General features: G+C 38.7%; 2 protein-coding genes and 1 long non-coding RNA gene across 9 annotated transcripts; 2 read left to right on the plus strand and 1 right to left on the minus strand.

The window, feature by feature from the left end:
- The first annotated feature begins 42,602 nt into the window (after positions 1-42,602).
- Positions 42,603-69,652, plus strand: CCNH (cyclin H). Of its 6 annotated transcripts, XR_005255188.1 has the most exons (11): positions 42,607-42,779; positions 42,863-42,985; positions 44,155-44,228; positions 44,500-44,710; positions 45,016-45,179; positions 46,867-46,937; positions 49,376-49,487; positions 50,006-50,066; positions 51,780-51,870; positions 67,533-67,711; positions 69,173-69,652. XR_005255188.1 is itself a non-coding variant. In XM_038123668.1 (10 exons), exons 1-9 carry the CDS (start codon positions 42,663-42,665, stop codon positions 51,822-51,824), a joined length of 978 nt encoding a protein of 325 aa, XP_037979596.1. In that variant the 5' UTR covers positions 42,606-42,662; the 3' UTR covers positions 51,825-51,870; positions 53,958-54,029. The 6 variants fall into 6 exon arrangements, 5 of the variants coding, with proteins under 5 accessions (XP_037979598.1, XP_037979596.1, XP_037979597.1 ...); XM_038123668.1 differs by lacking the exons at positions 67,533-67,711; positions 69,173-69,652 and adding an exon at positions 53,958-54,029 and having other exon boundaries at positions 42,606-42,779; XM_038123669.1 differs by lacking the exons at positions 67,533-67,711; positions 69,173-69,652 and adding an exon at positions 51,584-51,635 and having other exon boundaries at positions 42,606-42,779; positions 51,780-53,472.
- On the minus strand, positions 53,173-100,744 carry RASA1 (RAS p21 protein activator 1). 2 transcript variants are annotated; one of them, XM_038123663.1, is made up of 25 exons: positions 100,087-100,744; positions 91,219-91,368; positions 89,802-89,937; positions 88,975-89,045; positions 86,167-86,284; positions 85,262-85,293; positions 82,895-82,947; positions 82,123-82,273; positions 79,074-79,152; positions 76,034-76,154; positions 73,767-73,923; positions 72,075-72,162; positions 69,879-69,956; positions 68,564-68,721; positions 68,200-68,276; positions 63,950-64,122; positions 63,581-63,740; positions 63,256-63,398; positions 62,379-62,494; positions 61,144-61,230; positions 58,743-58,810; positions 57,002-57,090; positions 56,125-56,202; positions 54,817-54,951; positions 53,173-54,164 (listed from the first exon to the last, which is right to left on the minus strand). In XM_038123663.1, the coding sequence occupies exons 1-25, from the start codon at positions 100,464-100,466 to the stop codon at positions 54,081-54,083; spliced, it is 2,982 nt and encodes a 993-aa protein (XP_037979591.1). In that variant the 5' UTR covers positions 100,467-100,744; the 3' UTR covers positions 53,173-54,080. The 2 variants fall into 2 exon arrangements, with proteins under 2 accessions (XP_037979591.1, XP_037979592.1); XM_038123664.1 differs by having other exon boundaries at positions 91,268-91,368; positions 100,087-100,118.
- On the plus strand, positions 91,377-121,350 carry LOC119695357. Its single transcript, XR_005255189.1, has 3 exons — positions 91,377-99,940; positions 114,702-114,840; positions 120,776-121,350. It is a non-coding gene; the product is annotated as an uncharacterized LOC119695357 (long non-coding RNA).
- The last annotated feature ends 20,131 nt before the right edge of the window (positions 121,351-141,481 follow it).

A 141,481-nucleotide genomic window follows, 5' to 3' on the forward strand; every position in this document is an offset into this window, starting at 1 on the left:
CTCTGGGTGTCAGGGGTACAAACCAAATCTGACCCTGACATGGGTTTGGGATAAACATGTTTTTATATTCTATCGTAATATAACTTTCATATTCATTATTAAACTTACATTGTTCTATTGCATACATTGATTTCATTCAAGCATGGGCTTCTCATGGCCCCCTCAAACTTCTAACATAGTTTTCTCATGATTCTTCTTACAATTAAACAATAATTATATTTAATTACTAAACAATCATCACATCTAACAATTATATCATTTATCATATACTGGTTACTCAGGTGAAATTTCACATGATCTGGCAAGCACAAGGCCTAACATTTCTCAGGGTCAACTTTTAACATTTTCCCAGAGCCCACTAAGCCTAGCTTTCTTTCTAACTCTCTGAATTTTCTATGATTTTGAAACCTTTTACTATCATTCTCCCCCCTTTGAAAGCATTTTCACTTCACTATAAGTGCAAATGTTTTCACTTGATACAGTCCTTTCTTTCTGAGTTTATACTTGTTGTTCTTCAAATCCATGGTTGATGTAAACATTGTTGTGGATGCTGTCACGAACTGGAGAACCAGAAGATGGTGGGTGTGGATCTCGTGTCAGTGTCTTTATTATTTTCTGGTTCCACGATGTTTTCTTCGGTATCTCTCCCTTTAAGATGCTGTAAACTAACCAAATTGCTAATACAATTAGTAAGATTATCACACTCTCAATGATAGATTTAATCCATGAAGTCACATTCCACCCGAACCCTTTGAAGATTTTGCCTAGCCAGCTCGTGGTCAAATCCTTTTGCTCTTCTTGTGCTTCATGCTCTATTTGTTTCAACTGATTGATGTCATATTCTACATCTACAGTTACATTTGAGATGTGGACGCAGCAATGATCAAGCCATCCCTTTAGAAATCCACATACTCCATGTTCTTTCAGGAGTAACAAATCTAAGGCAAATCGATTTAGTAAAGTCATTTTTGTGGTGGCTTGTAACTGTATGTTTAGTTCTTTAAATCCTTCCCGGGTGACTCTTGCCAGTCTATCTACCTGACCTGTAAGTTTGTACAGCATCTCTCTACTCTGATAGTTTGCTATAGGACCAAGCAAAGACTCTAGGGCCCACCCAAATGTCACTCCACTAGAGGGTTCTTGCCAAGTGTCATCTTGATTTTCATTGTCTAGAACTTCTCGTCTTGTTCTTATCTGCAGAAGTTCATGTTCTCCATTAAATGGGGACTTTTTCCAAATTGGACATAAGGTAGGGAGACCCAAAGTAATTTCTTCTACTTTCCCATCTACAGGCAGATGTGTTGTCCAGGTACCATCGCTTGTTGCTCATACAAATTGTCCTGGACTTTGGATTGTACTCTTGGTACATCCCATGACTATTTTGTAATTCTCTTTACCTTGTTTATGTTTGATCCCTCTGCAAGCACAACCAATTTTTAGGGCTATTACCAGGGGTGGCATCTGTTTTATCCCTGTATCATCAGAAATGCAGTCATAAGTTTTATTACATGCCCACCAACTTACTTTGTCTGCCCTCATTCTGCTGCTAGTGGCAGTGTTCGTTACTGCTAGATCTGTTTCTAGATTCATTCTAGCTGACCTCCGAGATCTCTTCCGGTGTCTCCTTACCCCCTCCAAGTTCAATCTGTGGGAAAGCACCTGGAAGAGATCCCTGAAGGGACTCCTGGAGGAGCTTAAGCAAAGCGCCCAGGGCACAAAAGATTTAGAAGGAAATGATATCACCCATGAACATCTATGCAGCAAGGGGCAATGGGCTAAGCCCAAGGACCAAGCTCGGGTGTTATCCAAATTAATTCTAGATTAAATCTGGGGAGTTGCAGCAAAAGTTTTTAACCAGTTACCAACAGTTGCAGTTAGGGGTAGTTACCTTAATATTAAACAGTATGCTTCAGAAAATTTCTTGCAGTTTGTTGACTGTCTTCATGCACAAATAGAAAGACAAGTAGAAGACCCAGTAGCACAGGCAGAATTAACTAAGGAGATGGCTCAGAGAAGTGCCAATGAAGTTTGCCACAGGGTGATGCTAGGACTGCCTATCGATCCCCCACCTGCGCTAGCACAGATAATAGAAGCGTGTGCCAAGAAGGCAGAACTGTTCAGTGCACAAGAGACAAGGCCAAGATCAACAACCACAAAGACTGTAGCAGCTGTATCACCAGGAGTGAGGAGGCAACAGATGTCACCAGAAAAACTTCAAAATATCATCTGCTTCCAAGTGCAAAAGCCAGAACACTTTGCCAGAGACTGCCCTCAAAGCAAGCAGCAGAAGAAAACCAACAAACAAAAAAACTAGGACTGGAATGCGAGTCCGCCCCATGCCACGACATAAATGTAGCGGCCTCCTTAGTGGGGAAAACCTCTTTCAAAACAGAAAAGGGGGAAGAAGGGAGGCGGGGTATGGGATAGTAAAAGAAATGTTTGCATGACAAAATCTGGCAGCCTCACAAGCGTTTCAAGCTTGTGACCACCAAAACCTTTCTTTTCAGGTCTACAGAGTGGACAGGCATTGGAGTGGACCTGCTGGAGGACTGATCAGACTTGATGATAGATCACACAGGACTGGACAGTGAGTACTTTGTTACTGGGGACACCGCACACATACCCTGGTGATTGAGGTGACTCCCATGACCATCGGCAGAGACATACCTAACTTCATTCTCCTGGTGCGCTGCCCTCAGGCACTTTTCTATCTGGCCAAGGGGCAAATCATCGCCCTGGCTATTCCCATTCCAGCGGAAATCCCAGTAGATGACAAAGCACCTGGTGTCTACTCGGCAGAAATGGTTGGCCAGGACAAACCCATTATGGGATGCAACCTAACCCCTGGAGCAGACCATCTCCACTTGAAAGGGTTGCTTGACATGGGGGCAGACAAGACAAATATACCCAAAAGGTTGTGGCTGTCACACTGGGATTTGCAGCCCGTGGCTGGTAAAATCCAAGGTGTAGGAGAAGTCACATTGGCAAAGATATCAAAAAGTGTTGTACAAATTGAGGGCCAGGACAGAAAATTAGCCAGTGTCCATCCCTTTGTCACCAACTACAAAGCTCCTCTGTGGGGGTGAGACAACATGTCCCAGTAGGGGGTCAAATTAATTATCCCTAAGACACCCCAGGATTTTTAGAGGTGGCCACTGTGGAGTGCCCTACCCACAACTTAACATGGCTGGATGATAACCCAGTCTGGGTAAGTCAGTGGTCACTCAGCAAAGAAAAGCTTAAGGCACTTGAGGAGCTCATAGAAGAGCAATTTGCCAAAGGCCACATAGAAGAGACAATCAGCCCTTGGAATTCCTTGGTCTTTGTAATAAAAAAGCTGGGAAGGATAAGTGGTGGCTTCTCCATGATCTCCGGGAAATAAAGTAATTGAGGACAAAGGGTCACTCCAACCTGGAATGCCCTCCCCTGTGATGCTTCTCCAAAATTGGCAATTGGCTGTCCTGGACATCAAGGACAAATTCCCCAATGAATTCCCCTACACCCAGAAGATACACCACAGTTTGCCTTCTCGGTTCCTACCATCGATCAAGAAGCCCCATTGAAGCACTACTACTGGAGAGTATTGCCTCAAGGCATGAAATGTTGTCCTTTCATCTGCCAGTGGTATGTGGCTTCATTACTGTCCCCGGAGCGCACCCAAAAAAGGGAAGCTGTCATCCTCTACTACATGGATGACATGCTTGTGTGAGTCCCTGATGACCCTATACTCCAACATACACTTGACCTAGTGGTTAAAGTTTTAACCTCTGCTGAATTCCAACTGCAGGAAGACAAGATTCAAAGGATGCCACCTTGAAAGTACCTGGGCTTGCAGATCACTGCACAGACCGTTGTTCCACAGAAACTGGAAATCAAGAGTGATCCCAAAACCCTAGTGAATCTCCATTCCCTGTGTGGGTCTTTGAACTGGGTCAGGCCTTGGCTAGGCCTCACCAACGAGGACCTAAATCCCCTCCTCAATTTATTGAAAGGGGAGAGAGAGAGCTAGCTTCTCCCAGGGAACTGACCCCAGAGGCAAAAACCACAATCCAAAAATCACAGAAGGCTTTGGCTGAGAGGCAGGCTCATCATTATCAGCCCTAGCTACCTTTCAAATTCATTGAACTGGGAAAGCTACCACACTTACATGGCTTGATATTCTGATGGATTGAAGGGCAGGAGAATTCACTCTTAATCATAGAGTGGGTTTTCCTCTCCCACTAGTGATCCAAAACCATCACACAGCCACGAGAGCTAATAGCTCAGCTGATCCGGAAGGCCAGGGTAAGATTGCGTGAGCTGGCTGGTTTTAAGTGTATTCAACTGCCAGTCAAACTTTCTAAGGAGGGAAAGAACTCTCCAAGAGATTGAACAAAGAGATGTTCAAGCACCTGCTCCAGAGCAATGCCAGTCTCCAACTATCTCTGGACAGCTACAGTGGACAGGTAGCATTCCACATCCTATCACACAAATTGTTTAATGAGGAATTGCACCTCATTCTTCCTCAGAAAAGGAGTCGTAGGCCGCTTACAGCTTTCACAGTGTTCACTGATGTGTCTGGGGCATCCCACAAGTTGGTGATGACTTGGAGAAATCCACAGACTCAGCCTTGGGAAGCTGATATGGAATATCTGGAGGGTCACCCCAGGTCGCCAAACTGGCCACAATTGTAAGAGCCATTGAGAAGTTCTTGGAGCCAATTAATTTGGTCACCAATGCAGCCTACGTGGTAGGAATAGTGTCCAGGGCAGAGCAGCCAGTTCTCAAAGACATCAAGAACAAGCATCTCTTCAGGTTGCTCTCAAAACTAATTTATTTAGTTTCACAACAAAAGCATCCATTCTATGTAATGCCTGTGAGGTCACATACTGATTTGCCAGGTGAAATCGCAGACAGTAATTGCAAAGCAGATTCCCTTGCCACCCAAGCAGAAATGGCATGCCTTCCGGACATCTTACGGAAGCAAAGCTAAGTCACCAGCAATACCATCAGAATGTGCTGGGTCTAATCATCAGCTCCAACTAACACGGAGTCAGGCTTGAGCCATTGAGGCTACCTGTCCCATTTGCCAGCTCCAGGCCTGCCATTGCTGGGTATTAGGGTTAACCCCTGAGGCCTTGGAAGCTGCAGTGTGGTAAATAGACATTACACACATTCCCAGACTTCTGTAATTAAGACAATTCTGTTGGGTTTTGTTGTTCTTTTTCTAATTATGTTAGCATTCAGAATTCTACATCGCATAATTTTAAAAGCTATCAACAGTTTAATCCCCACTACCTCAGAAGTCAACCGCACAGAGTTTGTGAACCAAAGGCAACCTAACAGGCCTGCCAGTCATAAGTGGTGGACCAATTCATATTCTGGATCAGAATAGGCCAGATGCTTCTCTTTTAACTTTAACAGAAAAGGGGGAGGTGTTGTATTGCACTAAGTAGTTTCTTTATTATTTTGCACTGGGTGATTGGAATTTTGCATTGAGTAGTTACTATTTTGCACTGAAGTGGTTTATGTTGTATCACATGGTCTGTTCTGCATTTGCCCCCGAAGTCCTGTGGTGGTGGTCTTGCCCCAGGTTCGCCCCTCCCATCAATTGTATCCCATTGGCAGTGGTCCCCCTCCTCTGCCCTCCTTCCCCTGGGTTTAAAATCTCCCGCCATTAGCCATTCTTTCTCTTTCTTTTCCTGGACAACTCCTTCCCAGATTTCCCTGGAGTGGTTCCACAATAAACTGTGGGACTTTTAGTCCCGAGTAGAAAAAGCGCCTCTAGTCTTTTGCTTTTGTCCTTGTCGGTGAAGCTGCGGTCCAGAGCTAGCCAAACTGGACCCCTACAAGGCTTTCAACCTGACAAGATTGCACTAAATAAACTTATTTAGTTGTTGTTTTGCACTGGGTGATTAGAGTTTTTGCACTGAGTGGTCCTTACATTGCACTGAATAATTGGTGTTATATTGCATGGTTTGTTCTTCCCCCCATCACATGGTCTTTCCCTCACCCACCCCAGTACCCCCCAGTGGTTGCTTCCTGGGTTACCCCTCCCCTTACCACTCCTCACTGGCATCCCATTGGCTGTGGACATCTTCCTCCACCTCCCACTCCCCTGGGTATAAAAGTCCCCTGCCACCCGGTGAACGTCCTCTTTTCCCGCGTGTTTGTCCATTTTATATGTCTCCTGGAATAAAGAGAGAACATTACCATGTGGAGAAGAGTGCTTCTCATCTTTTGCTTTTATCCATGTAAGACCATGCGGACTAGGGTCCTTGGCTAGCTGGAGTGGACCCAAACAGCCCATCTGAGACATGGTTTTACAAATGCATATTCTGAAAATTTGATAACATCCTTTGCATCACTTCACAAATAATCTGAAGCCAAAGTCCTTTTCATTATTAAAAAATTAGGTCAGTTTAGGCATGAACTCTAGGAATTATGTTTACCAAGAAGATTTTTGTCATTCACATGGGCATAGACTATTAGTTAATATTGTAGCAGGTCTTGGGTAAACCCTGCAGGGAGAACCATACTAAATTCAGTTCAAATGAGAAAACCGCAGCTTTACTGCCTGTGAAGCACTTGGAGCTATGTGGAAAATTCGTGACTGAACAGACACACAGATAGGACTTAAAATGAATTGTGGGAGCGTAATGAGGTACCAAGTCCTGGTTGACCAATCCTCACTTATCAGATGTATCCTCTTTGCCCATTCCAATTATGAGGTAATTAACCCACAGTGCAAGAGATTCAGCTGTATTCAATGTGCATTTTAACATTCCTCTTAATAAACAAATTTCTTCCTCAGAAAGCAGCACAAAGAGATTTTTATACAATGGTGAGCAAGTTACATTTTTTCCACCTTGCACTTTATCAATTTTACTGTGAAATTCTTTCCATCTTACAGCCATAAATGGCACATAAACTGTCTCTGTAAGTATATAGGAATGGTCAGTATGCTTAGGAGGATAAAGTTGGCTGAAGAATGGTACTCAGAAAACAGCTATCAATGTACTCCTGTCAAACCAGGAAAATAAAATCAGTGAGACCTTGGAAATTGCTGCCTGGTGTCTGATAGCATGGGGGTTTTAATTTTCATTATGGACTTGGTTGACAGAATATAAGGTATGTCTAAAGCATCTTCAGGCAATTTCTGCCTGAGAGGTACTGCCAGTTGATTGGAGACAGGTCTAGATTTCAAAATTACCTTAACAAGTAGGAAATATGACTAGAAAGAATAAAATTAATTTCAATATAGGCAAATGCCAGGTGTTATACTCAGGAGGGAATAATCAGACTCATGATGGACTGAGGGAAAGAACTGACCAGTTGAAGGAGTCAGTAATGTATAGGCATAAAGTTTGGTTTCCTATGTCTTAAAAATTCCTCTCCAGGTAAATTGTAAGGTGTTAAAAAGGCAGCCCCTGTAGTCAAATTCTAATTACCCTAAGTACATCTGGATGAGAACTACCTCTACATCCTCCATCTGAACCATCTCTACAGTTAGAATATACAGCCGTTAGCTACTCCGATAAAAAAATATTTTAAAGGATAGTTGCTTGGCTTTATCCTAATGATACATCTACTCTGTACAGAGGAAGTAGGACTGCTTTTAAATGCTTTTTTTTTTTGAGGGTAAGAAAAAATTCAGGTGAAGTAGGAAGTGGAGCACCTCTTTCCTTATTTTCTTTTCAAAGAAAATATTAGTAGTATCAGATCCTTTTTTTGCTTGTTTGTTTCTGTTCAAAGCAACTCTTGGAATATCAATAAAGCATCAGTCTTAAGTACCTTAATGAAATATGAATGCAGATGGATTAGAGGTCTAACTTCAGATTCATGTTCTTGCTGAAAGGAAACATGACATCCAAAGATATTGGCTAATCATTTCACAGAAATAATAATTCTAAAAATATTACTTTATTGCAAAAGATACCTCCCAAACCAAAGCTTATTAATAAAACTACAGAATTACTGACCTCTGCTGTTACTGCTGAAGATGTAGAGGAACAATCTCTCAATTAATTTGACAAAAATCTATGGTCTTTATAATTTCTATGATAATTACACATTTTAAATGCAGAAAAATACCTGGCAAACAAGCCTGACCTTTTTTTTTAAATGTCACCAAAGTAATCAGGCTTATAAGCCTGAATATGTCAAACTAAAGCTGTTAATTAATTTTAAAGTGGAGGTCTAGCCATATTCTAAACAACTCAGGGGGTTTTCCAAAGTGATATTGGCTTTTTTTACACTTCTTTCAGTATGACAACCCCAAACCCTAGCAAACTCATCCTTTATGTTAATAGTTTTTGCCTGTTTAATAAATGGCTGATCATTTTATAAATAAGCAGTTGTTGACAGAGAAGCAGTGACAAGCACAAAAGGGCTGTGTGCTGAAGAGCATCTCTTCCTTCAAATATTCCTTCTCATGCTGCTAAGAAGGAGTCCAGTCCAATCACTCCAGGCTAAACGTGTGGTTACAGTGGAGGAAAAAAGGTGCTAGGTGCTCACTGATTCACAGTAAATGCATTAAGGAGGACTGATTTCCAAAGGATTTGTTTTCTGTAGCCCCTAAATTTTTCGCTGTTGTTTATCCCATCTCCCTTTCCTTCCCTCTATTTACACTTGACAATGTATGACATTATTGCATGTGTGCTGATGATCAGCCAACATGTGCATGCTGTTTGATTAGCTGGCTGTTGGCTCACAGAAAGGACAAGGATCTGAATTACAACTGCCTTTGCCTCACAGAGGAGCACTAATTTGGGCTTGCATTTTCCATGCTGCCCCTCCTTGGCTGGCTGCTGACAGCAAAAAGAGGATGGCCAAGTCCTTCACATTTCCCACTTCAGTTTTGTCATTGATGAATCCAGCTTGCTTTCTGTGACTAGCTGTTAATTCTTTACAGCATTCACAATACATTAGCATCTCTGCACAGTCTGGCTAGCTGTCAAAACTTGATGTGGTTCATTTGAGAGGGCCTCCGGGGAGCTCCCGGGGGCCCCCTAAGCTGTATATTTGCTGGTAGCAGCAGGCAGGCAAGGAGACTCCACACGGCTTCTGAGAGTGCTAATTAGATGAGGGTTTATTGGGGGTCCCACCCCTGGGAGCAGCATGGTTTCTGAGGGAGAAGGGGGAGGAAGGAGGATGGGGGAGGGGGAGAGAGGGAGAGCCTAGAGAGAAAAGGAGCCAAGAGAGAGTCTGATCCCCTCCACACAGCTTAAGAGAGAGATTCAAAGAGGGCACGGAATAAGACTTGGGCCAATGGGATTACAAATACATGATACTGCAGGGGAGGATCACAGCTTGGAATAAACCGTACATTTTCGAGGGGTGAGACAGAGCATACCATTTAACTAAAATGCAACACCACAAAAACTGACCAAAAATGTAAGAATTATGCAGTGAAAACTAACAGACTGTTAATATAACCACATATGTATTATTTTCCTAAGAGTCAGCATAAGTACAACTGCACTTATATGTACAAAATCAATGCCCAAAATACAGATAAGATATGAGTTTTGGTAACTTCATACATTACCATCTGTCAAACAAGCCAAGAAATCAGCTAGGAGCACACAGTCACCCTGTCCCTACTGTGAAAATAAAGCTTATCAGCTAAAACTTCAACATGATTCTACAAACGTTTACCTTTGCAGATTTGCATCTGAGTTCTCCATCATCCTCATTCAAGCATTTACAATTCCGTTCTGTTTTGACATGAAGAGATTTTTTTCAACCTGGAGCAATTTATGGAGGGAAAAATAGCTTTTGTAGACCTGCTATATGATTTTACACTGTTGAATTGATGTTTGCTACGTGGCAAGGTGATCCTAGCCCATCTTTAAGAGACAATGTTCCTTAGCTAAAGGAAAGGGAAAATTCCAAAGATGATCTTGATATACAAACAAAGCCCAGTACGCATTTAAATTTTTTTAAAGGACTGCTTTGAAAGGCTTATCCTTTTCTCCATTTCATCAGGTAATTTATTTAACTACAAGTCTTCTAGTAAAGTGTTGCATTTTTTGGAACATTTACCAGCATTAACTCTTCTGTACTGTTAACTGTACATTAACTCTTCTAGCATGGGAGCACACAAGGAGAGGATCTGAAACAGATAAATACCCGAAGCTAACAAAAGTACAGTTATGAGCACTGAAATACAATTTTAATACATACAGTGAAATGTAGCCTAGCTCTTGGCTGATGGTTTTATTTCCATAATGTTAATCGGAAACTCTGAAGCCTAGAAAACATCCAATAGTCCTTTAATGCCTATTATGCAAAGTTTGAGATGGAATATGTTTGTGCTTATTACAATTAAACAATTCCTCACTACTTTATACCTTGCCAAATCACTTCCATTGCAGTATAAAATAGTGACAGAGTTTTCCTTCACTGTGTACATAATGACTACATGAGGTGCTCAGAAGAAACAGCAAACAAATGACTCAGTGAGTCATTAAGCAAATGATCCTAGAGTTTTTCCAAGTTGTATTACCCATCTTCTTGAGAAGGCAGGATCACAGCAATGCTCATTATGACAGCTTTCTGCATTGCATTTTTTTAACAGAATTTGACTCAGATTGTTTATAATTCTAAGTTCTGGCACTAGACTAGACATGACTTGCAGGAACACAGCAAATGACAAACCTCCTTGTCTTAATACCACTTCAGACCCTCTGCTAATCTCTGGCTGGAGACTCTGAACAATCACATTTATCTGCTGATAGTTCCAATGGCCCAAAGCAACTGTAAAATTTCATTTCAGACTCTTTATTTCTTATGTACTCTAGCTGTATTATTTTTTAAATTGAAAATCTGCAATTGCTTCTGTGTAATGAGTCTCTTTTTCCCCACATCAGACCCAGCCAACAAGGGCACTACACAAAAGCCAAAAATAATAATGTGAAGTGAATAAAAATAATAATGTGAAGTGGCTGCAATTTTCTGTTGCACCCCTGGTCACAGTAAGTATGGCCTTCACAGGAGGGCATAAAGACCACACATTCACACACACCTCTGTGTCAGTGTGCTATGAGCTGTGCAGAAACTGAATGCAAATATAGCATCACATGGGTCAAAAAACCAGCAAGCCTGAGAATTCTGCAGATTACTTGAAGTTTCTCAGCTTCAGGAGAAATAGGGAAAATATGCAAGTTTATGAGGAAATTATCTTCTGTAGATTAAGAAATTTTAATATCAAAAGGAATTCTTTCATCATCATCCCTTTATGGGAAATCATATTCAGATCAAGAAAATGTTTATGCAGCGAACACAGCCAGCAGACAGGGAGCGGACTTTGGCTCAGACTACAGCAGTCATAAAAATGGGTCAAGGTGGGCTGCAACTGATGTAGCTGAAACTTAAGATCTTGAGAACTGTGGATCAATATTCTCCTGGATATCACCATGGCCCAAGCCATTTTATGATTCTATTATCATGTTTGAATCCATAGTTAAACTTAAATCAACATACCTGAAGCAGAAGGTTCAGGTGATGTTTTCAGATTTGTTTTGCTGCATCGCAAAATTCTCAAATTAATACCAATAAAGTCAGGTTCCACCAAGGAAAGTGATTCTCACCTCTTTGCTTTAGCACAATGACAGATAAATACATGGAGGTGGCAGGGGCAAACCCCTCCTCTCCACTGCAAGAGGAGATGAACTTTCTACTGTGATGTAGTTCCAAGCTCAATACTGCAGTGAAGAAAAAACAGACCTAAAAAACCCAATTCAAAGGGTGTAGTAGAGCATAAGCAGTCTTCATGCACAGTCATCCCTCTGAATACAAGGACAATGAAAACCTTACATTTATTTTCCCACATAGTTATTGACATGATAGATGGAAATCTGATGCAGAGGTGTCACTGGACAGAATCCAGTCTTCTATTGGATCTCTATTTCTTGAATGACAAATGGATTTCTGTTTCAGATTCAAACGCTGACCTTAAAATATTAGTTGAAAGAGAGAAATATTGCAAGTCTATATTACTGTTAACAAATCTATATTATTATTAACAGTTCCGGGGATTTGAGAATCCATCCACAATTACTTCCTAAAGCAGCAGAAGAAAGTGTCAGGAAATAACTCATATTTCAATATATATCATCTTCACTAGGCATACACATGCCAATGATGAACCAACCAACCAAGAAATCCTGGCTCTTACTCTAAGGTTCTGAAAGGATTTACAAAGTATAGTTTATTCACAGGGACACATGAAAGGAAATTCCAACTCTTTCACTAAAGTCTCTTTGATGACTAACCAAAGTGTTATAAAATGAAAATCTTCTTGGAAAGAAGAGGAAGATAAAAAGGCGAAAGCTAAGAAATCTGAGATAACTGCAAGTTAATTGAACTAATTTGGAAATTTTAACTGAATGATGGATGGATAAATCTGTAAGGATAGCTTCTCTTGGATGCAAACATAACTCTTCACCCACTTAGGTTTTGGTTAGCAAGACAATGGGGAAAATCTAGGATGCCACATATTTCCTGATTAATGTAAGCATCAGTCAGCAGAAAATGTTTGTACCTCTTCAATAAAGGGTACTAAAACTAAGGGCAGATAATTAACAACAATAAAAAACATACAATTCCATTAAAGTCAGGTTTACCACGTGAATTCACAGCAGATAAATATGTCTACCAGCATTCTGAAAAACTGCTAGAAAAGTTTGTCATACCACAATATATAAAGGTGGGTGACTCCCCAATAGGAAAGAAAATAATCTTTTCTTCTAAGCACAGGAGAACAGAGAGCAGGGTCTGTTAGAGGATCTTTCCTCTCTGCCCATCCAGGAGCTACTCTGTACTTCTCATTTGTGCCACCAAAGACTGTCACTGCTGCAACCCAGAGTGGCTCCAGTGACCTGATGGGTCCCCTCTTGACTCCCCACACATCCCATTCATATAGTCGGACAAAGTTCCCTCAGTGGTTCAGCCTCAGGTTTCCCACAGCAGAGTCTCAGATGTCTACATACTTAAAGCAATTTATTCACAGCACAGTAACAAGGAAACAGCTGGAGTGGGTGTCTCAAAGGAGGGTCCCCCAACCAAGAAATCTCTGGGCTTTTATACCCTCACAGTCCATAATGGACTGCTTGTGGTAGTCTGTAGTCTTTCTGATGAGTCACTATCACCGGCCGGGAGCTATGTACAAATCACGAACAGGACAGGACTCCTAGGAACACATCTTGAGCTGTTTTATTTTCCAGCATCAGTCTCATTACATGGTTATGACAATGGGAACATGCCAGCAGCTCTCATCCCAGGCAGCAGACAAGAACTTAATGTTACAACTTACTTTAAAAGATTTTTGACCAATCACACAAAGCAAAAGCATATTGACAGTAGTTCTATCCAACCACTATAAGCACATGTACCTTCGGTTAAAACAATGCTTGCATATTTCAAATACAATGCCTGCTTGTAAGCCTTAAAACACAATGCACAGAGCTCCATTATTAAGCTTAGAACTTCCTAATATCTTGCTAGATATACTTTTCTACAACCTAGGGAGTTATTCTAGACAAGTGTTAATACACAGACCACTGTTCCATTTGTCCTTACTTTTCTACTTCTTACATAATTTTTCTGCTGACAGATTGTATGGCTACTGCTTAGCTCTAATTGCAGTTCTGCTGTGTCTGAGGCCTGCCTTTTGCAGTTTTCCCAAAACCCTCTGATTTTATGGATTCTCATGATTCCCCCTCTCCTGTTCCCATGGTTCACATCACAAGTCCCATCCCTTTGCTGTGCAAATGTGCAGTGCCAGGTCGGAGCCTCTTGCCTCAGGTTTCCGACATTTCCCCCACCCAGAGTTCAACTTGTAGTTGCACACTCAGCTATCTGCACTCTATTTAATCTAAATCTATTCTTCAACAAGTCAGTGTTGGAAATTATTGCCATGCTATCCCTGCATGGTATCCATGCAGATCAAGAAAATCTCTTTCATCAGGCAAATGCCTACAGTGAGAGTTTTGACTGCCTAAGGATTTCATCAGGGCTTCAGAGTTGTCTTGGACTGGTTTTCTATTCCCATGATTGTCTGCTCTATGCCCAGAAATGATTGCTGTCACTTTAAAGCGGGATAGGGGAGAGCCTTTGGGGCTCTTTTGTGGGCTTTTTCAAAGCCTCACTCCTCAGCCATCCCTCATGCCATGTGAACTGGGCAGACTGCAGCAGCAATCCATCAGCGGCCTTCTTTTTCTCTTGAACTACTTGGTTTGGTTTTGGTCCAAGATTAGAAAGGACAATCAACAGGGAAAGAATTTATTGGGGACTGGCAGAGAGCTGAGGGACCACTCTGTCCCAGCCCCAGAACTCAGGAAAGCCAAACCAACAAGAAAAAGGATACCGTATCCACCAGCTTCATCTGCTGTGAGGAAGAGACCAACCCCAGAGATTCAACAGGTTCCCATCTGTTTTTCCTGGGCTGCTGCATGAACCCTTTGTTTTTTTCCTTCCTGGAGACAAAAGTCAGGGCCTTTTTTTCCCCTCCCCCACTACATTGCAGCTGTCATGGTTTTTTGTTTGTTTGTTTGTTTTGTTTTGTTTCTCTTTGCCTGGCATTTTGGGTTTTTTTTGTTTCAGTGAGGACTGTGGGGGTGTTGGTCAGACAATTCAGTATCTAGCACTTAATAGTTTTTCTTCTTTGTGCCATGTGTGCACTCTGTTTGTCAATAAATGGTTGAGGTTTTTTCACTTACATCCACTAATAATCTTTTTTTTTTTATTATTGGCAAAAAGAGATTGTTGAAACCTTTTCTTTAGAGGAAAAAGTAATTTCCAGAGTGTTTTTCTCCTAAACTTGTCTCTAAACCAAGACAAGAACTCAAATGACTAAAATTAGAATTCATAGTAGTAATTTTCAAAATATTAATGTTTTTCTCCACTTCCAGTACAGACAAGAATCTGATGAACATCATCATCTTTATCATCATCATCATCAAAAAATAGTCAGTATGAAGATGATAATAATAAGTTCTTCCCAAGTTGAAGGACAGGAAAATATTAAGTTGGTTGTAGTAGCTACTTCTCTATAACTAAATTGTGTTTTACCCTCCTAGTACTTACATCAAAAATTAAAAGTACAAGAAAAAAAGAAGTCAGGGAGATAGATTAAAAAACATCAGAGTGTGCAAATGCCTTGATTTGCTCAGACATCTCAGAATCTTACAATTTGCATAATGATGCTGACCCAAGCGGCAAAGCAATTTTTCCATACTAGAAGAAGGAAGCTAGTGCTTTCTGGATGGGTCATGTCTTTTTCTTGCTCACAGCAAGTAATGTAGGTCTCCTCATGGGAACAGGATGACCAATGGTTGAGTCTTCTTCAACTGATTTTAAGCTGAGTATCTTTCATCTAATCACTGTGCCACTGCTAGTAGTTGAACAAGTTCTACCTTGTTAATCCATTTTCCTTTGTGAAACAGGCTAGGCATAAAACAACAACTCTGTTTAAAAACCCTACTTATACTGACATCAATTCAGTTTCAACTTTGGAAGGCATTTCACACACTGTAATGTAGTACTGGAGCAGCTGAACTCCCAGTTCAAAATGATAATTGCATTGCTTTGGCAAGGCCTGGTTTTTGGCAACAGGGGGGCCACAAAGATGGCTTCTGTAAGAAGCTGCTCATAGCTTCCCACTGTGTCCAGCAGAGCCAATGGCTAATGGCTCTGAAGATGGACATGCTGCTGGCCAAAACTGGGCCAATGAGAGAGGTTCGTAATGTCTCTGTGATGACATATTTAAGAAGAAAATGAAAACAAAGTCAGGGGGGTTTTGCTTCTAGTCAGAAAAGAGGAGGAGGTGAGAATGTGAGAGAAAACAACATGGAGGCACCAAGGTCAGTGGAGGAGGGGGGAAGAGGTGCTGCAGGCATCATAGCTGAAATTCCTCTGCAGGTTGTAGTGATGACCATGGTGAAGCAGCTGTGCCCCTGCAGCCCATGGGTCCACAGGGAATGCAGAGATCCACCTGCAGCCTATGGGGGAGGTGCCCATGCCAGAGCAGGTGGATACCAGGAGGAGGCTGTGATCCAGTGGAAGACCTGGAGGACAGAAGGGCCCGCTGCCTCCAGGCTGAAGCAGCATGTCCTTGGAGGAATGCATCCCAACGAAAGAGAGAGACCCATGTCACAGCAGTTTTGGGAGGCCTATCTGCTTGTGGGGGGAGTTCATGCTGCAGCAGGCACAGTATGGCTGCTACTCACGAGAGTGGACCCACACTGGAGAAGTTCATAGAGAGCCATCTTCCATGGGAGGAACCCCACAGCCTCACAGGGGAAGTATTCCTCTCCCAAAGCAGCAGAAGAAAATCTTGGTGGTGAACTGACCAAAACACCCACACCCTGTCTCCCTGCACTGTGTGTGCGAAGAGGGGAGGGGCTGGGGAGAAATGGTGTTTTAAGGGCTGATTTTACTTCTCATTATCCTCCTCTCATTCTATTAGTAATAAATTCACTTTGCAACTTAAGTTGAGCCTGCTTTGCCCTTGAAATACTTCTCCCAGTCCTTATCTCACTCAAGAAGCCTTTATTAATTTTTTTCCCTTTTTTCCTCCTCTGCCCAGCTGTAGCAGGGGAGGGTAAGCGAGCAATTCTTGTGGGTGCCTGGCATTGGACCAGTGCCAAACCATGACAATACTGTAGAACTGTGCCAAAAACATAATATCAGATCAGAATTGATGGGGTATAGGCTTTCTTGAATCTTATTCAGACAACAATTTAGCTTGATTTAAGATGCAGGAAAGGCATGCATGTGTGTATGCACTATAAAACAGTTACCATCACTTCTACTGATACTAAAATTTTAGTAATTACAGGAAGTCAACCTACAAGTAAACGAGGAGAAAAACTCAGAATCTAAGAACAATACGTCAGTCATGGGGAATTGCCATGAAGGAAATTGTTGTATGGCAGCAATGAACCATTGGCAGAATTAACCAAGGACTTCACAAACCACATCTCTGATACATTCTGGATTACCATTTCACTCTTCTCATTTAAATTTCCTTTCATGCTAGTAATGTTTTTATTAAATTGTACTAAGTGGGATTGAGAACAGCATCATCCTGAAAGACATTTCTGAGTGTGAGGTTTTAGAACAGCAAGAGTTTCCCCAACTCTGGAAGCTTCGATGCATCTTGTTCTTCTACAAGGAAAATGTTTCTGCTCTGTTCCACTGTCCTGCACCCCAATACAGGACATCACAGCTTTTCAGCATTCAGGTCTGCTCAAGATCCAACATCCTTCTGCCCTTGCATTTAAGTTAATGGTGAGCAAGCACACCACCACCAGCACAATATGCCAACAACAGAAATAACTGTAAAGATACTGAAATGCCACCCACTGAACAGTCTTCTCAGAAAGAAGAGGACCACAAGAATCAAAATCCTAGCAATTACAGAAAAAGTTTCAACAATTCAGTTTTTAGTTTCATTATTGATTGTATCTTGGCAGGATGGACATGCAAAAGGTAGATGTGATGAGAATAATTTTATGACCCGCTTCTGATGAGATGGCGCTCCTTTGTAAGATGCTAAGTACTTAAACTATGTTTTGCACACAAGTTGCTGCATACTAGCAAAAAAAAGAGTGGTTTTAAAGGAAAGTGTCTTACTAAGGTTGTTTATCTCTACTATATCACATATATATTTTAGGACAAAATAATGTCTAAATTATTTTTTTTTTCTCAGCAATCACTGTGAAATTATATGCTCTCCACATCAGCAGCATGACCTAATGACACAGTGGTATGTGTGAGTTTTTTGCCCCAGTGTTCATAAATTCCTAATTATAATTTCTTGATGAGCATTTTCATTCACTGACTAATCTTTGGTGTACAAGCAGTTTAACATTTATCCCTGCCTCTCAGTAGTTTGTTTCAGCTTAGTTTACCGTCATGAATTACTATGATGGGTATCTCACAACCATTCTGGATTAGCTGATTTGATCACCCTTAGAACCTCAATTTGTTAAGTGATTTGGCCAACCACTTGCAGTTCATTGCGTCAACAGGATCCGGTTGGACCCATAATCCTGCACATCCAAAATGCCTTTGGGGACTGGAGTTGTGTTTGTGTGCAGATATGCTGGTTTCCAACTGTGGAAAGCACAGCCACAGCCTCAGCTATTTCTGCTGGCTCCAGCAGAGCCCTTCTGGCTTGCACCCATTGAGGAACCAGCTTGAGAACCTTTCAGTGGTTTGATGGGCACTGAGAAATTGTTATTTAAGCAGTGTCTTTCAAGAATTCTTCTTAATCAAAACAAAGGGTCATCTCCCAGAAGATCTTCATTAGAATTCCACTATATTAAATGTACAATATTTGTGGGAAGATCGGAGCCAAATAAACCAAAACAAGTTTTCGCCTCTTTTCTTTTTTTATTTTTTTTTAAGGTTTAGAATTATTCAATGCATAGGAACTTTCTCCCCTTGCTCCTCAGGTGGGAAAAAAATTTAAAAGACCACCACCACCAAAAAGAACCCCAAACCAAAAAATGAACAACACCCACAATGAAAAAAAAACCCACCCAAACCAAAACCAGCAACAACAGAAAAACACCCCAAACCAAAACAAACCTCAAAACCTACATTCCCCCCACAAATACCACAAGCTAACTTAATTTTCTGTCTTTTCAACAAGTTCAATCACCAAAAAAAAAAAATCTCATCGAAATCTGATGTAGTGCAAGATTTACTAAAAAGAGAGTCTGAGTTTGTGAATAGAAAATTATCTGGATATTTGGTTAGTAACAAACCATGCAACCTGGCAGTTTCATTGACTTGGGATTTGCATGTCTCTGGAAGAAAAGCTTCTCTTCTGCAGTGATTAGACGTATGAAAGGTGCTTAGTGCTTTAGTAGCTGGTTAAATGGTTTTTATGGACATTTGTGTCTTTTTATGAAAGAACTGATGGTTATCACAGAATCAAACCAAAACCCTGCACTAGAATTTTGCAGAGGAATATAAAGGAGTGCTTCCTTTTGTCTTGGTTCAGGGCAAATTTGGGAGAGAACCCCTCTAAAGAGGCTCCTCTAGGAAAGCAGATTCAGTTGGCCCCTCCCCCCCCAACTGGTTCAGGAGAAAATACCTCCTTAGAGAAAACTGGAAAAAACTGTTTATTAAACAATAAAACCTAAACAATATTAAACAATAAAACCTCTTGCTGCTCCAAAAGAGATGACAAACTCAGAAAAAGTCCCCTCCCCAGGTTGCAGCTCAGCTCAATCAGTCTCTTATCAGTCTCTCTGGTGCTGGAAATGCCGTGGCCCAGGCCCGGCCCGGTGGCCACAGGTGCGAGCCGCCGGTGCTCTTCCGGTCTTCAATACAGAGCAGGTTTAAGCAGGTCCAAAGAAAAGGGAAAAAACCACAGTCCAGGGAACTTCTTTGCCTCAGCTAGCTAAAACGAACTAAAACAAAGGAGAGCTCTGTCTCACTGTCTGTCCATCCGCAGACAACACAGTCCAGGAGCAGGAATGTGGAGGAGTGAGAGCAGTGTCTGAAAACAAACTGCGCGCTTCTTCTCTCCCCCCTTCACTCTCTGGAGCATGTCTTAAAGGTGCAAAACTTATTATTCACCATAAACAGAACAGGACGATTTGGGATAAAAGCATCATATAGTCAACCCAGGACACCTTTTAAGTATATCTAAGTGTTTATTAGCAATATTTTGGAATCAGTTTTCAAAACAGTAAATAAATAGTAAAGTGCAGGAGTATATACAGAAAACATAGTTGTTTAAGTCATCACTTCTCTTGCACTCTGGAGACCTCAGAAGTTGTGTTTATTTATTCATTTAATCCCTTGTTTGTCTTTGTCAGGACAGGAGTAAGAAAAATAAAGTCTTGCACAAGCAACCTATCAGAAATGAGCTGTCAAGGACTTGAAATACTAAATGCTTGACATCTTCTGTAGATGTTTAAAAAAAAGACATTTCAGCATTGTGTTTTGGTTGCTTAGATGTAATGTGCAATCAGCAGATAAAACTAAAAATTTACAGAATTACTTATATAAGTAGCAGATGGGTATATGACAGTATCCTCAGATATTAATCAAGCCCAACTGAGAGAGCTTGTACATGACTGTGAGATACAAAGCTGTGTTTCGTGTCAGGTACATACAGGCAGCGTGTGTGCTTGTGATTGTGATATGTATGGAAACTGATCATGGGACAATTAAAGGATGAATTCCAAAAAAATAACTGAGGGAGTAAAGCATGAAAGAAGGCCTTTGAACTTATCCTTTGTTTGCAATTAACTTTTATAGCATCTGAATTAAAGCTTTAAGGATGTTGCTGCTGGACAGGAACTTTTTGCACATAGCTAAGCATTAAACAGCTTTGCAATAATAACCTTTTGAAGTATAATTTTAGAATATTGCTTGTAGTAAGGAGCTTTGAAAATATAAGTTTAGAATCTACGTAAAGGAAATATGCTTATCTCAACACCTTAGCAAAACAGTAAAAAGCAGCTTGAGAAAGGAAGATGAACATCAACCCAAGGATTGATAGCTTCGACCAAGGGAAGCTGGACATCACTGTTATGAGATTTATAGTCCTTGCAATTAAAAGGTGGGCCCACATCTGGAGTCTGGACCGCACCAGCTGGAAGACCTCTTTCTTCTTTCGGAAGTCGGACCCCACCATCTGGGAATACTCCTTTCTGGGGTACATCCTGAGAAAAACTAACTCACAATAGTGTATAAAATTTGGAATAGAAAAATTTGGAACGTAAAAATTTGGAATAGAAACTGCTGAAAAAAGCTTATGTGCACCCCTATAAATATCTGTACGCCCCAACCATCGGTGTGCAGTTGGAGGGAAAACTTCCCCCACTGTACCCAGCACTGTTTTGCTCATACTTTACCACATTAATTAATAAATTGATTGCTGCTTGAATATTGACCTAGTCAAGCTTCTTATTTATAACAATGACCTAATCATCTACAGCTACAATCAAGCATGTTGTGAAACTATTTGCTATTGCAGCCTTAGACACTCTCCTATAATACCAAAAAAAAAGCAGTAAAAAATTTTTCAAGTAATTTACAGATACAAAAATTCCTAAAACAAACCTTTCTTGTGCATCTGACTAAAAAATAATGATGTTTATGGGTGAATAGTCAGGCTGGCACACCAACCTTCATTTTATTTCAGGAAAAATATTACTTTCATCAACATGCCTGAAAAGCTTGGAAAATTATTGCTCATAACTTTCCCCAGTCTTGTTAACAAATGACAGTTGTTTGAGATGAGAAGAAGAATAGGAAAAAAACCCTATTTTCTTTCTGCATAAGCATATAGACTAATATATTGCTAAAATAAAAGTAAAACCTTTGTGCATCTTGATTAATTAACACTGTCCTTGTTCTCTGTTAAAAATACAGGCTTAATATAAGGATAATCTATATGCTATAACAGCATCAACTTGAATGAAAATGGTGAATGTGCATTTCAAAAGCCATTTCATTCTCCTGAGGAAAAAACCAAAACAATCTAAAATCTCTAAACTAAACTAAAATCAAAACTAAAATCTCTATATTTTAACTTTTTTAAGTCAATATATTTAAACTTCTTCAAGTGTTTGTTAGCATTGTTTTATTACATTCACTGAGAAACCCTGAGAATCTCATGGTTCTTTACTTACTATTGCTCATGCTTATGTTTATGCAAATAGGGAAAAAATACAGTAGTATCCTCAAAAAAGCTCCCCAAAAAAACAAACCCAAGATCTGACTTAATCCACAAAGCAACAGCACAGATCTTTTAATGCATTCTTCCCAGGGAAACAAAATCAAGGAGTAATAATTTCACACAAAACTTGGCAACACAATTGCCTTGAAAAGACTACAAATATTTCCCACAAAATGAGTACTGTCCATTCCTGTCAGCCTTTTCAACCTCTGTTGTGTTCCCAGAAATTACCCGTAATGAAAACAGAGCAGAGCCAATCATATTGTTGTATAAACAACTGCACTGTAGAAGCTAGAAGCCTTGCCTTTAAAATAAGTCTTAGACATTTTTCATATAATATGTAATTTTATGTAAATTATCAAAAGCAGAAACTTTATTGTTGAGCTTGTTATAGCATGTAGCGAATACTGCAAGAGGCACTTGGACCCATAATCCTGCAGGACTAAAAAACACTCAGACAATAACTGCCTCCTAATGCCAGACATCTCCCTCCAAAACACTGGTCCATACACTTTTTTTCCTACATGTACTTATAGATTAAGAACCTCTCCATCACCATTTTCCTAGAAGTGTATTAAAGAGATAATTTGAGAATGCTCATACATAAGTAAAGTTTTGAGTTGTTACCTGTGTGTTAGCATAAAAAAATCCCTGAGGGAAGGAAGAACTGTACCACTGTATCAATTTTAATGTCTCAGGGCTGTAGTCAGAAATGCTCAATGGCATTGAGTCTGAGAATAGAGCACTGTAATTAATTTTTGCTGTTAACCCAGTGATAAGCAGGATCCAGTCAAAAGACTCTTCCAGAACAACCTTCTGTCTTCAGACCTCTCTGGAAAGACTTTGTGTCTCTGAGGAAGATGTTCCACAACAAGTCTCAAAATCTCATTGAGCAATTTTTTGATACAAGCATCTTACAATATTTCAGTGTCACAGTACTCCACATCTCTGATACTAGAGTACAAAATGGGTGGCTACAGACTTTACCTGGTATTTTCTGCACATTATACATAGAAACATCAAATCTATCTACATCAGATGTGTGATATTTTGTAATACACTGTGTAATATAACATAGGAGATTAACATATACACCTGTCTGATAATATTGTGACTATGAAAGGATCTATTAAGTATGGAGATCAAACTATATTATGCATTTTTAGAAAGAAACATGGATATTTACTCCCCTGTGGGTAAGAAAAATAAACACAATAAAAGTTTTGTTTTGACTAGAGAGTGCAATGTTTCTTTGATAAAAATTATCAGTGTAATCCTTGAGAGGTATAAAATCCATACAGATGTCCTAAAATTTTTCAGCCTTTGTTCTTCTTACTTGTTGCAGTACAAGCTGACATGTACTGAACATCAATCCAGCCCAGTTCCATAAACCAGCCTCTGGGCTGGCTGACAGAGGTTTCAACTAATAACAGCTCTCCTAAAATACAAGAATTTGAATGATACACAGTCTGGAAGGTGTGGGGATTAGACCAATGATTGTTTAGAGCCGAGAGCTTTGAATTGCCTATAAAAGTGTTATGTTTTCCCAATTATCCAATCACAAATAAAAAACCAAACAAAATTAAATGTAGCAGTAATTTTAAAAAAGTAGTTTAAAATATATACAATTGAATACACTCAAAATATTGTCAGTATAATTTGGTTAAAATGAGGTATAATCTGGTTCTGATAATAATGCATAAGCAAAAGTAACCGCAGGGTTACTTTTCTACTGCAGGGTTACTTTCACAAGGGCCTTGGGACCCCTGCCACCTCATGTACAAGCTTGCCAAGTCCAAAATTCCCCTTTTTATACTGTATATTATCAGCATCTCCTTCTATTTTCGATTCATCACACTTGTATCTCCACCCTCATCATCATCTTCACCATGCATGCGCCATCATGTTTTTTAGGTGGTCGCACCACTCTTTTGGGGTCATCTGAGGAAGGCTTCTCCTCTTCCTCAGGTGTTCTTTATTTCACCTTTGGATTACACATGCGCACCAAGCCAGTATAATATGAGCCAAAACTAACGTTATATAAGCCAATACCATTAAAGCAATAAATCCCATAAAATTAGCATGTTCCTGATTTCCACTCCAGTTTTCCCTCTCTTTCAGATAATTTTAGTAAGCTTTATCTTACTCCTTTTCCTGCCCTGAACATCTTCAGGAGAAAAGGGGGGGAGTGGACCCCTCCCCTCCGTTTTCCTGGCATTTTACTTTTTAACCATTTTGTTATCACCAAATATTGATTACCGTATCAATATTGATTACTGTTTCAATTTTATCAGCACGAATCACACCTCAAGCAAAAAGCAAACCCCGAACAATAAAACAGGCTGTTTGGCTGATGAAACAATGGAGATCAGTCGTGTGTTCCGTCTCAGACACTGGGACATCATGTGTCACATGGTGGCCCCGGTGTGAGGATGAACAGTCCAAGGTAGCCCACGGGTAGAGCAGAGAGACACAGGGCAGAGCTTCCAAAGCCTGTCCCTACAGCAAAAAGCTGAAAGAAAGAGGCAGGGAAAGCCCAAATTTGCAGCAAAGGCTGCAAGAATCAAAGCTGCAGCAATGGCTGCAAGAGTCACAGCCAAAGGGCTTTGTGAAAGAAGAAACCAGAGAAGCTGAAAAAAGAAGAAAAATGCCACCAAAGATATGGGAAACTTTATAAAGCCATGAAGACTTGCATTTAATAAGATTGTTAAATACTGAAGCATATGGCAAGGAATGGACAGCAGACGAGTTATTGGGAGGTTGGATGCCTTTTCAAACCCACAGAACACGTGGATGGACTAAATGGCTGCCATGGGTAGCCATGCTGTTCCACATGGCCGTACTGCCTTAAATTCCTCCCCCCCATGCCGGCACTGCTCCCGAGAGAGTTGTCCGCCGCAGCCCCACCACACCGGGGGGCACCACCACACAGCGAGACGGGGGGCTAGCGACACCAGAGTGTCCGGTGCCAGCACCGCGCAAATGCTACTCCATGCTTGCCCTGCGGGACTCCTGCAATGACTCGAGCCACCGCCACATTCCGCAGCAGCCTGTGATCATAACTCAGCACCATGTTGTTTACGCAAGGGTTACAAATTTGCACAAAAGTTTATGATGTCCTAGAAATCATAGTACAGTATTTATTATTGTTAGTTGTATTTGCTAAACAAAAATTGATGACCCTCTGATAACTAATGTTATCACAGTTACTAAGAAAACATTATGTTTCTGTTTCAAATTATGAGTTACTGTGTATTAAACATATCCTAGAATGTATGTTACTAAGTTTTCTCTTAGTACTCCTAGTATTTCTGTTTGCATTGTTTCTAGATCGATCTGGAAGATTCAAAGAATGTACTTGTCCTAACATTCTAGATCCACTAAAGCATACATAAAACATTAATTTACTAATATCATAAGCAAATTTCAGCTGCAATGTCTTTTAACTGAGAATTTACCACCTGTCATCATTTTAAAAACCTAAAAGTCACCTGGTAAAGTCAATAACAAATTTCTAACTTCTAACAAGAAAAGAAAGTATATTACTTGCACTATTACCATAGTAACTAGAATATTTAAATACCTATATTTCTTTAATTATTCATAAGTTGTTTTTGTTAAAAAAGTATTTCTAAAGACTAAGACAAAAATTTAAAAATCACGAGGGATTTTTCAGAGATGATTTCTTTATGAAAATCCCCCGCTCAAATGCATGCTAAGCAGTAATGTGAAAATGGAATTATTGCAAAATGCCACCGATTACTATGCAAATTGTGCTTCCATTGGCATGAAGGTGCAGCTGATTTACATATAATATAGTTGGAAATGAAGCAGTGTAACATACAAGACTTCAGAAACATCAGACAATCCTGCTATAAATTCTACTGGCACCAACAAATAAATACTGCCACTATAGATCAAAGGCAGCACTGCAACCGTTATGTGTTCACTCTAAAACTCTAAAAATACTTGGCTTTCTTTTCAATGGGATTAGAACTGGGAACTCCAAGGTAGCTAGGCAATAATGTCTCAAATAAGCTAAAGAAACATGTTTTTCAATTTATCATGGGAAGATGGAGATATTTTCAATTAGACTGACAGGATTGTTTGGAAAATGAAATTGTGCAGTGAAAGGATAAAAGTCTTCAGGAACTGGATACTCTGAGCAAACAATACATACATCATCTCATACTGTTATGTAAACAGCATTGCCGTAATACCGGCTTCATCTTGCACTGAAACACTGTGCACTGTGATGAATCACAAGGTTTTATACAGAAATGTCCTGTTTGAAATACAAAGCACTGGCTATTCCAAATCATGCTTTAGGAAAGTATCCATGAATGCTGTAACATTGATGCCCTGTCAGGAAGAAAAACACATTAAATTTACCTCTTAAATTAAAAGAATAAATCCATGGTAGATGCATAAGTTACTCTATGATTCCCAAGCTAATTTCAGAAATTCATAAATGGCTTGGGTTGGAAGCAACCTTAACAATCATCTGTTTCCAAAACCCATTCCGCTAGACCAAGCTGCTGAGAGCAACAAAGTGTCCCCAGGGACATAAACAAAATAGATTAAATAGGAGTGTGGTCCTGGATTCCATGGACACCGAAATTTGAGATGCAATGTGTTATTTTGGCACTGGATACTAGATGGTATTTGTTGGTTTATAATTGATAGCAAAGAAGTGTTAGTATTGGCCTGTAGAAGTGAGACTACAGAGATCATAAATGCTGCTTCTAGCAGTAGTCAAGAAGGATTGAGAACTGTGAATACAAAATAAATTTTAAAGGTACTTTTAGATATTGTGAAGCCTTGTGGTCTCAGCCTGGACAGTTGACCAATGGCTTCTCCAAGAACTGGCCCTGGCGACTTTGACGAGAGAGAGTCTGCTTGATCCAGTTGTTCAGAAACACAACTTTAATAAAACAGCAAAACAACAAACTAAACAGCGTGCACAATATAAGGAACAAAATGGAAAAAGCCGAGGTCCAGGATCTGCAGGGATACTTACACATTTCTAAAAGGGGAGGGGGTTAGGGCAGGGTCTAACCAGGGTCCAACTGGAAGGGGTGATTTAGAATATTACAATCAATGCAGCAAAAATCAGCCAATAACAACACAGAGAACTTAGAGCTTTCCAGCAATGATTTGAATAACAGAACTTGAGGGTTTTCCCATGGCCTCAGATTGAAGTTTTCTTCATTACCCAAACCGATCCCAACAATATTGCCCATGTTTAATCTTTCTATATTTCCAAAGTAAATTACCCAGGTACCTCAGCTGCTTAATATTCACAGTCTCATGATATATCAACAGGGACAAAAGCACCAAGGATGGAGCAAGAAGAGTGCTTGTGGTCCTTTGAGAAGGTAGGACAAACCACACCCATCTGACTGCCACTACTATTGCTACTGATGGTGAAAGAGCTAGTGTTTAGGTGATGGTGCACTGTCCAGGGGTGACTTTTGCTGAATTGTATACCCATTTGTCTGTTTAGGCCAGAAATAAGTTTTTGCACTTTTAAGACTTGTTCTGACAGTGAAGGCGGGGGAGAGAAGAAGTGTGCAGTTTGTTTTCAGACACTGCACTCATTCCTCCACATTCCTGCTCCTGGACTGTGTTGTCTGTGGACAGACAGACAGAGAGACAGAACTGTCCTTTGCTTTTAGTTAGTTTTAGCTAGCTGAGGCAGAGAAGTTCCTTGGACTGTGGTTTTTCTTTTTCTTGGAACTGTTTTAACCTGCTCTGGACTGAACACCCAGAAGAGCACCAATGTCAGCGACAGAGAGAGACAGGGAAGACAGATTCAGTGATCAGAATCTGATTTTATTGTGGGATACAAAAGCTTATATACTATTTCAGGGAGACTAGTAATGTGTACTACAATGATTAGATTAAAATCATCTACACAAACTTATGCATATAACAACATCTCTTGCTTGCAGAGTTTAGTGGGATTTTATTTTTCCAGTAAATCCATTTGATTTAATCTTCTTGCAATCTAGGTCTAATTTTCAAAGTTCCGTTTCCTTTTGCCAAGACATCCTGTTATCAAATCTCTTATGTTAACCAGGTCCAAAGTCCATCATCTGTCTTGTGTCCCCCAACATTCCAATACACCGGGAACTCCGACTGGGAGTTCCTACTCCAGGCCAGGCCTGGGCCACGGCATTTCCAGCACAAGAGGAACTGATAAGAGACTGAGTGAGCTGAGCTACAGCCCATGAAGGGGACTTTCTGAGTTTGTCATCTCTTCAAAGCAGCCAGAGGTTTTATTGTTTAATATTGTTCATTTTTAGGCTGGTTAACGCTTTGCCGGCTAAATAAACAAGTTTTTTTCCACTTTTCTCCATGGAAATCTTTTCCCAAACCAGTTGGGGGAGGGGCCGCTTGACTTTGCTTTCTAGAGGAAACTGCTTTGGAGAGTTTTTTCCAAATATGCCCTAAACCAGGACAGCTAGGAGTCAATCAGAAAATTAGAGAACACAATCATTTTCAGCTGGAGGATCCTAACAGCACTTTAGGGACATGTGCTTTTTCCTCAAGAATAAATTGAAAAGAATTTTGAAGACTGAAATTTATTCCTCCTGGATTATCTGGAATACCACCTGCTTTGACAATGAGTCTCCATGGTTCCATGTTTTGGGGATAAATTTGAATACAAAAATGGCATGTACCATGGTTCTGTATTAAAGAATATTATTCCCTACAGTATCTCCTGAATTTTGCTCATTTTTCATAATGCACATAACTGTGCATGGAGGAAGGATGACCAGTAACACTTCTGTCCTGTCTTCCAACACACAGGGAGTAACCCTATGTTTTCATTTAATATAAACCCATTTTAATTTGGGTATAAAGATCAGTAGCTTCAATAAAAGCAGCCTCTAACACCATAAACACAATTTAGACAGTGTTATCATTGAAGAGGAAAATAATTTTTCCCTTTTATTGTTTTACAGATTTTGAAGGGTGTTTTGTTAATTTTTTTGCATTCAAGCAGCACCATAATAGAGATGTGACTCTATTTAACAGTATCAATACTCTGGACTCCAGCCATTCCAAATGACAGCATCAGCATGGACTAGTGGGGTGAAAGGAAAGTGCAAGTTCAATTTTGAAACAAAAACAAGAAAACCAAAATCAAGCCCCCAAACAAACAAACAGAAATTTATATGAAAGGGGAGTTGGTTGAAATCTGCTATGCTTTGGTGTCCAATGCATTTCAGATGCTGCAGGCTATCCTGACCCACCAGGTGGAAATTGGTGGTAGGTGCTAGGGAAGCCTGTTTCATTCTTCATGTCTCTGGATATGACAGACAGTTTTCTGAGATCTCTTCAAGAGGGGGCAGAGATAAAATCTGATCATGGAGAGCAAATCTGCAAGGAAATCTGTGTCATTGGGGAAGTCTGGGAATAATTACTGTAGTTCACGGTGTCATAGAAATGCTTCTGGAAAAAGGTTCAGGCACAGCTAAACTGAGCTCATTGCATCTAAAAAATGTTTTTAGCATACTTAGTTACCAGCACATTTATATCAGCAATTATAAAAAACCACAGAATAATCATTTGACAGCATAAATTACACCTTTTTTGATTTGAATTAGGTTTGTATCAGGCTTATAGTTTTGTTATACAGAACTTAGATTCCACTAAATTGTGCTTTATTCACAGTATCAGTAAAACAAATTCTATAATAATAACACTGCAAAACATAGTTTTTAAAAATCCTTCATGTGATAGAGTGATAGATGCCTACATGCAAGAGACTGACTAGATTTTTCACTTTTTTTCTTTTGAAAATAGAATTAAAAGTGTGGAAAATGTTAGAATTTTAATACAATGAGAAAACATGTAGAGAAATGTTTTGAATATGTGTGAATAGGCTGCAACACATTTGTTAATATAACTGTCATATAATCTGTTTCTACAGATTTTCAATAACACACAACAGCTGATATCTCCTCAGTTCTATAACAGTTGAAATTTCTGCAGCAAAACTATTTTGGAAAGTCAATTCCCTCTTTGAAAAAATCTTATTTCACTGTTCTGTGAACTCACTAAACGCTTGGCAGCAAGGGCAGAAGATAAAATACTTCAAAGGCTACAGATTCATCCAACCATGGAGTCACATTTAGGGTGCAAAATCCAGATTTTCCAAAACAATAGAAGGACTGCAAAATACATGAAATTCCAGTGAAGGTCAAACCCACTTGTATCCCAATAACCTGTACCCTGCGTCACAGATACCTTTCCACAGGAAAAAAAAATCACTAAGTTTTGCTACATGATATAACTTCTTAGGTTTCAAATGCAAGATGTGGTTGGGGTGTATATTCTATTGCCATCTGTTAAAGGTGGGGCAGTTAGTTGGGCTACCTGTTGAAACCAGATGGGGCAGTTTTCTTTATCTCTTCCATGACCCATCCTCCCTCTGGGGAGATATCTTCTGTTAGTGGGCCATTAAGTCTCACTGCATGACTGATAAAATTACATCATACCATTGTGAGATGCTCCACCGAGGGGGAGGAGCCAAGAATTCCTACCTGGATATAACTTAAAATGTAGTCACAGTCAGCCTTTTCTGCCTGCATTCCCAGAGGAGTAGCTTTCTTTTCCATTGGATTCCCAGAGGAAGACCAGGCCCATCTACACCAGCACTGAACCTTCAGAGGAAAACGATACCCTTCTACAGGATCACTGCATCAACGGAACCACATTTGTCATTCCAGGAGGACTGCAGCTAACATTTAATCAGACTGCTACCAAAACCCTGACCAATAGAGTGTCAGGTTGTATCCTGACTCTGTCAATGTTTTTTGGGGTCTTTTTGTACTATTGCATTTGTATTTTAATTTTCCTAGTAAAGAACTGTTATTCCTATTCCCATAGCTTTACCTGAAAGCCACTTAATTTCAAATTTATAATAATTCAGAGGGAAGGGGTTTACATTTTCCATTTCAAGGGAGGCTCCTACCTTCCTCAGCAGACAGGTCTTTTCAAACCAAGACACTTGTGCATCACTGAATAGCGGAGGGTGATGTCACAGACGGACAGATTGTGACACTCCGAAGTCTGGCTCTTCAACAATACTGACCTTCCTGGTGTTCTCTTCTTCTGGCTCACCTCAGAAATTATGCCTGTGAGGGCAAAGCCTCTTGTGCTTTGCCCAGCTTCCAGCACAGATAGGAATTCTATCAACTTCTCATTCCTCAGCTTCTTGAGTTCAAAAGAATAAGAGCTTCTCTAAAGGACCAGACCAAATAACACATAAAGGGTTACTCCTATTACAGTTTTGAAAATATGGTCAATGAGTTTTTATAATCCTTACTCATTTTTTGGATACAAAAGCACCACACATTATCTTATGTATTGGATAGTATTATCTCTCTTAGTCTGAGACTAAGAGAGATAATCAGCAAACACACACAAAAGAACTCTCATTCATCAGCAAACAAGACACATAGCTGCAAAAATGAGGATGCAAATTATTTTCATACATGAGTCTCATACAGCCATCGTGTACCCTGGTCTGTATAAAACAAAGGATGCTCAGCAAGACAAGCAATGTGATTCTCCCCAGCTACCTCAGCAAACTGTACATTTCTCCCAAAGGCATTAAGCAGAAATGGTGCATTTCCATGGCTTTCCATTGCTTGCTTGAGGAATGCTTGATCAGTCTTTCCCTTCTGACTCCTGTCTAAGCATGCACGCCAATGTTTTCTCATGATCTCTTCCATCATTGTGGCTGCAGTAGCATTTCCTGGGGGAGGCAGCTTTGCCAACATGGCCCTAGGGCTCCAGAAGCCTTTGGCTCACACTTGGGTGTAAGGGTAAAGGAAAACTGCTTCAGGAAAAGAGGAAGGAAAAAGCAACCTGAGACGGCATTAAGGAAATAGCCATTTATTTTTCTCTTGGGTAAAGGCTTGCTGTGGCCTTTCTAGAGCTGATCATGGCGCTGCCTCTTGCTGGAATGGGAGGCATCTAGGGACCGAGGGGTCCTCCTCTTTCGGCGGCGCTGGGATGTCACAGGTGAGGGGTTATTGCCCTGGCTAGGAGTAGAGGAACATGCAGCCACTCTTGTCTCCCCCAGCTCTTCCTGGGGCTGCTCCTGCTCTGCAGGGATGGACATAGATGGGGAGTGGCTGGGATGTCTGTGAAGGGCAGTCTCCAATGTGCTGCCTTCCTCCTCTGTGTTGAAATTTGAGATGCCACTGGATGGGGCCTGGCTGAGGGTGGGAGCCCCCTCCTGGGAGGCAGGGGGATCAGAGCTGGCAGCAGGGATCTCATCCTCCTCCCTGGCAGTGTGACAGTACCGCAGCCTCCGAACCTCCTCACTGCACTGGGTCTCAATGATATTGAGGATGCCATGGACCAGTGACGCAGTGTATTGCTGGAGACGGGGCTGCAATCTCTGGACCAAGACTTCTCTGTCTGGACCATAGACACAGAGTGCGAGCACGATGCCGCTCTCTGCACTCTTCACCTGATACCACTCGCCCTTATATATCATCTCCAGCCCCTGGCGCAGCCATGGCCTCACAGGATCCAGGAGGTTCCGTCGTCTTCGGAAAAGTTCTGCCCAAAGCTCAGGCAGGATGCCACCCACAGCCTCTGCTCCTGCAGCCTGCTGATGAGCAGGGGCTGTTATTCCTTGTGGAGAAGAAGCAAGGGAATCTGCAGCGCCAGGGGATCTGTTTTCTGCCAGGCCTCTAGGAGCTTCTGCTGCCTGGCTGCTTGTCTCTGGCAACTCTCTGGGAGGTGTGATAACACAGTGTAGGTAGTCATCTCCACCATGGTCAGAAAACTTCACTGTCAGGATGGATCTTCTGCAGAGTGGGCAGGCAGGATTTCTTTCTGCCCAACGCAGGATGCAGCCAAGGCAGAATCGGTGGCCGCAGGGCATTGCGTAAGCGATGTCATCTGGTGCATCGCAGCAGATGGGGCAGCTCCACTCCTTCCCTGCGGCCATGTGTGCTTGTTCCCATAGGCTGGCCCAGGCTCTGACAGTACCTGAATTTACAGAGCAATGGCTGTGAGGTCACAGTCATAATCTACCACCAGGATTATGATTATTCCTAGGATTATTGTTAGGATTACAATCACATCTACCACCCAATAATGTTACAATGTAATATCTGCCCCTGTGGGTCTTGGAAATACACTGCTAGTTGGAGGCTGCCCTCTGCAGGAGTCTCTGCTGCACCCCAGAAAGGAGGGCATCACCAAACAATGAGATCTGAGTTAATGGATCCATGGCTGTGGAAAAACAGCAAGGCTAAATCTGGTCTACCACAGTACATGAGAAATTCAGCACAAGGGGTTCAGAAAACCAGGAAAAGTTTCAGATGGCACTAAGAGCAGTGGCTGAATTTCACAATTCACGAAGGAGTGTTTCCCGAGAAATAGCCAAAATGCACAGATAACGTGGACAGGAGAACTAGAGACATGTTGGGAAGGGGAGCCTTGCAAGAGAAAAGCATCAGTACAGCTGTATCTGCAACATCATGTAAGCTTGACATTGCCTAAATAGTGCTGTCCCAAATCCCCAAGTATGGGACCAGATCAATCCATGTTGGAAACAATGGGGAACAGGGTCATTGGGGTGGACTTGTTTATGTCAGTAGAGGCAGGACTGGAGAAAGCGAAGTGCAAGAGCATCTGAGGAGGGAAAGAAAAGACAGAGCCTTTGGTGACTGGCATGAAATACCTATGGTGTGCGGAAGACATGGGTGAGAAGAAGAGAAGTAGAAAGTGGAGCTGCAGTAGCCGCAGACATGTGCAGAAGTGCAATGGAATATTGGGACAGACATCCCTTGTGCATCCCTGAACTGTGGAGGCTGGCATCACAGAGTGGCAGACTGTGACCCTCCAAAGCCTGGCTCTCCAACAAAAAAAACCAAAAAAACTGCCTGGTTTTCTCTGCTGCTCATGGCTCCTCTCCAAGTATCACCCCTGTGTTCTCTCATAAGTGCTTCATGATCTGGAGCACTATGGCACTCCTTCCTTACCTTGTTTGTTGTGACAGATTGGAGAGAACAGAGAATGAAGAGCTGCTACACCTCACTGGTGTCACACATTGCTGAAGGGTCATGGTCACCAGCTGTCCTGAGAATGGAAAAAAATCAAGAAATGTCCAGACCCTCAGTAATGACATCCTCCTGGTTCTCCAAGCCTCAAACTTACCCCAAGGCCAGCCCCAGGGAAGCATTTCCTTGCACAGCACACCTGCACTGTTATAAGCATTCTGTGGTACCTGTCTACCTGAACTAGGGGAAAACGTTGATGGGGAAACAGAGACAATGGCTCCTGGATGGGCACTGGTAGCTGATGGTAACCTCCAATGCACCATCCAGCACCAGGAATATCACGTCAGTCATCCAGACCCTACGTGCACACTTGGCAGGAGTCCACAAGGCCTCTTGCAAGGCTGGGAACACTCACCTTCATTGTTGTTGGAGACTGCAAATTAAGGTTCTCCTTAATACACTTCTGATTTGACAGAAGACAGTTTCAAACTTCACTGAAATTAAAGGAAACTTGTTCTCTTATCTGAAGTATTTGATGTTTAGGTTGTTCAGAGATCTTGTTTCAGAAGCAAGGGTTTGGTGGCTTTTCCCTCATCATGTGTGAATTCAGTGCCAAAAAGACTTTTTTTTTTTTTTTTCATTATGAAATAAAAAATATTTGTACTAGTGATCTATATATATATATCCAGACTTTTTTGTATAAAATATTAAAAGGACTGCAGCTCTCCAAATGCTAAACATAGATCTAACCCCAGAGAAGTTGTAGATGCATTTTAAATTATTCCTTCAAATTTTTACCAGTTCTGGACATGATGGGGAAATGTCCAGCAATATTTTTTTTTTAACATTTATTAAGACTACAGGACTGCAGGACCTAGAGGGAAATTGAAGTATTCTTAGCTTTTTTTCTGTAATGAAACCAGCCTCTGTTATTACTCAAGTATATAAAGCTTTTGGTAAACATTGCACTTTAGAGTACTCGTAACCCTTCTCCAAGTTTTTGTTGATTGATTAGTCTCCTACCTTATGGTTATATAAATGTATATTTAGTTATATATCACTGGAAACACAGAAAGATCCTTAAATAATTATGGTATTCAACTAGATCAAATTAATATTGCTCTGACATTAGGATATACCTTTAACACTTGAGATCAACTGAATGTTTTGTGTTGTTTAAAAAGCTGAGCTGCTGTGCTGTGACTACCTACTGTGTCTTTTGCCATGTTACCTGACATTGCTGTAGCTTAATTCATTCTGATTACTTAAGCAGATATATATATATATAGATATATATATATATATATATATATATATATACACACCAATAGCAACTGATGGAATTTAGCCACTGTCTTCATTTAAACATGCAGTAGTATTCACTTTGTATTAATTTCTAAAGCACAGGTCTAATTGAAAACCCCATATATGTTAGTACACGTGGCAGGAAGCCTGTGAATTTATTGAAGAAGGTTAGGAGGAGGAATAGCTGCTTGCTAATACCATGTCCAGGCCTTGACTTCAGACATGTTTTACTACAACCATTGGCCACTGTTTTCATATGGAAACTGAAAATCACACATGGATATTACCTCACTGAAATGAACCTCAGTGCACAGAGCCATGTGAGATAATCTAAGAAAAAAGGGAAATTATTTAGCTTAAACAATCTGTTTGAATGCACAGGAATTAGCAAAACTTGAGGTAGATTTTGAAAATAAGAAAAAAAAAAAGCCTGTATATGGATAATTAGTATGCTTACATATTCCTGTGTTTGTATCAGAGTAAGGCATATTGACAATATTCTATAGAATGTACAAATTATTTATGTTCTTATTAGTTTCTGTTTATGTATTATGGGATTGCCTCATATAAGGCTCAACATTTGAAGTGTGTGCATCTTTCCCTACCATACTAATGCCAAATTGTATGGGGTGGGAGAGGTAGGATTTATTGAGGAGATGATAAGGTAATGCTGCATATTTTTCCAATATTTATTCCAGGGTCTTTTAAGGTACTCATTTCCATAGTAACATAATAGTTCATGCCCTCAGTCTTCATTTTTCTGAAGGTAAACAAGTAGGAATTGAGATTCATAGTTGAAAAAAATAAAATATGTCAGAACAGGATTTCTGCATCAAAGATAGCACTGAAATTTACATCTCTGTAGTCCTAAACCATTGTTTTAATCCAAATTCATCTAGACCTTTACTGGAGGTGAAAGTAATTAATTAATTATTCACCAAATAAAATAATAATAATGTTTTTAATTTTTTAGTGTTTCACAAATCATCTCCACTTGACTGATGTACCTACACCAGGGAAAAAGAAATCATCAGTCATTTGAAATACTTAGAGAGAATTTTTCATAAAAGTTTTCTCAGTCTGAGATCAGGAACTCTGCCTCAGTATGAGGATGTAGAACATGAACTGGATAAACCTGGAAAATAAGTGTCTATCTCTGGATTACACAGAATGTCCTTTTCTAGAATACCTTATTTAGAGGGAATCTGAGTGTTATAAGACAATGCCCTGAAGTCATGGAAGAATATGTGCAGTGTCAATAAGTTCAGACCACATATCTTTTCTCACTATTACATCTTTCTTTAAATTAATCCCTATGGGGAACACTCAGTGTCATGTTGCGCCAGTAAGTGTGAGAGGTTTTAGCATCCTCTACCATTTCTTACAGATGACACCTATTTCTGAGGAAACTGCGTTCTAGAACAAAGCACACAAGTGTAAAACATTCAGGGCGTTGCAGCATGACTTGAGTTCCTGTAGCATGGACGCTCTTTTAGTAGAGAAGCCAACACAGAGTCACTGCCAGGAGCAGGCAGCTGGACGGCGACTTCAGCCACTGCACTTGCTGTCCGCAGGCGCCGCAAGCTCCTCCTCTCCTGGCCGGGCAGGGACCGCTCCTTGCGGTTCGAGAGGCTCCGGAGACGGTCCTCTCTGCCTCTGCTGTCACCAACATTTTTGTAGCAGACCTGATTCTTCCTCAGGGGCTCCCCTAGAGCTGACGGATCCCCGTGGGCTCCCCTGCCCTAGAGCTGCCCTGCTGCTAGAGAAGCCCCCGAGACTCGAGATCTGCCCCTCCGCTGCGGGTCGGGCCGGTCCCGAGCCTCTCCGCTCAACGAACCAGGAGGAACGTCTGACTTAATTAAAAAACTTTTTTTTCTTTTTTTTTTTTTTCCGGCATCGAATTTCTGCCAGGTGACGGTTGTCCGGGCTGCCCATATCCCTCAGAGAGCTGCTCTTATCGTGTCCTTAAGCTGAGAAACCCTGCATCCAGATGCTCAAGAGGGAGATAATTCTAATTAATTTACTCACTTTAAATTGGAAGTATGCTTATGTATAGGCTTCCTGTGGCCAGGTTTGAATAGAGGCAATGGGGAAGGGAGGGAAAGTGTGCGGGGTGCTGCTAAAGGGACGGCTCTCACTTATAAAGTACATTTTAGGTACACTTGGTTCCAAAGAAATCTTTGCAAACATACCACAACTGCACTTTGTGAATATGAATACAGTTGCATGAGTGACTCAGAAGTCCATGTTCTCAGTTTCTTAACTCCGGGGAGTTCTCAGTTTCTTAACCCATCCAGAAATCCAGTGATGACTTTAGCATCGGTATCAATAATTACATTATTTTGTTACGAGATGACATATTGAAGTGTGTGGGAAGAATGAAGTTGTGAAGAAATTAAAAACAAAGGTCAAGAACACCAAGGTAAATTCAGTGAGGGAGAAACAGAGAAAGAAAAATAAGAAACAAGGGACAGAAGCAACAGAAGTTTCTCTATGGATCACTGAACACACATCAGTGAAGAATGGCAAAAATAACCACTCTTCTCTGAAGAGGGTCGCACGGAGAGTCGGCCAAGTAACAACAATCACAACCAATGTGGCTACATGTCATTCCACTTTATTCCACAACTTTGGCATATTTATCATTTTCTATACACTGTCTCAAGCCACTAATGCTTAATGCTCATGTTTAAGTAGCTATATTCACACATACATGTTAATTACTGATTGGTTATCATGCTATAAGCATTTTTAGCTAAGGTGTGCCAAATTAGCAGTTCCCACAACGTGCTTGGCATCTGGTTTCATCTTGACACAATGCTCATTCTTCCTTGTTATCTATTTGAGTATGGTACATGGTCTATCTTGTTCCAAGGACAGTACATGGTCTTCAAAGAAGCTCTGTAATCTGCAGGCCAGGATTGTCCAATTCCCATAGGAGAATATCATGGCCTTGTTCTGCCACGAACCCTCCTACATTTCTCCACAAAAGCCAGCTTTGGCTCTTAGGCTTTAGGCAAACCTTGTGCTGACTACAACAGATGTCTTGCATAGTCTCAAAAGGAATATTCTATTCTGATTACCCTGTAGGAATTCAGCCCTCTCTGCGGAATGAATGGAATGCTCCAAATTTAAGAACAAACAAACATCTCTACTTCATCATATTTCAGTTTTGCTAGTATGATTTGTGATTTCTTTGAGACTGTACACTTAAAGTATTTCTGAAGTTGTACATTATTAAATGCAAAAAATTTTAGTATTTAAAAATCCAAAGGTCACGAATTCCAAACTGTTGTTTCTCGTCCTTTTTACTTATTTAAAGTCTGTGTTTCTGCTGAGGATTCTAAACTTTATGTCCCTGAACTGCATATTCAATATAAGGAGTTATAGCTATAGATGCACATTATGTAATGCTTTGAATGGCAAGGACACTTTAAGAATATAGAATAAAGCTCCTTCAATGAAATAATCTCACTGATATCAGTGAGATCAAATAAAAGTAAAATACTACTTAGCAAAAGCAAGCAAGGTAGTCTGATTTTAACAAGCTCCTGTGTTAGGACATTTGATAGCCAAACACTGCAAAATCAAGAAGTCCCTGTGATTTAAGTATATTCAAAAAGTAAGAACTAAAACATAGTATTTAAAACATTTAGTTCTACTGATAATTTTTCAGCAGCATAAAATACAGCAAATATTAACATCTTATGAGAATAAATCAATGTGTTTTCACCCCTTAAGGTTTTAATCCTCTCCAGCAGCATTAGCAAGGTTAACCCTTTCTTTGAAGGTTTTAGGCTACTGAACATCTGCAGTTAGGCTTAATAATAATGATAATAAAAGGCAATAAAAATCAGGAAATTGATTATGTTAATTTAATTGTATTAGTTATAACTCAGCTAAAGGGCTGTACTCTTGTGTTCACAATCCCCCTTCTCACATATTATTCTAAGAAGACACTACCAACATCAAAGTTGAATGGTTTTATGAATGTTTATTTTCAACAGTAAACTCTACAGATGGATACCTTCAGGTATCTTTCCCTCCTTAGATGATGTGCATTCTGCCTCTTGGTTCTTTTTGGTCCTCTCTAGAGCCTCCGAGAGATTCTGATTTGCTATATCCCCCAAACAAAAAAATAAAGAACATTTACAGCAGCCATGGCTGTCATAAAAACATTAGGAGGAATACCTCTGTGTTGTTTGTTGATACAAGCAGGAAGATTATGCTATGTTCTGTATTTAGGTGGTAGATATTTATCTACACCTTCAGGCATTTTTTCTGAGAAATTGCTGAACACACTAAAATGCCTAGGCTGCTGGAGAGCTTTTATTAGATCGTAAGTTTTGCTTGGTTACTTTGCTACTTGCATAATTCTGAACAAATATCCCTGCATGTAACATGTTTAAAACCAGCATAAAAGACAGACCTCAAACATTTTCATTTGACTGAGTTGAGCAACTCATTAATAACTCATACAGCTTCACTTTCCAAAAAAACCTTTCAGTTCTTGTAATTATCTTTCTGAATGTAGTAAAAAATTTTATACTCACTCTGCACTTTATTAGTGCATTCTATACCATTCTTTGTAGACCTTATTACTTGCACAAAAATCACATTGCAGTATTTCTTCTTTTTATTAACCTCTTTGGCTACAAGGTAATATATCAAAATTGTGCTGTGGGTAAAGAGGTTGTGAAAAGCACTATTGTGAAAAAAAAACCAACAGAGAACTAGAAACAGTAAATTCTTGGTTCTATTCATAGGTTGGTCACAGACCAAGCACACGAAGGTTTTTCTAAGTATTCTATGATTACGTTTCCAGATATTTTATCTAAGACTATTTTACCTTTGTCCACTTTCAGGCTGAATTTTACAATCACTAATAATTCAACATACCATTTAAAGTTAAGGAAGGACTACAATCAGTGAAGTCCATAGTTGTTTGGTATCATTAAACCCACACACCTTTGAAGTACAGATTCTGCAAAGTGAAAGGTATAAAAGAAATGGAGTCTTAAAAATTTTTTAAAAATCCACTTTATCCTCTGTATTGCTCTTTTTCGAAATTTTCGTTCCTATTCTTACATTTTACTCTTACAGTGATGATGCGAAATAACATATTTACAATAATACTCAGTAAACTGATTTAGAATAATGTGCACTATTTATGAGTATCTAATTTGGGATGGAACTGTCACACTCAGATGCACAACAACATGCTTTTGGTATTTTCTGTACACATGGCTCTTGGAACTCAGATTTGGTCAGATTTCAAACTGTATATATGTTGGATGTGCTGATTACTGTAATTTAAAGCAAAGTATTGATGGATTCAGACTGTAGAGATAACACAATTATTTCTTGTGTAGTTTAGAGAAAGGACCTTTGTCATGTCTGCTCGCAAGGAATCACTTTGTCACTAAAAACCAGGAAAGAAACTCTCTAACCAGTTTGTTATGTTAGAAAGATGATATTTTTTTCAATATGTTGGGTGCATGGTGATGGCTTCACCTAATATGCACATCCACTTTTTAAAACTTTTCACTATTTATACACTGTAGCAAATAAAGAAATTAATGTTCATTGGCTATAAGTTTCATAATTCTCTTCATTAATTACTATTCTATCTCCTACTTGTTTTCTCACTTCTCATGCTAATCAGCCCAGTTCTTCAGGCCTTTTTATTATCTTTTTCCCAAACAGCACATCCAGTACAATTGCTGAACTGACATGGTTATTTTCTTCCTTATTTTGAGTTTCTGTAAAATGTCCTTGTGGTTCATGAATTTTGCATTACCTGTGTCCAGTTTCAACAATAGATGTCTCTGCAAGGCTTTGTTAATGTCCTTCTAGGTCTGAGATCATTGAAACATATCAAAGTGTTGATTACACTTGTTTCAGAAAAATTTAAAGTTTCAGTAATTTTCCCAAACCATCTTCCCACAATAGTGGCTTACTACAACCTTGCTCTAGTGGCATATGACAGACTGTAAAATTACATTGCTTCAAAATAATTAAAACAATTAATTTGAAGAGATAATTAAAATAATTAATTAGAGAAATTATTAGTAAATTTATGTAATTTCCCACACTAATTGGCACAAGGCTTATTAGTCACAGATGTAGAGAGTTAAAACAAAGTCACATTTATCCCTAGTGTTTGTAGTAAACACTGTGTGATATAAAACAAAGCATTAATCCTAGAGAGAGATTAAACACTATTGTGCTAAGGTTAAAAGAATTTTCCCCCACTGCTGCATAAAGTCCTTTTGAAAGAACATAACTTGTTGGGTAACACTTTTAACTACAAGGCCTGTGACTGTCACAAAAGTATGTTTTACATACTTTCCTCATGTTGGCGATGGAGAGAGAGACAGTGACTCAGTGATCAGAATCTGATCTTACTGTGGGATACAAGCGCTTATATAGTATTTTAGGGAGACTAGTAATGTGTACTACAATGCTAAGGTTAAAATCACATACAAAAATGTATACATATATCAACATCTCTGGCTTGCAGAGTTTAATGGGATTTTCTTTTTCCGGTAAATCCATTTGATTTAATCTTCTTGCAATCTAGGTTTAATTTTCAAAGTTCCGTTTCCTTTTGCCAAGGCATCCTGCTAACAAATCTCTTATGTTAAACAGGTCCAAAGTCCATCATTTGTCTTGTGTCCCCCAACATTCCAACATCCTCACATACTTCAAATATTAGATACTACACAGTAATATCTCAAATTTCTGGCTGAAGCATGGAGGCTATGAAATGCTGCATCCTTAAAAGCTTAATTGGATTTTATATCCAGTGGTTATCTGGGGAAAGCAGGAGACTACTGAAGGAACTTAAGGGAGCAGAATCACAGAATATTCTGACTTGGCAGAGACCCACCACAATAACAAACTCCAGTTCCTGGGCCTGCACAGGACCTCCCAAGAATCACAACCATGCACCTGAAAGTATTGTTCAAACACTTCTAGAATCCATCAGACTTGGTGATATGACCACTTCCTTGGGGAATCTGTTCCAGTGCTCAATTACCCCGTGGGTCAAAAACTTTTTGCTGATATCCAACCTAAACCTCCACTGACTTAACTTCATGCTATTTACTCAAGTCTTGTCACTGGTCACCACAGAGAAGAGATCAGTGTCTGCCCTTCCTCTTCTCTCACAAGGAAGTTGTAGGCTGCAATGATGAGGTCTCCCCTCAGTCTCTTCTCCAGGCTGAACACTCCAAGTGACCTCAGTTACTCCTCATATGGCTTCTGCTCCAGATCCTCATCATCCTCATGGCCCTCCTTTGAATGCTCTACAGTAGCTTTATGTCTCTCTTACATTGCGGTGCCAAAACTGTCGCCAGCACTCGACGCGAGGCTGCACAAGTGCAATGTAAATTTGCAAGTATACATTAATAAAACCGAAAGAGAAACACAAGAGTGCTGCTATTCTGCAGAAGTTTACAACACGCTTTTTTGCCACAGCTCCTCCTTAAAAATAGAAAAGTTTGGAAAAGGAAACGGAAACATCCGTCTCCCAGGAGGGAATGTCCTGGGCCCGCCCCGCCGCGCCCCACGCGCTAAGACAGCTCCCGGCGTGCCGCGCGCGGGTGGAGCCATGTTGAGGAGCAATGTTCCACAGCAGCACGCAGCGCCGGCACTGGACCTTCCATGGCGAGGAGGAACTGGCGCGGCGCCGCGCTGAGGGGAACCGCCGGGCCCGGGCCAGGGCGGTGGCCAGCGGGAAGGTGCGCGGGGACGCAGGAGTTGCGGGCGCGGGGCGGCAGGGTGAGACTGCGGCGGACTGAGGCGCGGCTTTGCTTCTCCCAAGGTGCTGCAGGGCGACCTGGTGCTGCTGGAGCCGCACGAGGAGCTGGCGCTATGCAAGTACTACGAGAAGAGGCTGCTGGACTTCTGCGCCGCATTCAAGCCCGTGATGCCGCGGTCCGTTGTGGTAAGCGAGGCGAGGAGGAGTCGCCGCCTCGGCCCTGCTTATTCCTTCGCTTGCTGCCGGTTTGGCTTGTTCTTGAGTGCGCGGATGTCTTTAAATCTCTTTATCACTTTTCTTTCTTCTAGCACTACAGTCTGTGGCCGTTTTTTGTCTTTTTTGTTTCGCTTTCTGACACATGCAGTCATTTCAAAACCTGATGTTTTTCAACGTGATCTTTTGCTTCTGGCTCTTGAACTTGCTTGGGTGACTGAATTGTTTTGTTTCTCTTTAGCAAAGAGTAGAAACAAAATAGTCGTAGATGGTTGATGGTAATGTTTGATGATAGAATGAAACAGTCTCTCAGTCGCTAAAGGAGATGGTCCCAAATTTGGGTTGTCACTCAGATGCTTCCATCATTTTTGCTTCTCTGACCACAAAATAAGCTGGATTGTGTACTGGCAAAATACTATCCTAGAAAGGAAAAGTAAAATTACCTTGAATTTATGTGTTTTCCAGAAGAGTGTATTTCAGAAGGGAGAAGTGGGGATGTAGAGCTGAAGAACGGGGTGAAATTGTGCCTCTCTCTCACTAAGACAAGAAGATGTATGATTTACATTGTCCTCTGTTAGTCCTTCCTTTTCCACGCAGGTGTGGTGTAGAGTACCATGCTTGAGGTTGCCTTTGAAAGATGGCAGTCACTGCCATGGCATGTTCTGTGAAGCCAGACTGATGTTTGAGAAGTCACTCCTGCAGAGTCTCATTTTGGAAAGCATCAGCGTTCATGCTGATAAACATGCTGCAAAATTTACTGATGTAAAAAATCAAATGGTTTGAATTGCTTGCAACTTTCAGGATGATTTTTTTCAGCCTTTGATTTTTAAATTTCATTTTAATACCAAATTCTTTTCATAAAGATACTGTTGGCTTTTTAAGCATTGTCTCCTAAAACATATCTAAAAATAAAGAACATTATTTTGTATTGCAGTTGTAGGGTAAGGGTCTTGCAGGCAAAAATAAAGACTTTGAAATACTTAATGACATTTAATGGCTGTATGTGTCTTAGTACCTCGGTGTGTCCTGTGTGTCTGTAGTATATATCCAAACTTTCCTGGTTTGTGGGGTTTTTTTTCTTTTTATATTTATTTTTTCTTATTCTATTTTTATTTTCCCCCTCCCCATTTTTTTCAATTTAGGGAACAGCTTGCATGTATTTCAAACGTTTTTACCTCAATAACTCAGTGATGGAGCATCATCCTCGGATAATAATGTGAGTTATCAACACTTCTTGAGTTACTCTATCAAATGGAATATTAGAGGTATGATCTTTATATTTGCCAAGACCTGAAAAAAAAAAACAAACCAAGAAGAAAATCTGTGAGCTTAAGTAGGAGTAAAGAGAAAATTTGGTCAGCTTTACTATCTTTTTGCTGTATTCAGAACATATTTTAAAATACACATTTTCTGAGCAGAACTTTCAGTAGGAGAGTGTATGCTGCATATGTAAATTGTTTGCTTTTTTTGTTTTTTCCCTCCTCAAGGCTAACATGCACATTTTTGGCCTGTAAAGTAGATGAATTTAATGTATCCAGTGCACAGTTTGTCGGTAACCTTCGAGAAAGTCCTCTTGGACGGGAAAAAGCTCTTGAACAAATATTGGAATATGAACTGCTACTTATTCAGCAACTGAACTTCCATCTCATCATCCACAATCCATACAGGCCATTTGAGGGCTTTCTAATTGATATTAAGGTAATACTCTCTGATATGATATATATTCTGTGTAGTAAAGTAATACAAGTCTGTCATGCATTGTCTTAAAAAACTTTATTTCCTTTTGTGCCTGTGATTTAAAAGATCTAATTTCTGTAGTGATAGACAGATACCTGAAATATAGTTGTTTCACTTGTGGTCTTTAAGTTATTTAGGATATTTTTGGAATAAAAATATGGTCTGCTACTTTTTAGCTTTATAAAATACTGTTGAATCATGTGTTCTGAGCTCATGAACAGGAATGACAAACAGCTGCCCTTTTTTTCTAAATCATTAATTTTTAGACTCGCTATCCAGTGCTGGAAAATCCTGAAGTTTTGAGGAAAACAGCTGATGACTTCCTTAACCGAGTGGCTCTGACCGATGCATATCTGCTCTTTACCCCCTCACAGATCGCTCTCACTGCCATATTATCTAGTGGCTCAAGAGCAGGAATTAATATGGAAAGGTAGTATTTTCTTTCTTATATGTGTGATTTAAACCATCAGTTTGCTTCTTGTATAAAATTGTTTTGCTCTAGACATTCTTAACTACTAGAATTATGTATTTACTGATTGCTAGCACTTGTCTGTTCTTAATGTTTTAGAATGGTAGTGGTACTGTTCATTTTCACAAATAGGTGATGAAAGCAGGTAGTTGCTGTCTGGAACTTTGGAAGAAGTTAAAAAAAAACACTGATGACTTTGCCTTAATTAGAACAGCATAGGATTTTCAGACTCAGTTTGAGGGTTACACAGGGAAGAAAGTGGAAATGTGGTAGGAACTGAGAATCAACTGAAATTACACTGAACTGACAACTAATGGGCATGCTGTAACATGCTGTGTTTGGCTGCTGCAACTGTTCAGTTTCCATGGATATGCACCAGGGCTAAGGTGTTGCTTTAAATCAATCTTTTGTATCCCTTCTATGTCCTTGCCACTGCTGTTTGCAGAGGTACTATCAAACACTTTGATACCTTTGCTGAAACGTGCAGTTTGTTTGGTTTATGGACAAAACATATGCTTTTCTTCAGATGAACAGCTGAAGTGGTTGCTGTAAGGAGTTGTACCTGGCATTTTTTAATATCATGCAACTACCTGTGAGCATTTTGCATCTGCAGTGTAAGACCTGTTCTAAATCCAAAAAGTTCTTTTAAAAAAAGTCTTCTATCTGTTCTAAATGTATCTCAAATCTCTCTAGTTCTAAAATAAGGATTGTTGGGAGTATTCTTTACAGGATTCACAATTGTGTAAAAACATTCAGGTGCTTACTTTAACCTGAAACTTGATCTCATTCTTGGATCTATGTTCTGTACTGCTCATGCCAAAATTCAGAAAATCATGCTTGCAAAAAGAACAAAAATCATTTGTAGATAATGAGTGATTCAAGCTGTCTGAACTTCGTTGGCACGTTCAGGAAGAATTCAAGTCTTTGTTACCTGTCTGCACCGTACAGTTGTTATAACCTTGTCATTTACTGTTTGATGTGAGTTTTTGCTGCCGGACATGAGAGAAGCAGATGATCTGTGGACCTGTGATCAGGTGCAGCTGCAGAGATGGTAGCGAGCACGTGGGAATTGGAAAACCTGTTGCTCTCATGGGGGAAGGGATAGAACTCCTTGTTTTTTGTGGGTGTTGGTGAGGAGGATTGCTCAAGTCTGTTTTATCCAGGCAGTGTGTATTAGTGCTCTTACTAAAGAGAAGTTTGATCTCATTGGAAAGAGGAAGGGACCCATAGGCTCATGCAAGACAGCGTTTAGTAATAGCTTTCAGTTGCCAAAAGAAGCAGGCCTGTCTTGCATGCTCTGCTATTGGTCAGTTTGAAAACCATTGTAGTGGTTGCTTCTTCTGTGGGTGTATTGTACAATAGCATGATATCATAAACTTAATTTGACTTAGCTCTCTGAGGCTGAGAAATACTTAATTTGGCTGTGTTATTTCTACATGACTGGTGGAATATTTTTGTCACCTTCTTAGTGACAGATTGTCTTTTTTATCACTTTATAGCACTTAAGTAAACAAAGTGTTCTTACCTACCTAATTATAAAGCTCTGGGAGATGTTAATTATAAATAATACACTTTTTATTAACTCACAAATGATTGCAATAAATTCTTATGACACTTAAAAAATTTATTCTTCAATGTATTTTTGCAGCTATTTATCAGAAAGTCTTAAGCTGAAAGAGGACAGATCAACCTTTTCCAGATTACTAGATGAAATGAAATGTAAGTAAACATTGGAAAAGTATATTAAAGAATATCTCAAAACGACAAAGAACCATCTTTTTCCAAATTACAAAAGCTTTAGATAGATAGGTCTGTTTCAAATGGTTCTCTTCACCTTAATGCATGCATAAGTAAACTGCAGACAGTAGAATGAACTACCCAGTGTGTGGATGGAAGAGGAAAAAAGACTGAGACAAAATGAACAAATAAAATCATTAATTAATGAAAATTAATATGAACAAATTAAATAAATTAACAGGCAGAGGACCTGCCTGATGCTTTCAGAACATAAGCACTGGAGTCACTTAATTGCTAGCAGCTGATTCAAAAGTGAGAAATCTATTTTGGGAACTAGATAATGGTATCTAGGACAGAACTAAATTGTTTTTTAAGTTACCGTATCTTAAACATTACGGCTTCAGGCAAAGCCTGCATGTAATAATTACTACCACCAGCTAAATGACTAATATGATATGCCAGCATTTATACTGCACATCTGTTTTGCAGCTATAAGGTGTTTCAGAAGATGCTTAGTTTCACTACTGTAAGAAATATCTCTCTGTGTGTATTTTACAAATATTAAGAATACTACCATGGTTTAGCTAAGCTAAAAGGGAGTGTAGTACACTGATTATTACCTTTTTGTATTTAAATGGAAAGGCTGTGGTATGAAATTCCCAGTAAGTAATCAGATACTAAATGAATTAAGGTAATGCGTGCACTTCAGATGGGAGTGGTGGCAGTGAAACTAGGCTGGCTGACATGAGCAGCACCATACAAGTAACCAGTGTCTACAAATTCAATTTACCTTTAATTTATAAAATTTAAGATGTCCTTTACTTCTGGTCTTCTAACAAATTGGGTCTTCAGACTTCCATTGCTGAGATGGAAGGGAATGCTGGGATCACTTACTCTTCAGTTATTGTGGATGGTAGGCAGCTCTTTGTAAACATAAAGATGGTTGGAAGGAAATTTTTCAAACATTTGTAAATTACTTCTACAGAACACTGGTGGTAGAACTTGTAAATTTATTTTGCATTATTAGAAAGACTGGAACTGGTATTTTTTTAGGACAGCAGGTACAATGTTGATTGCAAAAAATACCTGTGTATTTTGAAGCTTGTTAGCAGAGTGATGTGAACTCTGCCTTAAAGAAATCCGGAGTCATTGATGCTGGAAACTTGTTTCAGTGTAGTTACAATGAGGAAAGGAAGCATGAACTGTTGGCTCAAGCCTGACTATGACATAAGCAATACTCAGCCACACTGGAGACTGGATAGGGTTGTGTGATTCACAAGTGTGCTGGGTTGACCCCAGCTTGATGCCAGGTGACCACCAAAGACCCTATCACTGACCTCCCTATCTGGGCAGGGGAGAGAAATGAAAATAGCAAGTTCATGGGCTAAGATAAGAGCAGGGGGAGGTGATTTTCCAATTACTGTCATGGGCAAAACAGACACAGCTGGGGGAAAATGATTAATCACCAGTCAAATCAGAGTAGGGTAATGAGATGTGAAAACCGAATCTTTAAAAGAGCTTTCCCCCACCCCTCCCTTCTTCCTGGATTCAATTTCACTCCTGAATTCTCTCCTTCCAGTGCAGGGCGGATTGTAGTGAGCTTACCGTATGTTTCTGTTGCTCTTTCCTCCTCACATTCTTCCCCCGCTGCAGTGTGGAGTCCCTCCCACACAGTCAGTCTTCTATAAATTTTTACAACATGAGTCCTTCCCACATGCTACAGTTCTTCATTTACTTCTCTAATGTGGGTCCATTACACGGGATGCAGCCCTTCAGGAATAGGCTGCTTCAGTGCCTGTCTCCCATGGGGTCAAAAGTCTTGCCAGCAAACATTCTGTAGTGTAGGTTTCTCTTCTCTACCTGGTAAGGTACATAGCATGGTATTCCCAAGGGGTCACAGCCTCCTTTGGGCACATCTACCTGCTCCAAAGTCGCCTCCTCTACAGGCTGCAGGTGCAGCTGCATACTCCACACTCCTGTTGACCTCCATGCAGGGGCACAGCTGCTTCACCATGGTCTGCACCAGGAGCTGAAGGGGGATCTGTTTCTATGCCTGGAATACTTCCTTCCTTACGTTTCTCCCTCACCCTGGTAGAAGTAGGGTGTAGATGTTCTCGTACATCTCATTCCTCTTTCCAGCAGCCATTAGTGTTGCACCAGCATTTGGATTTTGCCCTTTAAATCTGTTATCACAGATGTATATCCACTGTCACTTAATAAGCTTGGCCTTGGCCAGTGGTGGATACATCTTGGAGCCATCTGGCATTGCCTCTGTTGTGCATGAGGGAAGCCTCTAGCAGTGTCTCACAGAAGCCACCCCTATAGGCCCCCCACTACCAACATCTTGCCATGCAGACCCAACACAACAAGGCAGAGCAGAAATGATGTTTGTGCTTACAGCTGTGTTGTTGCCATTTTAGGCATGAAAAATCTCATAAAAAAATATGAACTACCAAAGCCTGAAGAGGTTGCTGCTCTAAAACAGAAGTTAGAGAAGTGTCACAGCTTGGACCTGTCATTTAATACAAACCCGTAAGTATATCTTGGATATGTTAAACTTTGGCCTTTTTTATTGGCATGGGAACATATTTTCTTACCTGTGTGAGTGATGGAAAATGAAAACCATTAAATGTGTACACAGTGTTTGCCTGTGCTTGCTATATCTGCTGGAAGTTGAGATCAAAGACTCAAAGTAATACTTTTAGTAATACATAAACAGGTTCTTTCGTGCTGATCTGCATGGCAAGCTGATTATTTTGTAACATAAAACTGGAATACTGGGTGGCTTCTAAAGTGTGACCACTTGATGTTGTATGTGATGAGAACTAGGGCTTTAAAATCAGGCGATTAAAACAAGAATGTTGTAAAGGCTTAATGCTTTCTTAAGAATTATGTGGATGGCAAAGGACTGACCCTGAACCTCCAACAAGCTGCATGCTGAGGCTTTGGTAGTTTTGTTATGAAACAGGTATGTCCATATTGTAATCCTGGGATCAAATAATGAGAGTCTTATAAAAATACCTAAGCATTTCACTTTTCTTCTGGGTTAGGAAGAAGAGGAAAGGTTATGAAGATGATGAATATGTCACAAAGAAATGTAAGATGGATGAGGTTAGTAAACCTATTGTACAAGTTTTTCCTGGTTTTTTTTCACTCTTAATGCCAAGACAAAAGTGACACAGCTACTGAGATAAATTTATGCATCTGTAATATAATTGGTTTTTTATTTGTATTTATTTAATTTTTTATTTGTAAAAGACTAAACCTTTTTCAACTTTATTTTTTCACTTTAAATGAGCCAGATTTCATACCTGACTGTGCTTGAAAGTGTTCTTGAACCCCTGTCTTTTGTGGAAAGGGGATTGAGCATGCAGACCATGCTTCCTGCTGTTTATTGTGCTTTGAAAGTTTTTATTTACTTTATTTGGTTTCTTGCTCAAAGCAGTGTAGAGTGTTGGACTAAATTTATATCAGACAATTTGTTAACAAGACTGCGTGAATTACAGATGCGTTGTTAGTACTTTGCGTTATAAGACCAGGTATAAATAAGGTGGAGATAACTAAGAAGAGTGATTCAACAAATACAAACAGTATGAAGGTTGTCCTTTGCATCTGAGATGAACACCTTCCAGAGATTTTGTTTGGACAATGGACAGGAAATTGGAGAGAGTCCATGCTGGCAGACATGTAGAACCCTTTTTAACTGGACTAATTTTGATTCTAAAGATGCTGGATACTGATAGTCTAAGACACACGAAGTATGGCATTTAGGAAAACATGCTAACATCTAAAGAGGGTCACTTATCAAAATCTGAAGATAAAAGACAAGATCTGTCTCTTGCTATTAGATATTATCATAGTAGGTTGATGCTATAGTGTCAAATTAGACTCTAAAGCATTATTAAAACAAGATTATAATAAAATTGGCATTGAAGGTATAGTCTAATAAAATGTGGGACCTTGAACTTATTTTATAATTTTATTGCTGCAAAAACTTTTAATAAGTTTTCATTCCAAATGCCAGTCTTTAACAGTATACTAAAACTGGCAACTCCATAACACAAGCACTTGGAAAATTTTTCACTTTATGACAGAACAACTTAAGAACCAACTGCTCTGCATGAGCTTTCGAGGTTTCACTTGTTCCCTGCCCTAGTTTAACTTGTATTAGTTACTCTGCTATGGTCTGAGGCAGTTCTGATTTTGGAGCTTCTTTATAATTCACATCTGTAATTATTTTCCAAAGGAGTAACCTGATAGAATATTCACATAGCCTACAGCACTTAATGATCGACTTTTTTACAGTTCCAAAGGTCACAATTTTTCATTACTGATCTGAACTGGGTTTCTACTTGTGTAATTTTTTCTGAGTAATAACCACATGAAAGAGCAGATCTCAGCTGGCCATGACATTAAGAAGAAAGTGTGCTAAACTTTTTGAAAGTTTACAGAGTGTGCAAACTGCTCATATCTTATTAATAGCTTCATTAATCCTGTAGTTAGCTGATATTAAACTGTAATCTACAGAGCCATGAAAAGCACAGGGCATTAGTAGAAGGTGCAGTATGACCTGTTTTGGAAATCTCTACATAGTTATCTAACATAAAGCTCATGCTTCTTTATCTCAGGTGCTGAAAAGGGGCTGCTAACATGACTCTGTGTCCATGACTGTAAGCATAGGTATGGATAACCTGCCCCAAGTTAAAATATTTTTTTAGTCTTCTGTTCATGGAGTTTCTCTGTAAGTTCTTAAATCCAGACCATAAGGAGCATACCACCACCCACAAATGTCGCTCAAGGTGCTGTGTTTTTTCCTTCTGTTAGGAAGAGTGGACTGATGATGATCTTGTGGATTCAGCATTACTTTGAAGGAAGATGGACTCCTACCACTGCAGGAACTACCCTCTGGTGTCAGGTGTGACTGCCTGCCACAGGTTCCTTATTATGTGTTATAATGTCTTTGTGCTGTTAGTTTAGGCAGTAAAGCCTTTTACTTTCCTAAAAGAAAAAGTTGTGGTTCCGTTGAACCTTCATCCATTACAGGTCCAACACTAGCAAGATTTGCTTCAAGAAATCTGGCACTTGTTTATGGTTCAGAAAGAGTTTGATGTGGCTGCAGTGTAGAGTTATGAGCACCAGATGATTTATTTCCTTTTCATATACTCAGTTGGAGTTCTACAATACACACACCTACATGCAGCTTTGGGTTTTCCCCAGTTTCATTCTCTTTGCTGCATTTTGTGTGTTACAGGTAAATTAGGTAGGCAGCTCTGTCTTCCAGTTTGTATTTTTACCATGTTATATTGCCTATACCAAAACAACCAAATCCACAAAATAATCCCTTTTACATACTCTGTTATAAGTAGGACGCAGTGAAAGGTAAATTACTTAGTTGTCTGAGATGCAGTTTAACATAGACTTGACATGGTTATGGGACAATCTAAGAAAAGACTTCTCTAGTAACAAGGTGTTCCAAACACATGTATTGTCACTATGGAAGAGCATCACATGTGTCTGCCCAGTGCCATACATATGATATTAGGGAGCTTTCACCTTCAAAAAGCTGTTCCATCTGGAGACCAGGGCAACACAGCAAAAGCTACTTTAATATTACAGCAAAGATGCAAAAGCAAGTCTCTGATTTTATGTGACAGTGATTTGGCAGTTCTGATAGACAGGAAAAAACTCTAGGTGTTTTAAAGGTTTAGAACAGTGTTTTGTATGATAAAATTATATAAGTGGTTATCTCATTAGTCTTGTCAGTGAATCCTTTTATTCCCTATTATTAAATTACTGCCTAGAACATAACACACAGTGATGATGAAACACCCTTTAAATCAACAGCACATTTTACTTCTCAGTTTTTTTAACAGTTTACAGCAGTGCAATGGGCAGGAACACCTTCCACTAGACAAGGTTGCTCCCAGCCTCATCCAATGTCACCTTCAACACTTCTTGGGACTGGGGCATCCCTGGCTTCTCTGGCACTCTGCCAGTACCTCACCCCACTCACAGGGAAGAATTTCTTTTTATTAAATCTCAACCTACTCAAGGAGTTTTAACATCTACTTTCTCACCCAAAGATGTACAAATTAAGGCATTAGGACAAAGTAATGCTGTCTGAGGATTCATCCTCAAAAAGTGACACATTGTAAACACTGCAAAGTATGCCACCAGTGCAGACACTAAAAAATTTCCACAGCAGCCATGCAGCCAGTTTCCATAGAGTTAGAAATATGCAGCTTGATTTATTTAAAAAACTTACTTTTCACTTACAAAAATATTTATGCTAGACTTGCAGTACAATAACGACCAAACAAGACCTATTTTATAAAATGGTTTAATGAATGCATGCATGTCTGATATAATGATCAATAAATTTATTGAATTCAAATTATTTACTGCTGTAAACATTTTACAAAAGCATTGTGATTTACCTGGATATACAGTTCTTGATGGAAGAACTATTCAGACTGTATCAGTGGCACATCAAAAAAATAAAGCTGACAAGACCCATTCTGCATATTCTCTTTCAACATCATTCCAGCAAGAGAAATAGCATGGTATAAAATGTGTACAGTAAAGGTTGTTCCTACCATAACATCAAATTCTGGAAACTGTAAATACAAGTTAAAAGTGGTTGAAACAGTCAAAAGTCATAATTCTTGTAATGAGTCAGAAATTACAGTAAGAAATGTTATCCAGTTAGTTAGAGGTGGTTGTCAGACCAACGTCTCTCTTCTCATGTCAGTTGATAATTCTTTTCCAATCAGACAGCAAAAACTTTGGCAGTCAGAGGTGCTGAAAACTGCAAAGTCCTAGACACAGTCACAGCATTTTCTCTGTGGAAGGTGAACTGTTCACCAAGGCTCAGAGGTTGTGAAATTTCATTGTTTCCAAGTGGAAAAAAGAAAAAAAGTGCAAATGTCCTGCACAGATAGCTTAAAAAAAGCTGCTGGTACAATCATTCACCAACAGGATCTTTGTTTTCTTTTTGCATAGTTCACACATCACTTGGAATGTGACAGGGTGTGCTATTTTTGGCAAGAGCAAGAAGGAAGTGATACTGGTGAGAGTTGCCATGTTGGGTGTGCTGGATCCATGCGGAATTCAGGTAGAGAGCTGCTACCTGATGTTGTTAGACACCGAATACTGATTTTGTTTTTGTTGTAGCAGTTCCGTAATGGCCAAAAGCTTCTTAAGAACGTGCTGTAAAAGAGAGTGAGTCAGTAAAACTACATGTTAGCTACGGAAGAAAAAAAAGGCCTCCCTGAGCAGCATTTTCAGCATCAGCCTATCAGACCTGAGACTTGAAGTTTAAATATGTTACTAAAAAGAGAAAATATCTGATTCCCTAGACAATAAGGGTAGTCTTAAAATGGTGTTACAGACTTTGCCTGTCCTCCCATGGATCTTCTTGCTTCTTTGTGGTTAACAGGAAGGCAGAGGAAGTATACAGCTAACACGCTGTTAAAATTTGCTGGCAGAATTTTCCAAGCATACAAGTGTACTGACAAACTAGTAAGCAGAAATGAGGTATTAATAAAAAGCTAAAGAAAGTGAATTGGGTTCTCAACTGAAAAAAAATCCAGATCTGAAAACTAAGACCCGGAGAGTCTGTCAGGAGACACTAATTTTGTGGGCTTAATGCTTCCTCTAGAAACCTAAAACACCCCAACCTAGTTGGTTTTGTTACATGGGGGAACAAAACTATGGATTAAGTATTTCCTTCACAGCTAACAACCCCCTGGTTAAAAACAAGATCAGGCATACTGCTACAGAAATACCATAAAAGCATCTCTCAGTATTGAGGAGTAATTCAGCATACAGCCCCCCGTACCTGTGATTTGTGTTGACTCACCTGCATCACCCCTCGCTCGTTGCTGAGCGTCCGGAGCTCATCCGAGTGTGCCACACATATCTCATGCAAAGCTGCCAGGTCACGGGAGAGGTCAGTTCGTGAGTGCTCTGCAGTGTCTGGAAGCTCAGGAACATTCTTCAACAAAGTAGAACACAGCAGATTTAGGGTGCCAAGACCAACTTTGGTCTTTCCAGCTAAACCTCCAGTCTACCTTTCTATTATTAATTATCTATTTATTTCCTCCTCTTCACAGTCATGTGTTTTGTGAGGATACTGCAATTTGTAGTGCTAGGAGGACAAGATCTGGTATTGCTCTACCTTTGAGCTGAGCAGAAACCTACAACGTTTTGAGACTCAAACCCTCTAAATGAAGGGAAAATCCATCCATTAGGAGCTTTTTTTAATCTAAATGAGAGAAAAGCAACAAAATTCAGCAAAATCTGCTGTTACCTATCAAGTAACTCATTAAACTGATGATAAGCCAATAATGCTGCAATTAAAACAGCAGAATAATCCAACAGGTATTTTGAAACCAACAGTTACCAGAGACCTTATGTAAAATCTGTCATTTAAAGAAAACTGATGTATCATAATATGCTGAAGTTGCGATTTAATCAGAAAAGGATGACATCTGGAACCTACCCAAATGCCACACTTTTTAAGTATTCTGAGATGTCTTCTAGGACACTTCTAAAGGATTAATTCAGGGTGCTTAGCATATTTTTTTCACCTCACTTTTTAAAATGAATTATTGCATTTAAAATACATACATATAAAACATGATGACCTAACTCCTGTTACAGCAAGCACACCCATAAAATAGTCACATTTTATAAGGACAGAGTGACAGCATATCACTTTCAAATTACAATATGTAGAATGCACACAATGAAGCTTTTGCCAATGCCAACGAAACTCAACCTAATATTTTTAAAAGAAAAATTACTTTCAGTCTCTGGTCAAAACCATGTGACAAGTTATATATAAAAATTTCTGGTTTAAAAACATTTTGTGAAAGGTTTGTATTCTTGCCCAATATTTCTAATCTTGTGGCTATAGAATCTATTTCAGCTTCTCACATTTACAGAGGCACTAAATTAAGTCTTAAGAAGATAATTAATTCATGGTTTTAATTCCATATGACAGACCAGCAATTTTTAAATAAGTATTAAAAAACATACTCAGATAAAAGTATTCAAAATTATGTGGCAACTGATGCATTGCTGAGCTAGTTAATAAAAGGTCTAAAAAATTTTAAGTTACAATTCTGCTACGTAACTTCAGCAAATATTTTTTTTTACCACTTACCCCAAGCTCATCCAAGAACATGATCATGCGATGTTTGTTGCTCTTGATGAATGGATTTACCCCTTCCATATATGGCTCCTAATAATTTTAAAAAATATTTATTAACAAATCATTGCCAAGATAATTGTCACATTTGAGGTGAACACAGCGCAGTCAGGTAAATGACACTGCAAAACAAGTATGTAAATGAAAATAATATCTTTTTTTCAAGTGTATTTCTAATGTCTGGTGTGCAGGCAGTCAAAAGACTACAGAATTTGGTTTTCTTATATACAAAAGATAAATAACCAGTGATTCAGAAGTTTTCTTACACATGCATACAGACAGAAATCTGCATCAAGGTGAGTGTCTCTAAATACCTGCTTGCAGCTCCGTGTTCAGAGGTATCATCAGGATCAAGTGCTTTCTTTCCTGTTTTGTAATTAACTCTTACATTCCAAGTTCTGTGTGTCAGAGAAACAGCCTTCTCACACCAGCCTGAAGTCATGTTAATTATGCTTAAGTCAACAGATGTATTTTTAGCAATGTTTCAGCCTGGAAATTGAGATCAGTCACTACTGGCATTCTTTAAGTGTTTTAATAGAAACTTTATTGAAAGCTTGGGCTTATTAGTGCAATAAATACACTTAACTTAAAGCTTTCGTTATGTCTAGCAGTATGATAGTATAAACAGGAGAGCTTTGAAGTGGTCTACCACAGAACACACCAATCTAACGAGTGATGAATGCAGGGTCAAAGTGGAGGAAGAGAAAGTCATAGGTTCTGCATGAGAAAAAAAGCAACAAATTTTTTGCATGCATTGAACAGGAACATAGGAAAGGTGTACTGGAAGCACAGTTCTCTGTAGGTTGTTCTCTGTATGTAAAATTATATTCACCTTAGCTCCAAATTCAACCAAATTTGCTAAATTCTGCACAGACTTGGCGACTAGCGTCAGTGTTCTTGCAGCAGTGGGGGAAGGAGAATCTGGCAGGAATGAAAAGTAGAGAGTCAGTGGCCATTACATTTAAAACTGACAGCAGTCACATGAAAATAAATTCCCATTCATATTTTTATTGATTTTTTTAAATATAAAACAATTGCATGTGAAAGATGTCACTTGGTAAAGTAAATGATACAGCTTTTGTAATGTCCAAAAGCCATGTTAATCTGATCATTTTATTTTCTGTAATAGTAGCACACAGACCAAGAAGGCAAAATAAATAAGTAAATGTTACTAAGAGTTAGGTGAAAAGATAACCATTTGCTCAAAACTTGAGTTTTGTTGAAACGAAGATTACTTGTTAAAACTTGTTAAAACATTTACCTTTGAAATTTAGGAAAAAAAATAAAAGGAGAAAGTTTACATTTTTCTTATCTGCTTAAATCCACAAAAGTGGGCACTGAAAAGTTATTTCAGTTACTGGCAGCAGGAAAACAAAGTGAATGTTACATGCAATCATAGCCTGTATTTCCACGAAACTCCAGTCTGTAATGACTGTGACTATAAACACTTCACATTAACCACAGAAGTCAGTTACAACTTCTTTTCCAACAACTGATGTTACCCAGAAATATTTTTTTCTCCAGATAAGGGAAATGACCTGGTTGCAAACATTCCACTGTCAGGATTTTAGGGTTATATGGTCTGTAAGTTTCCCTTAACAGAAGTCGAGAATACTAGCTGGAAGTAACCCAGCAGGATTGTAATGGACAAGCTCAAAAGGCATTACTCAAATTTTTAAGTAGTTCTTTACCACTGCAGTCACAGTGCAACCCAAGTTAGGAGGGTACCTAACTTGTAAACTACCCAAAGATAATAAAATACCAAAGAAATTATCACTTGTTCCAGGCCATGTTTTTCAAATGCTTTCTCCAAAGCATGTACAGAAATGATTACAGTGCGAGAGAAAGGAACTTCATTTGACACAGTTCTTCTCATTTAGTAGTTAAAAGACTAATGATAAAGAAAACAAGCCATATTGTCTTAAAAACTATCTTTAAATAATGAAAAAAGCTCTTCTGAATCAGATTTTTTTATTTTCTCCTTTATTTCCTATTTTTCAGCCTTTCTGAAGGCCATCTCTTTCTCATCTTTAAGATTCTATATCTAAGATCCACTGTATTTAATGAGTCAAAACACTCTAATGGCTGGAAGCCATCTAAGAAGGACATTCAAACAAATAGTTTAAGAAAAAATTTCTAGGTGCACAAATGTATTCCAAACTCTGTAGACACACATACCAACTTTATAAATCTTGTACATTTCAGAAATACCACTGCATTCAGCTATTAACTCTGGCATTACACTGTATTGAAAGTGACATCTGAAGTTCCTGTAATTACATTTTTCACAGTGCTAAAATACATGAAACAATGCTAGACTTGACTCAAAATTTTATTATTAAATGTCACAGTGGAAGTTTTTTTTTTACTTTAAAATTATACTGGGGATATCCACAATCAAGCCTTTGAGGGTGAAAAGCCTATACCCTAAGAAGTTAGCCAAATGACGTGGATAACTTGACTTGAAACACAGCATTCAAAAAAAAACTTCCTATTTTACTACATTAGATACTACAGTGATTTCATGTCTCCTGCTGCATAAAATATAGATTCGCTCTGAAGCACATAGTCACCTGAGATGATATTAAACATCCTTGGGTTCAGGATAGCAGGACAAATCAGTCGAAGAAAAACAAAGCCACTGAAATGAAATAAAATTGAATGCATTTTTTTTCTATTTAAAATTAGAAAATGCAAGTAAAATTGTGTAGTCTTTCAGGAATAAAGATAATGTGGGATCTTGTTGAGACAAACACCAAGAAACTAGCCTGTGCTGGGTAGAAATATAAATCAAGATCATCATGCTACAATTCTACGAACTGCAAGGAAATCTGAAAGAGACACACTGATTTCCCAATAAAGGTGAATGAACTGTTATATCATGTAGGAAGAAATTAATTGCCAAGTAATAATGAAGCCAATCCCAGATGATGCTTGTCTCAAAAAGAGCCATCCTTGGTCTCTGACCTCCCAAAAATTTCTCCACTGTATGATACTGCAAGTCATCCAACTCACAGCCAGCCACTTGCCCAAACCACTGTAAGCTGGAGCACAGGAATGGATGAGCAAGAAGATCTCTTGGCAGAACACACCTTTAGGTCAGCTTCAGCTGATCCATTATCCTGATGATCTACACTTCAGTAGAAAAATGAGGGATCTGCTGCTTTCCACCATGAAAAAATTGCTGCCATTTTAAAAGCTGGAAAAAGAGTGCTCTCTTCTAACTGCAGAACTAGAAATTAATTCAACAAAAACCCAGAACAGGCTTCAGCAGCATGAGAAAAATCTATTTTCCTGTTAATACCAGAGATAAAAATCATCACTCAGGTTGACCTCAACTCCAGCTAATTGCTGTATAATGAAGTGACATACGGACCAATTAAATCAATCTAAAATATCTGTAATTTTGTCCTTGGACACCACCAGCAGGCTGGATTTCACCACAGCAATACCAGAGCCTGACTTGTAATGAAAGGAGGAAGGGAACCTTGCCTGTTGTGAAATACACAGTTAATCCACATTTCTTTAAAGTGACAAATAGTGAGGTTGATGCACCTTCTCTAAGTCCAAGATACCTAGTATGTTCTGTTACAGATGTATCTTATCTATAAGAAACAGAAGTTATGGGCTGGTAAGAAAAGAGTTCTTGGCCATAGGTTAAGCTAAAATACTTTTTGTGGTGAGAATTCAAAGCTACAAGACAGTAATTAATTTTGAATTCTTGGCACATACACCAGTCACTCTTTTAAAAATGCTCAAATTTGAAGGCTAACAAGGCTACAAATCTAGCATAGACCCTGCTGATAGAGAAGATCTGATATTCCTTATCTTTGTCAACCTGCCTAAATTAGGAATGTGCAAATATCTGTAATGGAGTTTTAAACCAGATAGAAATGGTAGCACATTATGACTGATACAATAGAGAAGATACCCATATATCAAAAACTCTCCATCTGGCTCTGAATAGTGAATCATTCTTAAACCAAAAACAGTGCAATGGAAGGTAATAAACATCACTGAAGGCTGTGAAAATGCACTCCAAAGAGAAATTTCTAGTATCCATTTGTGAAAATGGAACACCACAAAAGCAAGTGATAAAATATTTTTAGCATCCAGTGGAGACCACTAGGGAAACTCTGAAAGTGAGCTGCGTGTTCACTAAGGAAAGCCACATGGTCCTTTTTGGAGCTGGGGAGGAACAGCCAGAGATAGGGAATTCAACACTGACCTTAACAGACTTCCAGCAGCTTAGCCCCTCAGAGTAAAAGGAGCTCTCAAGTAGGAGCAGTCTCCATTTGAACGCAATGCTGCTTCACAGTATGAAACACATAAGGCTTGTGGTGTCAAAATGATAAATACAAGCCAAAGACAAATACTCTGAAAGATCCCTCCATGGGAGATTTAACCTCTGCTAACCATTCAACTGCCTGACACCACAAAAACGAAAGCTGATGTTCTGATACCCTTAAAATCCCTGCCGTGTTTAGAAAAAGTGTCAAGACCCCAGCTTTGTCAAAGGTTTTTGTTTGAACTGCCCTGGCAGTGAACAGAGTTAGAGTTAGTTTTGTATTGTGCTGGTTTAATAATGTAGATTGGAGTTTTGGTGGCTGGTGTGAGTTCAGAAGAGCCAGGTTCTGTAACCTCCAGCAGCATTTTTAGAGGAGCTCCAGAATATTTCAACATGATTGGGCTGTAGTCTATAAATTCAAAGTTAAAACCATTAAGTAAAGCTATACTGAACTCTATACTACATAATTTTATTTTGGCAAGGCTTTAAGAACAAGACCAAGAATCCAGCAAGTTTAATCTTTAACTGGGACACTGTACTTCATCATCATAAATATCTTAAACACTGCAGTAACCAAAGTTCATACAGTTCTGTCAATGAAAGAAAACATAGATAAGCACCCTGAAGTATGTCTCCAACAAGGCTTCAAAGGAATATTTCCAGAATAAGGTTGACAAGCAACTTACCTAACAACTCTGGTTCTCATGGTAGTATTAGCTGGCCATTTGTTTTGAACAGACTTCTGTAGGCACCCATAAATATACCTCAATGTCCTGCAGAAATAGTAGCCAATTACTCATTCCATTAAACTTACAGAATCAAAAAAGCTGGTCAGAAAGGTGCTAGACCAGCCTCCTACTTCATGCAGAACTATTATCAACTTTATATTAATAACTTAGAGAAATCTTTAAATTATAAATTGACTCTTATTTAACAAATTTATAAGAATTCTATTTTAAAAGTTGTTTTAAAAAGTAAATTTATAAATGAAAAAGGAAAAATTATTCTGTGATTATTCAGATGTGCATTAAATGTTTTGTAACTGTTTACTTAAGTAGTATTCCCTTTTTGAAAAAAACACTACTTTGATGGTTTTTTCTTCTTTTCATTTCTCTCTTAACTAAACAAAAGCTTTTCTTTCCATACATGAAACACAGTGAAAAAAGAAAGTTAAGCACCACAGCAACAGTTCTCTCCCATTAAAAAAAAAAAATAAAAGGACATTTGTGGTGTATTTCAGAAAATGTTGATCACTGCATCATATACTTAAAAAGGACTGCAATTTCCAATGCTAACCTTGCTAGCACTAACACAAAAGAAAATTCCATGCTACTCCAATGACTCAAAATTGAGCATTTCATATACTTTAAAAGCTAAAGACACTATGAAAGGAAACTCTATATTATCCACTTTTTATTAGATGATTAAAATCTGAGGTATGAAAACAAGTTACTATATCAATTAAAATAAGCGAGGAAAAAATAGCCTCTGCATTTCCCTAGCAGACAGAAACAGGCATAGAATGGTATCATTATTACTACCTACCTGTATTTTTAATATGCTGTTAATAATTCCATCTCTTTCTCAGAGGAAAAAGACTGACAAATACACATCACTGTCTGCTAACTACCACTGTCTTCTACCTTTTTGTAAAAATAGGAGATTAATTATTTTATTACTATTTTGTCCCTGATCTTGAGTCTAGTAGCTGCTTCTTTAAAAGAAAACCAAATGTGCCAGCCAGGGGCTTTTGTAAAACACTATTAATTGCCAGAAATGTTACTTTCCCCCTATCAATTTTTCTCTGTTTCTATACAGCAACACTAAGATAAATCAGTAAGAACATCCTTTTAATGTGCAATGTTATTCATGGAAACACGAATTTTCAAATATAAATCTAAACGGAGAAGTGCAAACTTACGGGGGCAGTATCTCTGCAGCCATGAATATCTTCTCCACCAATTCTGAAAGTATACTGAGCAGATGTGCCAAATTGGTGTTTACATCTTCATTTTTTTCTAACTTTGAGGGATTTAACTAAAACAAAAAAAAGAATAGGTTTATTCTTGTATCTAGAACTAAATATATATATGTTTCTGAATAATACACACTGAGTACTGTTTCAAAGCAAATGAAATATTCTGCTGCTGTACAAGTCTCTTGCAGAACTCAATCATGTTTCAATAACTTGTCAGGGAATGCGAAGCAACAGTTTTAAGTTCTAATATACATATGTGGCTTTTATCAGCTTGGACATTCACCATTTTTGTGATCACCATTTATCAGCATGGATATTCACCAAAGAGTGACTTTTTGTCTCTCTCAATCCAAATTTCTGATTACTACCATCTTTTCCACAATGAAGTTTAAGTGAAACACGGGAGTTAGGAGGGTCATTTTTAAAATGTTACAGGATCACTATCAACCATTTAATACAGAATTTTAAAATTAAAACAGAAGTTCAGATCTTGATTTCTACAATATCTTGAGTTCAACGAGAGTTACCTAGATTAGGATATTCAGTAACAGCTGCAGAATGCCTGCTAAATAATTAAAAGAAATTTTGATTATAAAACTTATTAAGTTCTATGATGAATAATGTTTGAAGCCAAAATCCAGGAAAAAATATAAAAACATCTCTTAATTGATTCAGTTCCTGTATTTCTGATGTAAAAATGTCTAGTTCTAAAAAATTATTAAATGTCTCTACAACTAATATTTAATGTAAACACAACAGTTAATAACCAATGGATTATTGTGTCAACCAAAATGTTTAAAAACACAGTTTAAGGTATCACCTCACAGGACTGCTTGCTCTCCATGATCTTTAATATGGAGTCTTTCAGTGCATGATGAACAAAACTTGTTGCTGTGGCTTTCATATACTGTTCCATAAGTGTGCTTGCTAAAGTGGTGGCACGGAACAAGGTAGTAGCTTCATCTGAAAAAAGAAATTGGAAAGAGAAAAACTGAAAAAAGGAGACATCAAAAAGAGAGGAAGATCATGGTTACTCTTTGACATTATCTGCAACTAAAGGAGGAGAAAAAAAAGATAGCACCTGAACCCTTTCTTCCCCACCTGTCCAGTATTCCAGTAAACTTTTGTGGGATTTAGTGCAGTACCTTCCATGCTTATCTCCCTGTCATTTAGTGTTCGTAACAACAAGGACTCAAGCTTTTCATGAAGAAAAATCTTCAGTAAAATGCCAGCCAACAGTGTTCTATCCTGCCCACAAACATGTGATAAGGCATAGACTACATGAAGTTCTTTCTGGAGTATAAGCTGAAAGAAAAACAAATTTAAAATATTCAGAAACTTCTCCTTACATATAACAGTTTTGGAAAAATATTATATTATATATCTGTATATATATATAGCTGTCACTTAAAAATACTATTTGATTTACATTAACCAGTGTTACTGAGATCCCTCTCAAGTACTGAAAAGTATTAGTTTTGAAAGATAAACCATGGTTAAACTTAAGTTCATACCTCTTTAAACTCATTGTACTCTTCTTCTGGCATGATCTTCTCCATGGAATATCGCGCTCGAACACGCAAAGATCCTGGCTCAATACCCTTTAATGGTACATAGGAACTGAGTTGAAACCACTCATCTGTTGCATGTCCTTTTTGTAATCGGCTTAATTGGCAACGCATGAACACTTAAAGGAAAAAAAGCATTGTTCAGGTATGTTATCTCCACAAAACAATGCTACTATTAAATAAAAAAATAGTTTTATTTTCAACATATCATCTTATTTCAGGAAAAAAATACCAGCAAGAGTAAACAAAAGGTTTTTAATCAATACATGAATGGATTCATTCTCTCTTCAATGGCTTAACAGTGTCCTGTAAACTGAAGAAAAAATATGGCAATCTGTAAAGAATGTATACATATAAATTCAAAAATGCCACATGAATATTGACATGCCTTTCCTTGTAACACCCAAGTAAGTAGGATGCAAATCCAGGTAGCAGAAACTAAAATACAGGTCAAATCTTTAGAGTTCACTACTCCCTTTCCAGCCTGCACTGACACCATCATCAGGGTCTGCTCCTATTTATGATTAAGAGTGCTCCTATAGTATTCCCTAACACTGACATACGAATTACTTTTACAATAACTCCAGTCTAAGTAACAGTTTTTGCGTATTAGGTTAAAAAGTGTTCCCAAACACTCGCTGACTAGATGATGAAAGTCAGCTCAAGAATAGCCAAATCATTAACTGGTGATGACGGTACGCTAAAATTGCCAAGCAATGACCTGGACTGCAGCTGAAGTCTGGTGCAGCAGCTGGCTAGCCAGCTACAGAAGCTGGGAGGGAACACAGGCCCATCCAGAGCAGGAACATGTGCGCCTGAGTGGAGGGTTTTTTCCCCACAAAGAAAGGCCCAGGCACTTTCAAAAGCAACAATGTGCCTGTGAGACACCCACCATGCTCCAAGAGGAGTTCATAATTAGCTTTACATTTAGCCTATCAGTCTGCCCCTCTCAGTCAAACATCTCTTTCCATGAGAAGGATATTTGCTTTTACTTTCCTCATGTGAAAAAACAAAAAAGTCCATAAAACCAAGAACTTTTTTTTTTTTTTTTACATTTCTGCAAAGCCAGTACACCAATCTGCCTTGCAGAAACTGTCAACGGTTCCAGCAGATTTCTCATTGTCGCAATGTTGCAATACATAGCAGGATATAATTTAATACTGGAACAGAAGAAGATCATATTTACAATACCTCATTCAGGACAATCCTGCTGCCTACTTCATAGTCTTTGGAGCTGATGAACTGATAAAAGTTAATGCATTTATATCAGTCAGCATGAAAAACAATCCATCACCACCTGCCACTTATCACCAGTGTGGATGCAATGTCATTAGACTATGTAATAAATTTACTTTCTTAGCATACTTCTCCCTTGCATCAAAGCACAATATCCATAATTAAGCAATGAGCTCTTCTTCTTATTCGCTTGCACATATAAGGCACATGTACGACAGTGAGAGGAATGGTGAATGAACTACTAGAATAAAGTGATTATTTAGTTTTTCCCTGTGGCTATTGTAGCACTTCATAGCTATAATATAAATAATATGACTCGATTTTGATTTAAAAAAATCATACCAAATATCTGTACAAGGACTGCAGAATAGTTATCATAATTTATATTAAATTACTTTAAAGTAGTAAGACTTTTTTCCTGTTTATAATGTCACACTGAACTGGTAGGCTCCTTTCAGTAAGAGACTTGTACTCAACATGAATTAATTTCAAATTAACCACCGTAGTGCAAAACCAAACCAGAATCTCCACTCCAGTTCAACACTTTATGGTGCTGTCCTTTGAGACCTACTAATTCAACTGTCAATAGCAGCAGATGGAAGTCTACTAATAAATTCTAGGACTTTGGATTTTTCAAGCCATATTATATATTTATTTAAGTCCTTAAGCAATTTACAGTTAGAGAAACAACAAAAAAAGTTAATATAATTGATGCAATTGATGCTGAACTGTTTAGTGTCATTTCTGACTCTCTGGAATGCTTAAAAAACTCTAAAGTAACTATGGAACATTCCTAATAGACAAACTTCAATGTAAAGACCAGAAAACTCAGGAAATATTTTAAAATACTGAAAAGGTAGCCTTCATTCATGTATTACTTTGGTATTTAGGTTTTGTGTGTTACAATGAAAGAACAAAGCAGTGAATCCAACAATTACATTTTGGACCTTTAATCTGCATTACATGGAAGGAAAAGCAAGCAGAAAAGGTTTGAGTTAATTAATAACTGGCAAGATGAATAGCATCAGCTGTACAGGACTGCCACTTCATAGCATTCCACAGGTAACATCTGTGGCTGAAAAGGAAAGGAAAGATGGTTGGTTAAGGAAAGGAACTAGTTATCTTGCTTTTGAAGAGTTACAGGTTTATTCCGGCAGTGCAACACAATGTATGTCAGAGAAAATGTGGTTTAACTCATTTTACCCCAATGAACTTCACATACTTCATAGGGCTCAGAATGTAATTACAGGTGTATGTTCATTCAAGCTGACTTAGTGTAATCTTTATCTCAAAATGAAAGAGTTATGCTGGATTACGCTTATGCTGTGAGAGTGTGGATTAACTGCACTGAAGAAATTCAGCCTATACGACCCCTGACCTAGAACAGGAAGCCTTCCATCATCTGAATGCGCAAAACTAACAAACAGCATCTCCTTAATCTGGGCAGAGAGGAGGAAACTACAGAAATACTTTCAAAGAAATTACTGTAGTATCGCTCTCAAGAATTACCCTTTTAAGATTCTTTTCCTAACCAAGACTTTGGTGTAGATAGGTAATCAGTTTTCCAGCTCAAATGAATTCAAAACCAAGTTCACAACTGCATTTATAGCCCCTTAGTCTGTCAGAGAGAATGTATCTTTATTCCTCCTGCTATGTAGAAATTTTTCTAGTGAGAGGAGAAAGATATCTGAAATTGAATCAGGTTCTGCAAGACCATGCAAAATGAGCTGTAAATACCTACTTTGGCTAAGGTTTCACTACAGATCTTAATAAACCCCAGAAAACCAAAAATCAGTAAATAGCACTGGTGTAAGTTACAGACCAACATATGCAAACATATGCATACACAACATATGCAAACTGGAAAAAATTGCACTAGATTGTTTATACTCTAACTGCCTTGGGACAGACAGCTTGGAACATAATGGAAAAAAAAAAAAACAAAAACCTTGGAACAAATTTGAAGAGGACAGGGAAAACCATCCTGCCCTGCAAGGAGCAAAGAGGGGGCACAGGGCTGAAGCTGCTCCAGAAGGAGTATATTGGGAAACAAGATACACTGAAGAATAGGGGAGAAAAAAAACCCACAAAAAACCCCAACCAAACAAACAAACAAAACAATAAACAACCCACAACCCCCCCAAAAACAAACAAACAAACAAAACAAAACAAAACAAAAAAGAAAAAAGAAACCTAAATGTATTGTGTGGGAAGCAACCTGACCTTAAAAAAAGAAACCAAAATTCTACCTAACAGCTTCAAATTCACACTCTTCAAACTCTTTCTTTTCTAGGAAGCTGACAGATTCTACCACCTTGCTGTTGATTTGCTGGAACAGAAAACCACATTAAAGAAGCACCTATCTGGCTAACATGAGGAGAAGAAAATACAGATCCTTTCCCATTCAAAGTGATATTGAGATAACTTCAGATTTAAGCCAAAATGTGGTAATAAGGGAAGAAGACAGATGAGGTAAAATGGCAAGAATAAAAGGGAAGACTTTTAGACTGCCAAGATTTTTTTAATAAAGAATTGCACCTTTCCCAGTCTTATGGGAAGCAACCAAAAACCTGAAAAGAAATTCCATGTAGTCAGACCCCATGGAACTTAATATTTTATGGAGCAGACTAATAAAGAAAATTTCTCTTTGATCTTGCTTTTTGATAAGCACAGTCATTATCTAGCAGTCATTATCTAGCAGTAGTTACCATAGACCAGAGCTCTATGTCAGACATACACGACAAGACTATAATGCATTTTATCACTGAAATCAGTAAAAGTTCTCATTATAAAAACATTAATGGAAAGCCAGTACCAGACATCAAAAACCTACACAGGCAGTATGGTGAACATAAAAACCTACTTAATTCTCTTGTGACAACTCTTGACAAAAGCAATGATAACCACAAAAAGTATCCATTGCTGTAATGTAGAAGCATCCTTTACAGAAAAATACTTACATATATCTGGATCTTTACTTTTCTTTGTTTTGTTACTAAGACTTATCTCAAATCTATTAATATCAGATGAAAGATCACTAGGAGAAAAGACAGAGAGCCTCAATTAATACTATACATGGCTGGCATTTAAGCTTTTCCTAATTTCCTTTCAATCCCAAGTTATCATTATCAGCCTCTTATATCAGCAAAGATAGGTGCCTACAGAAAATTCTGCCCATGCAGAATTTGTCTGAAAGGTTGCTGCTGTATAAGCACATATACTGTATTTTTTAAAATACTATAAAACTATAAACAAGTGTTAAGAATCTTAAATCCAACACAAATTGAAAGTGAAATTCACTAATTCAATATAATTAAAACTTACTCAAAGACAAATTCTTCAGACCACACAGGGTTCTGTCCTTCCCTGATGTGTGTTTTTGCTACCTGGACACTGTTCAGGTAGATGTTACAATACGGATTTGTAAAATGCTTTACTGGGAGTGTATGAGCTTCTTCTACATGCAAAATGAGACTGCTGACCTGAAAAAAAAAAATAAACTAATTATTTTTTTGTTGCTAAAATACAAAGCAAATAAATGAATTATTTTAATCTTCTATGCAGAGGCTTAATGTTAATATGTGAATACTGAATACCAAACTCCTTATTAGAAGAGTAAAGACCAAAGATATTGGAACATTTTAAGAAGCACAAGGAACAAAGTAAGAGTAACTCAAATAACTACTGAAAACAAATATCCAGACACATGTTTTTAAGGCATCTTGGAGTTTTATTTAAAATAATTTTTGAGGCATTAGGATTTGCAAAAAAACAACTTTTCCAGACACAGAAAATTTTACTGAAATGGAAGACTGGCACTTTGAGTAAGAGCCATGAACAATTCCAAATACAGTGGTTTATTGTTTGGTGCTTTCCTAACAGATTATGTAAAATTCTCTTGTGCAACACATCACATTGTATTCTTCTATGCAGATAAACACTGTCTTGGCTTTTTGAAGAAAAGAATTCCCTTTTTGTTTGGCTTTTGCACCCTGAAGCTCCCAACTGCGCCTGTCACTTTATCTGTAAGTTCATCTAATTTAGTTCACGTATTCAGAAGTATCTAAACTTCTTTAATGTTCAAAACCAGTTGTGATATATTACTTTTTATTCACCATTATATTCCATTCTCTACTGCCTGTAACAAGTAACTACATTCAATGTTCCTAAGATTAAATCATATCAGGAATTCTTAAAGTATTTCCCTGTTATTCTCCAATCATTACAGACATAGCTATTTAAGACTGATTGCCCTCTCTCTCTGAAGAAATTCTGGCATGTATGACACTTTCAAAAGGCCAAGAGAAATGAAAACACAAGTCTGGTTCAGCATGCATTGGTTACATAAAATTAATATCATTAGTTAAATAATATGTATTTACTGTAAATAAAATATAAATAATGGGTATTTTATGTATGTGTAATATATATTTTTAAACTTTTTTTGTTGACACGTCATATGAATTTTTTTAAATTTCCCATGTGAGGCATATTCAAAAAGCTCCTGACTTTTTTAAACTTTTATTCAGGGTTTGCTACTGTTGAAAGGAAAAATTCTGAGACTTATTAATATAATTTTGCACAGAGAAGGCAAAATACTCCTCCACATGCACCTCCAACCCCATAATATCAGCTTCACCTGACGGAGACGTTTATTTGATGTTCCTGGACTGGTTTTTCTTAAACTGCAAAACACCTGCAGAGCTTTCATCCAGTCCTAAGAGAGAAACATGCAAAAGAATGTAATGAAGCCAAGTCAGATACAGCTTCTTGCAGTGGAACAGACATATCTGCAAAAAGTATCTCAATTTTCACTTTAGCTTGGCAAAACCAAAGTTTTCTGTAGCTCCACAGTATAAAAGTCTGAATATTAAAGCAAATTTATTATCATTACTAAGCAAAACCTCATAAGGAATTTGCAAATCTGAACCATTTTCTCCTTCAGAATTATCAAGAATTACTAATGGATATACAGTGTGACCTTTGCCAATTTTCCAGTGTAGTGATACTACAAGAAACTGCAAATTGTATATATAATTAAGAAAAAGTTGTTTGCTTCTGAGAAAATTGCTTCTGAAAAATTTAACAAGCCAAACTGGTCTCTCAAACAGTTCTCTCCAGTAGTCCCATATGGCAGACATAACACTGTATACTTCAAACAAAAACTGAGCAATTAACAGAGAAGTATAGAGCATATACCCAACATTCTCCAGTTTGTCTTTGGAAGGTGGAAGATGTATTATAGCCTCATTCACTAGTTACTGTCTCCCAGCCATTAAATCCTGGACATTTCTTGCAAAGCACAAAATTTGGGTTTTGATCAACAGTCTTCTCTTCAGTCGATATCTCAAAAGATTTGTGATCTACTCTCAAAGTACAATTTAACAATGTCATTAAAACCCCCACAACACTGCTTCAATCATTCTTCACAGCATCTTCCACATCTTAAAAATACAGGAATATGTACTGCATCTATTCTCAGCTTTGTGAGTTAGGCTTCAGCTTTCAAATCCTTCCAAAGAAAAGCTTTCAGCTACACTCCACACAAAGTTTCTATTTTTCTGTGAAATGTCAGAAAGTAAAAAAAGCTGAACTTTCTCAAAAGATAAATATTTGTAAACTTTTCTGGGCCAAAGCCATATTATAAAGAAATCAAACAACTGTGTTCTGTATAAATGCAGTGAACAGCTTGTTAAGCAGTTTCAAAACCAAATTAAACCAAATGTTCAGGAAACAAAACAGTACATTCTATATTCTACACATTCTTAATTATTTTACTTTTTAGGAAACTGAAGATTTTACAGATATGACAAAAATTAAGGAGCATGGAATTTAATTTATATACTCTCAATTATGATACAGCATACTGCTTCTCAAAGACAATACACTGACAGTTGTATGACAAATTCCACTATATAATTCTTATGTGATCTCTCCAAATTTAGCAATTTAATAATTTTTAACAATTGGCATTAATTTAAAAAGAAAATCTGTGCTTTCCTTGATATACAGCACACAAAAAATATTATCTTTATATAAACTTCATGCTCTGGTGAATAGAGTCTGCTATGAGAGCTCCAAAAAGCTTTCATGCCATTCAAATAACATCAAATGCAAAGCTTAACTTCTAATGCAACATATACATCAGAGCTGTAAACTTGCAGAGCTTAAAACTTAAACAAGAACACTGTTGTTTCAGATACAATCTACTGGTAAAATCATTTCTCAGAAGTAGGCTTCTATCCCACAATTCTTAATCAGTGAACATAACTAATAAGAGAGCTAGTAACTAAAGATACCATATAAACCCAGAAAACCTTACACTGTGCACCATCAGGGCCAAAGACTATACATGACTACCAGTTTATATACACAGCAAATAACTGGAAAAGGCAGTTCAATACACTTTGGTCACTGGGCACACATACATGCATTAGCATTTTATTTATTTCACTCTGAAGTAAAACTCTATCTTACTGTGCTGTGTTTTATAGCATGGAAAAGACCTGGAGAGTAAACTTTTTCTTCTGAATTGAACTATGTCAAAAACATCTATGTTCTCCAGAAACAGGTAACAGAAAGTAACTGAAGTTCTGCACATGGAGCCTGACTGGAATTTGTCAAAACAAAAACCCTGAAGAACAGGCAATATGGGTGCTGGATTTTCAGCACCAACCTTCCCCCTCAGAGATCTGCTACCCGTTCATTTTAACACCTGCTATATAACCACTAAATATTTGTGATACATTTGCTTCTTGTTTCAGAAGGACAACATCACTGAACAACAGAAGACTAAAAGCTACTTTTTTTACCCTTAGCAAATAAAAGCTCTCACCTGTGCCTGTTCTGGAGTTTCGCCTGCAAAGTAAAAGATGTAATGCTCTTCACTAAAGTGCTGAACTACTATCTGAAAACAGTTTGGCCTTAAAAATAAAAAAAAAAAACAGCAAAAATTAAGTTTAATTAATCTTCACATATTAACAGACACCTTTACTTGATCTGTGCCAAAACAAAGTTTACAATGAACTAACAGATTTCTCCTGTTTGTCTGTAAGGTGCATTGAGTAACTGCATCAATGTTTGTTCACCTACATGTTACCATCAAAAATGGAAAGAGGAAGACTTCCAACAAGATTTATCAGATCTTCAAAAAACTGCGTTTTGGTTTTGAATGTATTATGTCATTTTAAGAAAACCACAGTACATGCAGCCTGCTTCAGAATAATGACACATTTTTAGAATGGTGTGAAATGAACAGGCATGTATGCTGGCTTATAGTTAAGGCAAAAAACCAGCCATCTCAAAACACTTGTCAACAAGGATTAGAGAGTTTAGAAGCAGTGGAAGTTCAGCATTTTTTCACAACTAGTTAATCACACATTAAGGATTTTTCTTTTAGGAAACAGTATTAACCTAAGGATTCCCCTATATGAATGTGTCCCACTGCTCTCATGACCAGTAAGATGTGTACTAGATCAATTCAAGTGTATGTGACACAAAACTCTACAACCTTAAATGCTGCAGAAGTAAAGCCTTCACTATACTTCTGAGAAAAGGGCACAGGTTTTTATCAGCTACTTAAAGTGCAGGAGGAACTGTCTCAACTGCAGTTCCTCACTAACAGCTTCCTAAGCAGCTGCAACCATGCATGTCCTCCTACACACCTGTAAGTACCACCTAGCACCCAACTTTGCTCCAACTCACAACACAAGGTTTCTTAAAAGCTGTTTAAGAGAAAGAAACAGAATCTTTATTGATTACATTATATACCAAAGCTTCGTGCCTAATTGTCAACTACACAGGGAAAATTTCAGCATTTTTAAAAAATAATCTTTATCTATATCTGTGCTCCTCATTCCAGTAGTTAGATGTTGGAGTTTTTTTCAAAATTATTATAAAGATTTAAAAACCACAGACAGAGCAAAGCATCAGTCTTTGTCGATCAAGAAATGCCACTAATGTTAACCAAATGTTAACAATTTGTTGTCTCTAGCTTTTCACAAAGTAACTAGAAGTTGTCTATATAATAATTTTTCAAAAAATATTAAGATCTGTAGGATAGCCAGAATTTCTAACTTCTTTCACTTATTATATAAGTCAATATAGTTATTTCTTCTATAAAATACAGGCCAGCGGAGTTGTTTTTGTAACTACCAATGAAAAAATACATAAACACTCTTCTTAATTTCTAGTGATATCTAAAAGACTTCTGATTCTCAACTTGCTTGCTGATAGTAACATCCCCTGTGGTCAGCATTATTTTGAATATCAAAATATTAAAGTAAGATTTGATGTGTAAGTAACTCTGAGTATAGTAATTGTTTTTTCACAATCTTTGAGGATGTTTACTTATGAACTAGTATACTACAAACAAAGCACTTGTTTTTAAATAGAAAAGCACCTTCAGACTTCTAACCTGGTTAGCTTTCAAATACCTAGCAAAATAATGTAGAACTTCTAGAATTTACAAATATTCTTTATCTTATTAACTCTTGGTGCAATAGAATAAAAAAAACCAATGTCCTACCTGCCAAATAAACTGTCATGTACTCCATAGACAGAACACACACTAAGGTCTATTAGTCCTTTGGGTTTTGTGGCTCGTTTTTCACTTTCAAAATAAATAAGCTGGGCATCATTTCCCTCTAATATAAAGTACAAGTTTTTCCACCTCTTTCCTTTACCTGCACAAGAATCAAGCAAATGGTTACAATACTGTCTAAACAACATGTAAATTTTGTAAATTAAGAAAACTGAAGAGGGCAGTAAAGCTTCTGTCAAATTCTGAAGAGAAGAACAATGACAGATAGTCACACTTGAGTTATAACATCAGTATACACATTCAATTTTATACAACATGTGACTAAAACCAGATCCTCTTCACAGATGCAGGTAGAATTGCAAAAAAAGATTCTTCAAACATCCCAGTGCTTTCAACAGCATAATGAAAATGCATATGAGCTGCCCCAACAGTGAGCTCCTCTCAGTGTTATGCCTCTATCTACATAGATTGCAAATAGCGACAATGTGGACCCCATTCATTAGATTTTTTTTTTTAAGAAATGGATTCTCAACATTAGAAAGTTACTTCTAAACTCTGACCATTAACTGCATTACAATAACTTAAAACATATAGCTGAAGAGCAGAAATGGAAATATTTTATATGCAAACTTAAATCAGAATCAACCCACAAGCACAACCGTATGTAAGAATTTGGATGGCAAACTTAAATCAGAATCAACCCACAAGCACAACCGTATGTAAGAATTTGGATGGTTCCACTTGCTGCAGAGAAAGTTCTTTTAATTACAATGGATTAGGAGAATTCTGCAACAAATTAATGCTTAAATCAGAGTACCATTTAGAAAAAACCTTCAGCCTTTATTTTACACTTTAATCATCATAAATCCACTGGGGCCTCAATAAACTAGTAGCAAAATTGTTTTCAAAATACATATGTAACACATATTTATTGCACTATGATTCCTAGATGGAAGAGTGATTTTATTGCATTTAGTCCATATACACTATGTGCATCTCTCTACAAGAGTACTCCAATTTAGCCTCTTTTAGCCTAATTTTTCCAAGTCATTCCCATTTCATTCCTTACTCCATGACATCTCTCTACACCTTTCAGAATAAACCTTTGCAACAAATGAGATGCTTCCCTTATTCTGTTCAGAAGGTATAGTTTGGGGTGGTTTGGGGTTTTTTAATGTCTCTTGTATTAGGCTGTATGTAAACCATACCTTCTTTCTTGCATTTGGTCACTATCCAGATTACCACCTGTAACTTATCCTTCTTGTCATTTGCAGAAGTCTTGTTATTGATACCGTTTTTCTGGGTCCATTAATGCTGATTTTTCCAAAAAGTAGAAATTATAACACTCGGCAAGGGACCAGCTTCCTCAAAACTTGTTCAATGGAAATTCTTCAGGGTAATACTGAAGGTTACACTGAAATAAGTCAAGCTGTCAGCTTTTAATGTGCTTATTGTATGTTATGCTGTGTCAGCATTAGAACCCTAAAAAGTCACTATATCCTTCGTATGGCACACTGCATTTTAAATTTAAGAGTGAAAACATACAAGCTGACTCGGAATAACAAAATTAAACCAGCTGTTCTCTGCAGCGAATGTACAGATTTACACTATTCCAGCTCTCTCAAACCTCTGTCAGCTATAACTTAGTGAGTTCAATATTAAGTACAAGCACTTTATGAAAATATATTTCATGATTTTGAATGCTACCTTTGACAACGATGCCTACTTTTTGTGCTGTGCTGATTTTTTCAGAACTGCCAACCTAAATTTTCATGCTGCATATAATTTCATGTATCACATTGTTCTATTCATCTACTACTTAAGGAAAGAGATCTTCCACACTCCTTACACACTTTCTAGAAACTTTCGCCCACTTCAATTTTGCTCTTTCTAGTACCCCTAAATTCATTAAATTCAGCTAGGAGGTGCTCATCTCTGCTCTCTAGTGACCAACAATAGGGCACAAGGAAATGGAATGAAGTTGATGCAGGGAAATTTCAGATCAGACCTTAGGAAAAAGTTCTTCACTGAGGAGGTGGCTGGTTCTTAGAATGGGGTATGCAGAAAAAGCTCACAGCCTGTCAGGGTTTAAGGAGTGTCTAGATAATGCTCTTAGTCATGTGGTTTAGCTTTCAGGGGACCTGTGCATGATCTTTATGACTCCCGTCCAATTTAAGATACTGTATAATTCTATGACCCTTATCTGCTTTTTCTCTTCCTTTGAAAAAATAATAGAGGCAAACATAACTCACTTTTTTTCAGAAGATAACCTTTTTTGACAATATTTTTATAAAAAGCATCCTTTGTTTTCCGACGAATTGTATTGTAGATTTCTTTTCCATCCACTGTATCATTAAGCACTTGCTCTTGGTGCTAGAAAACATGTCAGAAAAACATACTTTAAGCTCAGAAACTGCCATTAAAAAAATGTATCCTATGAAGTTGCAATCAGGATCATCTTACTGAATCCTACCTAACTCATTACTATTGTTCTCTCATGCATTTTACTAAAGCATTCGTTTTTCATACAACACCCATGCTAGAAATGTTCTAGAACTCTTTCCATATTTCCCAAACTGAAAGAAAATAGCGGTTTTCAATACAGACCATCTTCTACAAAGTAAGTCTTTTCCATGTAAAAACAAAAAAACATCGTGTTTCAGTGTGATTTCACTGTGTTAAAATTTATGCCAGTCTTTGAAGATTTATCTAGCTTCTAAATGTCTTCTACCAAAGCTCACAGGCCTGAGATATCATGGATAAACTCTGAAGCAACAAAAATGGAGCAAATCGTAATTAAAACCAACTCAAAGTGGCACAGTCCCTCATTAATCTCATTAGAACTCACATGTTGTAACTGAGCAGAATTCAGGACAAGAGAAGAAAGGAAGAAACAGGAAATAGAAAAAAGATAAATTCACCCAAAAAATGGTAGTATCTAGAAATGCAAGTAATAAATATGACCAAAACCCAAGCCAGGTCTGACCTTACTAAGTAAGCTGATGAACAAAAGTTCTTTAGCCATAAAAAAAACAAGAAAAGCAAGACTATAAAGTAGTAAGGACATCGCCGAGATGAAAAGAAACATATGAACTGGTTCTTACATAATATTCTACTTTTCTTCCTGTGCATTTATTTGCAAGAATTATGATTTTGATCAAAACAACAACAGCAAGATGAAAAATAATTTGGTAATACTAATAGGAATTACAGGACCAACAATGGAAGCTATATCCATATGTTATGAAATGATAACGTAACATAACATGATTATCTATCAAAGTAATATTTTTAACATAAATGCACAAGCAGTAGTGCACCAAACAAGACATCTTTAAGTAAATACCATATCAGACAGGAATTTCATCAGATTGATCTAAAATGATGCAAAACTTTTGAATTATTTTTCCCCCTCAAAAATACAGTGTGGTGCTACATGGAAGGGAGGGTAAGCTGAACATTAACTGCACCAGTGAGCACTATATTTTCAAATAAAGTCACAAGTGCATATGGCTAGGTTAAAAGAATCTGAAATACTCTCACATGGAAAATGAGTCAATAAAGAGTTTATTAATACAGAAACTGTATGTTTCACATATGCGGAAAGCTAAAATGAAGACTTACTGCCATTATTAAAGTGGAATAATGAAGAAGTTAGTAATTAAGTTTTCCAAGGAGCAGTCTCAGAATTTCTATTTGCTTTCTGACTCAATCACATGACCGAGCACAAGTTAACAGCAGGAAACAATGGGGAAGCACCAAGGACACAACACAACTAGCAGTATAGGAAAGATTGCAATAGCAAGGAATGTATTTCTTAGTGCAACCCAGCAGTTACACCTGTCAATACTTACAGAAAATGAGATGTGAACAGCTGAGCACTCATTGGACGACTGGGCTGTGAACTGTTGGCTATGCTATCATACTGGTCTCACAAGGATGGGATGGCAGCCCCTAAGGTGCTGTGTTTTGGTTTTGTGGATGAAACAGCATTGGTAACATACCAGTGTCCTGGCTTTTGTTGATCAGTACCTGCATAGCCTCAGGACTTTCTCCATTTCCCACTCTGCCCCCTTCCTCAGTGAGGTGGCTTGCTGGACAATATGCTGGGAACAGAGATAGCCAGGACAGATGATGCCAATTTATCAGAGGGATATTCCCTGTCATGTAACATCAGCAATAAGCATGTGGGCACAGGGAGGTCTCAGAGAGCATCTTGGCATTAGTCTACTTGTGAGAGGTGCTGAGTGTTTGCTTTAGTATCACCCCTTTCTCTGCTTATAAAACAGTATTTATCTCAACCCAGGAGTTTCTCTGCTTTTGCCCCATTCCACAAGAATAGGGAATGAGCAAACAAAGGTGCAGGTCCTTAGCAGCTCACCAGGGTCAACCCACCACATATTACATATATATTTAAATATATATAAAATTATATATATTCGTTAAGTGCTTTCCAGAGGGAAAGGGAATTATGCATAACATGGTACTACTCTAAATTGTTCTGGTACATGCTCAAGAAAGGTGAGTTCACACCAAAACTGGTAGCAGAAAGAGAACTATGAAAACATTACAAAGAGACAGGATCAGCTTCTGTGTGCTTAGTTTGGTGAACAGAAGAAATGCTCTCATATTAATAAAAAAGATGCCACAAAGGGGAATTGGCTGCAACTCTCTTCAGAGAGGACAAGAACAGCAAATTTCTGATTTCCTCTGAAACAGGAAAGCTTGGCAACAGAAAAAGAAAAGAATAGGTATGTAAATTTTATAACTAGCTATAAGCTCATGAAAAGCTAAATGATGTGGAATGCTTATTACTGGTGATCTCTTAAAATCAATTTCTGCTACGGGGCAAGTGTGCTTCAGAACAAGTGCTGCAGCCCCAGCCCTGCAACCACTCCTGAAGCTTTTCAGTGTGTAAAGGTTTCCTGTGACAGAAGAAAAACCCCAGACACGGAAGAGAGAAGGAAAGACTTGGTCCCCTTAATATGGGACTAAATCAAAGCAGGAGCCCAGAAACTAGGGACACAGAGTAGAGGCTGAACACCTCACAGCATAGACAGAACTTCCCATACTTTCTGTTGACTACAAGCCAGTCTTCAGTAAGTGTATGTATTTGAGGATAAAACAAAAGAAACAGATGAGCTGAAAACATTGAAACTGTTGATGACTAGCTACTGGAGATGATGCTTTTTAACTACCACTAGTATCTCCGCTGTAATTTACTTCATAAATTGATTTGACAGTGATTCAGTCTGTGACTTCAACATCAAAGGCTCAGAGATTAAATCCTACCTGCATTGGAACAGGATCTTTTAAGTAGTATCCTTCAACAATCTGTTCTTTTCTGTAGTGCTCAATGATGTCAGCAATGCTGTTTCAGTAAGAAAAAGAATATTGAAATGTTAAAACACATTAGTTTTTCCACCGTTTGAGAATCTGCTTTTCCATAAAACCACAGAAAACAACCCCTCAAAGTTTTAATAAAATCAAGTGTTAATCATCATAATCTAATTTCAAAGGAATGAGGATTTACTAATCTACTGAAGTCAAGAAAGTTCACAAAACTGTATTCAGAATGTATTAATCCTAAACTCTGCAAAATATTTTAATTACTTGCTTAAAACATCAAATGAGGACACTGCACTTTCCACATTCAGGTAGTACACGTGCATTACCCACTTTCCATCCGGGCTGAAAAATTACTATTTCATTGGCAATAATTTTCCAAGTACCAGACTAATTAGCTAAGTGGAATGGGACATACTCTGAGTGAAGTGGAATCCCATACTAAGAGGACAGGAATAGAAAACAGAAAAGGCTGGTAGCAGGGCTTATACAGATTACGACCAGAAATCACTGAGCTATCCTTTTAAATACTCATGAAAGTAGCACTCCTCTACAGGGATGCACTCATTCTAGTCATCAGATTCAGACTGCAATCGCACTTGGAAGGCTCAGGAGAGAAGTAGTGAGAGATACTAGCTGAAATTCAAGGCATTTAATTTGCTCTAATTTATTTTCGCACTACTGAAATTTACACTGTCATAAAGAACAGCAACAGGGACATCAACAGAAATTATTAATTTATATGCAAATATCCATTTAGAAAAAGAGCTAAAGTAATTAAATAAATAAAAATATACTCAGTGTGACTTCTCAGTTCATGCATACTCAGCTGTGTGTGCAAAGATACAAATAAGGCATATGTGCAATGCAGGTAAAATAGCTGATACCGTAAAAAAAAATCTCAAAAACTTCTAAATAAAGCTTTATCAAGGTATCTTGGTTGGCTTTTCTATTTCATTCTGAAGCTATGAACTAGGTAAACTTGATAAAATTAATCCCTCTCACAAGTACTTTTATTTTTCAGATACATAAAATGAGACTGTTTCTTTCAGTTTTAATGAAATCAAGTAATTAATTTCAATTTTTACTGAGATGCTGTCTGTATATGCTGTTTTCTACATAAGAATTTCAACTGTGTCACACTACAAAAAACAATGACTCAGTCATTCCATTTCACAGGTTGAATAGCTACTACCAACATTTTCTAATCAATCAAATAGCATTATATAAATTTTCTCACTCATCAAATCAGGAATACCTTGACCTTCAATGCACCATCTGCTTCCTTGATTAAAAATGCCATTAGGAGTTCCTCAATGTAAGGAGCAGGTGCCTGCAAAATTTCTGCAACTTTGTAATACGAGCCGAAGAATAAAGTCAGTTGTATTTAAAAACTCCTTCTCTAGTTAGAGTAACATTTAGACTAGGACTCCAAGCCTTGATGAAGCACCTAAGGGCTGTGTTCTTCATTATATGTTTGAACTTCCAGCAAATTTACCAACCTTATACACTTAGAAATTTGAACTGAATATCACCTTCAGAGTATAGTGATAATTCTCCTAAACATACAACAAAAACAAAGATTTTCTTTGACATTAAGGAAGATCTCTGGAAAACTACATACCAAAATACTAAAAGAAATTCTTAAAGCACTTTGTCATAATTTATTGCTGCTTAACTTTAAAATCTTGTTTTCTATTCATCTGCATAGAACCTCTTTCAGACAAATGTAATCTACACACCAAGTGAATCCAGCACTGTATTATAAAGTAATCTGAAGCAATAACAAGGTACTGCTTGTGTACACTAAAGTGTACTATTTATTGCTACAAACCCATCTGAGACTAATAAGAGTTCCACTAGCTTGATGATTAATTTGACATCACCAAGGGTGGGGGGGCTCCTGGCCTATCATCCTCCTCCTAAGCCACTCAACTAGAAATTGGCATTTACCTCCATGAAAGGCTGACCCTGCAGCTAGCCTAGTTTTCAGTAAGGATGGCTGGAGGGCAGACTGATTAAGGAAGAAGGTATTCAAGCAGCCTGGGTGTGAAATGGGCACAGGTTCATAAGGACCAAATTATTTAGCCTCACAGCATCATGTGAGTGAAGTATTATGAAAAAGTCTACTGAACTTAGTGAGGAGACCTTGACATTTTCTCAGACACAGCTGCTACATCTCTATCCACTCAGAAGTGACAGAAATTCTCTACTGGGTTAAGAATGCCCTTGTTCTAGGTGAGCAGGACTGGAAAAATGTTTTTAAGGCAGGCAATGATCTCTGTTTAAGGAGGAAGGTGAGTTTTCACTACCGAAAATTCTTCCAGATACAACAACTCTAAAAAAATACTATCAAAGATGGAGGTGTACTGATAGTTTCTCCCATTAAAGGGGAAAGACCTCATTATTTCTCTGTTTTGTACAAATTACTATTTTTTTCATCAATGGCAAAAGAAATGCATCCTAAGTTTGTTCACTCTAAATGATCAGTATTTTTGCTCCAAGTACCATGCACATATTTCAATGTAATTAAGCAATTTTTTCCAACAACTAAGACATTTTTTCCCCTTTCTTGTAAATACCCATTTCTATTATTTGAAAACTCTATTAATTGTCTTAGATAAAATTAGCATTTTTATTTTCCCCTTTTCAAACAGATAAGAATGCATGTAGAAGCTTCCAAGTCGCTTCAAATAGAGTAATCTCTTAATTACAGATACACGATTTATGGATCCACATGATCCATTCAAACCACAATTTACAGAGTGAAGCAACTGGCTGGCAGAACAAGCACAAATACTTCAAGAGAAACAAGTTACACTTAGGCTATTTAAGCTGTAAGAATCTGCTCAGTTAGAAATAACTACTATGGAAATTAAAGAAAATATTTAGTATAAAGGAAACTACAGTCTTAAAATCTTAGTAGTAAGTAATTATCAGGAGCAAGTTATACAAGCACAAAATATACATAATTCCTTTTGCCACAAGAACTCACCTATTATAGTATCTGCCTCCCATCATAAACTGATTGTTTGATGTTGGACATATTTTAAAACGCTGAATATTTTCACTGGTCCGGAAATAAAGTGAATAATCACCAGGAGTATTATCTGAAGGCCTCACAAGAAAACTACACACCTGACCAACTGAAAAGACATCATGTTATTTTTCTTAGTGATATATGTAAACTCTTACAAAATCTATTTCTACATAAGCTAGAAAGAACTGCACACTTGAAGAAACACAAACCCTATTAAGGTAAATTCCAGTAGTGATCTCAAACTAGAAGAACTAGTACTAAACCACCAAAATTAACAAAAAATGGTTCAGCTGTAGCCTGCAACCTAGGCACATCTTTGCCATATCTTTAAAACATTATACAAAAAAAGTTTGATAACATTTTCAAATCTGTGCGCCAGTATTTAAAGTAGGGTATTAAACAAGATGGATCAGAAGTACTGTTTTCATTTAAAGAAATACTTGCTTTATGAAAGCGAAATAATTGATTCCACATAAAACAATTTAAAAATTAATTAAATCAAAAATTATTAGATTAACTTTACTTGAGAACATACTCAGTACTAATAGTCATGAAAGTTTCCTTCCAAAGTAGTATTCTACTGAGGTAGCACCCAGAGGAACTGGAGAACCTAAACCACTCATTTATGTTTAGACATAAAAGGAAGTTTTTTGCCATAGTTTAATATTAACAGGATCACTTTGTGCCGTTTCACTTTCACTGTATTTCACATCCAAAATACACATACCTGTCATCAGCAAATTGTAAGCTTCTTGTTTGGAGATCTTCCCATGGAACCATCTTAACAAAGATGAAGAGAAAAATTAGAAAGCAAGACTACCAGCTCTATTTTTTGGTTGTGCTGACATCCAAGGCTCTGGCACCTATGAATTAATCTTTATTTTAAAAGACCCAATATACAGATGAGACAATCAATGTCCATGCTACTTAATGATTCTCTCCTCCCAACAACATGAAAATACTAACACTAATAGGTATATAAATAAATTACTTTCAATAAAACACTTGTAGCTAATGTTCAAATACAAGTCAGTTCAGAGATTGATATGTATTGTCCAAAAAGTAGGTAATTTGAAAGTCATTATTTGAAGTCATACAGCAATGTACTAGAATCATGAAATCTGAAGCTCAAACATGAAGTTATACACAGAAAACCTCAAACTCAAATTTGCCAGAGCTGTGGAAAAAAAACCTAGCTTTGTTAGATTAATGAATATAAACTGCTTTGATCTCACACCTTGTACTTTTCCAGAGTCTTGTGTCAGAGTAGTACCCCACAAAAGTTCACAGCCGCTGCCTAGTTTTGGCATGATATTTACCACTATTCAGAAAAGCTTGACATGCTACAACTTAATAATCTGTATTAGAAGGAAAGCTAAAGATACGGTGCCTTTATAAGAAAAGACCCCAATTTCTGGCTTTCTTTCTATACTACCTTCAGATATTAATATGGATTCCTCTGAATGGTAAACAACAGTTGAAAGACAGAATCAAAGCTCCACACATCCCCTACAAGCTACTTTCCAAACATGAAATTTCCACATTTGAAGATATCCATATTGCCAAACTGACTAGCAGAACACAGTAAAACCAAATAGACCACTGAAATGCCTCCTTCTGCCACCAGCCTCTTGGAAAGTGGGAAACAGCAAAAAACCAGCAAGAACAAATATTACAAACAAATGAGGACATCAGATAAGTCATCAAGGGATTAGACATTTTTCACATCTATCTGCCATTCATCTTCACTTATGAATGTAGTCTATTAACAGACTGATATATCAACACACTGCTGATTCTAAGTTGAATTTCTTAAATTTTTTTAGGTATTTAAACAAATAGAAGCAAAGACAGAATCCTGTGACTTTTTCTTCAAACTTTAAGTGTTACAAGAATCACAGAATTGTACGAACACAGAATCCTTTGCATTGGAAAATACCATTAAGATCATCACGTCCAATCCTTAACACAGCACTGCCAAGGCCATCACTAAACTGATGTCCCCATGTGCCCCATCTACACACCTTCTAAATCCCTCCAGAGATGGTAATTCCACCACTGCCCTGGGCAGCCTGTTCCAGGGCTTGACAATCCTTTCAGTGAAGGCATCTTGCCTAATATCCAATCTAATCCTCCCTTGGTGCAATTTGAGTGACCTTCCTCTTTTCCTATAATTTGCTACCTGGGAGAACAGACCTCTTCTAGCTACAACCTCCTTTCTGGCATCTGTAGAAAGCAATAAGATTCTCCCTAAACCTCCTTTTCTTTAAGCTGTGCCCCACCAGCACCCTCAAATGGTTCTCATCAGACTTGTGCTCCAGACCCCCTCCCCAGCTCTGCTTCCCTTCTCTGGACTCACTGAAGCACCTCAGTATCTTTGTTGCCATGAGAGCCCAAAACTGAAACTAGAAATCAAGGTGTGGCCTCGCAAATCCTGAGTACAGGGGGATGGTTACTGCCCTTGACCTTCTGGCCACACTATTGCTGATCCAAGCCAGGACACCATTGGCTTTCTTGGTCTCCTGGGCCTCCACTGGCTCATGTTCAGCCACTGTTAACCAGCACCTCAGGTCCTTTCTGCTGAGCAGCTTTCCAGCCACTGCCACAGCCTGCAGCACTGCAGGGGCTGTTATGAACCATGGGCAGAAACCATTACTTATCTCATACCGTTGGCCTTACTGACCCAGCTTCTCCAGATCCCTCTGCAGAGCTCTCCTACTCTCCAAAACATCTATGCTCTAGCCCATGAAGCAAACAGGAGACACTGTTCTAATAGTACTTTGGTACAATATTGAGAGCTGTTATCTCCAAGGCAACTGTGTTCAAGAAATACTCTCTTGTGCATATTTTGGCTGAAAGTGATCATACATGGCCTCATCTAAGATTTCACCACTGTGATATCCATTTGACAGACACAACTATTATAGGACTTTTTTACGTTAATTATCCCTGCATCTGCAGCAGCTAGTATATAAAGAAGTCTTGAGATTAAAAGAAAATCTCTTCAGTCACTTTCTCAAAAAATTAGAAACCTCACAGTAGAACTTGACAAACAGCTACAATTGCTTTCAAACAACAAAACAAAACTCCTTACATTTTGCCTTCATGGGGATCTTCTTCTCTTCCCTATGAGAAAATTAACATATCAAGTGAATGACAACAGTATAATTCAATTTAAAAAAAAGAAAATGCATTAATTTAAGACCTTCTGTAGAAAAAAAATGGCATTTAGACACCTGAGGCATTTTCTACCTAAAGGACTTAATACAGTTCTATGAAAAGCTTTCCTCTTCATTCATTAGGTGAAAATTCAGCAAAAATGTTATTTCTGATGATTACTTCATAAATTATCCAAGTCCCTTGGAGGTGGTAGCTTTTTAGAAAGTTTCAGCCTTCTCAGCCTTCCTAACATTAAACTACCACTGACCTATCAGTCTACAGATCAACAGTCTAGTACTGTCATTTCAGTTTAGCTATTCACATCCTGACAGAGGTCATCTCTGAGAAGCATCTCAAGTAACATCGCTATTGGCAAAACATACATACTGTGTAAGAAGGTATTATAAAAAATTTTTTTTTTCTTTTTTTCTTCTCACCAATAAATTTTTAACCCAAATTTCATCCTAGAATAAAGAGATAGACCTACCACAATGCAAAATTACATTCTGTTCATTTAGTGAACATTTCATGGCAATTGCAAGAAAGAAATTCAAGTAGATACAGTAGACTTTAGGGAAATGCCTAGTAAATTTAGTACCATTCATTTGCACTTATCTTTGGACAACACATGAATAAACATTTTTTGATAATAAACTATGCTTAAAGGTTTGTTTTAGTTTTTTAGAACTACTAGATGAATTTACTAGGTTCAGAAAAGTACATAATTAGAAAATTAAATGGCAATTTAATTAGGCAATTAAATGTCACTAGTTTTTGTTCAGTATTATTTTATAAAAAAATCCCATTCATTTAAGAAATTTGAATACAAAAATTACTTACCACTTCTTCTACCAGGTCTTCCACAATAAGACCTTGTTCATCTGTCCGTAGGTTTGTAACCCACATCCAGCCATCTTCCAATTCATTATGGACAATAAACATGTCTCCTTTAAGGAAACTGAAGAGGGTTACAGCAAGATTTAAATCAGACTAAAAAAGCATGATTTAAATTATACTCAGTTTAAATCAGACTATAAAGTTTAATGAATAATCATAATATAATTTGAGTGAATACAATGAATTCTTGAATATAATTCCCATGAAATATTTGGGAAAACCTGTTTGTAAAAAATTCAGGAACTGTTATTCCAAGCACATGTGTATTTTTCCTCACAGTTAAGTGGCTACTATTAAAATACAGTAATATTGTTCTTTTATCAAGAGAGACCAAATATTCAACACAAATAAAATAACCCTTAGCAGTCTATAAGAAAATAATATTCCTTTCATTGAAAAATTACCTTGCATAATGTAAGCTGTGGAATAGCTATTCATTATGTTCTCACATATGAAGAAAAGTGATGCATAGAGAATACAGAGCAGTTACCATAGATGCCATGCAATTAGCTACAAGCGTAAGAAGTATTAACATTCAGAATCAGAGAATCACAGAATCAAATAGGTTGTAAATTACCTCTTATATTTTTGAGTCCAACCCTCTACCAAACACCACATGTCAACCAGACAATGGCACTAAGTGCAACATCCAGTCTTTCAGTAAACACCTTCCGAGACAGTGATTCCACCACCTCTATGGGCAGTATTTCAATGTCTAATCACCCTTTCAGTGAAAAATTTTCCCCTAATGTCCAACCTAAAGCCACCCTGTAGACTAAAGGGGAATTTAAGATTATGTCCTCTTATCGTGTCACTGGTTGTCTGGCAAAAGAGACTGAACCCTACCTGGCTACATGCTTCTTTTAGGGAGTTGTAGAGAGCAATGAGATCTCCCTTGAGACTACTTCTCTCCAGGCCGAGGCTCTACAGCTGCTTCTAACAGACTTGTACTCCAGACACTTTACTAGTTCCATTACCTTCTCTGGACACACTCCAGAACCCCAATGTCTTTCCTGAGTTTAATGGCCCAGAACTGGACATAGTACTCAAGGGGTGGCATCACCAGCGTTGAGCACAGGGAAAGAATCGTTTTCATAGTCCTACTGCTGATCCAAGTCAGGATGCCATTGACTCTCTTGGCCACCTGGGCATAGCTGGCTCATCTTCAGCCAGCTGCTGGCCAGCACCCCCAGGTCCATTTCCACTGGGGAACTTTCTAGCTCTGCGGAGGGGTTACTGTGGCCAAAGTGGAGGACCCAGCACCTGGTCTAAGGGAGTTTTCATTTCTGGAAGACAGTTACTCCTTAAATGTTAAGAACACAAATTCAGGTCACTGCAGCACAGAATTTCTGACCATGTTTCATGATGCATCAAGGTACAGGAAAAATGATAGAGTGAATCTCATTAACTACCATTTCAATTCAAAATTTCATAGCAAATGTCTATGGCACGGCTCTCATTTGAAGTAGGTCAACAGAAAAATCAAAATTCAACAAACCACTATTGAAAACAAAGAATAAATTCAACTGCTATTCAGCTTTAACAGGTGACAAACAACAAAAGCACCTGCTATCACTGCATAGTTACTGCATGGAACACAGGTTGAAATTAACTCAGTAATACTTCAAACTTAAGAAATATTTACTATGATATTAAAATTCTAAGTCAATATTCTCTGAAATACATAATTTCTTCAAGAGCATAGTAATTCAGTCTAGAACAAACTTGAGAACTCTAGTCTTGGCTATGCCGTGAACAGAACTATTTTAGCCATGTAGACCTCAAAACACAAATATGAACTCTGCATTTCAGCTCTATCCTAAAAGAGGAAGAAAAGGTTTAATTGCCTAAAAATTTTGTTATGATAGCAAACAATAAAATGCTATTTCCTTTTAAGCTGATAGGTGCAATAAGACACGTAAAGGATTCTTTTTTTTCTGTTGTTCTTACAGAGTAGGAAGCCTTAGCTGCAATGTGCCATTATAATTACAAAAACAAGTATCCTCACATCATCCTTCAAAGGATCAGACTGGACTGTGAGTCCAAATGAGGATATAAAGCTCTCATATTTTTCTCTACATTTTAAGATAATAATATTAAACCTAACAAAATTCCCAATTCAACTGGTGTATTACATCAGCTTATGAAATCTGTCTCATTAGAAAGATTAAAAATCACCACAAATCACTTTCAAATCCCTCTATTTTTTCATCTGGAAAAAAATTATCTCAAGAAAGCAGTATCAATCCCAAGTAACCAGAAAATGGTCTTCTATTGAAAGACTCACTTCTTCCATTCTTAAATTTTTAAATAGTCAAGGCCCAGTTCCTCTTTCTAGTGATGTGAATTGTTTGCCTCAACTACACATCTAATAGTTCTGTGGCAGTTCAGAAAAAAGCCTAGCTCATTTCTTTCACACACTCAGATAAAGCATTTCCATACAGAATTCTTTGACACATAAATTTATCCTTTTGGTAAAAATCTAGGTCTTAATAAAATGTATTTCAAAATTATAACATTTTAATTCTATGTACCTTCATGTACTTTCCATTTAATTAATAAAAACAGATATACTAAGAACAAAACGTCTTATTCTTATTTCCAACCAAAGAACAGAGAGACATCATCTGTTAATCTGTGTCAAGTTTAAGATGCAATTGGAAAATACTTGCATACGAACACCTACCTAAATTATTACTATTTATGAATACTCTTCAGAATTTCACAGCTACTACTGTTATTCAAACATACCTTATTTCATCAGTTTCTGGCACTTTGGTGTAAGGTAGAATTGCTCGAACTCTCCTTCTGTCTTCCACAGGCTATAGTTTAAAAAAGAGCAATGGTTTTTTCTCTATACTCTGTACTGTATATTATATGCTGTAGAATCTTTCTCCCCAGCCTTATGCTATTATGAGGCAAAGAACACCACTTATATCTGCCTTGCCAATTTTATATTTCCAAAGCTCAAAACCACTGTCAGCTAGAAACATGTAATTTGTTGACTAAGAGCACTTACTTTAAATTTTTTTTTCACTTAAGAGTGGAAATAATGTCCAGAATTTTAACATTCAGAAACATCTTTATTCACATTTTGGATATTGTTACAGGGGATATTTTACAGTGGTTTTTTTCACTTTATTTACTTTTGTTGTTTTAAGGATGGACATGTGAAAGAAACCTTGGTTATCTTCAGGATGCATTTGAAACTATTGTTAGATATCCAAAATGTGACAGAACAGTGAAGGTTACACTGCAACAGTGCTCTTTATTACAAGAACACAGTCTATTTGTCGTAGACTTGTTTTTCTCTGTCTACTTAAAATGATGTTACTATATTGTACAATAACTGCAATACCTCTATCTTCCTCATTATGTATTTTTATTAAATAGCAAAATTTTTCGTCATTACTTTGTATCAGTAAAAATGCATTTTTATACTCCCTACTGTTCCACATATGCCTATGCAAAATGACAGGAAGCTTTCTAAAATTTTTTTCCCCAAAGAAAATTTTGAATAGTGAATAAAGTTACAAACATTTTAGTAAGTTAGTCTTCAGGAATTTTTTTTTACTTGCCTCTGGAGGTGCTACTGGAAATAAGAGCTTTTCCCCTTTCAGCAAGCAGGACACATGACTGTAGTAACCGATCAGGTCTGAGAGTGAAGCAAAGCGACGCCCACCAATGTAATAGTCTCCACACATGGCAATAATCCTGTTAAAAAAAAAAAAAACACCAGAAGCTTGACATTAGAAAAACCTTTGCTACCAATTTTTTTGAAGAAAAAGAGATTAGCATCATGTTTAATTCTTAAAACAGTGCCCATATTCAGCAAAATGCAGTATTACAGACTCTCTGTAAACATGTAAATAAACCTAATGAATATTTTATCAAAAATATTCATACATATATTTTATGAGTTTTACCAGTTTTTTATCTAAAGAAGTGCTGATTCACAGAAAAAGACAGTACATTTGTCAGAACTAAATGAAATTTAAAATAAAGTAAGCGTTAACATCCTGGAAAACTGAAATAATGCATAACTACACAACAGCATTATTACTTGTATTATGCACAACATACATCTTTTATAACAGACATAAACTGAACAAAGTAGCAAAGTACTTTAACAAAAAACTACTACACTTCAAAACTATACAATGCAGAAAGCAAACACCATCAAAAATTAGTCATTTTGTTACAGTCAGTTTAGCATCCATATTAAAAGTTAAGAAATTATTTTGGAATAATCAAAGTATCTCCTGAAACTCAATTGAAAATTTTTATATGTAATGGGAAAAAGCCCACACAACCATTTCAGTAGTTAATGCATAATGTGAATTAAGCTGTTTCTCCCAGGAAGTAATGTAAAATGCATACAGAGATGAATGTTCAGATATTAAGTCCAAGCTCATAAGCATATAGCACTGCAACAAAAGTCAGAAAACAATGCTCAGGACATATGCTGAAAGCTGTTTCCTGCAAATTTTTAAATTACTAAACACACAATCTCTTAGTGTTTTTTGCTTTGGGATTTTTTGGTGGCTTTTTTTGTTTATTTGGGGTTATTTTTTTGTTATTTTGGGGGATGTTCGTTTGTTTTGGGTGGGATTTTTTCCCCTCAAAATTAAGGAAGTAACCACACATGCTAGCACTTTAACTGTGCTAACTACAATGATTACTATGGAACAGACACAAAACAATCTCCTTCACTGACTAATGAAACCTGCATGGCGTTTTAAGTCTATTCAAACCACTTTAGGCAAGCTTCTCTATCCAGATATTTTTGATTTCCTCACACTTCGGTTCTTCACCCTATAAAGTAATTTTAAAGTATCATGATTTAAAACAATCAAACACAAGTAAAAAGCTGTACAATGAAAGCATTAAGAGTCAAAAATACTGCATTATAATGCAATCATTGTTCACTTTATTGTGTTCTGAAACAAAAAGTAGATAGATCACAGTATTCGAAATAAAACACTTAATTCTCACCTAAAATGATTGACATTTGTTTTACTAAGGAATGAAAGCACAAATGAACCTGGTCTCCGATCACTCTCTCGAATAAGGTAACTTCCAGGTTTTCCCGCTTGTCGAAGACGTTCTTCTGCAATTGTTCTGTCAAGTTTTCCATGATACCACCTAAAAAAAAGAGTAACAATGGGCATCCTTAGAACTTAAGGGTTTTGTTTATTTTCAGAAAATAGACCTGTGAAAGGAAGAAAATCTTTCAGTCAAAACCCATATAACTCCAAAACTTTGTCTATCACATTGTTACGTGTTCAACCTCCTAGTTCATTTATTTCCAATAAACAGTATTTTTAACACAGCAGTTTTTCAGATAACCTACTTTTCCCAAGGAACAACCCTAAGAGGCAGAGGGTCTACACATATCATAGTTTTTATCTCCTCCCTAATTTGTTTACTTTAAAAAAACAGAAACTGACCTCACTTGGAAGGCTATAGTATTTTAAGCCTACAAAGATGTCAGTTCAGGCTCGGTATTTCAAAAGCACAAACGGAGAAGTGAATTCTATCAGACTGTTCCTCAGCTGACAGTGATGCTGCTGCAGCAAAGCCAGTAAAGAACTAGACAACAGCCACCAGGCCACCATCCAGCCTCAAAATCACCTTTCCTAATCACAATGTGCACTCTCTCAATCAAAAGTGAGTGCCGATACATGGCAAATCACAGACCGCAAAATATGACAAAGGGAATCTGCTGCCATTCAAGCATTTAATCACCTATCTCAGTTTATTTATACAGCCTTTGTCAGAACACTTGTTCTACATCAAATGACCAAGAAGAACTTTTTTTTTTTTTTTCAAGAAAATAGTGATGGACAGAAGTTTTCAAAGACAGCCATTGCTCTCATTACCTTCACCAAGCCACAGCATGTTCCAGGGCTATATACTGCAATAATTCATTAGCTCCTCCACCTAATTTTGCTTGATTAAACCTTTAATATTTACACTTAGAAACTGTCAGCTGCAAAACAGCCAGTGTTTTAGACAATTAAAATCCTTCACCACTTCAGATCATATACCATTTAGTTCTAGGAGTCCGGACTGTTTTGTAAGATTCATGAACATGCCATTTAGAAGATATGTAAAGGATCTCTTGAACTAATATATGCAAAAATATCAAATATTTCACACCATACAGCTTCAAAAAAAAATTAAAAGCTGAGCTGTTGATAAAATCTGAAAAAAAGCAATTTTTTTCCTACAAAATGGAAACAAAAGGTCTGAGCGTTTTTATCAGAACAAAACCTTGATAAACCAAACCAAAAAACACCTTTTCACCAGTAGGAGCAGCACAAGCATAAATACTGTTTAACTTGACAAAACTGGGTGCTTGCTAATATTGCTCCCCTTTGCTTCTCTTCCTCATCCTGATCAAAACAAGCTAAACCAGTAGAAGCACTGTTGTGTCTGTACAACATTTAAAACTTGCAACTGCTGCAGACCTAGTTATATTAGCAAGAGCCTGTGTCATTCCATTCCAGAGCAAAGCAGCTTCATTCATGAACAGAAACGTGTCGTTCAGACAGTCACAAAGTGGTCACACCCTCCCGATGAAGAGGGTCTTATAGAAAATGAAGCAAAATGTAGACAGTTGATTATCAAGTAAGTAGGAATAAATATTCTGTGTGTCAGTGTGCACAGCACAGCTGAAACCTGAGTGAGTTTGCTCCTAACACGTCACAACTGGACATTGCTTTCCTGGATATACTGACTTTCATGAAGTATATAACTCTTCAGAGACCCAAGAAACTTCCCTGATGAAGAAACCAACACTCCATTTAATGAAATCTATTTTAGACTAATAACAGGTTCACTGAGCTTTTATTTGCTCCTGTTTATCACCCACTTGAGGAAAATAATCTTAATTCTATTGAGAGACACATTGCATTAAAATGCCAAATTTAAAGAAAGGCACAATTTCAAAATGAAGAAATGGGAGTCTTAATAAGAACACAAATTACAAAAAAAAAATACAGAATAAACAGAAAGAAAGGCAGGATCATATGCAAATAAAATATTCTTTCTGTAAGTGACCAGGATTTCTAAGAACAACAGCACAAATTTAGGTGGGCTCAATTCTCAGTCCAGAAACTTCAAACAAAAAAAACCACCCTCCTTGCTGGTGATGGCAATATATATATATATATATATATATATATAGGTATATGCCACATACTGGGGATCACATCCTTTAACACTGAACAGGCTATCTTTTGTTCCATTCAACACTTTTATATCAAGTATACCAGAAGATATTTATTACCTGGTAAAGCATTTAAGGAAAAGTTTGTTTTCTGAAATAAAAATATTAAGTTAACTTCTGAGTGCAGTTAAATTCAGTGTCACTGAGCCCACATATAAAATACTAACTTCTGATGGCAAAAAACCACTGTATTTTACAGTTCACTCTGCATTAGTGTAATGTACCAAATTTCTCTATAGTACTAGCCACAGAAATAAATATTAACATTAAATTTAATACAAACGACAGTAAAGCAGTCAATATTGAGCATATGAGAAAACAGCTCAAGTAATATCCTCAGGAAACCTCTGTAGATTTTACACATCTTTAAAAATTAGGATACACATTTAAGTGCAAAATTGTATAATCCCTTTAGAGTATGCAAAATGGTTGTCAAGAAATAACTGCATTTTTTCAGAGAGCAGAGTTTCATCAATACATAAAAACAGTTTATTCACATAATATACAATCTAGGAGCACTGAAAGACATCACCGTCAGAATCAATGTCTTATAGCCCATCCTGCTATCACCAGTTTTCAGTATTACAGAAAGATACATTCTGCAACTTCCCATCATAATCTTCAAGGACTTTGATAGCAAACAGTAAACAATGTATTACAAAACTGCAGTACTCAATCTCATTTAAGGATATTGACAAATCTAACGAGCACTAATGAAAGTTTATGAAATTATTTTAATATCTCTAATGCTGCATTACAAAGTAAGATCCATCCAACAGTCAGCGCTATCCAAAGAAAGTACAATAGAAATGAGTAAACTACAGAGCTAGCCATACTCCTAATTTCATCAGAGAATAGAGCGCAGAACACTCTGAAGGATATAAACAGGCTACCATAATTTCTGAAATGAAATAAAGTAACCCCCAGATCCTTTGGTTTTAAGCTCCAACCAGGTAGTTGAGTGAAGCCTGAGTATTTCTACAAAAATACATCACAAGAAACCACCTCTCACTCTAAGTTTTTTACGTCAAGATTTACAACTTAAATATTTTGCAATCAAAACAGTTTCAAGTTTGTTGTTTTCAGTCCAACTATAGAGATTCTTAATGGATGCAAAAGGAATTGCAAGTCTGGATGGGAACGTATCACATTAAAAACCTGCCTAGCTTTTCATAAATAAGTTGCCAAATGACTGTGACTTACAAGTGTTTACACTCAAAATTCTAACTCACTACTACTTAGATGTACATCCTCCATCATTGCCAAAGACAAGGTCCCTATAATTTCTGATCAGTCACCTCTACTTGTTTGCCTGATCCTACCTAGGAACACTTCTGTATTTCTAAAATTACCTTTGCATTTTTTAAAATGCTGGCAATCCATTCCTTCAATTGTGTTTTGAGCAAGCATAATTCAATGATATTTTGAATCACAGCTAGTACTCTAACAATGCAGTTGCTGCTATAACATGCATTTAAAGAGAGTAAGTAGCCTGTCAAGCATATGTTATGAAATGATTTAACTATAAAATGCCCTATCATTTATAGATGCCAATTTGGGTGGTTTTTTCTGTGACTACCTGTTTAACTTGCCTGCTTTAAGAAACTTGTATAATTGTTCTTTATTTTGCTTCTAACAGAATACCAGTAAAACGTTTCCTTGTTTCAGAAAACTGTCAAAACTGTGCATGAAAATACTCCCATCTCCTAGTTTATTTCAAAAGCAGCATGTTCAAAATTCCAACCCTATCTATCACAATTTAATTACAGCATGCAGACAGAACAAAGACACAACATCACAAAGAGCTTCTACATCCACACAAGCAACATACAGGTGTGCAGAAGAATGGTGCCTACACCACTACCACACCGAGTGGCTGGCAACCATATGTCAAGTCATGAACCTCATGGAATGAGCTGCACTGCAGTGAGAGCTGCAACCTCTGCTCCACACACAAACAAGAGATCCCTATATTTTCCCATGCTCTATGGAAGATGCTGGGTAGTCAGTCACACCAGCCCCATTAGGCCCAGCCAGCCCTTTCTACTGTCAGGAGGGATGCATTTAGCAAGTTCACAGTATAGCTATACGGCTTCTAGCCCCCAACATGGCCCCAACACCACAAAGCCTGTGCAAGGAACAAGCCATTCACAAAGAGGTAGTAGATGGTGAATTTACTATATGAAAGGAGGCAGCTGCTACTACGTGTGGAAGCATGTCACATTGTACAACCAAATCTTTATTTACATATTTCCTTTTTACATGTGGGAAAAGCAAGTGCGAAGTTTTGCCACACAGGCATACTGCTGGCTTTGTTCACATCCTCACACCAATATGCTTCTCTGTAGAGCTGCTTTCCAGCTGTTTAGCCCCACCACGTGCTTAGGGTTACTAATCCCTAGTGGCAGAGCTCTGTGATTCCTTTGTTTAACTACACAAGATCTCCTGCAGCCCAATTCTCCAGCCTGTCCACATCACTCTGGATGTCAGCACAACTACCTGGTGTTTCAACTGCTCCTCTTTCAGTTTTGCATTATCTTTGAACTTCCTAAGGGTGCATGCACTGTGTCCAAGTAGGACACAGTTTTGGCCCCTGAAAGGACCCTAGGGAATACCCTCAGTAATTTGCCTCTATCTGGACTCTGAGCTGCTGATCATCATGCTCTGTTCCCAGTCATTCAACCAGTTTTCAATGCATCTCATATCCTTTTACCTAATCTATACTCTGTCAGTCTGTCTGCAAGAAAACTATGGAAGACAGTCTCAAAAGCCTAACTAAAGTTATGGTAAACTCTCTCCCTTTCTCCCCCAAGTCAATGACTACACCACAGAAGGCTCTTGGGTTGGTTAAGCTCAATTTTCCTATTATGAACCCATGCTGATTACTCCTCACCACCTTCAGCACTAAATATAATAAAATATATTAACATTTAAATATATTATAAATTAAATATATATCCAGAATATCTAGATTATATATTAAATATATTAAAATTTAATAACAGAAACCTTTCTCTGCTCTATCACTAACAAGACTGATACAGAGAGTATTTTATATAAAATAAAAACTATTAAAGACTACCTTCAGTCTTTAAATAGTGCATAAAAGTAAATAAAGCAGGTCAAGTGTATAAACTGTCAAGCCCTGAACATTTTACTAGTACTGACATACTCTGGAGGGATACTGAGGAATCAACCCTGCAATACTTATGTGCAGCACAAAGACTACGTTAAAACAAGATGCCTTCTCCTCCCTTCTACTATGCCTACCAGCAAGACATATTACAAGATGCTTATTTTTTGGGGGAGAAAGATATGAAAGAAACTGGAAAACTACTACGTTTTACAGAATTTTACAAATTTATGCTTGCACCAAAATATGGAGTCCTATTCTGAAGAGACCTAAGGCCTCACTAGAAAATCTGTGTTTGTCTTCACAACCACAGAACATATAGATAAAAAAGCTTGAAAAAACACAGTGCAGTATTATGCTTCTCAGTGGGGCAGGCTAGTAGATGAACTGCCAAAGTCCCACACTGGTATTATGGGACTCAATCAATGACACAAAATAAAAACTAAATAAAGAGCAGGCCAAGAGACTCTAGTTACTATTTAAACAAAATTACATTATCTAATGTTAATTATCTAATGTTAACTAGAAATACTGACTAAGCTACTGAAAAATTGTCCTCAAACTTCTGGCTTCAAATGCTGTCCTACTTCTGGTTTTATTTAACTGAAGTTTTCATTTACCTATGAACTAACACACTCAGTTTATTTATTGCTTCACTTCCTGTTGTAGCTTAGGTACAATGTTGTTTCGCTGTGTTTAACCACTCATTTAAGACAGTACTTTTAACACCACACATCCAGCCAGAAGCAGCCCAGAATACACTCCCCACCAACTTTTGAAAAATAAGGTGCTGTTTTCCACACACAACAGGAAGTAATGAAGAAAATCATTATCTAATTAAGACAATATTCTTTGCTAGCTACTTTAACTGCTAAACAAAGAAACTTCATACACTAAAATCTATTGACATCACATTTCATTTTCTTTATACAGCACCTAACTGAACACACCAACATTATTTCCTCATAATTTACAGTGCAACAGATTCATTCATTAGTCTGGAAAAACGCCTACTGCAATTATTCAGAAAAAAAATTTTCATGAGTTACTGAAACAAATGCAGAACTCTCAGCTTGCCACCTTTAACTCTCATGTGAAGATACGAGAACTTCACTCTATAATCAGGCAAAAAATGGTCTACTTTAATGCAATCCATTCTTATTTAGTATTTCTCTCCCTGTCTTCATCGTCAGTGCTTTTTCCTATTATGGTGCCTGAACAAACTCCAAGAGTAACCATAAGAATATATCTGCTTTAGGCAAGATTTGTTTTAACCAGACAGTATTTTGACAGCCTATTTCATTTTATGTGGTTGATCACTCAGATTTCAACTGATTTCCATTTCAAACTGATAAGCACTGCTCAGAAAACACTAAATGTAAATGCCAGTTTTGCTGCAATACTGGAATGACTCCTGCCACATTAATGCAATGCCAGGACAGAAAATAATTTTGTCAACTAAGATTTTAAATCAAATACATAAAAGAATCAGCATTCATTCATTCATTAAACCCAAAGGCATTTCCTTATGCTATTTGAGGCTCTGTCACTGAGGTCTGCAAATGGGGCAGAAAGCAAGGGAACAAATGACCTAAACTGTGCATCCAACTTAGCATTAAGCTGCAACATAAACACACCACTGCTGTGCTCCATGAAAATGAAAACCCACACACACACACTGAACAGACACGCTTCAAGTTAGCTTCACTCCAGATCAAAGATTAAAAAATCAACCCTACTGGGGGATTCTGAGTTTGTGAATAAAGAGAAGGTCTTACATGCTAGTATCCTCCCACTGCTTGAATACTAAAGAATACACACTAAAAGAAGACATATTTCCCAGATCTCCCTGAGCAAACTATATTTACAACATCCTTATGGGAAGTGCAGAACCTGCAGGTGCTTCATTTCCCATCTCTTTGTATTAGTTACTATGAAAGCCAGAATGCCAACTTCACACCATCTAAAAGCATAGCCATGTTTTAAAAAGCATTTGTAACACCTTTATGGCCTAAAAATTGGAAAACTAGTAACTCATATTGTGTCTGGTTTGTGTTTGAGCTTTTTTGTTTGCTTTGGGCTTGTTTTTTTAATTTGCAAAACAAGCTCAGAGAAGCTTGTTATAGAAGCTATTATAATTTTATGTCCTACTTAAAATGACAATGGCTCCTGAAATCATAAGAGTATGTAACATAATGCTGAAGTTAACTCTGTCAGAATATAAAGAATGAACCCAAAATTTTACACAGATTTTTAGTTAACTTTCTGACCTATCTATAAATATCTCTTTAAATACAACTGTATGTTACTCCCTAAATTATCCACTATACACAAAAACTACAATATATTTACAGTAATTATACTAATGAAAAAAATCTAAGCCTCTAAAACCATTTCATTTTGGGGAGAATATTATAAGGATATGGAAGAAAAGGTTTATTTTCTATTCTAACACACACCTAGGAAGTGCTTTGAGTAAACCTGCAGATTTTCTACAGTGAAATCCAAACTTTGTATTTAGAGTACTTACTAGTTACATGGACTCTATATAACATTATCTGATCTTATATTTCACAAAACTTAAACAAAGAACTAGTCTGCCTCCAGTGGAAGATTCTTTCCAGCACTAAAGGAACCCAAATTAACCTGATGCATGGTTAAATACAGTAAAACCTGTAAGTTTACAGTTTATTCCAAATGTCTCCTCTCACCAAGCATAAACTATATGAAAACAACTTTAAATTGGCTGAGCAGCAAGGCAGTTAAAACATTTATAAAAATATTCCTCTATTAACACTTTTAAAATTAGAAATTATTTTAATTCATTTTAAATCCATGATTCAAGACTGCCTGAATTTTTAAAAAGATCCAATAAGGGGGCATTACTTCGGCTGTTTCTGTATAAAATGGAAAAGATAAGTTAACTTTTTTTCAGCAGAAAGCAATGCAACACAAAATGACGACACCGTAAATAAAGTCTTGTACGCCATGGACAGGTTTTTTTACTCTACTTACAGAAATTAAGTTTATGACTCTACCGAGAAGGGACTACCAAGTGACTGGAAAAGTCTCCCCAACAGGTAGTTTAAAAGACTACCAGACACTCTTCCTGGCAGCCTCTGCAGTACTGCTATGAAAACCTGTAAACAACTAACTCAGACGCCTTTTTCCCGTGAGCTGATCCCACTCAGTACCGGAGGACTAGCTCCCCGTGAAGGGGAAGGAGTCCGACCTCCCTGCTGCCGCCGCTCACTCCCCCGACTTGCGGGTGGGCTGCGCTCCACAGTCCCTGGGCACAGTCCCCGTGAAGAAAACTTCCCGCTGGAACGGAACCGGAGGAGGGAGGGAAGGTAAAGAGGTGGGACGAAAAACTTGTGCGAGACTTCCAGCCGAGTATGACACACAATCTCCACGGCTAGCGGTGGGGGCCCGGCGGCGGGGTACCCACTCTCCACAAGGATTGGGGGTGGGGTGGGGGGGGGCGGTCGGTACTCACTGATTGGTGGGGGGCGCGTTGAGCGGAATGGCCACCTCCTCTTCCTCGTACTCCGGCCCGTCCAGTGAGTCTCCCTCGTCCACTGTCCCCAGCCCCCCGGCCAACGCGGGTGGGGGCGGCAGCGGGGGGAATCCGGCATCGGCAGCCCCAGCGGCCGCTGGAGGGGCTGGCCCCGCGCCCAGCTCCAGTAGCCCCAGAACTGAGTACAAATCCGACCCGCCTGGAGGGCCGCCGCCGACCAGGAAGGGGCCTTGCGGCTCCGGCGCCCGACCACGGCATAAGGCGGGGTAGTGCCCCAGGTCCCCAGCCGCGGCGGCTCCCGCCGTCCCGGCCACGGCGCTCGAGCCGTCCTCCTCACCCGCGGCCTCGGCCGCCATCATGTTGAGCCTCACCGGCGGTTTTACGCCGGGGAGGAGGCGACAAAGGGGCTCCGGGACCCTGCCCCCACCGCGCCCCCCCCCCCCCCCCCCCCCCCCCCCCCCGGCAGGCAGCGGACCCGGGACGCGGCTGAAAGTTCCCAGCCGAGACGGGCCGGGAACAATGCCCGGCTGGGCCCGGACTGGGCGGACTGGACCGCTCCACAGGGCTCCGCGCGGCTGCCTCGACCCGCGACCGCCCCAGGGAAGCGCCGCCCGTCCGGGGAGCTCCGCGCTTGCGCGGTACCTGTGCGCGTGCGCGAGCTGCAAACCCTCTGCCGAGCTGTACGGCGCAGTGGGCGCGGATGGAGGAGGTTGTGCGGGAGCGGGAGATAAGGCTCGTTCCGCAGCCGAAGGGCTGGGAACGTGCGGGAGTAGAGTCAGATTCACTAGTTCAACCCAACATAAGCACTGTATCTCTGAACCCTTATGATGCAGCGCCAGATCCAGATGCCTTTTGAGCACCTCCAGGGATAATGACTTTATTACTTCCCTATGTTCCAATGCCTGACCACCCTAACAGTGAAGAAACGCTATTGAGTGTCTTCCAATCAGCTTATTCTATATGATTCTGTATGTAATCTGAATCTCCTCCATCTTGGTTTGAAGCCTTTTCCCCTGGTCCTGCCACTGCAGGCACAGTAGAAGAGACCAGTCCCCACCTCACCATGCCCTCTCTTCAAGTATAGATAGAACAACTGGTAACATTTTTGTCAAGGGAGTATTAGACTGGATATTAGAAAAAAATATTTCACTGAAAGGGTGGTCAAGCACTGCAGCAGGGTCCTGGAGCAACAGTGGACTTGCTGTCTGTGAAAGTGTTCAAAAACCGTGTGGATATGGTACATGAGGACATGGTTTCATGATGGACCTGTCAGTATTAGGTTGATGGTTAGACTCTATGAGCTTGCTGGTATTTTCCAACCTTAATGATTCTGATTCAATTCTAACAATAAGTTTTAAAAATACATCTTGGTGGTACTGTTTACCTCATAAGAACTGTGACTCCATGTATACCTACCTTCACCATCAACCACTTTTCTCCCTAAAGTGGGTTTATTTGGTACATCAGCTTCAATTCACACCTCTGGGATCAAGAAGACGTCATGTGATTGCCATTACCAGGCAGTACAGTATGCAGATATCTTTAGATTTTGTTTTTTCCTCCTAGTGTTAAAAGAGCTTACAAATAGCAGCATGTTTACACTTGCATGTTTCTTTACAGTTCTCAAAAGGCATCTAAACATTCAGGTTTTCAAAGCTTTGCATTACCCAAAAGTATTAAGTGAATTTTTCCTGAGGCAACTAAAACAAACTATTGCTCCCTTTTTCACAGCTGTCAAGCTCTTTTTATCTGCTGAAATTGTTTCATATCTTTCCTTCTGAGGGCAAACTCTGCTTCCAATTTACACTACTGAGACATGTGGAATTATGCTGGTTTTGTGCCCAGGGTCACAGTGAAAAGAGAAGCTGGCTCTAGCCCTCAGTCTATACCATTGTAATATACCCATTTACTGCTGGTTTTCTGCTTTAAGAAATTGTAGTTTCAAGGAATACTGTAGGCTGTTCTCTGTGTGGCTTTCCTTTTACTGCTTCTTGCTTTCCTCACAGATTTCTAAACAAAATAATTTTAACCTTGTCACTGTAGCAGTAGCAGTAAGTCTAAATATAGAAATGCAGTGTAAATATTTTAAAGATTCTCTTTATGAGGCAAGCTTTTCTAAGTGCCTTCCAGGGCAGCAGCATGTGTGTGAGGGTGTGGGGATTGGAAGGACAGCTATGCTAAGAATTTCACTCAGGAGGGGGTAATGTGTCTACAACACTCTTTCAGGAGGTTTATTTTGATGAGAACAGTTTTAAATTTGAAAAGGATTCTGCAGAGAAAGAGCTTCTAGTAATATGAGCTGAGCTGTTACCTCTGTGAGCACCCATCACCTTTTCTGTTCACTTTGCAGGCAAAGTTGCCATCATGAGTTACTTGGTGCTGGAGGTTCTGCACATCAACTTGTGTCATTTCTTAAGCCATGGGAGTTGACTGCCTTTTTGGAATCATGAAATATCTCTGTTTGGAAATGTTCTATAAGGATCATTGAGTCCAACTTCCTGCTCCTCTCAGGACTACTCAAAACTACAGCTACAAGCCTTCATAGGACTTTTTTATAATTTTTTTTAAATTTTAAAAATTGATGTTTTTGCATGAAGGGGCAAGTGTAACAATATTTTTCTTGATACTTCTTGAGCTTCTGCAAATATGTCTTATTCTGAAATCCCTGGTATAATTTACACTAGGATAGTCAGTTCTTCATCCCTACTGTGTCAAAATGGTGTCAGGCTAGATTCCCTGAAAAGTATATTTGAATGTTCCCTAGTTCAAGCTAATATAATAGTACATATTTTGAGAACAGTGGCAGGGGGGAGGCATTCCAGGCAGATGTATGCCTGATTAGGAGCTCAGGTGTTCAAGCTGGGTTTGTCACTGATGTGTAGGGCACTGGGCAAGTAATTTGAGCAAGGTTATTCTTTCTCCATCAGTAAAGTAAGACCTATTTCACATATATGTCAGAGAATCATTTTTTTACAAAATTTGAAAGCTGGTAAACACTCAAATTATTAGGGTGAAAAGCCTAAAATGGCTATCAGTTATTAAAAGGGAAGGTGTTACTTTTATAGTAGATACAAATACCACAGAAAAATACCCTTTCACTCCTTATTTCCTGCCTCTCTTTTCTGCCTGAGCACAGTTTATTTCTGCCTTTCTAAAGTTTTATTCCATTTCAGAAATTAATAGCAGCAGAGGAATTTTCAGTCTTTCTGTCATAGGACTGAGTGATAAGAAAGCAGCTTTCTTGTAATGAAGAACCTGGACTGCTCCAACTATTCCAGTTCTTACCCTTGTACTCCCACAGGTATAAAATAAAGAGTTACAGAGAGTGTTGCTTCTCCCTACCTGCATAGCTGTCATGCTACATATATTGCTTTTCTGCTTTTCATTCACTTGCCATGCTAGTAAGGAAGTTGTGGGTGCATGGGGGCTGGGAGGAGACACAACCAGGACAGGTGACCCCAACTGACTAGAAGGGTATTCCAGACCATGTAACATCATGCTCAATATATAAAGTAGAGATAAGAAAGAGAAGGAGTGAGAACATTTGAAGTGATGACATTTTTTTTCCCACGTCACCATTACATGTGATGGGGCCCTCTCTCCTGGAGATGGCTGAACAACTGTGTTCCCTTGGGAAGCAGTGGATTGATTCCTTGTTTTGCCTGTGGGCATGGGTTTTGCTTTCCTTCTTAAACTGTCTGTATCTCAGCCCATGAGTTTTCTGGCTTTCACCATTTCAGTCCTCTCCTTAGTCCTACTGGTGGGGCAGTAAGCAAGTGGCTGCCCAGGGCTTGGCTTCTGGCTGAGCTTTTAAACCATGACACCCTGTCAACCCAACACATCTTTAACTGTAGTATACAAAACAGTGCTACATGATTGCTCTATCAGTCTTTCTTCACAGTGTTTCTTCACAGTGGCTGTGATCCTTTTATTAAAATTCCGTATTATCGTCTGTGTTTAAATGCAAACCTTACTAATTATACTTACCTATATTTATAATTTATGCCTTCATAAAAAGCATGTTTGCATTCTCCCATGAGCTTATATATACTGACTCCAAATATAGATGCACTGACCAATTATGTTACATTTTAAGAAACACTAAAATTATCCTCATCTTTGGAAGCTTATTTGTTAGTTATTGAGTATTTTCTATAAGAAGAAATGAAAAACTGAGTTGCAAAGGACAGCTTTTTTTTTTTTAATTTTAAACATGAAAATATTTGCATGTAATAATTTCTGCGCTTAGTTAATTACATCCAACTTCCATAAGGGTTCTCAGTAATGATGGAGCTTATGTTTCTACAGTATATCTCTGGCTGTTGATGGACAAAAGTTACATGTTGACAAACATCTAAGTATTTTTGCAGCTGCTTAGGTATCCTTTGGATGGTGCTTCTACAGCAGCTAGGGAAAGGAAGAAAATGTGTTAAGAAGACAACCTGGTTAACCAACCAGGAAAATATAACTATACTCTTAGTACCTACAGACTTCCTCTGAGAACAGTGATGTAACCTGCACAGGATATACCCAGCTGTTGCATGGAGGACCGTCTGTCATTTCAAATTTGGCTAATTTTTTGTGCTGTTTACTCTGAACTTTTTAAATAAAGTTAATAACACCATTGAGGAATGCATCATTCTCACTCATTTCAATGAAATAATTTCTCAGTTTGTGGTTATTGGTTCCAATGGCTTAATATAAAATGTCTACCTATATTTTTATTTAAAGAAAGGATATTTCTGTCAGGCATAGCTATATGTATAATGTATAAAAATTAACAAAATTCCTGAATGCATGTATTAATCATATTCTGCCTTGATGGTAGAAATTTATGTCCTGTCTAATAGAACAATTAAAGAGTAAAACTCTAGATGTATCTGTAATATAATATAGTGTAATATATAAGCTATAGATTGGTCTTTTCAAGGAATGTTTATATAATGAAGCTTATAAAATAATAATATTGGAAGTTATTTTGAATTTAAAATTTTCATGCAAGTTTCCAGGGGGAAAAAATGCGTGTAAGTTACCAGAAAAAAAATATTTTTGACCTACATTTTTAAATTAATGTTTCCATGAATTGTGTCATTGAAAACTTAAAAGTAAGGAGAGAAAATGCTGATTCATGTAACAGATGTTTCTTTATCTAAGGTGTAGCCAGATCTAATTTCCTGGACATCAGATCTTTATGAAGCCAATTAAGTTTTAAAATGTCTGCTCATGTGGTGCCATCAAATCCTCTGTATGCACTTACTGACTGTACAGAAACTAGTATTTGCATGTGAGACTTATAAAATGTATTTGCAAAATTAGTAATTTCTAAGGTCATATTTACACATCTAAACCATCCATTCTGTATATGAAGATTCCTATTTCCTTATGTATATACTCACATGGAACAAGCTCCCTCATATGTTACAATGGGATAGTTTAGGTGTCCTGTTGTTCTAGTTACAGTTTAATTTCTATATGTCTTCCATCATGGGGTGAATTTTTCCATTAAGATATGTTTCTCAGTTAGAAAGAAGAAATTGGTTGTTAAAATCCAGTATGGTAACTCCAATTCTTAGCTATTTTTCTTTTAGGATTCTATGACTTAAGACACTAAATTAATCTCACTGCAAGATTTAATAGGTAAAATGCTGTGATTTATATTATGTAACAGCCTGGACACCTAAACTTCTTGACCTTATAATGTGTTAATCTAAACATATACTTCTCACATAGTCTGTTTATCACTTTTTCCCTCACTGTTGTGTTTATTGCTTGTGATAGAATTTACTTGTATGAAACATTTTGTTTCAACTGGTTGTATTTCTGTTGTTGACTTTAAAATCAGTTCTAGAGCATGAAACTACTAGGAGTAGGAACATATGTAGTCTTTAGTTTTAAGGAGTGATGTAACTCCATTTAACGCCATTCTAGAATAACCTAAACATACTCTCACAGTGATTATTCAATTTTAACTTATTGTGGATTGAATTCTAAAAGGTATTAAACAATTAAACTAGCTGTCATTTCAGTGTTCTATTTAAATCAGAGGTACCTAAAGATTTAATAGTGATAATACTTTAAAAGGTGTGAAAAATGCATATATTATGATTGGCTTTTTGCAAATATTAGGGTGAATATTATATATGTTATGTTAGAAAGTTATGCTGTTTTAATTTTCTCAAAGATAGTTTTAGGTTATAACATACTGTTAAAATATAAACTATGTATGTGTGATATTTTTTTAAAGAAAGGAATGAGATACTCATTTGCACAAAATAACAGCCACAGGACACCTAAATCTTTCAGAGAAAGGATTTATTGCTCCATTATCACAAGAAACTAACTTCTTCCTGCCTCACCTCACTCAGTCTTGAGGACTCCATTAAGATTAAGAGGAAGAAGTTGATGCTGACCAAACAAAATCCTTTGTTTGAATGGAATTTATGCATCTTGTATGAGGTGCATGAATATGCAACAGGCTGTTGTTTTTAAGGATTAATCCTCTGTTTAGGATTAGCCTAAATCCTAATCCTAAACGTAAGTGTCCTTTTTCGAGCTTATTTTGCCCAGAAGAGGTACCCGGACCATCCGTAACTCTTTGTTCTTATTGTCTCGTATTGTCCTAATCTCAATTGTTCAAATTTTTATTACTCTAATTATATTGCTATTTTTATAACCATTTTATTACTATTAAACTTATAAAATTTTAAAACCAAGTGATTGGCGTTTTTCACAAAAGGTATAGATGTCTTATATATATGCTTCAATATGACATTCATGATGATTAGGAAAAAGGGGAAGTTTAAACATTGCATCTGATGTGTGGCACCTGCTATATGGGGCATTTATTGTAGCAGCAGTTAGCTACAAATAATACTAGTTTCATTTGCCATTTAAATGGTAACTCATTAACACTGATGAAATTTAATCTAAGATTTTCCAAGATGTGCTGGTATACAGTTGTTCATTTGCTGCTTTTTCAGCACCTGTGAATAGCTTTGCAACCTTCACTGATATTGCCCAATTTGCAGTGATACCCATTTCCTCGTAATGAGCAATGACACATTGATTTTTCTAACTTTATTTCCATAAAACAGTGACAGATGAGCAGTTTGGAGAGGCATATCAATCACAGAGTATATGATATGAATACACAAGGCTTTGGCTGTATTTTGGAAATTGTACTGTGTAAACAGCAGTATATGTGCTTATAACAGTAGCAGGGTTTAGCACAGTGAATAGAAAGTTAGAGAAGGCTAAATACTAATATCCTTGTAACTAATGATAAATTGAAGTGTACATGGTAAAAAGGAAAGAAGGAGTTGCTTTGGCATACACAAGGAATAGGCACATCTAGTCCCTGCAGGAGGTGGTCATAGGGGCACTGTGATGGGAAGAAAGGGTTCTGGGTTCTGCTTAAATTGATGCCAGATTGGTCAGCAATTCCCAGAGGAATAAAGTCAGACTGGCAGATTTCAGATGAGGTTACAGTCCCTTTCTAATGGATTTAGAGCTGGCAGTGGTCTTCACTGGTCTTCACTATGTAGGTATTTGAGACTACTGCTCCATCTTTTAAATCTGGTTTTCACTGTAGGGAGAGATCTCCCTATAGCAGCAGATTACCTCATGTTACATCTGCACAAGAGAAGACAGTGTCCCTTCTCACTCAGAAAGGATGCCTCTTAATATTGGTGCTTCTGAGGTTTTGTGTATTAGCAGGGAGTGGAGGACTGACAGATCACCTTCTATGGTACTACTCCTAATTGGGCTTGCCTTTGAAAGCCTAGCTATTTCATGCCTCAATTAAAGAAGATAATAATTGAAAAAGTTATGGGCTTGTGTATGTGATTTACAGCAGTGCACGTGCTACTGTTCCAGTCTACAACTTAACTCATATAACTGTAACTCACATTTCCTCTGGATAATGTATTCTTGTGGGAATGAAAATTTGCATTGACATAAATTTGTTTAGTTACATCTGTGCCAAACTATCTAGTAATTCTGCATTTGCCTTCCTCCTTTGCTTTCTCACCCTTCCACTCTCCTGTCCTAACCAGCCAATCCACCTATTGGCATCACCTCTCTTTCCCAGGGAATAAAGTACCTGGACAACAGGAGAACTGACATTACCTCCTTGTGTGAATGCCAGTGTTTGGCCACATTCTGCCTTTTTCTATCCCTCAGTTTGGATGCCAGCATAGCAAGAACATACACTATTTTTGTTAGAGCTTTACCATGCCTCATCACCTAACTTAAGATCATGGGTATCAGACTCTAGGAAGAAATTAAAGTAAATCCTACCTGTCAGGTACAGAAAATATGGCATATTTGAGAGTAGTACCATGTCAGTGGAGAAGCAAGGTCTCAGATTAATTGCTCTGCAGTGTTGTAGTGAGAGTACTGTACCAACAATTCCATAAGCAGCGATATGAAAACTTTATTATCAGTGTCATATCAAGAGTTTTCCACATTGCCAGCTGCTTAAGATCTTGAATTGCTGAGACTCATTGAAAAACAGCAATCCTGTTAACATAGATTTTAATCTAGCCACAGGGTGCAAGATACCATGTTTCAGATGTAAAAATTGCTATATTAAAGCAGTAGGAGCTCCCTATCTCCATCTTGCTTTCTCAAATACTTTCCAGGGTGATAGCAATTCATATGAAGGGCCAAGACACACCCACACGTGGAAGGAGGGTTGCTCAGATGTGTCATGAAACCCATTATCACACTATCTTCAAATGGAAGGACAAGAAGGGAGATGGGAAACATTGTTCTCTTAGTTTTATTTTTGTACCTTTGCTTGTATATTTTTTACTTTCAGTTGTATTTTTTGTCATGTCTTCCTCTGCCTTCATGAAGAGTTACATTTTCCTTTGCTGTTTCGTTGCACGGATTAGCAAAATATCTTTTGATATTAAGAATTGTGTATAATGATTAATTAAACAAGCCTCAAAAGGAAAACTTCTCCTAACTCAATACCATGCTGTGATGATTTTTAAACTGAAAGATAGCCCTAAGAGACCTATGCCATCTTTCTGTATCCTTATTTTAAATGAAGAACAGCTCATCTATAATCAAGTGTATCCAATGTGACACATAAGCTGTACTCTGCCAATGGAGGTATCTCTGAGAAGAATGGTTCCACAGCATGTTTTAAAGTACCCAGAAAGAGAGGTAGAAGGGAATGTACCTCACATACTTAAAAACAAACCAAAGAACTGAACAACACAAATGGCATTCTGTAAATACAAAAGTTGTACTAACGTTCTCCAGAGTCTTTAGTGTTAGGGAAATTTAATATTGCAGACTGTTCTCCAAATCCAGAAAGTCACTGATGTTAACTGCAGTTCACTGCTTTATTTTGTTTTAAAAAAGCAACAGCATGAAAGAAAAGGCTAACAGAAATTTTGAAAATTGTTAAGAACATGGAAAGTTAACTCAGCAGTTCATGGAGTCATAGAACCACAAAATGGTTTGGGTTAAAATGGAATTCAAAGATCATCTAATTCTACCCCTCTGCCATGGGCAGGGACATCTTCCACTATCACAGGTTGCTCCAAGGCATGTTCAACCAGGCCTTGAACATTGCCAGGAATGAGGCAACCATTGCTTCCCTGAGCAACCTGTGCCAGGGCCTCACCAACCTTGCACTGAAGAATATTTTCCTAATATTTAATCTAACGCCACCTTCTGACAATTTAAAACCATTACCCCTTGTCCTGTCACTCTATACCCCTGCCAACACTTCTTCTCCAGCTCTTGGGAACCCCTTTAGGTGCTGGAAGGGGCTCTAAGGTTTCCCCAGAGCCTCCTCATTTCCAGGCTGAATACCCTCAACTGTCTGTTTCCATAGCAGAGGAGCTCTAGTCCTCTGACCCTCATTGTGGCCTCCTCTGGACTTGCTCCAACAGATCCACATGCTTTTTAAAATAAGGACCCTAGATCTGAACACAGCACTACAGGCAGGGTCTCACCAGAGCAGAGGGGGGAAATAATTTTTTTTTACCTCTTCTAAATAATCTCAGTTTTCAAGAACTTATTCCCTCTGCTCATAGAAATGGAGGATGAAGGGTGAAAGAAACCTAAGAAATCCAGATGGAATGTGTCATTCTGTAAAACCTGTTTAGGTGAGATAACAAACAAAGCCTGCTAACAGTGTTTCTGTGCAAACCTGCTCAGTTTAAAGAGTCATTTCAACAGAACATCAGAGTAATGCAAAGAAGTCAATACTGAACTATTTTAAAAGCTTGTGGGAGCATCACATTTTCAAGATCTGGAACAATGGAGGAATATCAACTTACCCTTGTTTTGATAGCTTAAGATTCTCTTGCTTTGGGAAAGAAATGTTTGTGTTAATTTGAAATAGTTTAATTCTGTTCTGATTTTCATGTTGCAGAGTAAGTACAATATATTGTCATAATTAAAAAGGTAAATTCAGTCCCTTGAATTTTCTTTTTCAGATATTTTCAGAAGGTAACATAGAGCAAAGCCAGATGCCAAAGCCTCAATGTATTTTAAGAAACATTTCAACCTTTTCAAATTTCCACTCAATATACGTAAAAATGGCATTATAGTCTCACCCTGATATTAGCTACTTTCACAACTTTGTTTACAAATAGGATCTGATTTACTACAGGTTCTCTGTAGTGAAACCCATATGCAATTTGACTCACAGTTAGAGAGGATGTGTTGCACAATTGCTAATGCCCTCTGAATGTATAATTATGCTTTTTGGTTTTAGTTGGGGTTTTTTTTCAATGAAGATCAGTGTGTCTCTTATTCAGAGTATGCGAACTGCTTGGTAGTATGCCGTGAATATGTCTTCCCACATGTCATATCAGCCGGCATTTACATAGAAACAAAAGAAGAGACAGTTGTAAGAGCAGAGATTGAAATAATCCTAAATACTGCCTGGAAGAAAAATTTTACAAATGCTTCATCTGCAGTCTTTCCTTTAAAAAACAGAATTATTTGAGTGCAAGTACCTATTTAAAACAAACAAACAAACAAATAAACAAAAACCCCAACTAATTTATGTGAAAACATTAAAATCCTTGCAGTGAAACATAGCACTAAAGTCTGTTGAAATGTTCCTCTGTAAAACCAATATGTAAAACAATGGTTATTTGAATAGCTGTGAGATGAACATAAAAAGGAGGTAACTGAGGAGGATGAAGAAGAGACTGGATAAAGTGCTTTAAATATATGTCCTGCTATTAGGAGAACAACAACAGCAAAATAATGTATCTTGAATTGTTGTAGTGTGTGAGTAAATTTTTTAGGTTGGTATGTCCTGTTCCCCCCATGTTATAAAGCGGTTCAAGCCTGGGTTCCCACCCTTACCCTGATTGGTGATTTCTCTGCAGTTGTAGTTGTCAGTCATTTACCTCCTTCCCTGTTGTGATGAGTTTTGCTTAAGTCAGTCTGTTGACCACTCCCTAGTTCATTGTCTGTCATATGGTAGCCCCGCTCCTAGTTCTGGAAAGTTCTCTCTTCCTCTCCATATGATTGGACCAGAAACCAAAGTCCCACCTCTTGTTAAGTTGCATTTACTAGCCGGTGCTTCAATTATATCTATGTCTCCACCCATGCTCTGCCTGATTGGTTCATGCATTGTGTCAACCCCTCAGTTTCACCCCTATATAAGCTAGTATTTCGTCTACAAACTGTCTTTGGCTGGCCTCTGTGGAGGTACAGTAAAGCTCTGGATTGAACCCCTGGACAAAGTCCACTCCTTTTTTTCTTCCTTGCCTCTCTTGTCATTGCCGCTGACTCCTGCTAAGGCACTGCCCAGATGTCTTAGGGTAGTGCCCCACTTTGCCGCTGGCTGCAGTGTCAGAGCACGCTGGCTGGAGCGTGACCTCCTCTCTTCATACGAGAGAGTAGAGGCTTTGAGGCAGCAGCGCGGCATTGAATGACTAACATCAAAATAATTTTCTGCTGTTGGCTGTTAATACTTAATTCTAATTGCATAAGAGGAGCAATACTTCATGTTTACTCATTGGAAGGTGGGAATAATTATTTAAATTAAAAAGTGTTATTGCAATTACTTAATATAGATGATAACAGATACATGGAATTGTGTTTTAAGCATTCTCACTCAGACAAAATCACATTACACCAAAGAAAGATTGTATCTGTTCTCTTTAGCTCTTGGCTATACATACTTCATGTTTATATGGCTATACATATATACGCACTTCATAATATACACTTATACTTGGCTATACTTCAATATAACTACTCCATTGAAGTTCAAATGGGGAGGCATGTGAAGCTTTCTTGTGTAGAAGGTGAGTGGACTGAAAAATAGACTGATATAAAAGTGTTCAAGGCTTCTTTCTGCCGCCCATCCGGCATATGTCTTACAGAACCATATCCCACACTGTCTATTGGTAGAGGAAACCATCACTAAAGTTAATGTATTAGCTCATTCCCTTATTTGGGAATACTCTTAAATCAACTTTGTAATTCTCAGTAAAAACACAAAGTATTCTTGATGTTCTAGATAACTGTCATTTATCAGCTACTATGCCATTGAACAAAGGCATTCTTTTTCACTGAAAATCTCAGTAACTTTTTTTTTTTTTGTTATGCTTATCTTCCAGAAAAATGCCACTGTGTCTCACTGATGAGAGAATTAGTGGGTTTTTTATTCAAAGTATTCTCTCCCATTTAGTTCTAAAGGCAACTGTAGAGGTTTAACATTTGCCCATAAAAGACCACAGCTTTTATGTGTTTGTCTGCATTTTACATTTACTATAGTACTGGGTCATTACTTAAGAATTTTTTTTGTTCAATAAAATTTAGTAGTATAGAAAAGGAAGAAATTTGTTCAGGCATATACTTCTGAATGTAACTGATTGCTAATCTAACAATATAGGGATTTTTCTTTTATTTTTTTGTGTTCCATGTGTTTGGGTTGATCCATCTCATTACTTTTTAAAGGAAAAGCAAAAAAGGAAGCAGAAAAGGAGACCCTCTCTCCTCTTTTGAAGTTATTATGTGGATAACTGTCCTGGTTCAGGGCAAATTTGGGAGAGAATCCCCCCAAAGAGGCTTTTCTAGGACAGCAGATTCAATTGATCCCTCCCCCCCCAACTGGTTCAGGAGAAAATACCTCCTTAGAGAAAAGTGGAAAAACTGTATATTAAACAATAAAACCTAAACAATATTAAACAATAAAACCTCTTGCTGCTCCAAAAGAGATGACAAACTCAGAAAAAGTCCCCTCCCCAGGTTGCAGTTCAGCTCAATCAATCTCTTATCAGTCTCTCTGGTGCTGGAAATGCCGCGGCCCAGGCCCTGCCTGGTGGGCCACAGGTGCGAGCCGCCGGTGCTTTTCTGGGTGTTCGGTCCAGAGCAGGTTTAAGCAGGTCCAAAGAAAAGGGAAAAAACCCCACAGTCCAGGGAACTTCTTTGCCTCAGCTAGCTAAAACGAACTAAAACAAAGGAGAGCTCTGTCTCACTGTCTGTCCATCCGCAGACAACACAGTCCAGGAGCAGGAATGTGGAGGAGTGAGAGCAGTGTCTGAAAACAAACTGCGCGCTTCTTTTTTCCCCTTTTTACTCTCTGGAGCATGTCTTAAAGGTGCAAAACTTATCATTCACCATAAACAGAACAGGATGATTTGGGATAAAAGCATCATATAGTCAACCTAGGACAATAGCATTTACTTTCCTAAGTACGTGTTTCAACCTTGAATTTTGTTTTACAAATTTGAAATATCAGTTCCTACAAATACAAACAGCAAATAGTCATTTTAAGTAAAATACATCCAGCTTTTAACAAATGCAAGGGAAAACCTTATGCTTCTAGTGAAATACATGGAGAACCCAGTTGTCTGACTGTTTTGGGAGATTAACCTGAAAAGGAAAGATCTGTCAAGGGAATAAAAAATGTACAAGTACTGTAGCATTAAAGGAGGTTATATTTATTCTGTTTATAAGACCAATCCTGTTGTTTCTTTTATTTAGAGCTATGTATTTATAAGTAATCATTAAAAGCTTTTCTCTATTTCAAATGTTACCAGCAGATTTTACAAATCTGAGCAAAATGCCGCAATGTAGTTTTCATGTATAAAATCCCAGAAGGGGTAGGGAAGAAACTCTGTAATGTATTTAATAATACCAACCTCATATCATATACACACACATGCACACACCCTCCCCCCACCCCCCCCACCCTCTCAAAAATGTTAAAGTTTGGACCATTAGTCCAAATTCTGCCGTTTTGTCATTTTATTACTCTGGCATATCACCCCCTCCTGCTAGAGTCTGCCTATCCTCACAGTGTCATATCAGCAGCTAATTGAGGGTTCACTTTCCACCACCAACAAGTTTGCAAATATTTTAACTTGTGTCATGTGATTTGAGGGTAGGAAATCACTGAATTAATGAATTACTACCTGTTCTTAATAGAGGTCAGGCATAAAAATACAGTCATGTAAGAATAATAACAAATGGCTGGTTTGACAAGATGTTTGTATATAAAATTTTTGATGTACAAATTTTACAAATATTAAAATATTTTACAAATGTCTGATGTACAAGATTGTATAATAATGTTACCTTACTATGCTCTTCCTTCACAGTCCAATGATAGAGAGTGAAAGACTGACTTTTCTTCTCCAAGTCTGTGTGCAAAAGAGAACTCAGCAAGTCCACCATCTAGTTTGAAACTGTGAGCTTAAACATTTGAAACCCACCAGGCTGGAGATTCAACTGGACAAGGTAAACTCTGTCCCATTGCTGTATCCATTGATCCTCGTTTTCTCTAAGCAAATGGTTAGGGGGAAGAATTATCTCTGATCAGAAGAGTTTTGCTCTTCTTTTTTAAAGCCAGAACTTTTGACTTTGAGGGCCAGTGCCAAACAAACAAGGGAAGATATAATGTCTTTGTTGCAGGAGAACTAAGATTAGATTAAATTTAAGGGGTTTTTCTCCCACTCCTGTAATGACAATATTGAGAAGTGTTTTAAGTACTTTGTGATTATATTTAGGCAACCATAGGTGATTTCATTAGGGCCCTGAGTACAAGTAAGGTGAAGTGTCATGCAACAATTGATGTCTTTTCCCCCAATACAGAAATAATCACTTCCTTTTTAAAAGTAATTCAGGATATCTGAGTCCTTAAAGGTCGGTGTCAGAGTGCTATTTCCACCATGTTGCTGTTTTTGTGGTTTGCCTAACAGGTCAGTTATCTACACTAGCTTTCCTTCAGTTTTATATTCACGCCCTTATCATCTCTAGAGGAAAAAAAGTAGATAATATTTTGAAACAAAATACTGTAAAATCAGAGAATAGTTAGGATTGGAAGGGATCTCTGCAGATCCAACCCCTCTGCAAAGGCAAGGTAATGGTGGGTTTTGAATATCTCCAAAGACTCTACATCTTTATCAGGCAGCCTCTTCCAGTGCTCTGCCACCCACATTTAAAGTAATTCTTCCTTATGTTGAGACTTCTTGTTTTATTTTATGGACATTATTCCTCATTCTGTCGCTGGGCATCACTGAAAAGGGTCACCTTCCTCTCGGCACCTGACTTCAGGATGTTTACGTGCATTAACAGGATTCCCTCTCAGTCTTCTCTTCTATAGACTAAATAGGCTCAGGTCCTACAGTCTCTCCCCATGAGAGATGCTTCAGACTCCTCATCATCTTTTGTGGTGGCCCATCTGGACCCTCTCCAGTAATTCCTTGTCTTTCTTGTATTCTGGAGATCAGAAGTGAACATAATATTCAGGATGTGACCAAACTCAATATAACATATTATGAATTATTGTAGATATTTGTTCTCTTCCTCCTGCCTCCACCCCCCAGTATTGTTATCTGGCTTTCTCGCCAATGATTTGTGAGGAGGAGGCTGTTCTTTACAAGAAGAATAAAGATAATCTTAAATAATCCAAAAAAACCTACTGAGAAAATCAGCAAGCATAATTTCATTTTAAATAGATTTAATTAGCACTACTAGTTAAACTTCTTTACTACTGATAATATAATCATCATCACTATGTCATTATCATTATTATTAACTATATAATAAATTATCAATAAAATAATAACAGTAATAATAATAACAGAAACAAAAATTTACATGTGCTTTAATAGTACCAAACTGCTTTTAATTTCCTCCAGTAACCTTTCTCTTCCTTCTCCTATCATGTGTTCAGTGTATTCGCTGTCTTTTTTATATCAAAGGCCCAAAACAATTAAACAAACAAGTAGTGCAGCCTTTGAATTCTCTCTCTGTATTACTTCCTGCCCTACCTTCCATCTAGGCATATCACTTCTTCTAGGAAAGTGTTTTGCACTTTCTTTCCTAACTCATCTGCTTAAGAGCTGATCCTTATCTCATGTTTTACTTAAGCATTTGCCCATCTACCAGTCAACAGGTGTTAAAGTTGTTTCCTTTCTCTTTGTTATTTCAGTTTGTGTCATTATAATTATATTACCATATTTTCTGTGCAAGGTAACATTGCAACAGAATATTTTTGAAAGCATAACTCCCCAGTAGTTACAGTATTACCTTAGATTACTCTCTGCCATTGAAGTGCATGTCCCATGACCATGCACTCATTTTAGGACAGATTCAGGACAGGTAAACTGTAGCTAAACCTAGAAACTTGAGTCGAGATCTGGAAATGTAATAGAATTCTTAAGGCAGCAGAAGGTGGTGCAATGCATCAAAGAATGAAAGGGTAATTACACTGTGAAACAAACATGTTAGATGTCCCTAAGTAAATGATTCTCAACAGATAGTACTGTATGCCTTAACACAAGTAGCTAAACTTAGGCACAGTACCTCTGCTGAAAATCTGTGGAAACAATTTCCAGAGGTTTATGTTCCTCAAAACAAATTCCAGGAACAATCCCAAAGAGTTAAATACTGCATCTCGTTTCTTTGTGAAGCACAATGAAACACATTGCACTCTGTTTACTTCATTTGTGCTTTTACTTGCAATCCTCAAATATAGAAACACTACACCAAAAGAAAAAGCACTAAGAGCTGATACAGCTGCTGTACAATGAAAACATATTTCAAACTCTATTAATGGCATTCAGAGAGAAGAAAAAACCCAGCTTACATAGAATTTGATTATAGATGGTATTTCTTTCTTTGTTCCAGATGAAAGTAAGTTTTGCTGCTTTTATTCAAATCCTAGTGAGCTGGACAGCTGCCAGAGTTTCCATCAGATACCTTAAGCTCTAATTACTCTCAGCTCTCTTGGAGTTTCAGTTCACCTATGTCATAGGAAACAAAAATATTTTACTAACAAGCCTTTAAGCTTTTATAAATACTTGACAGCAGTAACCATTAGCATGTCCTGGGCTATTGTTGGTGTGTTTTAAGTGCACAGTTAAAAATATTAAAGCCCTTATATATATATCCATAGGCTGTGTGAAAAAAAAATACAATAACTGATGTTTTGACTTTCTCCATTTTACCGACATAGTATTTTGCATCAGTGGTGTATTGAGTTATACTGGAAGTGTTCAAGACCAGTTGGATGAGGTTTGGAGCAACCCAGTCTACTGGAAGAGGTCCATTCCCTGTCATAAATAGCTACCACTAAATAAAATGAGTCCCACTCCATATGTGTGTGTGTGTATATGTATACAAGTATATGTACATCTATCATGATATATCTTTGAGCACAACCATATCTAACAGACCTTGAAGGGAAGTCCTTTTGTTTGAATCTTGGAATCTGTGTTAGCATTTTTCAGTAGCGCAGTTCTTTATCTGACTCATGCCAGAGCTCCTATTTCAATGTTTTGTATACATGAAATCATGGACTAATTTGGGTTGGAAGGATCATCCAGTTCCACCCACCTGCCACAGGACACCTTCCACTAGACCATGTTGCTCTAAGCCCTATCCAACCTGGTCTTCAAAACTTCAAAGAATGGGGCAGACACAGCTTTTTTTGCCAACCTGTGCCAGGGCCTTATCACCCTCACAGGGAAGAACTTTTTCCTAATATTTAATGTAAACCTACCCCCTGACAATTTAATGCAGACTTCAAGCTAGCATCCCATTCAGCTTCTGATTTCCCATACAGCAGCCATTTCAGACAGTCGTAACTGAAGAATGATCTCTGTCCTCACCTGCCTTCCAGGGCATTTCTAGGAGACCACATATGCTGGCAGTTCCTTTTATTTTTGCCTTTTTTGGGTTTTGCAAAAAGATGCATTAATTTATTTTTATTGCTTTTTCCGATTCATATGGGCATTAGCATTCAGAGAGATTGTCTGTGAACAACAGCAATTGTAAGCATGAGCTTGTTGTGATCCACACATGAACAGAGCATTTTAAGCAGACGCTGGTCTAAGAGGCCTGCTTACACAACCCTGCATGCATGTCTGCTAGCAGAGATGTGCTAGCAGAGATGTGTTACCCTTGGAACGGACAATACGGAGACACTTGCCAAGATGTGCCCAGGGATGTGAAGCAGGATGTTCTGAGGATAAGAAAAAAGAAGATATGGGGCAAGATGTTCTACTGATACTTTTGCCAAGATATGCTATGTGACTAAATCTATGTTAGCTTTTTGCCTTGTATCCAATCAAATATATTCCCACGTCACTGGACCTTGCATTACCATATAAATGTACCCTCAGATTTGCAATAAACCGAGCACTGATCATTACCTCCATGAGGATTGATCTTTGACTCCGGGGGCTCCTCTCTCCCTCTCCCTCTCTCTCTCTCTCCCACCCCCGTCCTGTTCTCTCTCTCTCTTTACACCTATCTATCACTTATGAATTAAGAAAAAGAAATTATAAGTAAATCAGGTGGTATTAGAGCAACACAATAATATATTATTAGATTATTTCAGTAAAAAAATATCTGAAGATTGAAGCAGTATGTGCATGATGTCACCTCTCTTTATAATGAGAATGAGCCAACTGCTCTAGACCGTTCATGATTTCTTTCAAAACTGAAATCATGCTCTCTTAGTTTCCAGCTAGTGGAATGGTGTCATGCGCAGTAGTGTTATGTGACTTTCACTTTTAAGCCACTATTTAATTAATTACTTTGTAATTACTCTTGCCTACTTGTATTTGTTCGAAGCAACAGATTTCATTTATAGGAGAAAAATCTGTGCCCTTCATATATTTAATTTTTATGTGGCAGAATTCTCATGGTTGATGTTTTTCTGGTGGCTTTCATTCAGCTATTTCTATTTACATATTTTAAATCATCAAAGTTCAAATGCCCAGTGTATGCTGGAAGACTTAAAGCTATATCATTAGTTTAAAACTTGCAAGATAACATGCAGAACTACTTGCATCAGAGTGGCCAGAGTAAGATTCCCATAAACTACTTGTGAGCAGTGTCCAGGTTTTGTTCATCCCATATGCCACATCAGAATATGCAACTTTCACATATATATGACTTTTGCACCCTTATGTTCTCTGAAGGAAAGATAATAGATTGTAATCCCACATGTATTTAAAATATAAGTATACAGATGATATTGTAATTGAATGACAGAAAAGATTGTTATCCTGTCTATTGCAGTTGGGGGAATTCTTATAAAATCTATAGAGGCACATAAGGACCTCCAGTGTGTCATGAGATAGATGTTAAAGAGGGAGTGAATCACCCTTTGGAGATTATCTAGTGACAATATGGGGCACCACTGTAAAATAAACAAAGTCAACTTCTAGCTTGCTCTAATATGAACTTCATTTGTTTTCATTCAGAAGCACTAAACCACTTATTGCCAAGATGTTTTGATGCTAGGAAAAGAGAAAAAGCAACTTTTTTTTTAAACAAAGTATGAATTAGGATTTTATAACTCCAACAAAATGCAGAAAAAGTAAATATGTATTATGATTTCAACAGGCTTTGAATCTTGTCTTCAGATTTTATCAAGGGAGTTCACCGTGTGCATAGATGTATTGACACTGTCAAGTACTAGCACTCACATATACAAGATTTGTGAATACTTTTTCGCATCAGATCATTTGTCTCTGAGATTTTATGTTTAAGGGTTTGTGAGATTGCTTGAACAGTGGAATGTCATATTCCAGCAAAAGAGGAAATGTTGCTCTGGGTGAAGCTGAATCAAATCATGTCTGTTAGTCACCGAGGAACTGTCTGTGTACAGTACAGTAATAAATGTAAAGCAAGTAATCCTTCCTTTGCTCGTTTTGTAAAGACAACAGAAATATTTCTATTTTAAAAAGAACCAAAGCCAAGAAGCAGACACGTATATCCCTTAGGTATGCAGCCTGATTTCTTAAGATTTGTTTCATCTTCTTCTAAAATGAAAGTGTTTTTCTTCGCTCCAAGCCTGACATGCAGCCTTGTATATCTTTTAGTAATGCTGTTAGATTCAATCTCTCATACTCAGTGTCTTTCACAATGTAGACTTATGGTATGATTTTAATTTTATTTATTTTATACTTACTGGAAATAAGTACACATCTAGTGGAAAGTGTCCCTTACCATGACATATGGTTTGGAACAAAATCATCTTTAAGGTCCCTTCCAACCCAACCTATTCTATGAAATCTGACCTTGTTTCCTTGCACATTTGTGGCATATATGCATAACTCATTCACCCCTTTGCTTTTTCAGCCTGGATGGCTCTTCAGAGCCATAACTATCTGCCAGTCCTGTAGACCTTGTGGTTTTTTGGTTTTTTTTTCTGCAGAAGAACCAGTAACATTTCTAGACTAGCTCTAGAAACGCAGGAAATAGAACGCAGGAAAAAAAAAGAAAAACTGAACCAACAACCAAAAGACTTCTTCTCTGTGATGCTATTCTTACTGTAAATTTGGTTTATCAATACTGTGTGTTTTGAGTAATTTAGTAATTCCTGCTGGTTGAAACCGTGTGTGTATGAAATATGTCCAAACTATAGGAATCTTAATAAACACCATAGTCGGGGGACAGAGGGTGGCCACACGGGATGACGGAATCGCAGCTGGCACCAGAAGAAAAAGGAATTAACATACAAACAGGACTTAGCAATGACAAGGAAGCTGCCCAGCGATGATGGCCCATGAAGATGTCCTATCTAGATAATCAGAGCCATCGGGAACATACATCTGAATGCTCGATTTTGGTAACCGAGTAACAATGCACATCGCTTCCCAGACAAGGTTTTGTGCAGCACAGGGCATAGAATGAAACCGACATGAATATGGAGGACTCTGAAAGAGGACAATGAACTTAGCCTCGGGCTAGAAAAAGAGTATAAAAAAGGACTCTGCCATGCAGCATGCATGAACGATGGGGGCTTGATGTGATAGAGGTCAAGCTGGTGTTCACCCAGCTCCGATCCCGGGGTTGGTGCTGTCCCTCGATTGTTGGCTGTCGGGACTGTATAGCGGGCACGAAATAAATTCTATTTTTCCTTTTTTTTTATTAAATTGGCTGGCTCGATTTTTTACCCATAACACTCTTCCACTTGTCAACCAAACTCTAAGTTATATAAGAGATTTATTTGCCTAAGGACTGTGGGATAGTTGTGATTTTGGGTTTGGTTTTTTGGGTTTTTTTTTTAGACTGGCGAGTAAACCCCATTGGGCTTACTATAGCAGTGCTTCTAGGACTGGCTGCAGGACGTTTTGGCTGTCATTGCTCTTTACAATTCTGGTTTTTGGGTTCTGGTTTCAAAACAAGATATGAAGCCTTAAGTTGGAATGTAGTAGACATTCATGTGACTGTATATTCACATTGATGCTGATTTACAATACTGTTTATTTTACAAGACTGGCAGGAAGCAACACCTTGGCATTTAAATACCCTGCCTGCATGCAGCTCTGACAAAACAAGTTACAGATTCATTGGACCTTTTTTTCCCCTCCCTTTTCAAATGCAAGAATCTCTGGAATCATCTTCTGTAATCAAGTATGAAAAAAATTCCACAAGCTCATCACATGATGCTTGACCTTTTGGGCATTTTCTTCACTCTGAAGTGTTATTTAGCAATTATTGAGATGAAGTTCTCTTTCTTTAGGCACCCCTTGCTTTCCTAATATTTCAGTAATCATTTCTTTTCAGGCTTTGGCTTCCACTATTTATTTATTAACCTCAAAAATATCTGCCTCTTGTAGTGATTTTGCTTATGCAACATTTTTCTTCTATGGATGCCTCTGAAAGCATTCCTGAAACTATCAAAGTCACCAACTAAAAGTGAATTATTGTGGTTAACATGGTCTTATTTTTCTAAAGGGCATTACTTTCCACATCTTAACATTTTTCAGTGTGAGAGCTCTGCCTGTCTTTATCTTCTTCCCTTTATATTTATTTATTTAGTATAGTCATGATAATATTTAGCAAAACAAATCAGTGAAATAATTAATTGGTAGACTCAAGTGTCTACCCTCTGCTTTTCTACAAAATGTTTGTTTGAAGGGGATCAGTAGGACTAACTGATCATTTGGATCAGTCATGTTTTGAGACATGAAACCATCTCAGAAAGTGTTCTCTCTTGCCTGAGCTAAAGCATTTTTAATGCTGTCATGATGTCATATGGTGGGGGGGTATCACTTTGGTCACAGTGCGTCAGCTGTGCTGGCTTTGTCCCATCCCAGCTTGTTAGTTGTGGGGCAGAGGGGTAAACAGAGAAAACATGAGTGCACTGTAAGCATTGTTGATGCTGATCTGCTATCAAAGCTCCTTTAGCCTGAAATCCAAAGCACATGACTTTATGGGCTGCTGTGAAGATAATGATCTCCATCCCACCCAGACCCAGTCCAATCAGTAATAATGAAAAATCACTTACTGTAGAGAAGACTTCATGTAGAGTCCTACAATTTCTTTTTTATGATGTGCCATTTAATTTTTTTTAATAATGAAAAAATATTCCATCTACTTTGTGTCGGGCAACTGCAAGTAATATCTTTTTGTGGAAAATGTCAGCAAGTCTTTATTTCTTCTGAAACAAAGTAATTTTCTTAATAGTAAGAAGGGATAAATTGCAAAGCAAGTTCATTACTTTTGCAAGAGGATGCCTGTAAAATTAGCTGTCTTACTCCAAGGTGAGCTAGAAGCAATGTATTATTTTAAAGAAAAAAAACCCACACAAAATCCTTCAAAACTCTAAACAAAAATACATCCCAAGAACTATATAAATAGCACAGAGGGAAAATGTTTAGGATAAGGTGTAATTTATTCAGTGTAAAGTTAATTCATAGCTTTATATTGTAATTCAATTTAAATTTTGTGCAAGGTCCACAGGTGCTGATGTCAGAGTTGAAGGATATCACAAAAACATCCTGATTGCTAACCTAGGGACAATTAATTATTTAAAATTTTAAACTTTCATGAAAATTCATCTGATTCAGCTTTGCCAGACTTTATACATACGTACTTTTTTATACTTTAAGTTTTTCCAACTAGAAGTATTATGGCTTCTTAATGAAAGATAAGTGTCTTTCAGTGCTGAATGTCAGAAATTTGAAGAATGGAGTCTAAGGCAATGGAAAATCAGGAAAAATCTAATTCAAAGACCTGAAAGCCACTTCAAACCCCCAGTGTACAATGTACAGTGTACAATTTTATAAACTAGCACTGTCATTAAAAAATTACAAAATTATCAGTTGTCTAAAATGGAAAAAAACCAAATGAATACAAATGTTGATGCTGAGTTTATTTTCAAGTCAGTAAAAGGAAACAATGTGGAAATAAACTGAACAAATTATCATAGAATATTTCTATTCAAACAGGACATATTTTCAATTACTATTCATTCAACCAGTAAATTTGCAATGCCCAACCTATAGTTTCCCTTGTTTGAAGGACTTGAATATTTTAAATTTGTAGTATTTTTCATCCTTTTTTAATTCTATCTGGAACCCAGTCAAAACCTCAGGGAAAAAAAAAGAAATAAAGATTTTTCTATCTTTTTTATTGTTCTAGTCATTGCCGACCCTGAGAAGGAAGTCAATGTGGCCTTTAAGTGAAGAAAAGTTATAACTGCTTTTTATTTACCTGAGAACTGACAAATCTGTCATATAGGAAAGATTATTACAACATTTTATATGCATGTTTGTTATCCCAGTACATCAGTTTGCTGTACACAGCAGTTTGCTTTATTAGTAAATTGCAAATGAAGTGGAATTTTCAAGTTAGATACATTCACATGTACACGTATATATACACAACCTCAGTTCCTGATGTTACAAGTTGCAATAATTGAGAAATATTTTTTGGTTTATTGTGTTTCATATGTGGAGAGGAAGATCTCATTTTTCCCAATTTACAAAGCTGCTGTTAAGAGGGAGGAAGAATTAAAGTCTGAATTCAGTATAGACAGCTCTGAGTCCTTTTGGAAGCATTCGAATTCCCTCACAAGACACAAAAACGTTTAAAAAAAATAAGAAGAGTTCTTTCTATTTAGGTATTTATGTAAGAAGAGGAAATAAATTGGTTTCTGATGCTATACAGAATATTACTGTTGAACTATGCAGTAGGACTTGCTTTCAGAGTTATGTGAACATAGCAATGCTAGTGTAAGTATTGAATCCACCCACATAATAAGAGCTGAGTTACCAAAGTAACCCACAAAGAATACATAAATAACTGCATAGTTTTATGGGAAATGGATTTGTGGAGAATTTTTAAGGTTTGATAGAAGGCTTATTTAGTATGTATTTGTATATAAACTTTGAGATGAGAAATGTTAATTTAGAAATGTTATGGGATAAGATAGATATTATTGAAAGAGAAATGGAACCATAAACAAGTTTTAAAGGATGGTTTTATAAATAAAACTAAATACTTTAGAAAAATAAAACTATGAAAGATACATTGTAGTAAGACTTATGAGTCTTATAATTTTAGATAGAGATAATTTTAGATTAGAGATAATTTTAGATTGTTAGCTTTAAGAGATTTACAGTATAGTAAAAGCTGATGAGTTAAGAAATGCTTATAATGTATTTTAATAAGAAAAAAGCTTCTAATTGTAATAGTGTGAATTGTAACACTTGTATTGTCTCACTCTTCATAGGAGACTGAAAATATAATAAGTGTTTAAAACACCTCTCAGTTAACCCATTTCTAAGTCAAAAAGGGCATAATCCGACAAATTTCATAAAGATCAGGATGTGAATATTTTCTCTTCTGCACACAGCTCTGAAATGCATTCCTGTGTTTTCCCTTGTCCTGTTCTGAAGCCTCAACCATTTGATAGGTAGGACATGCTTTCACTGTTAACAGCTACTGCTCAAAAAATTTTTGCTGAATATTTGCAACCTGTGGACATCCATACACTGAATCGAATCCCTAGAGCCATAGGGTAACAAATCTAGAGCCATGAAAGGTAGCAGTTTACTTATATTTAATTTTCAAAGATTTGAATCTCAGTTGATAGAACATCTGTGATGTTCTGTCAACCACCTAAATGCCCAGACTTGTAATCAAAGGATGACATCTGTTTCACTAACGGGACTGTTTTGCCTTTGGCCACCATGGTGACATACACTAAGCTTGCCTTTGCTGTGCTGCTTGGTGCATATGAGCTAAGCCATGATGTGTCAAAGGGTTAGAGAAGGAGGTAGGACTGAAGAGTCTCCATCACAAGAGGTTTTCCACATGTAGACAGGGTGCTAGACAATCTCATCTACATTTCCTTTTCCATGAAAGGTTAGAACAGGTGATCTCTTGAGGTCCCCTCCAATGGAGTTGTTCTGTAATCCTCATTAATATGCTGCGTGGAGCAGCGTTAAAGCCAGCCTATAGCCATCTTCTTCATTCCCAGTGACATTCCTTATTATCTGTGACTTTATCAAAGGTAGAAATAATTACAGAGAAGCCTCTTGTATACCCGTGATAGAAAAAGACAGCGTTGTCCTCTGTTTAATTCTATTAAATAACACATAATCTTTTGTGTGGTCATGCAATGTTTTTTGCTCGGTTGGTTTTGTCTCAGAACATATTGGTTGAGGTTGCTTTGGGAATTTCTGTGTTCACAGTGGTCATATTTAGAAGAATACAAACGTGTAATGCCTGGCTTGGTGCATTCTATCACTAACTAATGCATCTGCTACACACATTCTATTCAATGAGAAGGACAGCAGGTGGCAATAACAATTTGTAGTCTTTCATTTGAGAAGGCAGGTGGGCTGGGACATACATAATGAGTTGGCACAATTGCCCTGGTATTAAGGTTCAAAAATTATTGCAGTTAGTGTGGTTTTAGTTCACAGCTAGCCATTTTGTAAAAAGGATATAATTTGTCAGGATGCTTGTGGTGGAACTTTGATATACCTTTAATTGTTTATTTATAGACTGTGGTTGTTGGAAATGTGCCTGGAATAACAATTTCTTAATTTTTCCTCCCTAAAGAACATGTATTTAAATGTTCAAATGAGCATCCATGAGGGCAATATAATGTCACAAAATGATGAATTATACCATTTAAATTAGAAATAGCTCATAAGTTTGAATGGACAGCAATTTTATGTCATTGCTGTATTAAATTGAAGGGTTACACATATTACCAATCAAAATTTTATATACCTCTTTCAAGTAATATACTTCTTTCAGAAAAAAAGGTCTTCTTAAAATTCCTGAATGGGAAATTGTTTTCAAGCCTTTGAAGATGCCTTCTCAAAGAGTACGCTGTAATTACACTGACTAATGATCTTGCTTAGGCTCTATCTAAACCACCCAGAAGCAAAAGCTCTCTGTTTTACACCTACTGATATTTCAACTCCCTTTCCTTTAAATATTCTCTATAGAAATAATGGTAGCAGACTGCCTTTTCTTTACTGGGATTTAACTCCTTGTTTGGGTTTTGATTTGTCATTTCACAGGTATTCAGACTTTACATTAGCACACAGATTTCTCCAGATCTCAAAGGCCAGGTTTTAGTTCCCCAAGGAGCATTTATTCCACCCATTTTTAATGGTCCTTTTCATAGGACTTGAGTGTATCCTTTTTGGGGTAACCAGACAATTTTCCTTTTGTTTGTGTGTATCCTTTTTAGGGTAACCAGACAATTTTCTTTTTGTTTGTGTGTCTGGACTGAAAACTCTACAAACATCACAGGCTGCCTTCAAAATAAACATTATGTTATGGTTTTTGTCTGAAAAGGAAAGCCATTTATGATCCTCAATTATGTTTCTAGCATGAAGAGGAAATTCATTGATATGAAAGGAGCATTAAAGATACTGAAGACATTTATGCTTAGTATTCAAAGTTCTGGTGTTTTGTTTAGATGTGATGAAAATATAAAGGGCTTTTTGGAGAAGCAATGACTGGAACAATGTCTCTTGCAAAAAACACCAAGATTTATAGGTTTTATTTCTATGAGATCTATTTATATATTATCTTCATGCTGAAATTTGTACAAGTCCTAAGTGGACATAATAAAATCAATCAAAATTATACTGCAGAAAAATAAACAATCCACAGTTATATCAAATGATGGGTATTTTATATATATGCCTAACAAACATCTGAATGTTGTTCTCCCATACACAGTCAATAAATCTCCAGCAAGAGTCATCTCTAGATGCATGCAGTTCTTGTTTTTATCTCCTCTGCTTAAATGGGTTCCTGCATGGCAGCCAAAGCAACTGGTTAACCACACCCATGGAAGACTTTCTATTTGGATTTAAGAATGCTTTTATACAAGTTTTTTGTGTTTTCTTCAATAGCTACTGTTAATACTTTGCTCTGCTAATACTTTACCTTCTTTTCAACCGGAAAAAATCTTTAAAGTGACAATAGTTAGCAGTCTTACAAGAATCAAAAATTATGCATTATGTTTGATAGAATTTTCATTCAACAGACAATAATATAGGCAATTATTTGGTATTTATCAAGCTATTGGTGTGATATTGCTACACAAAACCCAGTAAAAGTCCTCTGTGCTTCCTGTTGAAGTTTATTTCTAGAGGAAAGGTTCTGTGTTTCTGCACTGTGGAAGTGTGCATTGTAATGTGTCATGACCGTTCCTAGTGTATAGTCTCCAAGGGCTTTCACTACTGATTTTTTTATTTAATTTGACAAAAGTAGCCTACTGTCAGACTGTGGCTGCTGTCAGCCTAATGAATTAGAAAAATTTTACTGTTGTGGACCAGCAAGGTACACTTGTTGTCCTGGTTCAGGGCAAATTTGGGAGAGAACTCTCAAAGGGGGCTCCTCTAGAAAAGCAGATTCAGTTGATCCCTGCCTTTAACTGGTTCAGGAGAAAATACTTCCTTAGAGAAAAATGGAAAAAACTGTATATTAAACAATAAAACCTAAACAATATTAAACAATAAAACCTCTTGCTGCTCCAAAAGTGATGACAGACTCAGAGAAGTCCCCTCCCTGGGTTGCAGCTTGGCTCACTCAGTCTCTTATCAGTCCCTCCGGCGCTGGAAGTGCCACAGCCCAGGCCCTGCCCAGTGGCTACAGGTGCAAGCTACCAGTATTCTTCTGGGTGTTCAATCCAGAGCAGGTTTAAACAGGTCTAAAGAAAAGGGGGGAAAAAACCCCACAGTCCAGGGAACTTCTTTGCCTCAGCTAGCTAAAATGAACTAAAACAAAGGAGAGCTCTGTCTCACTGTCTGTCCATCCGCAGACAACACAGTCCAGGAGCAGGAATGTGGAGGAGTGAGAGCAGTGTCTGAAAACAAACTGCGCACTTCTTTTTTCCCCTTTTTACTCTCTGGAGCAAGTCTTAAAGGTGCAAAACTTATTATTCAGCATAAACACAGCAAGAAGATTTGGGATAAAAGCATCATATAGTCAATCTAGGACACTTGTCTCTTTAGTTCAGAAGAGCTGTGGATTGACAATAAAGATGGTTTGTTGTTTTTTTTTTTTTTTTTTTCTTCACTTCTGGTCTTTCAGTGCTCTGTACAGTTTGTTGGTTCAGGCTGATGGAAAATATTCACATATTTGGATCAAATGTACAGAATATCTTCGGTCACAGTGCACATTTCTATTGTTCAAAATTGCTCCAAGCCTCAGGCCACAGAACGATTCAATACTAGTCACAAGATGAATGAGCAGTTCTGAGACTGAAGGACACTGAGATCAATGGGTCTCACTCAAGTAGGTGAGAAGTGCCACCTGTATGATGAGATGGATCTTTTGTTGAAGCCCTACTCACAGTCCCACATTTACTGTGAACAATGTCTCTATGCTGGGATGGCCTCAAAAGAAGCACGTATTAATAAACAATCGAATTACTTAAAGATAGCAGTTAGGGAAAGTTTTAAAGTGTCCTCCCACAGGCGGACACTTACTTCAATGGTCTGATTCTGCCAGTTTCATTTATTTGGAAGATCCCATTATGGTATCAGAGAGACCAGTGTTAGATAATGGAAAATTCTGCTGTGGGACATAGTCTCCAGTGATGCAAACATTGACTGTGGTTAGGTCTGACCTAAAAGTATCAAATAGCCAGGTCTTCCACCACTGGCATTGACACTGGAACCCTTCCTCTTGCAGACATTTGGATTTCCACTCTAATAGCAGAATATTTTTAGTTTCTTAGCAAAGTCTGCTCACACAGGGTAGGACACAGAATTTACAATGTCACCATTATCTAGACTGTGAAGTGAGTAGTCAAGGTAGCACACTAAGTGTTTTTGAGGAACCTGCTGTGACCTGATGCAAGCTATCCAACTTTTATGTTAACTTTTCCACCATTTTACTTACAAAATATGTTCAGACAAACTGTAAAGATTCCAATCTAAAATTTAAAAGTTGTTTCTTCAGTCTCTTTATACATATTTAAAGTTGATTTCTCTCTCTTTAAACCTAATTTAAAGCAATATCCCATTGGTTCCCTACAGCAATTCAACCTGACCCATAACCACCAGAGAACATCAGGTAGGTTGGTAACACTATTTCTGAGATGCTTATCCCATTTTGTCTCCATTATCTCCTATGCATGCTAGAGATGTAGGCAACAAGTTGAAGCAATTCTCCAATTCTCAATTGTTTCTTCTAAAAATATCCTGTAAAAAACAGTCTGCAGGCATTGTGTTTAGCTACAAAATGGGGAGAAAGTAAAGAAGGATATGTTCAAAATAGCAGCCAAACCCTGACTTAGAAATCAGCATAATACATCCTTACTTTGCATCTACAACATCTGTCTAGAGAAGAATATAAAACAATTATCATTAAGTTAATTTACACCTTTGTTTACAACACACTGTTATGAATATATCAAAATTCATAGGTAGATAAGATGTTATACATTTATCTAATATAGTAATATTATAACTATAGTATTAGAAAATATATGGTTTGGTTATAAGGTTATTGTGACTGAAATAAAACTGCATGAATTTAAGAAAAAATGCTCAGGGAAAACATGCGTGGACTAGCTAACTAAGGCCTGGTGGGGGTTTCTTGCTCTGAGGCTCGCAAGATTGGGAAACACATTTCATCTATAGTGTAGCCAGATTTGCATGTGAAGAAGTGAGGGAGACTACACAGAAACCTGAAATCTCAAATTTAATCAGAGGAGGTGAGACATCAGTGGCACACCTGGCCCCTGATAGCTGAAAAGATAGCATATTTTATGATAATCCTCCTAGCCCATAGTCCGTTTTTGGGAAATCCACTAGCATGTAAAAGGACTACCAGACTACCGGTAAGGGATTGTTTAACATGTATGTTCTCCTGGGCGGGGGCTGTGTGTATTGTAATGCGGCTTGTGAACACTTGTCTGGCAAGAATGAGGACCTAAACGAATTATTCCTGAAGAGCTGGAGACTGGACTGTTTGCACATCTGATAGCATTATCCTTGGACAGAGAAGAAAAAGAGACTCTTCTGCCTATGAAAAACACAATGGACATCCTGGCCCCGGGCAAGAAAAAGAGTATAAGACCTGGACTCAAACTCGAGCAAAGTGTGGACTCACCACTCTGATGCAGGAAGGGGTCAGAGCTGTGTGTTTTCACCCAGAGTCAATGTCCCGGGCTTGACTCTGTCCTTTTCAATTTGTGGCTTGCTAAAATTGTTAATTTGAATGTGAAATAAAATCCATATTTTTTGTTATTATAATAATTTGGCTCTCGCAAATTATTGATTAGGCTTAATTGGCCTTTCATTTATAACAACACTAACTTCTGCAGTTAGGCAAGCTGTGGACATTAGTAATTAGTAAAAGGTGTGATCTTATTCAATTACTTCATTAGGTTTCCAGAAAGGGGAACAAACACCACATTAAGGAAATGTACTTATTTTTTGTTAAGTCAGGAAGATTTTTAAAAACAGGAATACCACAAAAGGACATCAAAGGAACATAAACCTCAAATTATATACTGGTGGGTTCAACTGAAAAAAATTATACCCACTTTATTTTAGGATGAATTTGAAACATGAGCGTGAGGAACCTAAGAGGAAGTGAAGCTGTGAAACATGACTTCAGCTAATAGGCACCATGTGAGAAATTATTTTGCAAGACTGAATCATTTATTTCCAATCATATTTCCAATCACATTTCCTAGTACTTATAACTTTTAACGAAAATCACTTTTCATGTCACACACATTGAATAGAAGGTTTTAAAACATGTAATTCAGCATTGTTGCAATGCAGGCATAATTTACTGCAGAAGGAAGAGGCCCAAGTAAATTTTAATATATTTACATAGATGCAAGTTATAGGCTTTGCAAAGCAATTGTGCCATCAAGAACATCCAATACAATATTATGATCACTTAAGCCACAAAATAAAGCAAAGAGCATGCCATACAAGATCACTTTTTGAGCCACCCTCTCTTTTGAACAGGGAACACCCTGCTCAATGTTGATTACTAGAATATTAGAAATAAACAATAAAAATGAGGGACTTACTTCCAGAAAAAATCCGAAGTGCCATTATAAGAAAAACTTTATGTGGTAAGAGAAAGGGTTAAGCTAAAAAAGTTGGCAAACTGCTGAGAAATGCAGCTAATGTACAATATGGAAAAAATAGGGATGGAATTCATTTAAATTGAGAACTGAGTCTTTTGCACAAATATCTAAGGTAATTGACTGAAATGTAAAAATAAAGCCTGACTGGTAATACTTCTTTTAGCTGCCAATAAGGGAAGTGATGTAAATTCCAGTTTAAGCTCTGAAGATTAGTTTGAAAAACATTTCTACCCTGATTCTCCAGTAAACAGACCTGTCCTGAGATGGTAGGTTTACTATTTACAGACTTATGTCTGTAAGCAGTCTTACAATCCGTGACAAATTATATAGGGTGTTTAAGATATATGATCTATCATTCCCATTTGTGTTTTCATCTCATATGACTCTTTTCAGCTCAGCTAAAATATCTTTTGTCCAGCCTTAAAGATTTGAGTCCACTTGTTCTGAATACTTCTGCTTTATGTTCACAATAAAAAAAATCTAAGAGACTCTGTTTGGGTTACTTTTCTCAAATAGCTTTACTGGTGTGCAAGAAAACACTGCAAGAAAGTTGTGTGTACATTTTGAAAGTATCAGGCATGGGTAAGACATGCAAAACCGAAATAAGATTTTCCTAGGTGATCAGGAAAACCATTATTTTCTCAATATCCTGATAAAAAACTTTAACAGGGATAAGTAGATGGCTTCTTTATATCTGCCTTCTAGCAGGGACTAAAAGATAGGGAAAAATGAAAGAAAATTGTCATGTGGGAAGAAAATTGAGATAAAGAGCCAACAGCTTCAACAGACTTCTGCTTAGAAATAATGTAAAACAAATCCCTTTATTCCACATCTGACATCGACATTCGATGTGTGGCAGCTGCTGACTTTATACTTACTGTGAAATTACCCAGTAAGAGTAGGAGATTCCAGGAAATTAATTTATGTCTGCATTTTTTCTTTAGTTTCTAAACACAGAACAGCAGCAGGAACAAGCTGAGATCTGCCATCTGAATGTCAGCTCTTGTTCTAGCGGGTTTGGCCTTTCAGTTATCTTTCATTTTTTCATTTTTTTAATGGTTTCTGATGTTTCTGGTGTAGGCAATGCTGCAATGGTTAGTAAGGGTTACATATACCTTATTCTTCTCCTTGGAAATGTAAATTTATCATTCTGAAAGAATTTCATGTCAGAAAGTATATTCAAAACTCATTGATGCATCTGAGTCTGCAAAAAAGTCTGCTGAGGAAGAAAAAAAGCAGAGCCAAATGTTACAAATTAAAAAAAGGCTTGAAGGTAATTAAATTAACCTCATTGTTAGGCAAATATTGTATGCTGTATTGAAGAATTGCTTTCCTCTGTGTCCCGGCTGGTTGTGGCTCAGTTAATAAAATTCTCACACTCTAAAGTCTTATTTTAGTTTCATGTTAGTTCTACAATCCATTTCTTTCTGAGATTGAAACACCCAATACATCCTACCAAATTCCCCTTTAGCTTGAGTGAGTGATTCTCAATCTTAATCTGCATTGCAACCCTTTAAAATATTTCTGTTGTTATCTGTACTGGAGGGTACTAGAAAACAGCTGAACTGGAAAACAGTAAACGCCAGCATCAGCAGCGGCAACAGCAAAAAGAAAAAGCCCTCTACAAATAAGTCTCTCACACTGTTTAATCCCTGTATTTTCCCCTAATAGCCCGATGTTTCACAAACAAGAATTTAAGCATCTCATAAATAAATACTACACATTGTGTTTAGGTACCTTGTGTGTTAGGTAAGCAGGAACATTTATTCTTAACTTATGTCTTTTTGGTCAGGCTTTAAAATATAGTAGAATGAGATCATTTCTATGATTTTTTGTTAAATTCCAGTAGTTTGTGTTTCTCATATTTGACTTCTATACATAAAAATAGGATTTCCTGAAGTATATGTTACAGACTGAGCTACAAAGACAATTCTAAAACATTCATAAATGGCAAAGATATGAAGTAGCAGAAGAAACAAGACCTCTACAGTAGTGCACCATCATGCTTTCATGGTTACAAAGAAGAATTTTTCTAAAATGCAAGTCTCTTTTCTTGAACTGTTTTTTTAAACACAAAATTAAGCACAAATTAATTAATTGAGCACAAAATATATAATACCACCTCCTCATTTCTTTTTGAAATGTCCTCCAGGAACATCTAAAACAAAAGCAATAAAAGAAATGGTTGTTGGCAAGCCTAACATCATATTATATTTTCAGAAGAAAGTAACTACTTCTGCCATCTTATCCCAAAACTCAAATTGTCTCTCCACAAAAGATTATAGTTTTTTAAAATAAAATATCAAAGGCAGATTTTGTCTCTAACTTGCCATTTGTATTATTTGGGAAAGTGTCATGGGTCATTCCACTAAAATTTCTTTGTTTGAACTCAGTATAATGATTTGATTTTAGGGGCAGTTTTTTCACTGGTAATTAATGAATCACTCTGGATAATTTTAAGGATACAGATATTGACTTCAGGATATTTAATTAATGATGAGGCAAAGGATTGACCCTATTCTTCAAAGTCCAGACAGGCAGAAAACAGTGAAAACTAATACCTCTGAAGTGAGAAGCAACAGAAGATTGCCAACACACAGAGTTAAACTGTTTTTAAATAATAGTCATTAGCTGGATAGAAACGGATGTCCAATAGTTTAAATGTCAGCATAAAAGGTGTCTATTTATTTGCTAAAAATAGGTATGTTTTATAACATATTTTAAGTGCCCTATAGAACAAATTTTGGAAGAACGGTGTTAGGTAAGTTTCCTCCAGGTCTGCCAAAATATTGGTCAGCTGGATGGATGGTGGTTCAGTACAGGGTAAGATCTTAAAAAAAATCTTTTGACAAAGCAAGGTACAATTGTGAAAGAATTAAAGTCTGCTGTTGCTTTCTAAAGCAGTGATCTTGACTTAAAAGCAGAAACTGAAATAATTATTTCAGTTAGAGACTTTTCTTGTAAGTAAATTTTAAGGAGTGCATCGGAAATTGGAAGGTTTCAATGCAAACAGGATCAGACCTGAAACGATACTTATGATTTACTAAATCTGCAGGTTTTTAATCTGATATAAACAAATATTCTGGTTTTCTTACCGCTCTGGTAAATGGAAAAGGCTCCACTGGTCTAAGAAAATCAAAAGGAAGAGCACAGAATATAAGAAATTAGTTTTTAAAAAATCAAACATATAAATAAATATATAAGATGATATAAAGTGTCTAGGAGCATCTTATCAGACAATTTCTTGGACGTAGACAATGCAAAAAAGATAATGTAACGCTGACTTCAATCCCACTTAGAACAATCAAAATAAAAAAACATTGAAATAATTAGATTTTTCCCATTACTTATCTTGGCTATCATTTTTTCAGAAAAATAGGAAGGAAAGAAGAAAAATAAAATAGAATCCAAATAAAAGCAATGGGACCAAAATATTCACTGATGAAGGAAAAAAAAAATTAATCAAAAATAAAAGTTTTCAAAAAATTTCAAAACAAAAAATGCCTAACTCTGTAGGCAAGACGAAAAGGGAGGAAAGGGGACAAGGAAAGAGAAGGAGAGAGCAGGAAAGTGAAAGGGAAGGGTAGTTCTGAGAAGTTCTGAAACAGGAAGAAAAGCTTCCAACAAGTTCCAGGCAGGGAGGGGAAGATCAGATAAGATTGGAAACAAAAGAGGAAGCTCTGGGAATAGAAGTTCAGAGAAGAGAAGTACAGAGAAAGTCAGGGAAGCATAGATTATGGGAAGCTAACGGGAAGGGAAGGTTGCTAGAAGAGAAGGTTGCGGGAAGGATGAGGGAAGGTATCAGGAAGCGAAGGGAAGGTTCAGGGAAGGGAAGGTTCAGGGAAAGTTCAGGGAAGGTTCAGGGAAGGTTGCGGGAAGGTTGCGGGAAGGTTGCGGGAAGGTTGCGGGAAGGTTGCGGGAATGGAAGGTTGCGGGAAGGGAAGGGAAGGTTGCGGGACGGGAAGGTTGCGGGAAGGTTGCGGGAAGGTTGCGGGAAGTGAAGGTTGCGGGAAGGTTGCGGGAAGGTTGCAGGAAGGGTAGGTCGTGGGAAGGGAAGGTTGCGGGAAGGTAGCGGGAAGGTTGCGGGAAGGGAAGGGAAGGTTGCGAGAAGGTTGCGGGAAGGTTGCGGGAAGGTTGCGGGAAGGGAAGGGAAGAGAAGGCAAGGGAAGGCAAGGGAAGGTTGCGGGAAGGTAAGGTCGTGGGAAGAGACGGGAAGGTTGCGGGAAGGTTGCGGGAAGGTTGCGGGAAGAGAAGGTTGCGGGAAGGGAAGGGAAGGGAAGGGAAGGGAAGGGAAGGGAAGGGAAGGGAAGGGAAGGTTGCGAGAAGGGAAGGTTGCGGGAAGGTTGCGGGAAGGTTGCGGGAAGGTTGCGGGAAGGTTGCGGGAAGGTTGCGGGAAGGGAAGGGAAGGGAAGGGAAGGGAAGGGAAGGGAAGGGAAGGGAAGGGAAGGGAAGGGAAGGTTGCGGGAAGGGAAGGTTGCGGGAAGGGAAGATTGCGGGAAGGGAAGGTTGCGGGAAGGTTGCGGGAAGGGAAGGTTGCGGGAAGGTTGCGGGAAGGTTGCGGGAAGGTTGCGGGAAGGGAAGGGAAGGGAAGGGAAGGTTGCGGGAAGGTTGAGGGAAGGAAAGGTCGCAGGAAGGGAAGGGAAGCGAAAGGGAAGGGAAGGTTGCGGGAAGGTTGCGGGAAGGGTGCGGGAAGGTTGCGGGAAGGTTGCGGGAAGGGAAAGGAAGGTCGTGAGAAGGGAAGGTTGTGGGAAGGTCACGGGAAGGGAAGGTTGTGGGAAGGTCGCAGGAAGGGAAGGTTGTGGGAAGGTTCAGGGAAGGTTCAGGGAACGGAAGGGAAGGGAAGGTTGTGGGAAGGGAGGGGAAGGGAAGGTTGCGGGAAGGAAAGGTTGCGGGAAGGTTGCGGGAAGGTTGCGGGAAGGTTGCAGGAAGGTTGCGGGAAGGTTGCGGGAAGGGAAGGTTGCGGGAAGGGAAGGTTGCGGGAAGGTTGCGGGAAGGTTGCGGGAAGGTTGCGGGAAGGGAAGGGAAGGTTGCGGGAAGGGAAGGTTGCGGGAAGGGAAGGTTGCGGGAAGGGAAGGGAAGGGAAGGGAAGGGAAGGGATGGGAAGGGAAAGGAAGGGAAGGGAAGGGAAGGGAAGGTTGCGGGAAGGGAAAGTTGTGGGAAGGGAAGGTTGCGGGAAGGGAAGGGAAGGTTGCGGGAAGGTTGCGGGAAGGGAAAGGAAGGTTGCGGGAAGGTTGCGGGAAGGGAAGGGAAGGGAAGGGAAGCTTGCGGGAAGGGAAGGGAAGGGAAGGTTGCGGGAAGGGAAGGTTGCAAGCAGGGAAGGTTGCGGGAAGGTTGCGGGAAGGGAAGGGAAGGGAAGGGAAGGGAAGGGAAGGGAAGGGAAGGGAAGGGAAGGGAAGGGAAGGGAAGGGAAGGGAAGGGAAGGGAAGGGAAGGGAAGGGAAGGGAAGGGAAGGGAATGGACATTCCGGGAAGGGAAGGTTGCCGGAAGGGAAGGTTGTGGGAAGGGACGGCTGCGGAAAGGTAAGGTTGCGGGAAGGGACGGGAAGGGAAGGGAAGGTTACAGGAAGGGAAGGTTGCGGGAAGGGAAGGTTGCGGGAAGGTTGCGGGAAGGGAAGGGAAGGTTGCGGGAAGGGAAGGGAAGGTTGCGGGAAGGGAAGGGAAGGGAAGGGAAGGGAAGGGAAGGGAAGGGAAGGGAAGGGAAGGGAAGGGAAGGGAAGGGAAGGGAAGGGAAGGGAAGGGATGGGAAGGGAAGGGAAGGGAAGGGATGGGAAGGGAAGGGAAGGGAAGGTTACGGGAAGGGAAGGGAAGGAAAGGGAAGGCAATTGACATTCCTGGAAGGGAAGATTGCAGGAAGGGAGGGTTGCGGGAAGGGATGGCTGCGGGAAGGTAAGGTTGCAGGAAGGGAGGGGAAGGGAAGGTAAGGTTGCATGAAGACAAGATTGCGGGAAGGGAAGGTTGCGGTAAGGGAACATTGCGGGAAGGTTGCGGGAAGGTTGCGGGAAGGTTGCGGGAAGGTTGCGGGAAGGGAAGGGAAGGTTGCGGGAAGGGAAGGTTGCGGGAAGGCAAGGGAAGGGAAGGGAAGGGAAGGGAAGGGAAGGGATGGGAAGGGAAGGGAAGGGAAGGGATGGGGAAGGGAAGGGAAGGGAAGGGAAGGGAAGGGAAGGGAAGGTTGCGGGAAGGGAAGGGAAGGAAAGGGAAGGCAATTGACATTCCTGGAAGGGAAGATTGCAGGAAGGGAGGGTTGCGGGAAGGGATGGCTGCGGGAAGGTAAGGTTGCAGGAAGGGAGGGGAAGGGAAGGTAAGGTTGCAGGAAGACAAGATTGCGGGAAGGGAAGGTTGCGGAAAGGGAACGTTGCGGGAAGGTTGCGGGAAGGTTGCGGGAAGGTTGCGGGAAGGTTGCGGGAAGGTTGCGGGAAGGTTGCGGGAAGGGAAGGGAAGGGAAGGGAAGGGAAGGGAAGGGAAGGGAAGGGAAGGGAAGGGAAGGGAAGGGAAGGGAAGGGAAGGGAAGGGAAGGGAAGGGAAGGGAAGGGAAGGGAAGGGACGGCTGCGAGAAGGGAAGGGAAGGTTGCGGGAAGGGAAGGTTGTGGGAAGGGAAGGTTGCGGGAAGGGAAGGTTGCGGGAAGGTTGCGGGAAGGGAAGGTTGCGGGAAGGGAAGGTTGCGGGAAGGGAAGGGACGGCTGCGAGAAGGGAGGGGAAGGTTGCGGGAAGGGAAGGTTGTGGGAAGGGAAGGATGCGGGAAGGGAAGGTAAGGTTGCGGGAAGGTTGCGGGAAGGGCAAGGAAGGTTGCGGGAAGGTTGCGGGAAGGTTGCGGGAAGGTTGCGGGAAGGTTGCGGGAAGGGAAGGGAAGGTTACAGGAGGGGAAGGTTGCGGGAAGGTTGCGGGAAGGGAAGGTTGCGGGAAGGGAAGGTTGCGGGAAGGGAAGCTTGCGGGAAGGTTGCGGGAAGGGAAAGGAAGGGAAGGGAAGGTTGCGGGAAGGGAAGGGAAGGGAAGGGAAGGGAAGGGAAGGGAAGGGAAGGGAAGGGAAGGGAAGGGAAGGGAAGGGAAGGGAAGGGAAGGGAAGGGAAGGGAAGGGAAGGGAAGGGAAGGGAAGGGAAGGTTGCGGGAAGGGAAGGTTGCGGGAAGGGAAGGGAAGGGAAGGGAAGGGAAGGGAAGGAAAGGGAAGGGAAGGGACATTCCTGGAAGGGAAGATTGCAGGAAGGGAGGGTTGCGGGAAGGGATGGCTGCGGGAAGGGAAGGTTGCAGGAAGGGAGGGGAAGGGAAGGGAAGGTTGCAGGAAGAAAGGGGGAAGGGAAGGTTGCGGGAAGGGAACGTTGCGGGAAGGTTGCGGGAAGGTTGCGGGAAGGTTGCGGGAAGGTTGCGGGAAGGGAAGGGAAGGGAAGGGAAGGGAAGGGAAGGGAAGGGAAGGGAAGGGAAGGGAAGGGAAGGGAAGGGAAGGGAAGGGAAGGGGGAAGGGAAGGGAAGGGAAGGGAAGGGAAGGGAAGGGAAGGGAAGGGAAGGGAAGGGACGGCTGCGAGAAGGGAAGGGAAGGGAAGGTTGCGGGAAGGGAAGGTTGTGGGAAGGGAAGGTTGCGGGAAGGGAAGGTTGCGGGAAGGTTGCGGGAAGGGAAGGTTGCGGGAAGGGAAGGTTGCGGGAAGGGAAGGGAAGGCTGCGAGAAGGGAGGGGAAGGTTGCGGGAAGGGAAGGTTGTGGGAAGGGAAGGATGCGGGAAGGGAAGGGAAGGGCGGGAAGGTTGCGGGAAGGGCAAGGAAGGTTGCGGGAAGGTTGCGGGAAGGTTGCGGGAAGGTTGCGGGAAGGTTGCGGGAAGGGAAGGGAAGGTTACAGGAGGGGAAGGTTGCGGGAAGATTGCGGGAAGGGAAGGTTGCGGGAAGGGAAGGTTGCGGGAAGGGAAGCTTGCGGGAAGGTTGCGGGAAGGGAAAGGAAGGGAAGGGAAGGTTGCGGGAAGGGAAGGGAAGGGAAGGGAAGGGAAGGTTGGGAAGGGAAGGGAAGGGAAGGGAAGGGAAGGGAAGGGAAGGGAAGGGAAGGGAAGGGAAGGGAAGGGAAGGGAAGGGAAGGGAAGGGAAGGGAAGGGAAGGGAAGGGAAGGGAAGGGAAGGGAAGGGAAGGGAAGGGAAGGGAAGGGAAGGGAAGGGAAGGGAAGGGAAGGGAAGGGAAGGGAAGGGAAGGGAAGGTTGCGGGAAGGGAAGGGAAGGGAAGGGAAGGGAAGGGAAGGGAAGGGAAGGGAAGGGAAGGGAAGGGAAGGGAAGGGAAGGGAAGGGAAGGGAAGGGAAGGGAAGGGAAGGGAAGGGAAGGGAAGGGAAGGTTGCAGAAAGAGAATATTGCGGGAAGGGACGGGAAGGGAAGGGAAGGGAAGGGAAGGGAAGGGAAGGGAAGGGAAGGGAAGGGAAGGGAAGGGAAGGGAAGGGAAGGGAAGGGAAGGGAAGGGAAGGGAAGGGAAGGGAAGGGAAGGGAAGGGAAGGGAAGGGAAGGTTGCGGGAAGGTTGCGGGAAGGTTGCGGGAAGGGAAGGTTGCGGGAAGGGAAGGGAAGGGAAGGTTGCGGGAAGGGAAGGGAAGGGAAGGGAAGGTTGTGGGAAGGGAAGGGAAGGGAAGGGAAGGGAAGGAAGGGAAGGGAAGGGAAGGTTGCGGGAAGGGAAGGTTGCGGGAAGGGAAGGGAAGGGAAGGGAAGGTTGCGGGAAGGGAAGGGAAGGGAAGGGAAGGGAAGGGAAGGGAAGGGAAGGGAAGGGAAGGGAAGGGAAGGGAAGGGAAGGGAAGGGAAGGGAAGGGAAGGGAAGGGAAGGGAAGGGAAGGGAAGGGAAGGGAAGGGAAGGGAAGGGAAGGGAAGGGAAGGGACATTCCGGGATGGGAAGATTTCCGGAAGGGAAGGTTGAGGGAAGGGACGGCTGCGGGAAGGTAAGGTTGCAGGAAGGGAGGGGAAGGGAAGGTAAGGTTGCAGAAAGAGAATATTGCGGGAAGGGACGGGAAGGGAAGGGAAGGGAAGGTTGCAGGGAAGGGAAGGGAAGGGAAGGTTGCGGGAAGGTTCAGGGAAGGTTCAGGGAAGGTTCAGGGAAGGGAAGGTTCAGGGAAGGTTCAGGGAAGGGAAGGTTCAGGGAAGGTTCAGGGAAGGTTCAGGGAAGGTTCAGGGAAGGTTCAGGGAAGGGAAGGGAAGGGAAGGGAAGGGAAGGGAAGGGAAGGGAAGGGAAGGGAAGGGAAGGGAAGGGAAGGGAAGGGAAGGGAAGGGAAGGGAAGGGAAGGGAAGGGAAGGGAAGGGAAGGGAAGGTGGCGGGAAGGGAAGGGAAGGGAAGGGAAGGGAAGGGAAGGGAAGGGAAGGGAAGGGAAGGGAAGGGAAGGGAAGGGAAGGGAAGGGAAGGGAAGGGAAGGGAAGGGAAGGGAAGGGAAGGTTGCGGGAAGGGAAGGTTGCGGGAAGGGAAGGGAAGGGAAGGGAAGGGAAGGGAAGGTTGCGGGAAGGGAAGGGAAGGGAAGGGAAGGGAAGGGAAGGGAAGGTTGCGGGAAGGGAAGGGAAGGGAAGGGAAGGGAAGGGAAGGGAAGGGAAGGGAAGGGAAGGTT

This window comes from Motacilla alba, chromosome Z (genome assembly GCF_015832195.1).
Source record: "Motacilla alba alba isolate MOTALB_02 chromosome Z, Motacilla_alba_V1.0_pri, whole genome shotgun sequence".
NCBI classification, from domain to species: Eukaryota; Metazoa; Chordata; class Aves; order Passeriformes; family Motacillidae; genus Motacilla; species Motacilla alba.

Excerpts from the sequence above, each read along its gene's own strand:
- RASA1 (XM_038123663.1), bottom strand. The coding sequence starts at position 100,466 with ATGATGGCGGCCGAGGCCGCGGGTGAGGAGGACGGCTCGAGCGCCGTG. Across the intron at positions 63,741-63,949 it reads AGTACAATGAGTTTAAAGAG|CTTATACTCCAGAAAGAACT; the intron begins GTATGAACTTAA and ends TTTTTCTTTCAG. Across the intron at positions 63,399-63,580 it reads CAGGGAGATAAGCATGGAAG|ATGAAGCTACTACCTTGTTC; the intron begins GTACTGCACTAA and ends TTCTTTTTTCAG.
- CCNH (XM_038123668.1), top strand. The coding sequence starts at position 42,663 with ATGTTCCACAGCAGCACGCAGCGCCGGCACTGGACCTTCCATGGCGAG. Across the intron at positions 42,986-44,154 it reads TGATGCCGCGGTCCGTTGTG|GGAACAGCTTGCATGTATTT; the intron begins GTAAGCGAGGCG and ends TTTTCAATTTAG. Across the intron at positions 44,711-45,015 it reads GCTTTCTAATTGATATTAAG|ACTCGCTATCCAGTGCTGGA; the intron begins GTAATACTCTCT and ends ATTAATTTTTAG.